The following is a 144179-nucleotide window of genomic DNA, read 5'->3' on the forward strand; positions in this document are numbered from 1 at the left end:
TACATGTATGTTTCTGTGTGTGCCTGTGTGTGTGTATGTGCATTCATTCTTTGTGAGTGCATTAGCTTTTGAATCTAAGATCAAACATTGCTTTTCCCTTGAACCTGGCAGGAGGTAGGAGCGGGGGCTGCCAAACCTCTCCCTGTCTGTGATATACCGTATGCATGCGTAATCAGAATCAACAGTGGGCCGTGTGCTTTTTTTTTTTTTTATTAATGAAAGGAATCCACAAATAAGGCGCCCTGTCATAAAACAGGGGGATTATCTTTTTTAAAGACCTTGTGGAGCTGATAGATAGTGAGCTTTGCATCTGGCTGCAGATATGTTTTCCCGCCCTTTACCACTACACACACTACATATTTACATCCTACCATTTCGCAAAGCCTCTTTGGGGAGGGAGGCGGGCCAGAGCAGGGCTATAATCACTGAAAGATTGCCTTTGATAATAAAGATGCGCGTGGCACCGCATTCCAATGAGGCTGCAGCGCTGCCATCTGTAACGCCTATATGACAACAGAGGAGAGGCACACTTCACTGTGGGTGAAGAAAAAGGGGGATTTTTATATATGTAACTCATTACATAAATGGTTGTTTTTTTATTGATAAGATGAAAGGCTTGGTAGTTTCCACATGAAACAGTGTGGAGATGCCAGGTCTCAGTTATGATTGCGGGTAAATATTTACAACGTTTGGAAATGAAATGAAAACAGAAAAATAACCGAAAGACAGGTCAGAATATTTACATGTATGCAGGGTATATTTCGCTGTTTGAAAATCATGCAATTGTTCTGATGTAGTTAAATCCCGTCTTTCAAGAGGAGTGTGATCACGGTCAATCAAATGCTGCTCGCTCGTTCATTTGCATTGAAATGGGTGGATCAGAGCTTTGCACAAGACAGACATTTTAGTCTAGCTGTCATGCATTACAAGTGTAGTAATATTACACCTAGAAGATCATTGTGAGAATTCCACAAATTCCTTTGTGTGTCAGGCTTCTAGGTGAAAGTGCATTGAAATACACAGGTAACAATGATTCAATTTGACAGTGGAATGCATTTTGGCGGTACAGGCAGAGGTGTTGTTTTGAAAACTGCAGTTGAAACCACACCACATCTGCTCTCGCTCTCATTATGTTGCAGCTGTCATGGCCTCCTTCTAACGTCCTACCTTGGTTTCATATTCCTGCGGAGAGGATCATGTAACATACAAAGATTGTGGTGTCAGGGACCTGTGAGAGACAAATATGTAACCCCAGGACTGTGAAATGAGTCACTGTGACCAAAAAAAAATACTTCTCATATCTCTGGAAAGAAAGATTTGTAAGCTTGATAATGATAATTACAGAGTTATAGGCGTACTGCGTTTCTGTTACAGAAATATGACCATTTAAACCTAGAGCTGTCAATTAAAATGGCATCAGGTGTGTGAGCCAATGAATCAGGGCCTGCCCTCTTACTTAATAACATTTTCTGGAGTAGCTTTATCTAGTCACATGTTTGTCTTGGAGGTAAAATGTGAATAAATTGAATTAAGTCTTAAACATTGTAATAATACCTCAGAACTTGGATCAATGCTGCTGACGTTTTTTAAAATGGAATGTAGAGGTTTGTGCTGTTTTCAGTGATACGTTACATTGTCAAACTAACTGATCTTTTCATTCACTCATGACAATGATTTTTTTCCCCACAAAAAAGAAAATGTAGATGGGGATCAAAAATTTTAATGTTTCTAAAAGCTGAAAAATTGTTTTCATACCATTTAGCAATATTTTTAGCTATGTTGAGAAATTAAATGTGCCCACCTTCGGTCTCATTAAGCTGTGCTGAGTCTGGAATGAAGCGCTGCTCCTGGTCTAACGCTACCAGAAGCTGTTGCAATAGAGGCTAGGCCACTTCACAGGAATGTCAAATGGATTTTTTTTTAGAATTTTGAAACCAACCCAGATGAACGGCGAGATAATTGAGTAGGAGGATCAAAGGGAACTCTAGAGCTTTAAAGCTCACAGCCTGCACCAGAATTATCTAAGACACAGCGAGGAATAAAAATGTGTAGGATATAGTTCCATATTATAATGGCACATGCCATATTCTCCATTATTTCTATGATGGGATTTTTTTGGAGGGCATCTGGCGTGACATCAGAATGTAATGCGGTTACCACCCTCCCCACCCCCAACCACCTCAACCCAATATGCTCTGTGCAGATGCTCCCCTGATTACCTCATGCTCAAAGCATTCACCTGTTTTCCCAGAAGGCTTTGCAGCATTCCTTTGCTGTGCCGTGTATCTGTGCCTGGCAGCGCTGGTCACAGTCCTAATTGTGCTGGCCATTTTTTTCTTCCCTGGCAAGATCTCTGACATATTCTGTAGCTCCACCAGGGTGTTGTGTGCCTAATAAAATGACACTGAAACGCACATGCATGACACATTTAGAAACCTCCAGCAGTACAGTTTGGAAAGCAATAGGTGCTTCTTTGAGGTTTATTTTTGGTCACAAATCTGATACGTTAGATAAGCCTCAGATGCATATAGTCAGGAATATTGGACCACACCAGTTATTTTCGTAGCAGATACATAATAATCTTTCAGATTTCTAGGGCTTTTGTGTATTTGGAGAGAGAAAAAAAAGGTGCCGAAATATTTTGCAGCTGTGAGCTGTGGCTTATTTTTCTTGTTAATTACAGTCAGGAAAATAATCACCCCATTGGCATTTAATTAATTTGTGAATTCCATTGCAGAGTCTGCTAACTGAGACTTTGTGCTTCGCTTCTGTTACCAAGCTTGTTACCAAACAACAAGTGGGCATACAAACACACACAGGCAGTTTACCCTCTTTGACCAATGGAGCTGGCCAGTCTCCAAACATCATGAAATACTCACTCTGTCTGAGACAGATGCACCCAAAGCTTTATTTTATTTTATTTAATCATTTATTTGTTTTACTCTACTGCATGTTTAATGAGGTTGGTTTTGGCTTTGCATAATATAAGATGCCTTTTCAGCTGAAATATTTAATGTGTCTGTGTCCAACCATTTAAGTTGTTACTTGGCAGAGATCCTGTACAAGGTAGGTGATCAAACTTATTTAGGAAATCTATGCAATGCATTTTGGGGTTTGCAGGATAGCAACACAAAGCCAGAGAACAAAATTATGTAGTATGACAGCTCTAACATTTTACAAAAATACAATTACTGGAAGCAAGTAGGATGATCCAAAACAAAATAGAAAGATGCAAAAAAGATTCAGAGAGTGACAGAGTGAGGTGTCTAAATGACTGTGTGTGGCTAAATTAGTGAAGAAATTAATTCCCCAGAACTACAGATAACTTCATTTAATATGCTGCTGACAGGAATGCAATCATTAAAAATGTAATTCAAGCAAAATTCTCCTTTGCAACCAAACCACCGAAACTACTAGAAACTAGATCTTGCAGTTACAGTACGTGTGCATTTGGATCTAAAATCATATTCTTCATTCTGAAACAGGACCACAGATGCTGGAAAATGAAACAGCTTGGCACACTAAGTATTGCCCTGACCACACAAATTAAATTTCAGCAGGCTTGCATCATTTTCCATTTGTCCACATACAATCCTGACCAAATTAACCTTATTTTATTGAATACTGTATTTGTTTTTCTGCATAAAAGCCAATGCATGCTTTCGTTGTTGCTATAAGACATGAGTTCAAAGGGCTCCATTTAATCCTTCTTGCATTCACTTTTCTCTTTTCTCTCTTCTTTATCTCCCATGAAACACTTGGTCTCTCTCTCTCTCTCACGCACACACACACAGCCTCACAGTTTGTGTCGACAGGGATAGAAACAGACCTAGCATCACACATTTCAAAGTGGTATGCAAGCCTGTTCGCTAGGAGTACATCCTCAGTTTCACCTTAATCGATCAGACTTCCTGGAACCAAGGGGAAAAAACCCAAAACAAAGGAAAAATATAAGTTCTGACACAACTGAAGGATTTATCAGTAAAAGAGGAAAATGGTTTTTCATTAAATTCTTAATCTGAAAGCAAGGCCTCAGAAAGACCATAGAGTGCTAATTGTATGAAAACACCATAAAAGAACTACTGGTATGGTGAAATGCATCAGAATTCCAAACTGTTAACTCCTCAGTGGCAGATCCTTCTGTACAATGTGATGTGATTGTATTGGGGTCTCATCACTAAGGCTGAGCTTTCTGTGGTGTTGCAGCAATAATCATGCTTGGAGAAGATCTTATCAATGAGACAGAAACTTGGTTCGATAAAGAGAGAGCTGGTGATTTCTCACTGTTGTATTGCCCTGTTGCCAGCACTTTCTGTATTGACTCATGTCTGTGAAGAGGGTCTCATTGCTTTTTAGTCAGTGCTTACCTCATATGAGTTATATGGGTTATGTCCTCTATGTCCTTTGGTTCAGGAGAGATATATCAAGATTCAAAGATGCTTCAGGACAAATTTGTTCAAAACTCCACTGAAAAGCAAAATGAGCAATATGGAATTATGGAATATGTAAACTATGATAACAATGGCAATATGTTGTCATTCCAGGGCTTTTAGTGATTTTGACACTCCAGTGATGAAGGTCGTGTCATGCAGACTTGATATGGATGACAATTTCATCCCGTTGGAATACAATGCATTTAATATAACATTTAAAAATATCTGACCCTAAATTTACACAAAAAATTACATCCTGTGAAAATGCATTAACAGAAGAGAGCAAATTGGCTCTGTCATGTTTTGAGAATGATTATTTGCAGCCAGTTTCAGAGCAGTACAATGCAAAGTAATGGCCATTTAAGGATGCTAAAATATGCCAAAATGGAAAGGAGAAGCATTTGACAAAGGAAAGAGTGGAATTTACATCACATTGTGAATGGTCTTGGAGGTCCTTTTTAAAAAGGACATTTATATTAAAACCGACAGCCAATTACTCCCTATATTGTCAGGCTGTTACTCATTTGTCTCCCTCTGGTAGGTGGTTGCAAACTAATGGCTGCATGACATTTTGGAAAGCTAAAGGAGGAGCATCTGTTGTTTAGTTCTCCTTGTTGCTACAATCTATGATGAAAAATTGGAAATGTCCTGCAAGCCTAATTGCAGCACCTAGATGGCTCTATGGATATGTGGGGAGTTGGATGAGGAGGGAACTCCATTTAAGTGAGGTCCACTTTACAAACTTGACAGATTCACACTCAACCCAACCACAATGCGATTTTTTGTGCGCTCAATACACTGAATATACTATTTGCTCAATGTTTTACCTTGATGTTGTGTAAGCAGTGATAAAAATAGCACTTGCTTTTATAATTTTGTTATAGAGTTATTAGAGTTCAAAACTTGGAAGAAAGACCATTGCCTTACTGAATGTTTCTTATACAGCATCACTTGGGAAGCTGCTAAGATGTGATTTAAAAAAAAAAAACTTTTAATTAAAAGCAACACTTGTAATTTCTTTCAGTGTTAAGGACAAATTACTATATAGGAAAACCCCATGGTCTCAACAGAGAAGCTTCAGGGAACTTCTCATTGGATAATCAGGAATTTATCCAAATTGCTTCCATTGCTTTATGCTCCCAGGGGCCTTGTTTCTCCAGGAATCTCTCCTCTTTATTTCCTTTTGGTGGTGGAAGGCAGAAAATATGCTCCAAAATAACACTGATGCTAACACTAATGAATAAAAAAATGTGTTCAGGTGGGAATATGCTGCTGCTGGTAGCATTTAGCATCCTTTTCTTCGGAGTAAGGATATCCTGAATAAAATTAGACAACTCAGCATACAAGCCATTTTCCCAGCGTGGGTTTATAATAACCTAATTGCCATATTGTTGGGGACTCAGGATAAAGCATTTCCATGCAGTAAGTTAAAATGAATTTCATCATTTTGAAGAATGGATATCATTCTTAAATGCAAGTTTGTTAGCTTTTTAAAATCTACATAATCTACACAGTAATAAGAAATCTCAAATATCATAACTATTGCCAGCATTACAAAAAAGAGGCAACATTATGTGCACTATAAAATACAGTATGTGGCAAAAATCATGTATTTTCATCAATATCTGTATTTGTCATAATTATACCATTAATGTCACAGTGCTTGTGTGCAGATCAACTGATGGCATACAAGACCATTATTTTTTAATCATAAATAAATTGCTTACAGTTTGAATTTAGTTTTAAAGTGCTGTTACATGCAATAGAAATACACAATGATTGAAGATTGAGGCTTGGTGAACCCCAAATCAGGTCATGCTATTGCTTATTGTTAATGTGACTGTAGTTCATGAACTAGAAAAAAAAAAGAAAATTCATAGAGGGTCCAGGAAGGAAAGCAACCACTGGCTACTTGCATGAACAATACCTATCATATTTTACATGAAATATGTCAACGTAAAAGAATAAAACAGAAAACCTTAAAGTAGGACAAGCTGAACACATTCCTTCGATTTGGCACAGTGTGATTCAGTAAAGATTTCTGTTTGCTGAAACCATAAACTGTTGCTCAGACATCTTGTATGTGTTTCAGTGTTAGGAGATAAATTACTGCTGGCAGAGATTTCTTCTGTGTACTTTTCCTGGAAAATTTTATGGCCTGCTGAACTGACTGGGTGGGGTTGCTGGTGAGCCCGAACAAAGGCCACGGCAGCATGCGCCACTGCAAATAAACTTTTAACTCAACAATGCACGCTAATATTTTACATGCTCTGCTGGGATCCAGGACTGGAATTATCCATCCAAGCAATGCTTGCAGCAGGCAGTAATACTCAGCTTTGATTTAATCTTCAATACTGTTCAGGACAGAGGACTGCGTCTCTCATACAGATGATCTGTGGATATGTAAGCCTGTCAAAAAACATTACTGCCAGTCATTCTGTCACAGCAATCAGTGTTTAATGGAAACTATTTGCAGGTACATGGCCTATGTTGTTTTGAAGGTAATTAGGGCTGTTGTGATAACCGCAATATTGTAATAGCGCGTTATTGACAAGCCAACCGCAGGGGATGACAAGCAACCGCCACAACCGCTATGTTCATGGTTTTTCTTTTTTTCATGAGGCTAGGCCCTTCTTGTTTTACACTTCAGTGTATGTTTATTTAATGTTGAATATATTCATAATGAAAACATGAATTAAGAGTGTAATTTTTCCCACCAACTGTCCGTTCGCATTCGGTGCTGCTGAGTTTCAGTCTTTGTTTTTTAAGACGGAAACAATGGCAGCTGCTCTGGTTGCAAAACTAAATGTAACTTCACCAGTTTGGGAACATTTCAGCTTTCAACTGAATGAAAATGGAGAGCCAGCCAATTTAGACAAAGCAATATGCAAAATCTGCACCAGAAAGGTCCCTGTGAAACGGGGAAATACATCGAATTTGTGCACGAGAAACTATTTCAGTTGACTAACAACAAAAAAAAATTTAAATAGTTTCACGAGAAACGATCTCATGAGCACGAGAAACTTCGATAAAATTTTTTTTCTCATGTCCCCTAATTTTTTTTGCTCATGTCCCTTTAGGGGCTCCATAGATTTGCACCTAAAAGATTTAGCCTAAACAATTTGCTTTATTTATTTTTGTTTGACAATTTATATCTACCCTAGGCTATAGGCTAGGCTTAATCCTTTTTTTTTCATAAAGGAGAAAAGGCATGTAGCCTACCTTGCATCCTTATTGCGCCTCATTGCCCTTCACAACAATAAACAAGTATTTAATTTGTTTTAAAACTGTGTCATCTTTGTCATTTAAAAAGCAACAATATACCTAATAATAGCCTAACAATAAAGCTTATTTGTATAGCACTAAAATCAGGATGAATGAAATAATTTACAAAAACAAAAACAAAGAACGGCGTTAATACCGCATATCGTGCCGTTGAGCCACCCTGAATGGCCGCAGGGGAAATTCCTTCACTGCGACAGCCCTAAAGGTAATTATAAAATAGAGGCAAACACAGCAGTGTGTAGCGTAGTGGTAAGGCGGCCATCTAGCATAGTGGTAAGGTGCAGGACTTGTACCCCAAAGGTTCCTAATTCAATTCCCTACTTGGGCACTGCTGCTGTACCCTGGCAAGGTAACCCACAATTACCTCAGGAAATGTCCAGCTGTATAAATGGGTCACATGTAAAACTTGTAACAGGTCTGCAAAGTAGCAATAATGTAATGTGTAGCGTTAAGGAGTTTAAGGGTAGAGGTGAAGAGATGACTTTTGTTTTACTCCCCCTGCCTCCTCAATACAGAGTTTTGTCATAGGGTAACCTGTAAAAAAGAATTATATAAACATCCTAATTTGACATCAGTCTTTTTTCGACCAACAATCTCTCACTTCTGCTTTTTTTGTATGAAAGCTAACAAAATTTGAGTTAGGTTTCAGCATGGTTTGGCACAGCACAGTCTTACCAGTGGAAAAGTATCAGACAGACAGCTCAACAGTTTAAAAGAAGTATGGGGTAGTTGCATGTTTTTTGTCCACTAGTTAATTCCTTGTTTTCAATGACAGCCCAGAAAAAAAGAAGCTTTGACTTAAAATAGTGATGTTAAAATGGTATGTATAGGGATACATTACAACTCATTTGGACTGGCTGGAAAGATAATTCCATATTTTGATCAGTACTGTTCATCAGTACTGATGAGGCTACAAGGGATATTAATGCACGTTTCAATCGCGTTGAAATGAAAAAAAATGGCAGAATACCCTAAGTGCTTTCCCCCAGTGTGCCTGCCCATTTAATCTGGCCGATGCAGTCATAAGCACTGTCACATTAGCATGGGGAATAAATAGCCTGTGCTTGCATCCATCAGTCACTTTTAGTTGTTAGCACTCACTCACTCTACTTTTTCACTAACTCTATTTGCTTTATTTATGTCTCCCCGTCACTCGTCTTACGGATGGCCTCCCCAGGAATCTGGCGTTACATAAATGTATGCTTAAATCCCTCAGAAGTCAGAGTGCATTTAATGGAGCTTTAAACTAAAGTTCAGGAGAAGGGTCTTTGCAGAAAATTCCTCACTCAATCAAGCAAACTCTTTTCTTTTACAACTGCTTAAAAACCTAATCCTCCCATGTCAGCTGTTTTCAGACGTTTCCCCTCCTTGCCAATTCTTCCCACCTGACTTCAGGAACCAGTCCACAATGTCCCAGGTGTAACCCCTGTTTCAGATCTTCAAGTCTAATATATTACACTAACCACCTCCACGCTAAGCTGTATAAGTCTATAAGTGGGATTTTAATAAATGCCTTTAATGTATTTTACTGTCAAAAAATTCATTTACTGAAACATGATTAACTGAAAGTCAAAATCTCACAATGAAGATATAGGCCCTTTCCAAGCTTAGTTTGTATCTTGTGCATACAGAAAATTGTCAGTTGTTATGCCTGCAGTTGTGGTAGTCAAAACATTGCTATCACATATCTCTCTGCTAGGCTGTTATCCTTGAACATAGCTGTTGTTCCAGATGTTTCCCCAATGGTCCACGCTTTCTCATAATCACCAGACTGCTAGCATGATTTCAGTATCTCTTCACCTGGCTGCCCAATGCTGTGGAAATGCAATGTCTAATCTCTGCATGAAAAACTAGCCCAGGGCCAAGGACACTCCCTCGATCTGGAAAAAAGTGGCCCAAACGCCCTTGTTTTCCTTATTTAATCTTATGCCACACCACAGGAAGCTTGGCTTGACTCAGTCAGTTACACCCATTCCTTCAGCACCACAAAAATATCTCACGGTTAAGAAAAAAAAAACATTCCTTCTCTACCACAAAGAGGAAGCCTCCTGTGGAAGCAGCCAGATTGGTAACGCAGATTTAGTGAGGAAATCCATTTTTCTTTTTTGCAATGCAACTTTTCACCTCAAGTAGGGAAAAGCCAAACATTGTAGAAAACCTATGAAACAGAATAATCTGTCATGACTGCCTGAGACTTCATCACGTAAGACGATTAGAGTGTATGAAACCATTTGCAGTATTTCCAGTTCAATTTCGCAGAAATGCTAAAACCATGTGTGGCATTCATAAATTCTAGATAAGCTGTCTGTTTTTCCTGTGGTATGTGCGACCCAAATTTCCACTGTTTGCTGTTTCTCTGAAGACAGTTGTCCACTGTAGTTTAATATGGTTAAACATATTAAACATTTACTGATGAAATCATAACTGTAGTTATACTTTACTCATACAGTACCTTGGTTAATACAGCCTTTGGGTACACAGTCATATTTCTTTCAATAAAATTAATTTTCTTCAGGGAATATGTCAGTACAGAGTTTCAGCTGATGCTGAATGCTGTTTCAAAATGTACAATAATTATGGCCATTCTGAGGTTTTATATTTTCTTTTCTAGTGGACTTAAGAATATGTACTACTTTGACACTTCAGGCTACATTTCTCTTCGTTGTATCCAAACCAATTCAAAGGAAACCACACTCTCAAAAGGTTTGGGTTTAGGTCATGGAAAAAAAAATCTGTAATGATCTATCGTAACATGGCAAGTAAACTATATGCTTTTGCCCTGGCCAGCAAACATACCCACATGTGCATTAGAGGACAACTGTGTAATTTTCGTCTCTTCATGCGGTGCTGAGGTATAATTAGCTATAATGGGAGTGACCTAGAGCCAGCAATTGGGGACTAAAGCCATATGCAAGCCTTGCTTTTCCAGAAACTCATGTTCATTTTGAAGCAGCACATAGTGATCTCTCTAGCATGGCTCTTAAGCCTTTTCTTCAGTCCATTTACAATATTGACAATGGACACAAAAAATAAGGGAGGGTCCATGAGATCCATAACCCATTTCATACAACTGGATTTCTCTTGGAGACATCATTCATTTAGAGCCTTCAGTCAGTCCAAGTTCACTGGTCCAGTTTTCTAAGCATTATTGACACTCCCAAGCCAGGAAGTGAGTACACAAGCACGCAAAAAAAGACTTTCAGTCAAGATCAAAATATGCCTCTGTATTTGATTTGTCTAAAACCTTGAGTTTTCTAATCCTCTCATTGCTCACATGCATATAGCACACTTGGAGCTTTTTACTACTGGTACAGTACCACTGTACTACCGTATATTTTAACAGTCTACTTTTAATTTAATAGTGAACATTGCTACACCTGCTTTAATCTGTATCACCATGGTGCAAAGGAAATCCTACAATACTTATGGGGACAAAATGTGGTCTCATTTATCAGTACAATGTCTGAGTCAGAGGTGTACATGCAGATGTTGCCTGACTAAAGTGCATTTCATATTTATTCATATCTAAACAGGAAAATGCTAAATGTTTAAATAAATAGCAAATAAAATAAGATAAAATTAATAATAAATAAGTAAGCGAGCATTTTCTACTTAAAATGCAAAATATTATACATTAATCTTAATAGTACTGCATAGAGCAAGGTCACATTGCTCATAAGCAATAAATTTTAATCCAGTCAGACTCATTGGAGGACAAATGATATGCTCTGAGTCATCAGCTCTCTGTGCCCCTAGCATGCCCATGGAACCAATATCATGGGAAATGGCAACCGTAACAATGCATAGCATAGATTAATTTATTGTTGCTATAAAATGTATAATATGTCTTTGTCATTCTATCATGAGTTTTGGTATTTCTAAATGTGAAACCGCACAGGAAGGTTAGGTCCAAAGTGACCTTAAGAGGAAGAAAAGAAGATAATGATGGTTATAAAACCAATGACTAACAGGGTCGTTTACTGGCACAAGTGCAAATGACTGTCTTGCACCTGAGATGGCTAATAGTTTCACATTGTCTGGGGTATTTACCAAGAGGGGTCATGCAAATGCCAGGAGACACAAAAAATGCCCCTCGCTGAACTTTGGTTACTTTGTGTGTATGTGTGGAAGACCTTAGAAAGTATACTGTTTCAAAATGCCTCATCTCCCAATTCATTCTGAAACAAACAAACACATCTGTGTAAAATGACTGCTCTGATAACTCCACAACCCCTTTTAGGAATTAATCACTGAAATACTCGAGACTTCCGTGATTAATGTGCATTTTTACTATAGTGGTTTTGAGTAGCCTGTGTTCTTGGGGTTTATTAGGCAAATACATATGTGGACAGTTCAGGAGAAGTCTCGAAACACACTAAGCACAATACACATGTTGAAGAAGACTGGAGTATAAGACTGGAAGTAAATTTGAGTAGTAATGTTGTCTGTTTTGCTAAGAGATAGAATATTAATTGAAATGTCTAAAGCTCATCACATGAAAGGATGCACCTATGAACATAAAAGCAATGAGAAATGTCTTACATCTAAATTTCTGTTCAACAATTTATCCAAAAGTGAAGTACGTCTTTCCATTTAAAAATGAAATACCAGCGATGGTTAAGATTGGCAGTATGTTTTGCAGCAGGGAAATGAATGGTTTGCCGTGGAAGGACTCTCTTGCTTTTGTGCTGTTGCTCAATAGCAATGGCTTTTCGTTGCTGCCCAGTTTATTGCTTTCCATCCAGCTCTCAATTGGGCTTTCCTAGCAACAGCTGTTGCTAAGTGCTCGGGCCCCCGCTGTGTTGCAGTTGGAATGGCTCGGTCAAGACGCGAAAAACTCTGCAGAGAGGAACAGACACGCCTCTGCCTCAGAACCAGTCTTGTTCATGCCATTTGTACAGTATAAAAATAAGCAAAGGTATTTTCAGTCCATTGTTTGTCGGGTGTGGGGGGGGGGTGCTATTTTAGTGGCTCTAGTTATGCATGACATATAAATGGAAATCTACATTGGAAGGGCACTGAACAGGTATTGCATCACACGATTGCTGTATCTTGTCCTGGCACAAGTCAAGGTGTGGCTACACATGTATGTGTATAAACTGGCATCCTCACAATATGGTTAGGATACATTAGGTATGTAATCAATATTTTATTTAATATTACCATTCACATATCACTTATTGTTTCTGGTACCTCTTCATCCTTTGCCATAACCTAAGACGGGACAGGGAGGTGGTCTGGCAGGGGTGTACCAGCCAGTATAAAGGGGACGTCAAATTGGGCTTGATACTCTCACCTAACTCAGGGTGAGACAGTTCATGTTCCAGAAAGATGAGGCCTGATCCCTTTTAGACCTGCATAAATCAACACCACCATCTGCTCACGAAGACAGCTGCAGCGGGCACTTCACCATTATTGCAGGGGAAAGGGGTTTGGGGGGGGAGAGGAGCACTTAGTGTCCATCATGGGAAAGGAGGAATGACCCCTCTTTTGTTCTGTGAATACAATGAAAAAGTCCAAGACTACAATGTGCCAAGTCTTCAGCATCAGACAATTATAAGAACCACAACAGCTACAAGACACTAAACAGACCGCTCAACATAGTAATGGCAGAAAACGATACACACAGCTTCATGCCCAATCCATTTCTTTCCGTTTCTTTTTTGGTGTCGAGTGATTTCACAGCCCCTCTGAAGACGCCACCGCCTTCATACACTTGGATTTCACATCCCTCCTCCCCTCTCCCGGTGCACGGATGGTGTTAACCCGGGTCCCAGCTCCTGTGTTTCGGGTAGCATCAGCTATGCAAAAAGGCAGTACTTTGCTGAATGAACACATATGTGGAGCTGGAACAAACAGACTGGAAACTGCCGGCTTGCCAAGAGATGAGCTGGTGTCGGTTGCCAAGCTTTTGAAGTGAGCTGGAGGGTCCGAGCCTTCATGCTGTACAGTGTCGGGGTGCTGGTGCAGGGGAGGGCTTTTAAAAAAAAAAAAGTAGTCATTAGGTCACGGTGCCAGTTACACTGTGCAGTTAAATAATGTTAGTGAATATGTAATCGTGTCTTGATTTTAGTACTGTAATTGTGAAATGGCACCAATGCCATGCTTCCAACTCTCCCTATAAATAATTTGTCTTGACCCATCGCACTGAACTGTACTGCACTGCGTCCCCCTCTGGATGCAAGTTCCTTTTCTCCTTTCAGCTTTGAGAGAAAACATTTTCATGGTGACTTTTGATTGAGAAGACATGTGGGAGCTTTGAAGCTTTCAGCCTGCGCTTTAACTAGGTCACCACAGAACTGCCATCTGTGTGCACTCAGTGTGCAGATATACTGAACCACGGTTGAGTGCTGCACTCGAACACTTCACTGAGGAATGGCAGACAAAAAAAGCACTTCTGCATGTCTGAAATGCCTTTAAGGGACAGTTTAATGAAGATGGTCCCATACAAATATAGCCCATGCTGAAGATTTATATTTTCCTACTGTTTATAGTTTCCTGTTGGATGGAGTAATTCATTTGGGTTTTTTTTAATGCTATTCGCTCAAACATATAGGCTGCTTTCCTTTACACCTTTGTGCTGTACAAATTTATACTCTTTAATTTAACAATTCTATTACACTTATATACATTTACACATACTGTAGAATATAACAATTGTGTAGCAACTAATTCTGGAAATGTTCTCTGTATACAAACCTGTGCAAACTGTTTTAGTTCATGTTGAGGTGCGATTAAAATTTTGCATAATATTAAATTGGTGATATTCCTGTGCTACTCTCAGCTCAGTAATAATTTTCCTTTTTTTCTGTCAATTAAAACCACCCACACACTGAGCTGTTGTTATGAAACGGTGCCTCTCGAACCGCCAAAGAGAATGATGCGAACAGTTGCTTGTCAGACTCAATCAACCCTGAAATTACCTTAATTTTACTCAGTTTGCAAGCTCAGCAAAGCAGTAGCAGTGTGTTAAAAACACACAACCCAACATCCTCCACACCAGTCACAGTGCACTGGAAAATATTTCTCTCTGTGACACAGCAGAGCATTTGTCTTGATATGCATTTACTGGAGGAAGAAATTATTTTCTTGAACAGCCTCTTCCTCTCTAAATTTGGAAAGCACACAGTCCAGCTTGGTGTGTGGTGTGTTGAACACTGATTCTGTGTGTATGTATGGGGTTATGTGCATGTGCGTTTGTGTATGAGCATGTTTGCATGTGTATTCGTATGTGTGTCTAGATTTTCCTGGTGATGCAGTGTTGTGTGTCACATGGTGTCATTTGTATATCTCTCATGGTGTCGATGGTGCGTTTCTCATAGTGTTGTCTGTGAGTCTTTCAGGGTCTTGTTGGTGTGTTAGCTATGGTGATGTTTCTGAGTCTGTCATGGGGTTGATAGTGTATTTCTCATAGTTTTGTTTTTGAGTATCTCATGGTGTTGATTGTATTTTTCCCACAGTGTTTGTGAATCTGTCACGGTGGCTGTTGATTGTGTGTTGAACACAGTGTCGTTTGTGTGTCTGTCATGTGAGTGTTGATGTATTTCTCACAGTGTTTGTGTGCTCCTCACAATGCTGTTTATATGTGTCTGCCTTTCTGTGTGTTGTTTGTGTCTGTGTTCTGTTCTCTTCAGGGGCCGCTGGCCTCCTCATTACTGTTCAAACTGGCAGCCGGCCAACAGTGGGCCACCTTTCTGTCCTCGCCCTCAGTCCCTCAGCTGACTGACAGCACAGAGAGCTGACCTTGTGACCCACTCTCTACAAAAGACAGAGCACCCCCTCCCCCCAACACCCCACTGTTCCTCATTCAGACTAATGCCGTTTCTCTGGCAAGACCGGATTATTACTCTCCCTATTGCTGTCTCCACAAAGTTTTAACTTTTTTTCTTCAAATTCAAGCCCACTGTCAAATTCTATTGCCTTTGAAAGAGCAGAAAGAAGAGGTTTGTAACAAAAGCACTTCTGTTCATCTGTACTGTGACTACATGTAGCCTCAAAACGCACTCTTTATTTAATTGTTTTTGTGTTTTTTTTTTTTCTTTCACTGAGGAAATGGAAATCGAATATACTCAAGATTACCCAGGTAAATTAAGCATTGTGAGAAATGTGGCACCATTCAGCTGCGGGGCAATAAATTAGCGTCTGTCATCATGACAACGGGTATTAGCATAAATTTATATCTACTGATATACTAATCAGTCAACAGCATTAGTAACATGAAACGTCCTGCAGCACGAAACTCAAAAACCATCTGTGGTCTCTGAGTCCATCGAACAGCTCAGCTAAGTGAATGTGCACGCATGTACACATGATGTTTGCGAATTTTGATGTGGAGGGAAAATGTATCACTAGTTATCTCCAGTTCTTCATAATAGAGGGCCACAGCAATCAACCCCCCCCTCCCACTCCTTTGATGATGAAAGCATGCTGTTCCAGAGGTGAGTGCATTTTGTCCTATCCAAATCAGTCACCGCTGACAACACCTTCTTCCTTGGTCTCTGCTGTTCGTTGGCCCACGTGCTTGAGTCTCCCTGTTTCAAATCCGTGTTGAAGATTACCTGATGTGTCATCATCTCTCAGTGTGGAGAGGCCCTTGGCAATGAGCAAAACTAAGAGTTCTGGCCCATAGGGAGTGTAGTCATGCAGGAGACCTGTTTACAGTAGGCAGGGTTTCTACCCTAGTGCACTGTTTACCCAGAGTCCTCTTTACAGACAGGTTTCCTGCTTTTGTCTCCTTCTTCCACAATGCCAACATCAGTGTGGTAGGGGTCTGTACATACAAGTAATGGAGGGACCATATACATCTGCATACTAGCTGTACCTTAGAATAGTGTCTGCTTATTCCATGCCAATGCAATAGGCAATATTTAGGTCAGCCGACTGATTCTGTTAGGAGATTCAAATAACAATTGTCTTGCACAATAAGGTACAGGAGCCAGAATGAACATGCCATGGTGAACATATTTACACAATGCATGAATCTGCTCTTCTCTCTGTCACTCTCTCTGTTTCATACATACACGCAAACACACACACACAGACACACAGACACACACACACACACACACTCACAGAAAAACAGACACGGTAAATGTCCTTGACATTTCCTACTGTTGGCTTGTTCTGTTATTTATTCCCCTCTTCGGTGCTGAAATGTCATTAAATAGCTTGGCTACAAACTGGTAGCTCCTGCTTGAACAGTAAACAAGCGGCAGTTTGAAAAAGGGCTTTGCTGATTGATAAATACTGCCTGTGTGCAACAAGGAGGTGAGGCTAACACTGAGCTCAAATTTCCACTTGAGGGAGTGAACATGTAGCTTTATTATGACTGGTAGGGCTGTGGGTTTTCTTTTTAGGAAGCAGAGTTCTCTGAAACACATTTTGCTCTGACATGATTTGCGTTACCAGATAACAGAATTTTGACTGGTGACCAGCCAGTGGATATCGTTGCTGGAGAAACTGCGGAGAATGTAATTTGGAGGGACTGTGTTTATTACTAGAAACTGAATAAATGCTTTCGGCAAGCATGATCTCAAGATAATATAATAACAGTAATGATGTACAATGATGCTTGTGATATTTAATGGGAACTCTTACAGTACCATTTAAGTGGGGGGGTGGCAGGTTTCCTTCTGTAGTCCAAAGACATGCTGTCTAGAACAACTGGCACAACAAAATTGTTCTTTGCTCCTGTACCCCACAATGGAAAGGCTTCCCTTACAGTGGTGGTGGTACTGTCTTGCTTCTGGTGCCTACTGGAATTGCTGCATGCTGCAGCCCTCTAAAGGATCCAGCTTTCCCAAAATAGAAGCGCTCAAGAGGGCAGTACTTGTATTAGCTGCCAGTTTGAGAAAGCAATCTACTTTGTGACACAATTGCTTTACATTTTGTGAAAGTCAAATTACCGTCTGCTTCACTCTGATATTTTCATACATGAAAACTTGACATTTCTTACAGCCAATGTCACCTGTTTTTCTCTTCACTGTACGGTGTATACGGTAACTGTTTGGTGTATAAACATTAGTGTGATGACATCTTTGGCAAAAAGAAGAAAAAAATGTAGTTACATCTTTCCAAATCAAATGCAAAAATAAATTGTACAGATAAAATACACTGCAGGATATCCTTTATTACTGTATTATTCTTGTTATGAAGATTGAAGGCTTGTATTTTAAACCTGGCCTTGTTACGGACCTGATGCGTGAAAAGACCCCCAATTCATAACTCCAGCTTATGTGATCTTACTGAGCCGAGAAGGCCGTGTGAAGACCAATAACCATCACATTGTGTGCACTTCACTAATATTGTTTGACATCAGATTCCAGTGGCTGTCTATTGTCAGTTTGGATAAAGGTAAGGGAATGCTGGATATGGAACGGAGAGTGTATTCATGCCGAAAGACCCAGTTCAGACCTCATCTTAAAACACAGCTGAAAGCCCACTGCAAGTCACAATGTTTTTCAATCACTGGTCGTCTTTAGGGGATTTTCTCACCTGGGCGTGATCTGGGGTCTTTTCTAGCCAAAGAAAAGGAATGTGGACTGTAGTCATTTTACCATATTTTACCACAATTATAACAATATTCAGTGCTAACATCTGCATCATTTAATCATACAATTAAAAAAAAGAAGAAAATTAGATATTTACAGAATCATTTTCTCCTGACCGCATCAGTTCTTACTAAATCCAGTGTGCTTCATCCATCTAGAGGTGGTAAGCCTCAGTGGAATTCAAATGTTGGGAGCTAATAATGATAAATGTATACTTGCATGTACTGTAGAATTTAGCTTGATCTTAGTGCTATTGGTCATATATTATTCTTGGGCCTTTGCTGGGTTTTCATCAAAACATTTTCTTAACAAAAAATGATCTAAAACAAGTTTAAATACAATTAAAACTATGTTTTGTTCTCTATTTAAGATTTCATATCATGCCACAATAGGTTGGAAATAGATGCCTTTACATATCAACATGAACCCTTTTTGAATTATTTGTGTCAGGTGAGTCTGGGCATGGAGTTCTTTTGCCCAAACTGTCTTGAGATCGAAACCCTGAGAGGACAGTTCCAGTCCTTTGCAGCACTGTAGGGGGCCCATTGTCAAAGATAATGGAAGAGTTTCATGTGCACATAGAGGACAAATAAGAGTTGAACAAAACGGCTGTAACCATAGCAACATAAACATTAAAACAGCACAGAGGATTCGTTATTGCAGCTCATGCCGCCACAGAGAACACAGAGAAAGAACAAATTCTGTACTCTTGCCATTGTTACAGGCCTCAGCAATGGGACCTGAGGCTGAAATGGAGATAAAGAAAAACAAGATTACACGCCTTTACATTAAATTTGATTGACATGTTAAAATCATGTTAAAATTGTTTTTTCAGGACTCTTTGCTCACAATCCTGTTTTCTTGCATGTATCACATAATACCAGACGATATCACTACCATGTATTAGCAAGCAATTAGCAAACAGGCTGTTAAAAAGAACAAAAACATAGGTCCACAGTCATGGATTGTGACACCTAACTAGGATTATTCAATTTGTAATCATATGTGACAAGGTTGTAAATGATCCTAGTGGAGTAACACTTTTTTATTATTATTATTTTCAGCTTCAGTTTTCCAGTTCCCTTTTGCTTTCACACTTATGGAAAAATAAGTTAATTTATCTGTCTTTTTTCTTTATAGGAAAGAAATGACCTTTAGAGAAGGAGCTAAGAACTTCAACTAATGGAAGAAGCAGAAATCTATTATAAATATTACAAAAATCCACACTCAGCACTGTTAACATTTTGTAGAGTGGGAAGTGTGGTGCAATAGTGCAAACAGTCCACTCTGTTGTTGAAGGTAAATAAACCAAGAAGCCATTATCTGTCATAAGAACTCCATATCTCCATACCCATGTCTACAGAGTGTACAAACTGTGCAAATCAAAGAGTTTGGCAAGACTTCTCTCTTTTTTCCTGTTAGAGTTTACGACATACCTCTTGCTGCAATCAGCAATTGTTCAATGACTGCTTATGCAGCACAGTGAAAAGTATTTATAAACACTCCTGCAGGTGCCTTTTGTTCAAGTATCCCACTCATTCTGTTGGACTATGAAACCGTGAAATGGAATCTAGAGCCTATTTGCGTTTTTTGGATTGGAATTAGGTTGCTCAGTGTTGATAGTGTTTATTGTTACCATGGCCATCGGAAATTTTCTTAACAGGCATAGCTTCTCTGTTTGTGTAAAATGTATGTGGTTAGTACATTGGTTCTGAACGCTTTGGAGAGAATATGAGTGTTCTAGTGAGAAAGAGGATGTTGGAGTGCTCCAGCTCTTGTGCTGTGTCCCAACCCGCAAGTATGTTAGGGAAGTGAATGAGTGAGTCCACACCTCATGTGATATCACCCAAGTACTCATAAGGAGGAAGGGGAAGAGTGTAATTTGGGAGCAAATTGAGACAGACTCCTCTGTCATCATTCCAGCCATGCGGCTCATGACAAAACAAGTGTGACTTGTATGAAATTGTATGAAACCATGGAAACGGCATAAACAGTGACATCTGGAAGCCACACCAGAATTATTGATCTGAAATTGGCTTTTAACAATACACAATATTCAAAAATTGTAACCTCTCCCACACTGTTCTTTGCTGTTATTTATAAGCAGTTGAGAAACTGATGGGCAGTTCGGAGGTAAAATTAAATCAACTTGCAGAAGTGAAGTTCAATGTGAAATATCAATATGGACAATCAATTTGCAAACCATTACTTAACGCAAGAGTCCTGCTCCAATAAATCTGTTTTAGATAAGCAATGTGACCATTTAAATGTTACATTGTTTTACAATTAACCTCAGTGGACAATCTACATTATAGTGAATGGCAGTCACTTGTAACTCTGGCTTTAGTGCAAAAAAAAAGGCTAGGGATTGGCATGAAATGTCTCAGGCTTCTAAGTATTGACAAACTCTGCTTAACAAGTAGATACATTACAAGATTAGTTTGAGTCCATCTGTTCATAAGTCACTCTAGCTGGATCAATCTCTGGGCTGCCCAGTCTGGCAAATGACTAAATGTAAATGCAGAGTTTGTAATAGCTTCTGTTTACTTCCAATTAAAAAGCAGTGGAATCATTTAATCCAATGTTACCACTATTTCTTACTCTGTGTGACAGATTCACACACAGTAGGAAATATAAGTAAAATTCAGAGCTATCTGTGACAACATAATAGTGTTTTTCTGCATCACTGTGGTTGAACTCTTGCAAACACGTACCATAGAATGTCAAATGAAAGGGATCCTGAGATGCCACAAATGAAGGGTAAAAGTTTGTACACTCCTTTGAAGGGAATGGCTGAGGGCAAGCAAAAGCTTATTTTGTGGATTGGGATACCCTCGACTATAGCCCAGCTAACACCTGCTACTAAAATGCTCAGTGGATGCTGGGCAAGATTGGATATTGGTTGGCAGGTGTAAATGCTCAAAAGAGCATTGGTTCATCATTGGTTCATCATCAGATATGCCAAACCACTTTCCCAGGTGGTCAAGGTTGCATTGTTGCCATGTTGAGGGCAAGTGTAAACACTTTGACCTCTTGAAACCTTTTTCAACATTTTAGTCACCATATAAGCCTACTTCTTTTGGGAATCTCCTGCATTTACCAGTACCACATATAATAACGAAGTAACCACATTTAGCTAGTGCATTAAAATGGTACCTCCTTGACAGTACTGGGTGAAGTGACTCGCATATAGAGGAATGTGCCCCGACTAATGTGAAAATTGGCAAGCCAGTCATTGTCAGTAATGAGGGCAATGTGCTCCTACCAGTCCGTGTTTCTAGCATGCGCCCACAAGCTTCCATGCGCTGTTGTGGGATTATGTAAAGTTTGTATGAACGCAGTTCATTTCCATAGCCACTCTCTTCCTCTGTAATGATAAAATTGACTTCATGCATACAGTATCAGAACTTCTTGCACACCCAACGTTGTTTCAAGAGCGTCAGTAGGGCTGCCTTTGCTACCGGAAACAATAAAGTGAGAAATGGCGTAATCCAATTGTTACTAAACTATTTCAAAGAATTGGCAGATGCATAAACGAACATACATAACTGATGATAATAAAAAACACAGTCATGTTTTTTCTCATGTTATTTGCCATTATTTTAAATAGGCTATGCCCACCATCCCACCAATCAGGCTATGATTTTACATATTTCAAGAGAAAAGAGAAATCTAATCACTTTTCAGAAAACAAGGATGCATTTGGGACACATTTTAATACCAGGTGTAAATGTGCCAGAGGTGACTATCTGATTACGGCTTATCAGATGTGGATAATACCAGGTGTGAACGTGCCCTGCATGACTTGGCGCCATTTTGAGAGGAAGCGCTTAGGGCAAGTGAGCAAAGATGAAGGAGGATGAAGCCTCTGCCTTACTGCCTGAAGACCTGCCCCATGGCCTTTGACCTCTGGGGCCTCCAGACATTCTGCTGAGTAAACCTTTTGTTCTCTCACTGTTCCTGCAATCAAGGACATAGCACACGTTTCTACTCCAGTGTCATTATAAGAAGTCTTTAGGCTTGATGGCTTCAATGCATGCAGTGCTAACGCTAAAACTGGAAGTCTATGTTACACTTCATCTGTCTTTTGTTAATGTTTTTTTTTTTTACCATGTTAGCAGCAGTCTATTTTTAAAATTACATTTCCTGTAACTGTATTAGTCATTCACATCTGACATTTTACTTGTAAAGGAAATGTGTTGACACCCAGAAAACATCTATAAATGTACGTGATAAATTTCAAGAGCAATTTCGATTGTAGTATTGACTGTTTATCCAAGTCCACCTCCCCTAAAGCAGCTTGTATCCGCAAAATGGCTGTCATATTTCACCTTACATTGTTCAGTGTTTTTATTTCTAAAACCCTGCACCACACATGCCATTATGTGAGTTTCTTAAACAGGAGTGCTCCTCTCTTAGGATATTGTGGGTAGCTTGAAAGTAGCAGTGTAATATACAAACCAATGATGATGTCAGCTTGTTATTGACTTTCCCAGTCTGAATGACTGAGCAAAGGATAGGGGGTGGGGTGGAATCAATCTATTGCAGGCAGTGCCCAGCCAGGCAAAAATGAGTTCACAAGCCAGTGTGGGGGATGGGTGGGATCCTGCGGTGAGTAGTATCGGCAGACATAATCTTTTTTAACAGCTGCGCAGCTTTACAGTATTTTATAGTATTTTCTCTTCACTGAGGAGCCGAACTCAAATTCGAGCTGCTATGAGAATCATCAACAGAGGTGGAACTTTTGCGATTAAATAACTGCAGACCTCAGCCAATGAAGATAATCCTCAAGATTATCAAAGCAGTGAATCTAGACGAATTTTTTCCGATCGTGCGAGGCCCAGGATCACGAAGAGAATTGCATTTCAAAATTGTTCATTACGCAAGTCGGCCTACAGGAAATGCCTTTCAGCCGCTGCCAAAACCACAGCCCTGACTCAGACAGTGGAACAAGCAGTAGAGAGGGGACTACAGTGGGTCTACCCCTCTCCTCTCTCTGGTATTTCATCAGCACAGTTAGAATCTCACTCCCCCACCCCCACTCTCTCTCTCACTCTCTCTTTGCCAGACATACCAGTCAGTGTGCGGTAAACTGTGTTTATCTCCCAGGCAACAACGTTAAAACCCAAGTGTAAATAAAGTTATGTAAAGGGTATTTTTTTTCAGGAGGGGAGTCACTTGGGATAAGACTCATGACATACTTCCTGTAGCAGCACTTTGCTACCCTGTAGCCCATTAATAATTTCTTTTAACATTCCAACCCCACATGTTGTCTATTATTGGCTTCCCTGACTACCAGCAACAGTTCAAATGGTAAAAATGGTGAAAATGGAAAAAAATATACAAAAAAGGGTCTTTCTTTCTATCACTATTTTGTGATAAAATAAATAAAATACTATATTATTATAATTACAATACATTTTTGTCATTTAACAGATGATCTGACCCAGAGCCATTTACATAGGTTACAACTTTACATGTTATCCATTTATACAGCTGGATAATTACTGAGCCAATTAAGCACCCTTGAGCAAGAGTTAAGCACCTTGCTCAAGGGTACAGCAGTCTTGCTCCTTGCCCTTATATCACACTTCTGTCTATGTTATTTAGGCCATAAATTTATGAACAATTCTTAGGCTTGGGATTCATGGATTCATGTTATGGATCATTTCATAGTTAATATAGTGTTTCTGCCTATATATACAGCAGGTTTCTTGTCCTGTTTAAAAGGGAGAGGTGAGCAAAGAATTGTATGGAAAATGCCAAATGTTATCTCTTTTCAATAGACTAACATGACTGTCTTCCCTCTTCTACCTTTAAGAAAAAACAGACTTTCAGTGTAACCTCTCTGACTCCTGCACAGAGAGATAACAATGATTGACACATTCTTGACAACGCCCTAAGGCAGAGAAGAGCCATAAGCCTTTCAAGTCGAGAACACAGGGTACAATTTTTTAAATTCATAAGTGAGTACATTGTGAGTGTACTTTCCACACTATAGTAGTTACTTACGACTGAATGTTTATTCTTCTTTTCTTCTCCCTCTGCTTCTTCTTCTTATTATTATTATTATTATAATTATTATTATGTTAGATCTCACTTTCAATACAATATCTTAAATTGGTGTGTGTCACAAACTTAGGATGTTGGTACGGTTATTAGTACAAACATTACCAGCTTGGTATTTTATTTCTAGTTTGTTCAGATTGGTCAGAACATTATAATGGGTGAAAAACCTATTGCTTGACTGATCATATTCCTGTTGTGTTTCTTTGTGTGTAATTATTTGTGGAACATATTCCATATATCCAAGTATATTCAAGTACGTGGTTCTTTCAGCAAAACAAAACATATTTTAGCAAGACCACAGCAGACAGTCATTGTCATATTAATGGAAAATCATTTTACAATATATTAGTTTTAGAGGTATCTCACAATGCTTACTGAAACCGAGTGCATTTCAAATACCATCATTATGGCACTATAATTTACACAACATTTTAGCTTTATTTATGCTGACACAAGCAATAAAGAGAAAAAAAAGGATCACTTCCTTTTAAAAGTTTTACTGGCAACTGGCCAAACCGTTTCACAGAAGGATTGAATTAGTGCTTAAATGGCACCTTTCCCCTGTTATTTGCATGAAATTATATGGAAGATAATTCAGCCAGAGCTAAGAGTATAAAGGAAACCTGGCATTAACATAAATGGCAAGACCCATTTACAAATGCATGTGTAAGTTGTTGGCAAGTCCCGTGGAGGAATTTCAAGGCCACCCTGTGACACAGAAGCATGCTTGAGAGTTATTTATTCCAGCTTTTCATTCAAGGTCTTGTGTTCTATGAGAAATTGCAATGGCAGCGGGGGTTCTGAGGCGGGTTCATATTTCTTTCAACAAAATATGGCAGCTTACTGCAAACCTACTGAAAAACATTGGCCAAGCTTCCAGATTAATGCTAGCATCTTCCTATCACCTTGCTGGTATCACTTTGATGTAAATGGTACCTAAAATTCCTGTGTTTTTTCCACCAATGTAAGACATGTTTCCATGTTAATACAAGCATATATATACATATATATCAGAGGTGGAAAACCCCAGCTTCAGAAGGTAAAAGCCTACCATGTATTTGTTCTAGCCATTCACTAAACAAGGTGATTTCACTAATTTGCTCCTCTCCTCTTCCTTAAATTCAGCTGGTGTAGTGCATGGGTGGAACAAATAAGTGGCAGGACTTTTACTTTCCGAAGCCATGGAGTCAGTGATACTTTTCATTACAACACATTTAACAGAATTCAAGAGTCAATTCATCATCATATATGTTTATACATATTGTATATATTATGCTGCGTGCATTTACGTGCATACATCCAACTATATGCCGTTTGCACTCAAATACAGGTGGAGGTAAGTTGTAATTGAAAGTGGGCCACTCCAGGTACAATTGACTACCTGCTATTGGTTTAGTAGGTTTATTAGGTTTGTCAGAAGTAGACAAACTGGAATCTGCAAAAGGAGAAGGCCACCTGGCACAATGGCAAATAAATTCTGCCATCTCCTACAGACAGCAATGATCTTTTAATGTGAACATTCAATATGTCTAGCTAGAAAGAGACATTGTTTGCTATGTGGGAGAGGTAGGGATAACTTCCTTTTTATTTTTACTCACAATGGGGTCTAAGCTGTCCAGCAGAACAATAAAAGTGGCCAAACAAATAACTGGTTTTCTAAAGTTACCGACCAATAGGTGGTGTAGCATACAGAAATTTGTGAAAATGTCAGACCATTTTTCTGCCTGGCTCGTTAGCAGATTACAGTTCACTGTAATCTGATGTCCTCCTGGGGCTAAGTGTACCTTCAACATCACATAAGAAAATGCAGTTTTTTTTAGACAACTCAGGTCATCCATTAACAGGTCAACATGTCAAATGAAAATTTCAGGCCTGTCTGGGTACATATAAATTGCCTGTGCTGCAAGATGTCAAAAATATTAATTTTTCTTGATGAATTGGCATACTCCTATTATTTGGGAGCTACTGGTTTGATGTAAACTGGCCTTTAAATAAATAAATAAATAAAAATAATAATAAAACAGTACACTTCAAGCTTTGCATTAATAGTCATCGGGGAGGGGATGGCATGCCATCAGTTGCATCTATTGTCAGAATTCAAACAACAAAGCAGTGTACATTTACTATATCCCCACTGGTGCTGCCATTAGGGTCACAACAGTGCACAGAGACCTCCTCAGGCTTACTGCATACTGCCCTCCCGCCTTTCCCCAGTGTGGCTTCATCTGCAGATATCAATTAGCTGAATGGGAGTTTTAAAATAGGTCTGTATGGTACTACTGGATCATGAAGGACCACTCAAAGGCAAAACAAACACATGATGTATAAAATGTGTGAATGATTGCATATTGCTGTTGTATTTGTTGAAGAAAACATACTTGGATTTCAATGTGCTAACTATGAACAGGAATCATTGTATGGATTAGACGCCATTTTTTTTTTGTATTCAGTTTCCCCCCAGAGAGAAAATAATGCAAAGTTAAGGAGCATTGTGATATCTATGCTTTAGGCAATTAGCTTGCTAGCTAAATACACGTAGTTGGCTAGCTGACACTGTAAAAAGGTTACTATGAAGCCTGCCAGTTAACTGGCTTCCTGTCATTGTTTTACAGGATACAACAGTCACAATATCCAACATTAATGAACAAACACTCTATTTGCTTGAGGTTCGCTAAAAGAAAGTCTATTTGCTGATGCCACAGTAAGTATGTCAGCATGACTTGTAGTGTTTAATTAGAAATTGTCTGGTATATATTTTGTGGTTTATATATATTTTCCTGTAACTAATACAGCGACCCCGAGCAACAGTAAATCATGACTAGCATCCATCATAGGCTATTAGTTACCCCACAACCGGGTTGTTATCACTAGTTATTATCCACTTTTTTGCAAATGTATTGTCTATCAAAACAACTCTATCTGTGTTTAGAGTATTTTTGTCCGACACTAACAAACCTTTTACTAAAAGGTTTTTTTTTTTTGTTTTTTTTTTTTTAACAGAGCACTTCAGATTGTTACATAATTTGTTTATTTGCTTCTGTTGTGGCACCTAAGCACCAATTCAAACAACTAAAACACTATCGAAAAAGCTACTCCAAATAGTTTTTTGGCTAAACTGGGTAAGGCAAAACAGTAGGTGTCCAATTAAAAAAGCCCCTAACCTTGCCCCAATAAGAATCTGTGTGTATAGTGTCATTGTGTCCTCATTTAAGAGAAAAAGGGTTTCGTTTTTGTTTTATGTATGCAAATGCGTTCTTTTTTCAGCTAGCTAGCAATAACGCCTGGTAATGAAACGAATGGTGTGGTTAACGCGTGATGTGTCCTTTCTACATCGCGTGTATACACAGCTGCAGAAGCAATACGTTTGCCGAGCCTGTCCCATTTTTGCCTGGAAAGTCACTTCTTCTGTGTTTGAGTGTCTGAAGCCGTTGGCTGCTCCTGAACCGTTTGGCTCTTTCTCTGCTAACAGCCTTACAATGTTCCTCAATTTCTCTTTATTGTCTATTTTTTAGGTGTTATTAAAGGATATCATTATTTGAATAAAACGAGACGCTTGTCTGGGAATTTAACTACCGAAACTTCGCCTTGATCTGGGGCTATAACGCGTTATTGTCACCATATTTTTAAAAAAGACTTGAGGAGGAAATTCCACACAAGCGGCAAAGCAGAGAAGGCAACCTCTTGTGTGATCTGGATTTTAAAGTAAGAGCTCCATCGTTTCGCCTTTATAATGTTTTTTTGGACACTGCAAACAAAAAGACGCTGTGATACATTAGTTTAATTGTAGCTAACGTGTATTGGTTGTGTAATTATAGTCAATGTATCCTCTTACTGACAAGGATGTGTAGCGAATAACGTTACAGTATCAGTGACCGAGGAGGGGGATGGGCAGCGTGTGTTTTTTGAATGCAGAAGTCTAATGTAGGGTGGCCTGTTAGCTTAAGTAGCTAACGTTACATAAATACTAGCCTTTGAATAATCGATAGCCTGCCCACAACAAAACAAGCAAGTCAGGTGCCTGTGCTATTTAGCCTTCCGTGAAATGATCACAGAAAAGGTGGAGAGCATGTTGAAACAAGAAGTCGTCAGTACCAATAAGAGGTGTTTTAAATAAAACGTGACGGTAGTTTTTTTGTGAGAGTAAAGTTGATCACCGATTCAGTGATGTGAGTTCTTTACAAAGTCATTGTTTAACTAATATGGACATTTCAAAGTAATTTCTTTACAGAAAAAACGGTGGCATTTGACAGCAGTGTGGTTTGTGCCTTAACTCATGGCGTCTGGGGGAGGGGAATTCACAGTCAAAGCCAAGGTATCCTAAACTCATTGACACCAGACGTCTGCTGCCTTTTTAAATCAAGATATGACTAATAGTAAATAAAATGCAAATGCACACGGAGTTGTGAATTTTGATTAGGTGGAGGTGTTTTATTGTTTTTGATGGTTGAGCATGTGTCCAGTTTTCTAACTATCTTTCTAGCAGAACTATCAGTCTGTCTAGCTAGCTGACTAAAAACAAAAATGAAGAGACATTTGTGGATATCCTTTGAGTAATCAGAATTTTAGAAGGGAAGGAGCCTGATGATTGGCTATAAACTGGGGGTGTGAGCTGACATATTGCATTACCCCAGAACTAAGAAATAATGTGAGACACTCCAGCTTAGGCTGTAACTTTAATGTTAAAACGTCTAACACAATTAACCCACCCCCCCATGTAATTATAACTAGGCTACGCATCAAACCAAAATAAGACAGGGACCAACAACACAAGACATGCCGCTTATTGGGCATGTAGACACCCACTTTATGGCCAAAAAGGCCACATAAACATCCTCTGTAGAATGTGGGAAGGAATATACAAGGAGCTAGGTTACAATTTGTATGTTTGATTGAATAGGGTCCAGACTGCATTTTAGTTTTACGTCAGGTATGTTTAATTTTACAATCATCTAATATTATTATTTGTAACATGTTGTGCCAGTAAGTTGGTCTTGGTGAATACGCCCTTGATGGAAGAAAGTATCTTGATTCTGAATTATTGATTTCAGTTCTCTACACACACTCAAATTACAGGAGGCACAGTTATGTAATTCTGCTGCTAGACAGCTCATAGGAGGAGAGGGTGGGGGAGGGGAAGGCTCTGTTTTAGCGGTGGTAGTGTGTGACAAATTGAAAAGTGGGCTGTTTCTTGCTTTTTATTGCTCTTACTATTATTTGAATATCTCATATTGAATTGAATAATTCAAAATGGATTGAGCGGCATTTATCATTAAACAGTTGGTGAAATATACACACTAGCATGCTGTCATAAAGCCCATAGAAAATAATGGATCATTCTAAAGTGTAGATTAATATGGGAGAGTGATGTGTTTTGAAGGATATATTGTTGCTTAGGAGATGCAGTAATTAATGATTTTATATTTATTTAATTATATCCCAGTACTTTGCCCAGTGTTCAAATGTCACATCAACTACCACTGATGTGGCATCACCTGGGTGATACACAGTAGACATCATGCACGTGAATACTTCAGTGGAGATGGAGAGATGAGGAGTAATTTAGACAGTTAAACTGGGATTATTGCAAACCCAGACTGAGAGAGACTAATTTGGACTGTGTCCAGAACACAGGGTTTATGTCTCCTGCTGTCGGGATCTTTGATGACTGCAAGGAGTCATGAACTTTGTTCTACAGAGCAGTGTCCCCATTGCAGGCTCACGTACAACATTTCCAGCAAGTGTGCTTTTTTAATGTAGGTTGTTCTGTCAATGTGCTGGTAATACCAAGCTTTTTTGCCTCTTCAATCCTTAAGTGGAATGCTGCAATAGGATAATTGGAACTGGTTCATTTTGTAGCTGCAGTTCTGCTCACTGATCCATTGAGCACAGTGGTAAGGACACAAATCAGAATGCTTCTCATACCACAACCACAGTGGGCTGACCATCTTTGGTCTTTTCACAGGAGTCGTATAATGCGATAAGGTGTTCCTGGCAGGTGAAATACAGGCTTTGCTTTTTACTTTTCGATTGACTGACATTTGCGTCCAGTAAAAGGCAGGCACTCTACAGATGTGGGGTTTCCCTGCCTGGTGCCTCGCCTAAGAGTGATTTTTTTCTGTCCACCTGCTTGGAAAATAACCAAAAGGATATCTGGATCATGTGCTTGGGGGTTATCTAAAATGCCTAAATAATCCCTTATGTAAAATTATTTTCAGTGCTTGACCAGGTGTTGTCTGCAAACCTGTCCTTGCAATGAGCAGATTACAAGTAACAAATGGAAGAGCGGAAAATGTGTGGAATCACTTGCAGCAAATTATTTAATTTTGTAGAGGATACATAGCTAATAGCTAGCTGGCTAGTGAATTAGCTAGACAAGACAAATGAACAGCAGGCACTATAGTTAACCTTCTTGCAAGAAAGCATCAAGTAAATGTCAGCTGGGCCCTCCATTTCTTATTACGTCCTTCCAAAAGGTGAAACAAGTTTATGAAACACGAAAGTGTCATAAATATGATTTTTATTGTTGTATCTAGATTCTGTAGCTAATTATGTAGGGTAAGAAATGTCTGTCATGTTAACGTATTTAACCAGTTAAGAGCAAGGCATTCTCTTGGCAATGTGATTAAACTACGTAGTTGTATTTGCATTTCTAATGTAAATTTGCTGTTAGTTTCTTGCTTTATTCTTTTTTTTTTACTTTTTATAATGCAAGTATGTGCAACTTACTTTACCAACTAGCTAACTTGCTCTTGGCTGAGAAAAAGGCATTTAATTCTTATACACGAACACACATGCACACATGCACTAGTGTGTATGAGACTATGGCTGTCAGCGCTGACACATTATCTAATCTGATGAATTGGATTAAAAATGGATTGCTATAAAGTTGTGTTAGTTTTTTAAAACACTGTTTATTGTGTTTCTGTATTTTGACCGTAATGTACAATGTGAAATTGAAAAAGGACTACATCATGAATATTCATTACGAATCGTAGTTCCCAATATTCGCCTCAATCAAAGAGCATGACTATAACTGCTTCCTTTCACTTCATAGACCCATTTCAAAATGGGTATTTTTTTAATGTAAGTGATAAAAATATGCCACTATGCTTTGACACAATTGGTGAACGTTTTGGTCAAAGCAAGTATGATAAATCATTCGCTTTTTTGATGTTATGAAATGCACTTTGTTGCACAGTGTTGTACAGCTGAAGACTGATCAGATTTAGCCTGTTAATGACTCGTATTTGAACACTGGATTGATGATAAATTCTCTGAGTCATAGTTTGACATTGATGTAGGGAAAGGTCTGATTGCTTCTGGCAATGGAAAGGTTACAGTTGATGGCTTCATATCATATTACACAATAGTTAAATGTGAGGTTTTCCCTTCTGTTGTGAATTGTCTTGCTGCTAATATTTTCTAGTGAATTTCTTTCTTATAGAACCACAGATATTCAGTAAAGGTGTGCCTTGCTGTGTTTGTGTTTGGGACGAGAGGTGAATGGTATGGTGCTATGTGCACACACGCGTGTCTAAAGCAGTGTTTCTTGGTCTGTTTTTATGAAGAGGAATTCATCCCAAATATTAATTAGACTGTATTTCTTTGAATGTGGACTTTGCATTTTCATCATTTGATCACAATATAGGCCATTCTTAAACATCCCTCCCTTAACTTGGTGAATGAAAATTGTTCATAAAGTAGCTGATCGTTAAGGGAGGGTTGCGGCGAGCTAGCTAAAACAATGTGGTGAAAGATACAGGATGCCATTCACATGTAATGAGCCAGTGCTTTGGCTTCATATCATTGCAAAAACAGCTACTGCGTTAGTTACACAGGTCTGACACAAACAATGAATAGATAGTGATCCACATAGATAGATAGGGATAACTGTGTATGTGCTTCCTCACCTTTCTGCCAGAGAGGTTTGCTCACGTATCTGGATGTGTGTACTTACTCAGATGCTGACATCAAGTAATCCTGATTTATCAATGGCTTGTTGTCATAGACTAGGTTGCCACGCCAGGTCTTAATGTTTACTCACCTGAAATTGCTTATTGAAATCGTTCCCCAAATGAGCAACCCATGCACCCTTAGCATTGACGTTACTTTTTTATTTGCTGGTTCATACAGAGCTGCTTTAGGTTGCTTCACATAAAAAAATGAACTACATTTTAATATTGTGTGGACATAATTTACGTCTTATTTCCGTGGCTAGTGGGATTTTATAAAAGGGTTATAGATTTCCTTCAAATGAAAATGAAAATGGTTATATATATGCTTAGAGCAAGAGTAAATACTTATTCTCTTGAAGAAACCATTCGGTTTCATTTTGTTCCTAGGAACACATGGAACAATCATTTGAATTTTGCATCATGGTTTGCTGGAAAATACATTTGTGACATTTAGAAACAGATTAGTATTCCGCCAACGTTTAAACCCAACGATGCTTTATTCGGCTGTGGCCTTGGTTTTTCTTGTTGCGTGCCTTTATCTACCATCAGACAAGCCATTCACGTTACTTGGAGTTCCTCCAGAATATGGTTGAATTAAAATTTGGTTTGAATTTTCAAATTCTGAATTTGCTGTTTACATGGTGGAATACAGTTTACTTGATTGCCTTAGAATTACGAATTTATTCTGATGGTAATTCTTAACAATTTTTTGTGTCCATAAAAACCGGATAAATATGGTCTACAAAGTATCCCATTGCCAGAGTAGGATATTTATTTAAAGGTTTAAGCTGAGGGAGAAGGTGTCAGTTCTGTCTTTACAGTGTGGTGTGTATTCGTGCAGACCAAAATTCAGATCCATTTGTGATTTACCATTTGAGCCCTTGGTCTTGCTTTTTGCAGGGGTAGTTGCCCTGCCCAGAGGCCACTCTGTTACTCTGGTATTTTGAGAAACTAGTTCTGCAAGGCTATTCAAGTGGGTTTTGACAACATTGCAGGACATGCTGGCTTGACCTTGAAGGAAAGCTTCTGTAATTTATGGTGGATGGTAGCTACAGGGCTTCTTATTTAATGTATTTTCTGTCTTTAGATTTTTTAAAAGATTAATGTGGATTATTATTCAATATCTTAGTTATTTTCTGTTTTCAAATCCCTTCAGTATGACTATATGACTTTGGCCCATATCTTCTACAAAAGCCCCCTCCCCTTTCAGCTATGTCTGGTCTTGTCTGGGGAAATCCTTTTTTTCAGTGTAGTTGGTGGAGAGTCAGCTTTATTTTCTGTGCAGAGCCACGGAGTGGATTTATTCCTGGTCAGTGAATTGTGAGGAATGCTGCTTTCCAGCTAAGGGCATTGTTTCATACCCAAGGGCTGTGTCGTTATTGGTTGATTTCATGGGCATCACCGTTTTGTGTGTGCTATCCCATAATGCACTCTGCAGTGCCGTTTACCCCTTGTGTGTACTGTGAACCAGTATGAAGGTGTAGTATTAGAACCACTATTCCATACCCTGACCAAATTTAAAAGACAATAAAGAGAATGCCTTGTGCACAAGTGCTTTTTCATCAATGAGGTGCTGGTTGTGACAAGCACTGGATTGAATCATATAAAAAAGCCTATAGGCTAGCTAAATCTTTAAGTGAGGCCCCTGAGTGGCTCAGTCAGAAAAATGTTCACCTTGAGTGCGGGCTGAACCTTATGGGCTGGATCTGAAACCGCACGTGCTGTTGACAATGACTGGGAGCCCACATTGGCAGAGCAAATTTATTCTGGGATAGGGGTGGGTAGGTTGACCATGACTTATCTCTCTTCTGGTAGCTCATGCCCTGTGGCTCATTGGGTTAGCGCCAATCCTGAAGTTGTTGTCCACTTACTGAAACGTGCTGTGTCATTTGCGGTGTGAAAAATAGCCAGCTATGGTCGAGTATGTTGGAGTATAGCATTCAGCTCACTTCAGCACACCTGCACAAGTCCAGAGGTGGCCATAAGCCTAGTGTGCAATTATTTCAAAAGAGGATTGCTTAAAGGAGTACTGCATTCGAAAAAAAAAAAAATCTGTAGGCATGACTACAGAATATGCAAAAGTGCCTGCACATAAACAGAAAGCATGAGGTTATCAAAAGTTTCATCTTCTTCAATGGAAAAATGTGTTTTGTTATTGCTTCAAAAGGTTCATTTTCCTTTGTCACTAATAGGAAACTAGTGATTGCTTATCAGTTCATTTTCATTTGTTAATAATGTCAGTTTAAACACTCAGCAGTGATCAGTCTGCACCATTATAGATGTATCATTTGTCTAATAAAAGACAAAAAACATGAACACTGGGGGTGTGCCAGTAAATATCGGTACAAGAATAGAACTACTGCCTGTCAATATGTGAATACTGTGTTTGGAGTACTCTGAACCACCCCTCTGTGACATGCCATCCTGTTGATCACTTATCCTGTCTCTTATCATCGTCATAAACCATCCGAACAATTACATCTAGCAGTGACTGGATTTTTGTGTACTTCTGGTTTTTCAATGCGATTACAACTATGTCCAAAATTGATGACATAAATTACAGATACAAATAAGACTATGACTTCAGCCATAGCAAGGACGACACACCCCTGCTTATCACTAATAAGTGAATTAAAGCTAAGATTTTACCATTTTTCCTGTGAACTCTGACAGTGACTTAATAACAAAGCATTGGGATGTTTTTGAGGCGTGTTCCTGCGCTAAAAATATCTATGCGATGTATTGCAAAGGCTATATCGCCCAGCCCTAGCTTGGAGTCTGTGTTGGGCCCAGTTTGGCTACACCCTTAAAAGTAGCCTGTCCACACTTATTGCCTTTACAAAGCCTCAGCTTTTGTAGATGCTTTGATACACAGGGTCTTCATCTGTCTCAAATAGTGGCTTTTACCTTTTACATACAGTAAAGTCTGGTATGAAATGCAAGTTTAGCCTGCCTTCATTTCAGTGAAACACCATGATTGTGTGGCCACATTTGAGCCCAAAATGTAAGATGGATGTATTATACTATGTTAATGTGAAGCATTAACTACTAATAAACACGTATAGTCCCTTGTGGAAACATGTTACCTATTGTTTCTGCATTTGTGTCAGGTACTGGTCATTTTATATGAACTAGTGTGTATGTTGTGATATTTGACAGGGGGTGTGAGGTGGTAAAATTAATGGTTGAAATGACAATTTATCTACAAGGGTGTGTCCTTGAAAATAACCTCAAAAAGAATTCATTCAGAATTAGTACTGTACATTTCGTGTAAGTGTATATGTGTTTTTAAAGCCAAAGAACGGCCTTTTTTCAAGATGTTGAAGTGCATATTTTTTAGTAGTACATCTTTATGTAAGACAAAAATAGTAAAAGATTGTCCTGTACGGGTACAGTAATAGGCACATTTCCAACAAGCAAGTGCTTCACATCAGCACTTCCATGCAATGTGCAGGACTAAATATAGCTGTTCCTATTTCTTGGAATACACATTTGTCACAAAAAAGCTGCCTTTAGGATCTTTATGTTATTTTGGAGAACCATACCAAAGCCTGTAGTAGATGGTATTTTTAGCATTGTAGGGCACAAAAAATATACCAAGTTCAGAATTACTGGATGCAGAATCAAACATCTAATCGTTGCAGGCTGAAAATTCAGACATGCAGCACAATTTAGTATCCAGACATCAGAGGAAATGTCTCTTTAAGGGGGGGGAAAAAGCAAGGAATGCTTTGTGGTTTCCATAAATAGAGCGCTTGCAGAGGTGGAGGGGAGGGAGTAGGAAACGCAAATTGGCACGAACTGAAAATTCCATCAGAGCAGCTCAGCAACACACACTGGGCTAGTGCTGCTGGGCTCCCCTGGGTCTCAAAGCTGGAGACTGCAAAGCATTCCATTGTTCCTTTTGAATGTAAAGTCAGCTGTGTTCTAGCACCAGTGTGCTCTGGTAGCACAACATTGATTTCTAGCATCCATTTGAATCCTAATCGCCAACTCTGAGAATTCGCTATCCTAAATTAAAGCTCTTTATGCCGCTGCGGTAAATTTGGAATCCTTTGACCTGATTTTTCAAGGTCTAATCCTGGAAATGCATTGCGTTGCTGTGTATCATGATTGCAAAGGGACAGAGACTGTGCAAAAAAGTGTGTGTGTTAAATAGAACGTTCTGAACGTACACAGCATACAGGGGAAAATTATGACATAAGAAATTCAATAATGAGAACATTTGTCGCATCAAGGCATGTCACTTGTGTACCAACATGATGACTGTACACGCAGTCATCTTTTATTATAAATATCAGAGTCCAAAATTAACTTTTGGATGAAAAAATTCACGAGCCAAAACAATTTATTGTGAATCACGCTACGTTTATTATAATTGCATACGTCTGTGTAGTTGCAGCATCATATATTGTTAGTGAATTCAGCTCGCCAGCAAGATAACATTACAGCTAATGCTGACAGATAAATCAAAGTAATGTTTACTACCTCTAGCCTGCCGGTTAGCTAGCCAGACAAACATTATTGAAATACTTAAAGAATTAGTGACGTTGAAATCAATCTTACTTGCACAGCCACCATCAGAAATTATACACAGATGATCAACACAAGATTTCACAACTAGAAAATGACAGAGGGGACCTGCCATTGACTTACGATGGGGGGGACAATAGGAATGGGACTGAAAGGGGTGTGCATTTGGGCATCTTGCATTTTACATGGGTTCTTTGACTAAGGGTGCCATAATTTCTTTTTAATGCAAAAAAGCACCAGCCAGAGTGGTTAGTGACCCTGCAACTTCAACCTGCCATTTTCAGGCTTACTGGTGTTAATTTTGGGCCCTGAATATAGGCTGATCGTACATCGAGGTGCTGGTCCATCTGGCCCTCATCCACCTGCTTGCCGTCCTAACGTGCAGTCATGTTCTAGTTTTTCACAGACATGATGTGCCAAACTAGCCTGGTTTACACACCCAGCTCAACCCACCTGATTTGTCATGTTGCCTTCTCCCTTTTCCTGTCTCCTGCTCTGACAGCATGGTGTTCAAAGGTCGACAGAGTTACTGTATCCCAAAGTTGATTGTGGAAGTAGAGATGTGCCCTGTTGATGTACTACTGCTGCAAAAAGAAGCAGCTGACATCACATTGCTAAAAACAAGTGCGCTGAGTATGATGCCCAACTGCACCACAATTTCTTTGACTATATTCTGGTGACAGCGCGTGCAGTATGCTTCTATATAATGCACCTAGCAGAAAAAAAAGGTGGCAATGGTGGCAATGGTACAAAAAGGGTGGAATTTTTCTGAACAATATTCATGAAATGATTTTTGTTACCCATTTTGTTCCCTCTGTTTAAATAAAGCACATAAAAGGACCCACCTCTATACTGTAGTTTCAATGTAGAGTAAAAATTATACTGTCAGTAGAATTACAATATCTCAGTTGGGGATGGGGGTGTAAAAGGAGCAACTCTGTTACCTTTCCGAGGCTGTTTGCCTAAAACTATGATGCTCTGCTTTTAACTATGAATAGGTGGATCAAGAATATGGAATCTTCGATCATGATGCCATTTACAAGGTAGAGTGAGGATCACAGTCATGAGGTTTCCTGTAGTTTCTGAGGTGGGTCAATATCTAGGGATGGCATATATGGCCAGTGTGGCCATTTCCTTCCATGAAGGCTGACGAATGCTTATGCATTCTTGGTTGAATATAATGACTAATATGTTTGAATATATGTTTGAACCATCATTTCCTGTTGTCTCCATTGTCAGGAAGCACATATGTAAACAGACCATTTCTGGATTCTCATTCATGCATTGATCAGTTTATTAAGTCAATGTAATTAAAGTCTTTAAGAAGGGTTTATGCGGTGCAATGTTATACATAGGTTCCCTCTACTTGTGCCACCAGCTCAATGAAAAAGGACTTTCACAGATGTTGGACAGACATATGGTGAACACATGTTAGTTACATCATTGCAGCTCGTCTGAAGCTTCACTGTACCCTGTATTATCCTCTCAGCTTCTTTGGCATCCTGATTACCATGCCTCATTGGAGATACAGTCCCTTTGGTTCTGTAATTCATCCTTTAAGTCTAACAGTGGAAATGTGTGGTGTGATATTAGCTAGCTAGCCTGTATTGTGACTTACAACACATCAACATGTATTGCTACATTGCAATGTTGCTAGTATGCTGTACTGGGACATAAAAATGATTTGTAGCCAGGTGTCCACTGGAAGTAATGTAAAATTGACTATTCTTTCTTTAATTAGTTAAGAATCATATCCAGTCAATCTGTGTGAGTATATGTGATTATATTAAGTTCAGCATTCCATTGAAAATCATTCTGTTATAAGCTGCCAGAATTAACTTTAATGTCACTATAAGAAATGAAGTAGCCCAGTTAATGTTAAGGTTTGCAATTTAGTTAAGTCCAAGGTCTTAAAAGGTAGTCTCTTCCAACTGGCACCACACTATTTCTTAGCAGTTTTGGGCTGATAGCCAAAAATATTTGACATATATAATATTTATTTGACATATATAATATTTTAAGATATTGGCAGTGTGATTTTCATAATAGCAATATCAAAGAGCACTTTAATGAATCTTAACTATATTTATCATAGTAAACGGTGATCTGGAGTTAAACAGTGTACAAGTTGTGAGACAAAGCTTAGCTGGTGATAAAAATAACTTTCCGTCTATTTCCGTCATGTTTGCCTGTGCTAACAAGGCTGAAAGCAGCACGTTCTTAGACACTGCATTCAGCAGCATTGACCATGCATTGACTCTCTCTATTGCAAGATGTCACCAGCAATCAGGGCATCAAATTGCAATGTGATCTCTTGCTGTTGTCATAACAAAGGGAGGAAATATTGAAATTGTAGGTAGCGAGATATTGCGTGTGACCCTAATTAGATAAGGTGATGTGTAAACCAGATTGACAGTGGATGAAAGAACATTCTCAACCCCACCGAAAAACAGAACTGTTTTTGTGCAGTGTTTCTGGTTCAAATCTTATGAAAGGGAAGAGAATATTGATGGCAGAATTATTACTTGTCCACTCTGCAGGAAACAAGTTTCATCAGAAGATGAACTTCACTGGACTGTAAAGACCTTGCTGGTTTATTATTATTGGCTGGAATTGAATATGAATAAGCCCACTATAACTATAACTGTAACTATAACTATAAGCCCACTAAAGGCTACCGTTTTTTGTGAAGTAGAGCCCTGCTGTCCCTGGAGCTTCGTGGCTGAGGCCTTGACCACATGGCAATGGAGGCACTATCAGTGTCATTTTAGGACCTGGTCATGTGCCCATTAATAGAACTTGAAGGGCAAAATGAATGACTTTGGTATTATTGGCATTCTCTCTATTGTGGAGAAAGTGAATTGGCAACTGCACATTTTATAAATAAAGTGAAAGTGACTCTTGATTAATTATATCTGCTAGAATCAAATTTTATACCATTTTACTGTATGTGTTATATTATTTAAATTTCACAGTCACACTCAAGTTTAAATTTTAATATCATGATTTTGGTAAAAACGAAAGCTTTTAAAGTTAATGTCCCATTCACCCAATATCATCAAGGCAGGACTGTAAGCAGGTCATGGTTTTAACAAGATTTGAATGTTATTCAGTGACACCAGCGCACAGGTATTTTGTTTTATTAGACAGTTAAATAAAGACACATGGTCAAATTTTTTGTAATTGTTGTATTGCTGTGATGAATTACTTAAAGTATTTAATGGCACTATATTGGTTGAGTCCATAGCTTCAATAATATAGTGTACTTGGCCTTTATTACGACATTGATTATTATCAAATTGCATGCTTACTTAAAGAACATGTCATCCACAGGGTAACGGCATCTCAGGCAGAACTAGTCGAAAACTGTCAACAAAACTGTTGAATCAAACCAAATCTTCCTGCAATGGTCAACATTGCAGTGCATTGTCATTTGTAGCTCATGATTGGGTAGCCAGACTGTACAGAGATGACCAAGACATGACTCTACAACTGGAAAATGACAGAGGGGTTCTGCAATTGATTTACATTGAAAAATGAATAGGAACCAGACTAAAAGATTCAGCATTTTCATATCTGTTTGTGAGTAAAATTGAAAGTTGAAGTTAAATGTGACAGCTTTTTCCATCCAGTCAACTTCAGGATCTCTGGTGAAAATGTAGGGACGCAGTTTGCAATAGCAAGCAAGCTGGTAATGGTAATGTGTTAAGAGTTTATATTCCAGTGTGGTGGTTGTTCAGACATTTGATCCTTCTTGACGTGGCATGGTAAGCCGCAAAACACAAATGTGAATATTAGTTTGTCTGACATCAGTACAGGTGCATTGCTGTCCATAGTTAAATGGACAACACATCAAGAAAAGAACAATCTGTTGTTTCAAAAAAAAAAAAAAAAAAAAAAAGAAAAAAAAAAACATAATATATACTTATTCTGAAATATTGACTATGGTTTCAGGGGAGAAGGACTAAGTTTGGGAAAAACATCAGAGGGTTTGTTATTTGGAGCTGGATTTTTTCCAGGTATGTTTTGTAAAATTATAGAGTGTTTTTTCAGCGAAAGTCAAATTTAGCAAGTCCCTTTTCACTCAGATTATGAGCTTGTGACCTTTTATTTTTCTTACTTGCATCTTAATGTGTTGGGGTATGTACACAGCTGTGAGCTGGTAACTTGGTGAACCCTTACACCCCTATTATCAGGCTTTCAATACCATTGTATTTTGACAGTTGAAGATACTCATACTGATAGCTGACTGCCCTGAGCAGTTTGCTCTCTAGGGGCCCCTGTGGTATAGGCTCTGAGGAACTGGATCATCGTCATGGCTCATTTTTCCCCATCTGCTAATTGACAGTGAAGGTGCTGGTCGCTGAATGACCCAGGAAATGTGAAATTAAATACAAAAGCCATGCTAATTAGCTCACGCACAATGTTTCGGGAATTCATCCAGTGCAGCGTCAGTGCAGAGAACTTGCACATCTGTTGTCAACACTGATAAGAGAGCGCATAATGTGAGAGCTTTGTAACCATACAGTGTGAGTACATCTCTGTAGAAACGGTTTACCGATGAAAGCAACAATAATTCAGAGAAGGACAGACCTGCTTGAATAGTTTTGACTTTTGAACAATAGATAATATAGGAGAGGGATGTTCACAACAGGACATGTCACATTCATGTTATTAGTATGTAATGCAATAATTACATTTAAATTTCAGTATTTAAATTTCAAGCACATGTGTTGATGTCAGTACAAGAACTATGACATAACGGTAGCGTGACCAGATTGTGGGAAGTCAAATCTGGGATACAATGGAAAGGTGTATTAAAATGCTATGTATGATAAAAGATTTCAGACTATGCATGTTCATGCAGTCTGCACATAACATGGGATAATTGCAATGTAGTTAACACAGTGTAGGGCTTTACATTTGTAAAAGTTGTTTTGCTCAGGGCTAGCTAAATTGCTTATGTTAAATTTTGACTAGGTCAAGGCTAATGTGTCCTCACCAACCACCCCATTAAGTGAAGTATTAATTGCCAAGCTGCTTATAGATTCAGCTCAGCTTTTTTGATAACATGGTCAATAGTATATCAAGAATGTTTGTAGTTATTGGTGATTTCATTTATTTCTTGAATTTAGGCATGGGTGAAACACAAGGCATAATTTTCATCCTTGTCTGATTTGGATAACATGTGTTCCAGACAGAAAAAGTAAACTGTCTGTCTTAATGTATTACACATCATTTCAGAATTACCATTATTAGGAAAAAGCAGTTTCCATTTTGATAGTTTGACTATTTAAAGATTTGTTAGTAATACAGTAAGATGTTTTAATGGTTTCAAGAAGATTGTCAGAACAATGGGAAATTCCATGAAAAATCCAGCCTGTAATGGCTAAAGCAGGGCATGAGGTCACCTTGCTCATCGATTGTCTGTAATGTGTCATAGCAACGTGCCATTTAGTCTGACTCTTCTTTTTCAGAAAAGGAACATCAAATGGCTGCAAAAGAGTGGCTGTCATCTGTAGGGCAGCACGGCCTGAAATGAACACCTGCCAGCCTGCAAGTGTGGATAGATTTTTTTCTGTGGCTGGTTAAAGTTGCAGGGTCAATAGACACTCTGGCAGATGCTTTTTGCATTAAAATAAGAATAAAAAACGTGTACATGTATTCACATATGTAGTACTATCAAACATTACTGTATCTTAGGTGTCAGCTTTATCTTGGTGGCTATCTGTCTTAGGCCTCTCAGGAGCCGGTTAAAACATAGCTTGATTAAAATAAATTATTTTGGCTGGTGAATTTTTTTTCATCTACCCACCGCCATGGCTGGTGGACCAAAAAGTAAATTTTGGACCATGGGGCCAGTGATGAGATGGGACTGACAAACATGATTGCAATAAAACATGCACGGTCCATATTCTTGCCATCAGACAGAAATGCAGTCCAGAGACAGAGTGAGTGATACAGTCACATGGCAGGAAGTAGCCTATTCATTTTGCGCCGCGGAATAATATGACCCACATTCCGGCATATTTTAGAGGGAGAATGTCGGCTTCCAAGTACTGGAAATGTGCACAAACGATTAAGAGACTAAATGACAAATCCTTCCTTTAAACTCCCTGACTCCCTGATCACATGTTGCATTTCAGTTGCAGTTGGTTTTTTCTAGAATTCTGTACTACCACAAGTGATGTACCACCACACCGATGTTTGCAAAGTCGGTTAATATTGCATTGTCAGAAAATTCTGTGGGTTTCAGCTGGCCTGTCGGCATAGAAATTGCAGTGGTCGGTGACCCAGAGGACAGGTTTGGTTTAATGCTGTGCTCCAGAGCTCCAGAGTTGTCTGCAGGCTGCATATTAGACTGGCACAATGAAAACACCAACTTGGTGCAGTACCATTGAATTGCCATTCAGATGTAACAAGCGACACTGCTTTCCGCAACCCACAAAAGCCAGTCTAGAATGTTCACCACTTAGGAACATAAACGACCTCCTTGGGCTTCTTCTTCCGTTTCAGTCCAGCCACATGTGTTGTGATGCAGTATTTTCAAGATATGTAAATTGTAAATTGAACTCATTTACATGGTGTTTTTCAGCTATATTTGTGACGAAGGCAGCTGTCAGCAGTTTAAAGCCAAGTGTTCAGAGCATTATGATAAATTTCATTGAAAAGCCTTGTGTGAGTTACAGGGAATATGTGCCCATAGCTGATTTATCCTTATGTTTTTCACACAATTATGCAAGCCTCCCCCCCAATCCACACACACACATGCACAGAGGATTTTGGTGGTGTGTGTTGAAGTGACCTTATAACAGAAATTTAATATCGCCTTGGGGAGAAAGCTGTTGCTAATACAGTATGCCTGATGCTGTTCCCAATCTGTATCATCAAAGAATGTCATCGGACTGCCTAATGATATCTATTTTCAATCTCCTTTTCTTTTACTCAGTTGAAAAAAAAAAAATAGAATGAGGCAGACTTTGGCATTGTTTTTTTGTGCTTGTGTAGAGACAGCACAAATGGGACTCTGCTAGAAAATGCTTATGTAACTAACCCATTATTTGCAGGGGACTCTCACCATGGAAACATCCCAAGGTCTTTCTAATGCAATAATGTTCACCATCTAGCAGATGGGTCCAAATTGTGCTGGCAAGCAGCAATGGCACATCAGGCTAGAAACTGTAAGCTCACGTTGTTTTTTATAGTTTCTATTTGTTTTCTTTTTTGGAGGTGGGGGTGAACATGTTCCGGGGTAATAATCGCAATATGTTATTCAGGGGCAGTTGTGAATGAGTTGTGCACAGATTTTACCTTAATGTAAATATATCAAATGTAATGTTAAAATGTGTTGCCATTTATTATATATCAACTATTAAACTGACATCCTTGTCTTGCTTTTGCTTGCTCATGCTGTGTCCCAGCTCACAGTTGAGACAGTCATGTGAGATGTATGCCATCACCCACAGCTTAAGAGGAATTTCTATGTTCTTTTTGAACTCTGTTGACATACCAAACATTCTAATATATGCCCTGTATACTTGTCTACTCCTGAAAGATCACATAACACTGTGATTGTGATTGTCGTGCAACCCTTGAGTCGTCTGCGTTGTTTGCTGTCAGGTAAAATGGAAATTCTTCTTTAAGTGGATGAAGAAAATGATGGACAGTAATCTGACTGCAATTTACTGCATTACAGAAATACTTCACAAGTATGCAGTATTCCAGATGGAAGAGAAAATAAAAGGGTTGTAATGGATTGTGGAAAGTCTGACTGCAAGAGCTGGATATGCAGTGCATTTTCCCCCAGACCAGTTGCAACACCCAACATAAACACACAGGCGCGCACACACACACACACACACACACACAGAAGTGCAGTACTTGTATCTGCAGGGGGTGGGAGCCTGCTCTTGTGCTGATTTATGGTTCCTGCCCCCATTGCTCCCAGCTCCCCAGGGAGGTGCTTTTAAAAGCAGCATTCTTGCCTGTGGAAAATGGATATGAAGGAAGCGCTTTGTGGCTCCTGTATGGACCTTAAGTGGGTAATCTGTGATCGCTGTCCATTATTTCAACAACATAATATAAGATTATATAAATGTTTATAACTGTGAACTGTTCCATGAGAGCTTATCACATGACTGATGTGCAATGTGAAAGGATTGGAGGAACTTTGACTCAAGAAAAATACATTCAATAAAGGGCTGATTAGAGGATCACATCCATTATTTCAACAACATAATACATAATTATATGAATTGTATACACAGAGACACATATGCATGTGTATAAAAATATACACACATAAATTATAAATATATATATATATATATATATATGAATGTGGTGCAAGGGTTTGCTCCATGAATTGGTGGAAAAAGAGCCCAGCTCATAGCCATCAGCCACTGACAGTGGAGGAGAAGGAGGAGGAATGTGTTTGAACTAGAAGAGGCAGGTTTTCTTCTGAGATAAATTGCAGACAGTGGGAAGGGAAGAGCAGATTTGTTTGCAAGAAAAATCCCAGAGTGCCTGCAGATACTGCATTCCGCTAGATTGGATTCCTTTTTATGTGAAAACAAGCAGTTGCTTCCAGAAAAAAAAAAGAAAACTGAGAAAATGAGAGAGGACTTATGAAATGTTAGAAATGCCTATGTAATGATTTCATTGTACTCTTGGCTATAACGACATTCGACTGCCGTAGACATCGTATTTGTTTTGCGGTTGTCACACAGGCCTCTTTCACTTGCAAAAGGCTTTAAATCATTGGCGGCAATGTAACCAGTTTTTTGTGTTCATTTTCTGTTAAAAGCTTTGGTTGGTGGCGACCGGTGAGGCAACGCCATCGAGGGGACTTGTTTATCAGCATTTCCAGGGCACTTGTAGTAAAACTACCACAGGCTGTGCGGCTACAGAACTGCTGACCCAGTTTCACTGTGTGATACAACTGCCTCCTCACACCCCTGCGTGCCAGCTCACGCTTAACACTTTCCACGCCAGGCCCAGCCCGCAGCGCCTCACCCACCTTGTCTGGAATTTCCCCTTTAATTAGCATCCGATCAAACAGCGAGCAGAGCGCGGCCGTATAGTATTTCCTCTCATTTGCCTGAACCGGTTATAGATATGCTCGCTTATCACTGCAGTGTCTACTTGTTTTCTTAAATCAGCAGTCCAAGATGATTAGCAATGTAAATGGCAGAGGCTGTTTTTTGTCCAACGCTATACTTATGTATTTTGCTGTGCATTCCATTAATTCCTTAATTTATACAATTTTAGGTTCAGCATTATGGGAGATGCAGGGTTTTTATTGTTGTATTTGTAGACCTGGGTTTGGCCTCATGCATGGGCCATACAGCTCCATCTGTATTACTGGACTGTTCTTTGATTCAAGCAAAAAACAAACAAAAAAAATCACATTTCTGAGCCTATCAAAATTATTGATAAGGTCTTCAAGCATAGTTGTATCATGTTTACCTCTCTGTGTCAACAAAAATGTGACCCTTTATAAGGAAGGAATGTTAGAATGCATTGAGTGGCCGTCAGTACAGAGTACTTTGTGGTGATATATCTGAACTCTCCACTGCAAGGGAAATAGTCCCTTATGAATAACAAAGAGCAAAGTGCAGCTGTGGAGCTGAGCCCTCTCTGTTGAAGTTCTTGAGAAGCCGGTGATCATGCAAGCAGACATTTCCCCTCACCATAAACCACATGGTGAAAAACAAACATGTCTCCACAGCAATGAAAACGATTGTGAGAAATTTCTACAGAAGCCCCAGACAGCCGTCTGATTGGGGGGAGGGTAAGGGGGGAGGGGCAAGGACACAGCCACGTTCGAAACACTCGAGTCAGACAGACGGTTTTATTCACAGCTGTGCTGTTATCTGCACAGTCTGATGTATGTGCTACAGGGACTTGTGTGTGACATTTCCTATTCTTAACTGGTTTGGACTACCAGCCAGGACCTGTGTGTTGAATTAATTGACAAAAATTAATCTCTAGATGTAAAATATTTAATTGAGTATCATCCGGTATATCTTTAACAATAAAAGTTGTATTCAGTACTTAATATAATTCACTTAAACCATAATTCAAACTGTCTTCTCTTCGTGAAGGTAACTTCATCAGCACAGTGACGTAGAAAATATTGCGTGTTTACCAGGAGAATAGCAAAGGGAGTGAATGCCAGCCAGTTATCTATTTCAGAAAATCGATCTCAGTTTCAATTGTCTGGTTTGTAAAACAGTCTTAAGTGTTATCAGGTAGATACCAGGAAACCAGGAAATTGTTAACATCGCTGTTCCAGTGAGCAGTAAGACGTCAGATCCAGTGATTTTGATTGAGACTTTGTGAATATTTACAACCTACTACTTGTTTGAATAAACTGTCAGATGGAAATATGACAAATAGACATATGACGAAATATTATGGTATCAAATTTTGTTAAAAGTATGGTATTGTGAGGTGAGTGGGTCATGCAAAAAAATAGCTATGCTCTTAATCTGTCAGGCCAATTCATTTCTTCCAGACATTTGCTTGTAGGTAGTTAACTCAGCAGAGCGCAAACAAGAAGCCAGCATTTTTTGTTGACTTTTGTTTAGTCCCAGGCACCTTCTTTGAGCCTCTTGTTTGCTGTGCAAATTGGTGGCCATTAATTAGTTATTTATTCATTATGGGGTGTCCTTTGGTAGTCTTCTGTATCTTGTGTCTTCTTTCATACAGGTTGATAATTAAACATAATGTATTTCTCAACAGCCCTTCCCTGCTGTGATTGTGCCAAAAAGAGGCAATACTTTCTCTTTGTTCTGTAAAACAGGCTTATTTCAATGTAAATAGTGCTTCAGTACTAATAGCAATATATAATTTGATCCAAGGAAAATGCTTGCATGTCAGAGTGAAGGTACTTATCCTTAGGGATTTTGTTAAAATGGTTTGTTACGAAAGCATAATTTTGCTGTAATATGCAAAATGCCTTGTTAGCTATATTGATGGATGTCGTTATGATCTTAGCAGTGTTTAAGCAAATCTGGATGGAGATTTCCAGAGCTGGGGCCAAGCTAGCAGGAGCTAGAAGGAAACCTCGCTAGCCCATTCATCATGAATTTCCATTGGAAGACCCAGAACTGTAGCTAGCCTGTAACATCAGCTTAAATGCTGATATCTGCCCTGGTTGAGATAAGTGCCTCAGCAATTAGTGGTCCAAGGCTAAGAAACTGCACCTCATGTTACTGTCACCCTGTGGTTATTTACTGTGATCAGTGGCACACTCGTTTCTTATTTCCCTCTTCACAGCTGGGTGTAAGCATGCCAGTGTTCCTAGCAGTAGTAGATTCAACAGCCTGGAACCTGGTTTAAGTCAGCCTGCCATGTCCCGACTCTACAGCTGAAGAGGTGTCTGAATGTGCATTTGACATGTACATACTGCCTGCACATCAACTTGGAAGGGAATGGAAATTATATTGTTTTAATTTTTCAAAAAAAATTTGGTGCATGTGAACGTGAAACTATGATATGAATGAATGGGAAAAGCCGCTTTGATTGACAAAGGGATTTTCCATTCAAATTCTGGACTTTGCACACCCTGCATCGATAGCCCTGTTCATTATTTGAGTTGGAGTCTATGTATTACCTTTGAAAGAAGAAGAAAAGGCCATGTAATATAAATGAGAACAATACACATGCAAAAATGGACACCTAGAAGATCATAGTTAAGTAGGGGAGTGCTGTTTCAGCAAGATAAATTTCCCCAGATTAAAGGAAATTTAAGCAAGGAATTAGTGTTACAATACAATAATCAATTTTTACTGGATAACAAAGTTGCAGTTGAGGTGGGTGGTACACTAGGTAAGCACATCCATACTTTTAAACACTAGTTTGGCAGGCAGGGGTTTTCAGAGAGAGGGCAAGCTTATTTGACAGACATGAGAATTGAAACCTTGTCTCATGCAGCATAAGGCATGACAAAGGATGGAAATGAGATGCAACTGGATGACAAATCCATTCTAGCTAATATTGTAATTTTGGCCTTGAAAGCTATTACGTGACTCCCTTGGAATCGGTCATATGTGGGTGTTGGCAGTCGGAACTGAGCTGGTAAAATGGGGTGATACTGAAAGAATTGGAGTAATAGGAGCACCATTTAAAAGATTCTCTTTATCTCTGTGCTGTACCGATAAGTGGACGACAGCCAGTATTCAAGGGAGAGAACTTGAGAGAGGCTGGTAAGAAAAGTAATGTACTTTTCCTGCACTGTTGTGACCCACAAAGTGCTCCTGAGCTTCACATCTTATCTTATTACAGTAGTTGCTTGACAGCTGTGTATTCAAGACCCAGAACCCCCCAACACACACACACACGCACAGAGATTCCCACACAATTTCCACAAAATACATTTCCACACACTTTCCCAGTTTGAGACACTGTGGCCCTGTTACCTGTCTTGGGTGTGGTATAGCCAGGCCGGATTCCAAGAAGGATTGAGTTGGTTCTCAAAATGTGTAATGTGACTGTTACTCAGCAGTAAAACAGTCAGGAAATGGGCAATAGTTGGATGTAGGTTTTGCTTGGGATTTCATGAGGTTTAGCTAGCTTCTCAGCTATCAAAATACTAAACGTTCATAATGTCAAACATTACAACTGACAGTTCGTTCTGGACCTCTCTATGCAGCGTACTGAACAGCAAAAGATATGCGGGTATTGCATGTGTTGCAGAACACAGGAGTTTGTGTATGACCTAGTTTGAAGTTGGCTCATTGGATTTAAGACTGTAACACAACCTGACTACAGCGATTGAAAACTATGTAAGCCGTGTCAGCCAGTTCCTTCGCCTAAACAGTTCAGATTTCTAAAAAAAAAAAAAAAAAAATTGCCCTGTTTAGACTACACCAGCCCATTATACTATTAACAAGATAGATTTACTCAGAGAAAATCAGGAGATTCCTGTTATCAATGCTGTCATTAATGTTGCATTCAGTGTGAATTGTTCTACAGCCACTCTACTTTGGTACTGTACGTCCAACAGGATTTGATATTTAGGTCAGTGTTTTGCCGCTGCATCTCAGGGGGGTTACCGTGCACAGGTCAGATGTACACAAGTACAGACTAGAGGGAGCTGGCTGCAAATATTGGGCCTAATAGCTTTATTCCTTATGTTATACTTCAGTTTCGGTGTCTGCAAAATGGAGATACTCAATCTTGTTAATGAAGTGGAGGAAACTTATCAGAGACAAGTGTCATTAAGCTTAATGAAGAAGCATCATCAGCCGAGCTGTATGCTGTAACGTTTCTGAGGCCTTTGCTAGGGATGTGCTGTTTTCATGTTTTATGTGGCCTGTAATTAAGAAAAGCTTAATTCATTTCTCTTCCGTTCACGGTGATGTATATTTGACTTAGGTTATTTGATTGCCATTTTTTCACTTGTCTTTGTTTGACTGTGAGGTATTGGTGGGTTGGTATTCATATTTTTTACTTTTTTAAGGAATATTATGGCAAATGTAAAGGATAGGGGAGGTACGGAGTGCTGCTTTACCCTATACACTGTAACTAACAAATTCCTTCTTCTGTTATGTCAGCATCTCCGAAAAGGGTACATGCTATAAGCTGAAACCACTGCAAGCTTACGTTGCATTTTGTAGTATGATTGTTGCAATTGATAGTACTGTTTCTGCATGAACACAATAATACTCAGAATTTTGAAACTACCTTTCAGTGGGAGCAGCAAATATACAATTTTACATTTGAGTTCCAGGAACTCTGACAGACTGGTGTACAAATTACCCTGTTTTTTGGGGGACAATGTTAAAATAACAGACTCTAACTATAATGTGTACTACCTGTGTTTAGGCTGGGTTTTGTGAAATGGTCAATTACCATGTTTGTAGAGGGATATTACAGTGTTGGTTGTTTTGGGCAGCAACATTTCTTTGTGTTTTGGTTCAAATACACTTCTTTTGTGTGAAAATGGATGTTTCAGGGGATTGTGCATGGACTAGTCCTTATTTTAATGTTTTTTGCAAAGCAATTTGTAGCATAAGATCATTTTGCTACTAAGTGTGAAACCAATCACAAGCAAATTGGCTCTCTTATAACAGGAGATTAGTACATAGATAATAATGGCCTTCAAAGTTATTTTTTTTAATTGGCCAGTTTTAAACTGGAAAGGAGTATCCTTGTAACGCTTTTCAATGTTTGACAGTGTGGAAATGTGGAGCATACATTGCAAAATTTATTTATTGTCGCTGTTTTTATAAATGCAATTTTATGCCTATATACTCATATTCTATATATACAGTTTGCAGACAGGTTAATTATTTGCGGAGAGGGCAACTGAACCAGCTTGATTCAGTGAAACATTAAGCATACTCAACCATCATTCATTGTACATGGCTTTCCAAATTATTCTCCTCGTTCATCATTTTTTTAAAGTGCTTTATCAGTTTTCACTGAAGGCCAACTCTTAAACCTGTGGGAGCTCTGAAATACAGAGCAGCACTGCAAGTGAGCAGCATTTCACTTTTAATTAGCAGGACACCGAGTCGTTGCATTTGTAAATGTAAGTGAAATGTGCAAATCTGGTTTCGGTGCTTTTAAGATGGAGCCAGACATTAAAACTCTCCCGGGATTATTTTCCTTTCTGCTGGGGCGCCTCTTGGCACGAACACACAGTTTTAATGTTAAGGGGCTTGCCTGTGTGTGTGTGTGTGTGTGTGTGTGTGTGTGTGGGAGAGATAGAGTGTGTGTAAGTGTGTGTGAGAGAGAGGGAAAAAAAGAGGGGAGGGTGTTAACTACAGATCCCATTAGCTGCACAGTCAGCATTTAGAATGCCGCAGTGCAAGTTATGCCACCACAGTGGAGAGAATGGCAGTGGCAAAGCCTGATATGTAACTTCATTGTTTTTAACATGCTTTATTGCATTGCATTGAATCATGCTACAGAATCCAGTTGCCTACATATTGTGGTTTTGTTGGCAAAAAAACAGTAACAGTGGCTATTGAATACTGACTTTGTGACCTGAATGCACTGTTTCTGTACAGGTAGTGTTACTTTTTGCCCATAAATGACATAACAGGAGTCCAAGGGGGCTTAAAATGTTATAGAGTTGTCACATTTCAAATGCACATCCAGTATGTCAGCTATTGTTTACTGTGCAGCTTTAGAAGGTTGTGTGGTGCTACACATTTATATAAGGTGTAACCTTGAGAACAGCCGTACCAAAATTATACTGTAAGAATCTTAGGGGCTACTTTCAAATACATTTGAAATATTTTGGGGTCTGATGCTGTAATATATTTGCAATGGTGAACTATAGGTGTTTTCACTCTCTCTCTCTCTCTCTCTCTCTCTCACACACACACACACACACACACACACACACACACACACACACACATACACAGACAAAATCCAGTGTATTAGGCAAATGTTGAGCAGTACTTATCAGTGCTGCCTATGGGCATTATAGACAATAGTCGTGGATTTTGGAGTGATTTTACACTCCCATCCTCACCACTAAGAGTTTTTGGACTTGCTCCCTACTTATGGTGCTCACTACTTCCCACAGATTGGAGGCTTCCTACTCAGCCCTAGTCCTGGAGGGCCACATTATCTGCTGACCTCCATTTATACACTGAACTGACTGAAGCATTTAGTTTCCCTCCATTTTCTGGGACCTTCCCAACACCAGACCAGACCACTGTGTTTCAGCACATAAGGAATGCTGCCATAGATCCGTGCATTTGCTGATTGATGGGATCTTTTGTAAGTCCCACGAAAGTTAATAGTATCATCTTGTAATCTAAAGGGGACTGTAGAAATTTGGAAAAATTGTAGAAAAATGGAAATTTCTGTTTAGCCTCTCAATGTTGTGCTTTGTAATCACTGACAGTCATAAAGTCCAGAGAAGCTTCTGTAGTTCTGCTCTCGGTCACTCAGCTCCATGTTTCTAGGAATGAGGAAGTGAGATGTGAGCAGTAAAGCTGAAGGTTTAGATTTTTGTCAAGAATGTGAATCATGCTCGCCCGTTCGCAGCAATTCCACATATGGCCATGAGAGAACCACTGCACAAGCTGTACACAGTTTGAGCCTGCTGTAATGGAATCATGCTTCTGCCCATCCATTGTGCTGGAAGTAGTTTGCTTCTCAGTGGCAGGAGGGTTGTGGGTGAAAGAAAGCATTATGAAGCCTCATTCTTTAAGGCCCAGCTCATTTGCCCCCCAGTGCGCACAGCCAGTACTCTTGACTGATTCATGCTGTGGTTGCACAGACTCGCTTCCTCACAGAGGGGCAGAGGGCAGATTTGTTTTTCCTACTGCTCTGAACACTGGCATGAAAAAACAGCATGTGTTTCATCAAAGGCCACATTATCAGAAATCACACTGAATTAAGTTTAAAATGTGTGACGGTGTTGTTCTCGGCTCTGCTTTTGCCTCCGTTTCTATTTTCAGCTATTTACTTAAAGGCAAAGTCGTGAATGAATAGGCTCAGAAATTTTGGGTGATGACTTAATGAAGATACTGCAGACTTCTCTGTCCCTCCCAGCATCCGCACCACAAAGACAGACACTGTTGCATCTGCCAATATGAACATGCACAGACCAAATGTAAACGGCTCATGATAATGAGTATTTTAAGAAGTGTTTAATATACAGACAGCAGTGCTACTCTGTCACAAGTCTGGGGCTGGGTCTATATTAATAAAAATCCAGTGCGACTCTGGGAATTGGCTTGAAATTCATTCCCGCATAAAAGTTTTTTTGTGCTTAAGTGCATGCTAAAGGCACCCTTAATTAATTTACAGTAAAGAATTGAGTCAGCCTCTTCCACAAAAAGCCAGCTGTCTCATGGTTATGAATCAAACACATGTGAAGTTCATGAATGTACGTGCATTCCAAGTATGGGCGTAGGTGTTTCATTCTGTCATTTTGCAATGTCCTGATCTTCTGTTAATGAAGAGCTCTGCCCAATCAGCTGCCAGGCATAATGGCATACTATGAATAACCCTGTTGCGTTCAGTTACTACTGTTAATGTTTTGGTCTCTCAACAGATAAATGTAAACAGACATACAGTCCATACACATGAATAGAAATGTACGTTGTTAGTAGAATAAAATACATTTTTGCAAAGTCTCACAGTGTCGCCACCAATAAATTGAGACTGGCATTATTTCTTTGTCTCAGAGATGTGATTGACTCCTAATCTAATTCTGTGCTGGCTCTCTGGATGTGAAGGTTGCCGGTCCGATTCTTGTGTTGGTCAGTGTTGCTGTACCCTTGGACTGGGTACTTAAACTGAACTGCTTTAGTGGCCTAAATATCCATCTGTACAACTGGGAGCATGTAAAAATTGTAAGCTATGCAAGTCACTCTGGATAAGAGCATCTGCTAAAGAAATGCAATGTTTGGTCTCCTAGGTCTTAGCGAATCAGTCACACGCTTTTCTGAGTTCAGAACCCATTTGTCTCAGAAAATCAGTTAAACGCCACTTTGGTCTGTGAACCCTAACAGGGAGGGATGGTCAGTCACGTTTCACGCACTGCTGGAAGCTCTTCCCAAGCCACGCATAATGAAAAACAGATCTCGGCTGTAACCTTTCCTATTAAATCGAATAAAGCCCCTGTCCACCAGTAACCTGCAGATTTGTAATCTGCCTTTGCCGAGATAAGCCACAAGTGTAAGCAGCGAGACAGATCACTGCGACAGGACAGATGATGAATGCACAGGCTACGTGGCTGTCTCAGGGTTAATTAAATATAGCATGTGTGACTTGCAGACGGGGGGGTTATGCTGTTGTGGCTCACATGTGACTTGGGCGTCCGTTTACAGTTATATCCTCTCGTAAACTCTCTGACCGTATCGTCCTCGAGCTGCAGGGAATTATGCACCGCACAACATCATAATGTAACGCATTTCTTGGTTGGAGTCCTGAGAGAACGTAGTGAAGGCAATAAAAAAAAAGGCAATCTGCATGTTTAACAGCCAAGCCACTATTGTCAAAGTTGAGTCATTTGGACTTTTTAAATGTAGGCGTTCTGTTTAATATCAGTTTTGTTTCATTTGATGTACTGATTAATTTTACATGGCATATCTTACCCATAAATGGATAATAAATAATACATATTATGTATCTAATACATTTTTTTCTTGTTCTTTGCCCTGTAGACTGGACAAGGGTACTCTCGTACCGCGAGGTTGTTGGTCAACATCTGAACTAAACTTGATCACATGGTAAGTGCAAGTTGCTCTTCATACTCAAATTGGAGTACATCCTGGGTTTATAATCCAAAGAGTGCAGGGTCCTGTATGTTGTAAACTAGATGTACAAGATACTTCACTTTTGCCAAGAAAGTTAATAACATGGTCTTCTTATAAGATAAGATATCTTCTTATAAGGATAATAAATCATTTATAAATTAGTAAATTACAAATTTGATAATTACATAATAAATAATAAAAAAACAGAATAATGGGAATAACCTGTTATCGTGGACTATTATTTTATTATATATATATATGTTTCTCCTTCTACCTTTTAAAGAAGGCTGTAATAGGTTCATGCATACATTTAGTTTTTGCCCAGAGACTTAGTCAAAGGGAATTCATCATAGAATGGGTATCTTTGTTTTTGTATAGTCCCCAAACACAATGTCAACAAACACAGCTGGTCTGAAAATGGCTTCTTTCCCCCAGTGTCGCTTGTTAGTTGCTTGTCATTGATCAAATATTCAGCTATTCTGCTCTAAATGTGCTTGTTTCTATCTGTGTTGCTAAGTGAGAAATGAGTGTCTTATTTTTCTTGCAAACCAAAATGGTTGTGTTGTATGTGAGTATGTGTAGGTGTGGGTACATAAGTATGTGTAAGCGTGCTTGACTTTAGGTACATGTACATTTTTGTGCATTTGTGTGTCTATGTGCATGCATTGGCTTGTGTATGTGTATGTGTGTGTGCGTGTGTGAGAGAGAGAGATAGAGAGAGACAGAGAGAGAGGCAGGTGGTTCACCTGGACTCAGATCCTACATCTATGAATGAAAGTAAATGTCATACATTGCAATGTCAGCCCAAGTAACTTCCCGAGGGGCAAGTGTGATAAATCACAGGATCTACATTCCACCTTAGAGTTGCCTTTGTCTCACTGTACATCCACCTACAGCCTCGCTGGCGGGTTCTGAAGCTGGCTTTCATACAATCTGAGGTGGTTTGTAAGCGACCCCAAGCTGGCGTTGCGCAGTGTGAATGGAGCTGTTGAATTGCCCGTGGGCTCTGGTATATTAAACAACAGCTCATGGTCTGCTTTTTCAAATCACGGTACTCAAAACAGCTGCTGTAATTCTGCTTCTATGTGAAAAATACACTTAGCAATGTGTGTTCTCAGAGACTGACGACGGTCTCCTCAAGGCTTCATTTTACAACCTGCTCATTTTAAACTGTACTGCAAGGGACCAGTCGAAAAGTGTCCCAAGCTGACTGTGTTCTTTAATTCATTGATGTTTTTTCATCCACTTACAAGCAGTTTCAGAACTGCCCCTCAGGGGTGTGGTAGGAAAAGACTGCTTTAATAAACAATTCATCAGGAGACGGGTGGAGTCTTTGAATGCATCAAACCATCAGATTTGTTAACATGAGTCTAAGTAATGATGTGAAAGGTCTAGAGCTCAAATAGGGTTTCCATTTTTGTAAATTATTTTATCATCTTAATTCAAATGTATACACAGTGCATGACAGGTGAGAGGACGGTTTTGCTGTGTGCATTGTGAATAATATCACTCCTGTAGTTTGCAGAGGTTTTTGCAGCATCTGTCTCTGGGGTGCCTTGTCACCAGAGGGTAAAAGCCAGCTTGTCAATGTGGGCAAATACCTGAAAAAAATATTGTGTATGTGATCAGTTATTGCCATATGAGTGTGAAGAACAGGAAAAATGATTGCCTTATATTATGTACAAGTGGTGGCCCACCCCCTAAACTATCCAATTTTTTTGATATCATTAGATGTGAAAGATTTTCTGTTAAGATTGTTGCGATTGTTGAATAATTTTGTTGTTGTTGTTGAATTTTGCCTTTTTTAGGGTGGCCAATATTATTCAAAGTATTTGAATAATTAAATAACAGAGTAATCTACAGTATTAGCATTTTAGAATTTACACTTACATGAAAGGCGTATAGGCCTTATTAAATATTCTGTTTAAGTAGTGATGGTGCTACGTAGTGTACAATGTGTGACAAAAATTATGTGTACTGATTATTGATGAATTATTTATGAAATTATTAAAAATGACCTTATTCCCATTTGATTAGCAGTGGATAACCTGGCTTCATAGCTCTCTTGCTCTAAATCTACCTTGCTAAGTTGCTACAGTGCCTGTAGTTCGTTAACTCCTTAGATATCCTGCACAGCGTGCTTGCTATATGTTAGATAGATGGCTTGGGTCATAAAGTTCATTGAACTACTCTGTGCATTTATAGCTAGCTAAGATGTGCCTAGTTGTGTATAATTCATAGAAGTCCTGGAGTAAATTGGCAATCTGACCTGCTCTCAGGGGGTTTTATAGTGTTCACGCTACCGCTGCTTCCCCAGTTTCTCTCCTAGCATGACAGCCACCTTTCATCAGTGCTTAGTCTGTGCCCTTCTCCCTCACTGTGTCAGCGCACTGAGCTCAGATTCACTGAAAGCGGAGGCTGTTGTGTAATGGCCTTTTTCTGTAAAGGTGACATGAGCCAGTGCACCATTTTTTAAAATTTGTGTGGTGATTTGAAAGGTTAAGTGTTTTCTTCACTGTGACAGTTACTGTGTTCATTTAGGGGGTATTTCATAGATTACATTTGAGTGTGTATTTTGCATTAGATCAGGTCAAAAACTGATCAGATGCTGCAAAACCTCAGAAACTGCTTGTTCCAGGTATATATTTAGAGAGAGAAAGAAAGAGAGAGAGATCGATTGCTCTTTTATGACTATTTGCACATTGTCACACAGATAAACTACTTCTCTAGGTGATCAGTTAAATGTAGGTGAAAGATGCAGGCTATACCATCAGACTCATCACCAGCACTTGGTTTCAAAGAGAACTTTGTCCTTGTGGTCGGGTCAGAGGAAGTCTGATACAGCAGGTGCACTGACAGTTGTAAACCTAAACCCCTCCCTCTAACATGTGGGGGAAGGGACACCTGTTCCGCTCTACAGTAGGCCCTATATTTCCATGTAAACTGCCATAGGATGGCTTTCATAAGTGTTTGTGCTTACTTGATAGATATAAAATAAGTGCTTAATTACATCTCTCAGTATTTATGACAGTTTGGGACAGGGGTATAGACTAAATAGGCTGGGCTCTGCTGCTAAGTAAAGGCATGAAAAAAAATATTGCTCTGACGTGCGACAGGACCTATTAAGCTGAATAAGCTGTGTAGAAAAATCCCCTTGTAAATATCCTTCTTCATAAATTTGTTGATGAAGCATTTTGAGTATTCAATACTCAAAGAATATTCTTTCTTCGTGTCATAAATATTTGTTTATCTTCCAGTAAGTTCTCTGTTTTACATAGGGTTTACACAACAGTCATTGACACAGGATTTTTTTTTTTTTTTTTTTTGGAGGGGGGCATTCAACTCATATCCCTGTCGACACATCAGGGCTCAACATTAACCTTTGCCCAGTTTCTTTTTAGATAAAGTATTTCTCCTAATTCATCGTCCACCATTTCAGAAAACCGGACAATAAAATATCAACTTTAGCCTGTCTTCTCTCATCCTCCTTAAAACCCAACAGTATTTATTTTCATCTGAAAAAAAGTATGGCATTCATAAGACTTCCTGTGTGTGAAATTCTCATTGGGGACTGCTTAATATCGCAAGTTTGTGATCGGTAGTACTAGGCTACTGCTAATCAGTGGGTACACTAGGACTGGAGAGACGTTATCTCTGATCCACCACTGTGTATCACTCTTGACTTGCGCACACACTTTGTTGAGACACCACTCCATGACGAGCTCGCTGTTCTTAGCATTGTCATCAAGCGAATCAAGCCACCCTTTTTATATATATTTTACTATATTGAATGTATTTCATTAAAAAAGTGCCATATCGCTGCTTTGTGTTGGTAGCTTTGAGGTGTAATTATGGCATCTTCAACCTAATTACTAGCAGTAGTAGGCTAAGCAAGAAGGCTAGCTTGCCAGCTAGAAAGTATGTCAATAATTTGCTGCTCCCTCAACAGAGAGGTGGCAGGGAATTTATTTAGTGTGTTGGCTTGACAAGGCAAACTCATATAATTTAGCATGTTAACTTGTTTTTACTAACTAGCTCTGTTACATTACATTCAATTATGTTCAGGGGTTAATTTTTGAAAAATGCATGCAGCTATCTATGATGTTACTTACAGTCAAAGTCTTCAACAGGGAAAACACTACACTCGTATGATTGTTTTGTGTTTTTTCATCTTGTAGACTAATTAGCTAAGAAATAGCTTAACTATGCAGCATCTCCTTATTAATGATATAAGCAATTGTCACTTTGTGACCTTGGTCTGTATTGCAGTGAAGAGATTTGAATTTGGCAAGAAGAATTTACGATTCAAATTCTCTCGAAATTCTTCTGAGGGATTCTTCTCTCACCCCAAGACCAGTTTTCCAATGACGGTTTTCAGCTCATTTGTTGGTGTCAGTCCTTTACAGGGCAAAAGAACAGGGCACACTATCAAACCTTTTAATGCTCACATGCTATCCCTGGCTTGGAGAATTTTGTGTTTATTACCCACATAGAAGCAAGAGTCTGGTCAGCAATGAATTTCCAATTGTCCCAGACATCCGGTCAAGAAGTGGCAAGATAACGTGCAAGGAAACGCAAGCCAATGGATAGCAAGAGGAGCAGATTAGTTCAGTTCTGTCCAAAACGGATGCTAATAATGATATCTACTCAGCAGGTGCAGCCTTACAAAGAGGTCTCAGATCTGTAGGAGAGACTGCGCTTGTGAAGAAAGTGGCAAAGATCCCAGTCAATCGTCCAAGAGATCCAGTTCACATACCACACTGAACAATAGGCTACAGAAACTGGATGTATTCCTGTTTTTTCTTCCAGCTGGTTCTGTTTGTTTTTGTCAACGGACAGATGAATGTGTGATGATCGCGGGTGCGCTGTTGTTGCACAAATGATCCCATTCACACCCTTGAGTTTGGGGCCTCGTTCAGGCCAAATGGCCCGATGTCAGATGTTTCACTCTGTCTTTTATGTGTTGGGTTATAAGGTTCATTGTGTAAAATGATGTAATGTAGTGCTGATGGATCCACAATATCATCAGTTCTACACTGGCTAGATGATTGCAGAGAAAAACAGTTCAGTCGCAGGTGTCAGAAATAATGTCACTGCTAGTGTATAGCATTCAGTAGGAAACTGTCCTTTCAGCTAATGTAAGCCCCATCTGAAGAAAAAAAGGAGTTTTGGGAAGGGAGATGAGTTTAAGCTTTGGATAGAAAGAAGGATGTTCTCTTTGAGAACTACAAAAACTAAAGAAACGTTTTTGCTTAAATCCTACTCATTCATTCAATTGTTATTTATATAGATTTACATAAAAGCTAACATTCTCTGTGGTCTTTGCAGGTGCTCAGACTCTGGGGCAGAACTCCTGTAAAACCTTTGTGTTGTGGAAACCTCAGAGTTAATACTGTGGTAAGTCTTACACAGAGAGTCGGAAAAATAGTGGGGAAAGAAAAAGGTCTTGGCTGATGATAAAGTAGCAGATTGTGGGATCATGCAATCAGTTTAATTACGCCTCCTTATTCTCAGGGGCCTCACTCACACTTAGCCATACTTTTGAGTGCTCTCCGGCTACTCGTTGTGATGCCTGCTGGTGGGAGGGGTCTAATGTGGGTGGGTGTAGACACGCGTGTCTCCTCCTGCACACTCCAGCCCACTGCCAGCCCTGGACTGACCACCCCAGCCACTGCCCAGTCCACAGTGTGAGGGTGTCTGCTTAGTTGCATTCCTACCTGAACGTTTGGTGGTCTGCCATTTGGAATGATATATATATATATATATATTTATTTATTTTATTTTTTTTAACTTAATCAAAACCAGAGAGCAATTTTCAGCTTTTTATTCAAAATGATTAGCTCTACAAAAAGTTGTGGTTTTATTTAAAAGACTGTACTTTATTTAACCATTTATTTATCTGATGTGTCAGCAGCTATTTTTAGGGTCACTTTTTCCATGCCTCCCTGCACTCGAAAGCTTTGTGAGCAGTGACCCAAATGCAAACACGAGTGTGTTGTGACCGGTGTAAATTCCTGTGTGTGAAGGGTAGAAGGGCAAACCTTTGGTACTGTCTGGAGTGCTGAGCTTCAGTCTGCTAACAAGAGGATGGATTCTCCCTGACAGGCTCTGACTTTGCCGGGGATTAAAGCAAATTTATTATTGATTGGCCCGTCAATGCATTAGCCAGGAAGGCCTCATTACGGCCTGTCTAGTCACCACTCCGGTTTGTCACGCACAGTTTTTAACCTTCAGCTCACTGCTTACCAAAATCTGTAACAGCTAATCTCTGATGACATCAAATCTATAGCCTTGCTGTGGTCTGTTGATTCCTTCCAGGGCATTGGTTTGCTCAGGAGCCTGCTACGGGCATCAGCAGTAGAAGCAACAAATCTATGTTGAAGTGCCATTGTGTACATTCAGTTGTAACAGGTGTCCTCCTACTAGGATTGTGTTTACAGTTATTGTAATTTAGGAAACCATTTATTTTGCGCAGTTGTAAGATGATAAATCATTGTAGTTACAGTTTGCATTTATATTGTGAATTATACTTGGGTGCTTTTTATTGTTCTTGCTTCTTTTGGTAAGGTTAGCTAGCATGTGCAACTGGTTTTGCTTGCTAGCTAGATTGCTGTCATCTGAAAAATATGGAACTGGACTTCCTGATTCAGTTTTAAAAAGATAACAGCTACACTGATGATGTCCCCTCTGTTAGCCCTGCTGCCCCTTCTTGGATCAGAGGTATGATAAAGGCTAAATGTGAAGCTTTAGTCCTTAGTTGTGGTCCTAATAAGCCCTGATACAGACAGGAAAAAGAAAATTGGCACATTATGTCCTTCTACCTCCGACTTCCAGTTCTGATACTGGAAGAGGGGCTACAGATTATGTTTGCCTCAGTTCCATTAGGACTGATAACTAATGCCTGCTGCTATCTCCTGGAGTTGCGAAAACTACTCCCTCGTTCCCTCAAAATGGCAGCCTCTGCACAACTTGGCAGTTGACAATGTCGTTCAGTGAGATTTAGATCATAGATATTATCTGAATTATTTGTAGCCTACATAGAAGCATTTCTGTAACGTTATTGAGTTCCCAAGGCTGCTGTCTGTGTCTCACATGCCATTAACCTTGCTTTCATTTACAAACAATTTGTACAGTTGGGCATCCTGTCACGCATCTGCTTGTACAGTGACAGAGATTATGGAGAGAGATGGAACTGGTCTCATTTCTGAGATTAAAGGATCTTGGCATGAAATTTGTTTGATGCATTAGTACCGTAAATTCAGGGAGATGTTTTTCACTTCAATTTATTAGCATACAGAAAGAAGGCCTTTTTTCCCCTTCATTATTTTCAAGTATTTTCGTCAATATTTCATATATTGTCTTGCGTAACTCAGCTATCACTGATATCTGCTACTGTTCTGCAGTCCCAGTTTTTAAATCCTAGGATTCCATCTTGAAAAGAGCCATGCAAAAACACAGATCACAAAAAAACTAATGAAAAGATCACAGTTTAATCCACTGTCCAACAGAATGTAAAATAGTGTACACATGGGCATTTCTACATTTTTTTAAATGACTGAGGAAAGTGTACTAATTAAGAGTAATAACTGGATGTAAGCTGCTAAAATGATCTGTGTTTCCTCATTCCTTAATACAGATTGGCTTTTTTGGTCCTGCAAAAAGAGAACAAGAGACAGGGTACTGAAAACAAACAAGGAAATGAAAGTCTGCTGGAGATAATGACCAATAAATATAACATGGCTATGGGATGAATCAGACTTGTGATCATTAGTCTCATCTTAACTGGGCTGTCTTGCCCTTACACCCCTTGCCATTTCCCAGTGCTTTTAACTGCCTGTACAAATGTGATTTTCAGCACATCACAAATCAGACACATCAGACTATCGAAGTGACTTTGAAAATATGCTTTGAAATCATGTGTAAATAATAGGGGCTTATCAGTTTCATTTGAATATGCAAAGCGCTGTTCTTCATTAGAATCTTTCGTCTGCTCCCGTATGATATTAACTAGCGTGACAGCTTTTGAGCTTGACAGTCAAGGGACAGAGTAGACATTAGTTAACTTAATTTGTCTTAATAAATAAGTAAGGTTTCCGCTGTGCTGCTAAATTTCATTATTTCGTGAACATACTTTTTGCATTGTACTGGGGGGTCAGTATTATGATTTATTTTTAATGGAGGGCAAAGCCTCAATAAATTAGTCAATAAGAAATTAATGTGCTATTAAATATTTAAATATGTAATTAAATGGTGAATAAAGTAATTAAGTCATGAAATGTTTCTGCCTTGCCTCACCATTGCCTAGAGGCCTTTGTGAGTGACAGGACACTAACCAGTCAGACATCTTGAGTATGGAAGGCTGAATATTATCATCATGACTGTTTCCAACATGAGGTGTCTTGACTTGAGACGTCAGCAGGACACTGAGATATAGGATATTAAGCAATAATGGGACAGTAAACAACTTATCATTTGTCAAAGGACAGAACTTTTAGGTGCACTTTTTAAAGCTGGCTAGTGGTCTCAGGGATCTCCCCGCCTTAGAATGTGGTTTTTCTTCATGCACTGCTTATCTGGCCCAATCAGTGCAGCTTGTTTTGGCCATACAAGCGGCAGTGCTATCAAAAAGAAGCATGTAAGCTACCTTCAGAAGACTGGAGGCTTCGCCTCAGGGGATAATATCCTCAAGTCACGTTTGGCCAACATCCCTTAAATCAGATTTTATTTCTAAATGGCTTTTCGGTATTATTTTAGTCACTGAGCCGTTTGGCCTCAGCCGCACAGTGGCCGGACTTCATTAGCTTTCCAATCAGAATTTGCGGGAGCTTGTACCACAGCTGCGCATCGCTGCATGTTAATTAACAAAGGCTCACGCATGGACGCCGGGCAACGCCATACTCAGCGTCAGGCCTGCAAGAAATGTAAACCCACAGGACAGGAAAACATCTGTTAGCTCTGACTTCGCCATGCAGAAGCATCGATCACTTTGTGGTCATCTTTAAGAGACTTTGGCGCAAACGTAAGCTGAGGAGAAAACTGAAGGATGGCATGTGGTGTACTGGTAAAGGAAGTGGTCTTGGGACAGGAAGGTTGTAGGTTTGGTTCTCAGGAAGGGTGTAGGAGAGGGAGCAGGGGTGTTATTTCCTTGGATTGCTGTCTAAATACCCAAATGTGAAAACTGAATGTCAAATGTAATATATGTACATTCCTTAGATAAGGACATCTGCTCAATGATAATAATAATGATGATGATGATGATAATAATACATTTCAATAATAAACAGATGTGAAGCTGTTAAGAGTAGCTTGCAGAAATCTACAAGTGCTCCAAGTGCTTGTTTCTAAATCTTTCCTGTTTTCTCACATCTCATGGTTTTTATGGGGGATATTTTTGGTATCATAATAACTCAGCAGATTAGCATATTTAAAGTCCATTTACAGAGACTAATAAATTTAAACTTGTAGCTGTTATTTGACTGTTCATGACTTGGTCCAGATGTTGCAAATTCAGTTGTGCTGGAGAATGTCACATGAGAAGTAGGTGTGGTGATGTCCTTTCAATCCATTGGCTTACTTTGCATTTTGTGGGAGTTTTTAACAGTGGCTCAGTGCTGCGGAGGCATGCTGGAAGGGAAGCTGGAAAAGCTTACATCCACGGGCTCGGAGTCGTTGTTCAGATCCGCAGCAGTTTTTATAGGCTTTTATAGTCCGCTCTCTTCGGGAGCACGCCTCCTACGCGCACATTAACTCCGCAGCCTTGCTTAAAACCAGTCGCCTGCGGTGGTTTGTCAATCCATAATCTTGAGCCGTAAGATGTAATGGCTGCTTCCTAGAAGGCCTCGTAATTATTTCCAGTTGTACAGGGTGATGTCTGTTGACCTAGCCAGGGCCAGTGGGATACTTGAAATGCTCGAAAAGGAGGGAGGGGGCAGCTCCACTCCTGTTCCACTGCATTGTTCTTTGCTTTGCTGTTTTGGCATTGATCGACACCCATAAAATAGGTCAAAGAAAGTGACATGTTTATTTTACTCACGAACATTTTACCTCCACGTCCGTTTGAGATGACATCTGTTTTTCTTGGGGCATGTAACTAGAACAGCTTTGTTTTCTTTTTTTGATCGATGTGTGTTTTGCCTTTTAATGTCTCCTAATTGTCCTACAGTGGCAGTATGTTTTTTTTTTTCTTCATCATGAAGGCTTAATTGTGAAGCGACATTATTGATGAAAAGCATGTTTTCTCAGGGTAGTGTGACGACTGGGACTTTAGAGAATCACTGAAGAGGCTTCCCTACTGTCATTGCCCACGACTTGTGTGCCATGATCGCTTTTCCTTCCTCACACATTAGCGAGATAAGGTTTGTTACAAGAAAATAGGGAAGTGTAATTCCGTCACCATGGTAGATAAATCACAAACCTGAGGACAGTGGCTGTCAGCTCACTATCTTGTTCTGATTTGTATAATATAACAGGAGGCTCCTAAAGAAGCAGGTTAATTGCTGCCTTCCCCAGCCAGCAGAACACTGCCCAAATGGCATCTCTTATCATAAATACCTGATTCACAGCATGTCCCCCGGGATCTCCCTTTAGACTCAAACCAAAATTAAACAACCCTATCATCCCCTGATATTACGCAGTCGCTATTAAACAACTCTTGAGCTAAGCAGGGCTGTGTGGGACGTTATGTAACCATGGATTCTCTCTGTGAAGATTACACTCCACGTGTATCAAGTGTAACAACAGTTTGGTAGTGCTGCTGGTCACGTCAGTAGCGTTTCTCCACAGGAATATTTCAGCACAGTGTTTCAGCTTTGGTCTTGAGAATTTCCACAAATCATGGCATCGATTTGTCAGACAGCTGTGAGTTGCTCAGGTGACATCAGTGGAGTAGCACGTACCTTCCAATAAATGCCAAATAAATGTGGAGTGAAAAAACAACACTTGGCTGTGTGCAGTGTATGAGAGGACTGAATTCACCTCTCCCTCACAAGCACAAAGGTCACAATGAGACAAGCCTAATGTACAACTGAGGGGGAAAAGTATTAAAAGCATAATTCACCACAGTATATAAAAGGTGCTGTGAAGAACTACCATTCCGTAAGTAGTTTAAATCTGATAGGTATACAATAATATTATGATTTTTTTACTCAGACAGCTCCTCTGAACGTTTTTGGAAGGCTTTGCAAATGTATATCCCACAGACAGAATGGGCTTTTTTTTGGCCTTCAGCTTGTATGTGAAATGAAACAAATGAGCTCTGCTGTAGCAATCGATAAGAGCACCTGAGCTGCCCTCCTTTCATTGTGGCAGCCTGTGGTAGTGCAGCTTTGAATTCCAGTTCCACCTTTTACCAGATGCCTACATTTTTGATATTCTAGTATCGCCCCTGTGTGAATCGATCCAATTCATGCCGAAACCATTTGCAAAAACACAGGCCCACGCATTTGCCACGATGCTCTTTAGCATATGTGTGTAGGTCCGTGTTAGGAAGTATGGAGTTTTTTAGTACTGTACAGCTTGTCTTGTTTTATTGCTTTTTTCCTAGTAGCTCTGTTGTGGTTATGCAATGTTTTGACAGGGAAATAACAGCACCACTGTGGTGCATTGTGCCGTTTTCCAGCTGCACATGCTTTCTGCAACAGATTTATAGTGGAGGCTGAAATCAGCGCTGGATGGCTGGCAGAAAGCGCTTCAGTGGGATGGGTCTTTGAGGCCAAATAAAAGAATAAGTGTGGTTTGGGTTACCATGAAGAAAACACAGCAAGTTGGTAAACCATTTTATTTCTTATGGTCCCAGACTGCATTTCAGGGCTAGGAGCTTGCTTGTTCTGAGTCCAAATAACATGATGAAATCATTCTTTTTCTCCCTAAGTGGCCACTTTTTCCACCGAACGTAATTTAAAGTTTTTGTTTTTTTGGGTCCATCTGGGGGTATTGATTAATGAAGTTAATTAACATGCACCCCAATTATTTCCATGGGATGCAATTAATTTGTTGGGGAATCAACCAGTGAGTAACTATTAAAATTGGCAGGCACATTCCACTGAAAGCAGTAATAGGCCTATGCGTGCAACCATAATTCAAAACACAGCTAGGCAATTCACAAGAACTGATTTTTAGTATTTCAGGTTTCTCAAATAACATATAGGGCTCTTTTAAATTAAGCTTCATCTGAGGAGAAGGAATCATAATCTTTGTTTTTTTTTTATCTTTTATTCATCTAATATTTAGGCCATAAGATATTTAATGTTTTGGCTCAGTTGAGATTGTGTAATTTTCACTTATTTGTCAGTATATTCATTAATTGCACAGACCTGTCATAATATTTTTGTTATGGAAAGCTGAATATAACTGACAGCTTAGCAGTGTATTTGTTTGTTTGCTCAATGTAAACAATGTATAGACTTGTATTTCTGTTCTTGGATGCCATAAAAATGCTGGGTAAACACACTCAAAGCAGCTGACTCTGACATCTTACATACCAGCATTAATGCTACTTAAACTTCATAAGCTTTTGAGTGATTAAGTCTCAGAGTTTTCATTGGGCTCGTCCTCTGATCCTGGTATTGGTGAGCAATCACTCTCAAAAAGCTGGAGATCAGGCCTTCTCAGGCGCTTAAAGCCTGTATTTCTGAACTGATCAGCCTGTATTGATGGAGTGCTCTTTAATTCTGGAGTAGCAGTGAGCGGACACATGGAAAAGTCACAAGGAGAGGAGCTCTGCCACACAGACAGAAGCAGATGAGGACAGCACTAGCAGTGCAACACTGCCACAGGGGTGTGGTGGAGAAGAGTGGTACTGCAGCTTGTTTTTGATCCAGTGCCTGTGAGAGGCATTGTGTCCACTGCTAGCTGCTGGCAGCCCAAAGCGTGTCCACGATTCTGAAGGCAGCAAATACTGATGCCCTAGTGTGAACTGTGAGGCAGTGTTAGAAACAGTCAGAGTACAGTAAAATAGCCTTCAAGCACCCAGTTTCCCTCCCGAAAATGTAAACTCTTATCAACTACCTAAAGAGACATCAGGCAGTTGGGATTTATTGATTAATGAATGGTGGTGCTCTGGGGCTGAAACAGAGTTACCATTACACTATGCATTTTGCCGTCTGGTGACACAATCCTTTATGTCTATATCCACATTTGAGTGTAGTAATGAAGGATGTTTTGTGTTTCTCCTAACAGGCTTGTGTCCTCCGTGGTGACCTCATGGTGTAACCAGGAGTAAAGATGAGCATAAGCAGTGATGAGGTCAACTTCTTGGTGTACAGATACTTGCAGGAGTCTGGTACGTCCTGCACCGCCTACAGCCAAACTGTCAAAGTCTTCAACCTCTTGTGGTACCATTTACTGCGGTGGTGTTTTAACTGCGTTGAAATACAACCAAATTTAATAGCTGGAAGCCCCCTCTGTCTTGTCTGGTACAGAGTCTTATGTGTGATATTAACTCTTAGCAATAAATAAATAAATAAATCAGCCCAGAATTTATATGAGGTAGTGTTAGGGTACCAGACCAAAGAGAACAGATTTCTGAATTCTATAGCTCTTTCACAGCATGGTGATTTTTTTCCCCCTTTACTATTCCATGTTGCTCGGCTAAAGGTCGTACGCCGTGTCGCTGATCTCTTTGATTGCGCTGAGGTGCAGCAAGGGCAGAAGCGTTTGTAGCGTGCTGCTTGCAGCACCTTTGAATCGAGGTTACAGGAAACTCTGCTGATTGCTCTGCTCGCCGCTGTGCCCGGCAGGATTCTCCCATTCCGCCTTCACGTTCGGCATAGAGAGCCACATCAGCCAGTCCAACATCAACGGCGCCCTAGTGCCCCCTGCTGCTCTCATCTCCATCATCCAGAAGGGCCTGCAGTATGTGGAGGCAGAAGTCAGCATCAACGAGGTGAGCAGCGCAAAGCATGCCGCTGTGGCGTCTCTTCAGCCTGCGCACAATTACAGTAACGCGTGTGATTTTATTTTTTTGTTTTGATTTTGGTGGGAAAACGAGGGGAAAATGGAAAAGAGCTTTGCTAATGTGGCAGCAGTGTAGCATAGCGGTAAGGAGCGAGACTTCTAACTGAAAGGTTGGTGGTTCGATTCCCCACTGGGACAGTGCTGCTGTACCCTGGGCAAGGTACTTAACCCAGATTTGCCTCAGTAAATATCCAGCTGTATAAATGGATAATGTATGTAAGTCCCTCTGGATAAGAGTGTCTGCTATATGCCAATAATGTAATGTAATGTAATGCCATAGTGACAATCTAGTACTAAGTTAACTTAGTACTTAGTACCTAAGGCCCATAAGTGTTGTTGCCATGTCATCGCCCCTCGAGCTGAATCAGCTGCCCTCTGGGAGAGGCTGAAATAAGAGTCTCGCGTTTCCAGGACGGCACGCTGTTCGACGGGCGGCCGATCGAGTCGCTGTCGCTGATTGACGCGGTGATGCCCGACGTGGTGCAGACGCGGCAGCAGGCCTACCGGGACAAGCTGGCCCAGCAGCAGGCCGCCGCCGTGGCGCCCAGCGCCGCCCCCAACGTACAGGGCAGCGCCAAGAACGGAGAGAACACCGCCAACGGAGAGGAGAATGGAGCACATGCCTTAGCAAGTGAGTGCCCTCCTCGACCCAAAGCCTCTGTCAAGACTAACCTCACTGCAGCGGGTCTTTGTGTCTTAGTAACAAGTCTAAGCAAGTGCCTGATTCTAGCATGGAACGTTAGATCAGTTAAAGGAACAAAGTACTTAAGTGCCATGTAAAAAAAAAAAAAAAAAATTCTTAAATTTGTAACTGGAAGTTGAGGACAGTGCCCACAGAGATTAGAGTGAGGGTGCCAATTTAAACATGAGGACTAATGATTTTTTCTTTTTTTTTTTAGAAAAATTATCCACTTTGAATTAAAATATGACAGTATGTCTCTTTATAAGGCCAGCATTAATTTGTTGTGAAGTAAAAATTCATGCCATCAAAGGCGGTACTATGAAGCATCGACAATACATTGAACTTTAATTTGAAATGTTTGGGTAAGTTTGAGAAGAGTGGTTCTGAGCCCCACTTTGCATCCTCGTCATTCTCAAGACAACCATGCAGACATGATGGAGGTAGACGGGGACGTGGAGATCCCCCAGAACAAAGCCATGGTGCTGCGCGGCCACGAGTCCGAGGTGTTCATCTGCGCCTGGAACCCAGTCAGCGACCTCCTCGCTTCCGGGTTAGTGTCTGCTCACCACGGCCGCTTTGTCCCCTCTCTCTCGGGTGACCCTAGATCCAAAAACAGGGCCCTTTCAGGAGTGGACTAAGACATTCATCCACAATTTCCATTAGATAATGATATCACCGCCATTAAGGTGAAAGGACATTATGTGGACGCGATCAGTGTGAACAATGCACAAGTGAACAATAAATCTGCTGAATTTGCTATACTTTTAGTCAGACAAAGGAAAAAGCGGGGCATTAATTTTGATGTGTCCCTTGTATAATTTAATGCAACCAATCATGTATACCAGCACATATCCCAGCATCTAAGGACCTCTGTGCAAGGTGACTCTGTTACACTTTGTCAGCATCAGCAAATACCACAAAGCATTCTCATGGTGTTGCTGTGGCCGCTGGAGCAGTGCACATTAGCACTGATGTCCCCTCCGTCTCGCCACAGGTCCGGGGACTCCACAGCGCGCATCTGGAACCTCAGCGAAAACAGCACCAGCAGCTCCACGCAGCTTGTGCTCCGGCACTGCATACGAGAGGGCGGCCAGGATGTGCCGAGCAACAAAGACGTCACGTCTTTAGACTGGAACGTGAGTGCAGCATGGTTTTCACTGATCCATCCTGTGAAGAGAGACCTGCTCCTGAATTCTCAGTTCAGCTGAACAGACTGCATTTCAGTATTCGTCCATCTACATCTATACGGATGGAACATGCATTCTCACCTGTGGAGAAAGGAGTTGTGATTGTGTAAATTACTTGCATCTGAACTGATGGTTGATATAGTCAACCACAGAGTTAGGTGGTGCTTGAAACTAACTTTGGGCATGTCTCCTGTGACAGAGTGAAGGTACATTACTAGCAACAGGCTCTTATGACGGATTCGCAAGAATATGGACTAAAGATGGTAAGATGGAACATTTCATCTTTCACCTTTTAACTAATAAAATTGAAATCTGTAGTTGTTATGCAGTTGTATTGATCTTAATGTGAGTGATGTCATTTTATAGGTAATCTTGCCAGTACCTTGGGTCAACACAAAGGTCCTATTTTTGCTTTGAAGTGGAATAAAAAAGGAAATTTCATTCTCAGCGCTGGAGTTGATAAGGTAAGATAATTATGTCGACTCTATTTTAACACTATACTGTAAGGGTATATTGTCTTATAAATTATATATTCTGTATTAGAAATTGGGTTTTCTTGACCAATCCAAATGTTGATATAGTTTTTTTTTTTTTCCTGCAAATTACATTTACAGAATATGAAAATTCAATTTATATGGAATTTTACATTTTCATTAGATAGCTTCGTTCAAGAACATGATATGAAACCCTAAAGAGCTTTCTGTGAACATATCATAGTAGCACGAATGAATTGAAAATGAGTTCATTTGAGTTGATGAATTATCCACGCAGACTACAATCATTTGGGATGCGCATACAGGAGAGGCCAAACAGCAGTTTCCTTTCCATTCAGGTAAGTCTGTATGGTAAAGATACATACAAGATGGATCTATGTAACGTACTGGAGCTGATGCCTCTGTAGTACATACATACTTACATAGTAACATATCAGACTAATAAAGAATGTATAGAAATGCCAGTTAAGGAGTAAAATCATGGAGTTATAGTGTTTGGTCATGTATGAGGGTACGTGCTTGAGGAAATAAGCAGGAAGGAATCCGAAGGTTATGGAAGTGGCAGATTTGACATTTTTGATCTTTTCGCTCAGCGTGCAGCGGATTTGATTGCTCATCCACTTTCTTTCCCTCCTCCTCCTCCCCCCCTCTCCCTGCCATGGCCACAGCTCCTGCGCTGGATGTGGACTGGCAGAGCAACAACACCTTCGCCTCCTGCAGCACGGACATGTGCATCCACGTGTGCAAGCTGGGCCAGGACAGGCCCGTCAAGACATTCCAGGGGCACACGGTAAGCCCGGATCCCCCCCCTGACACCGCGGCGCGCTCCGAGGCCGGCCTCCACGCCTCCTCTCTCACGCTCTCCCCCTCCCCTTTTCCTGCAGAACGAAGTGAACGCAATCAAGTGGGATCCGACCGGCAACCTACTAGCGTCCTGTTCCGACGACATGACTCTAAAGGTCAGTCAAAGGCCGTCCCCTCGCCTCACATATTAAACCGAGCTGGTTATTTGAGACCTTCAGGTTGAAGGACAGTTCCATACAGTTCTAAATATGCGTCTTAAAGCCGTGCTGTACTATATGCTGAGTACACTCTTCAGTTAAGATTATGATCCTTTTTGATAACTTGTGGAATCATGTTTGGCTTCATGGTAGATCTGGAGTATGAAACAGGACACCTGCGTTCATGATTTGCAAGCGCACAGCAAAGAAATCTACACTATCAAGTGGAGCCCGACCGGGCCAGGAACCAACAACCCCAACGCCAATCTAATGCTTGCCAGGTAATGAGCTGCCCATGATCAAATGTGTCATCACACACCTAATTAGTCTGACCATTATACATGCAAGTGGGTCTGATAGTAAACAGGTTACTGATGTGCTTGCATTTTCATTTAGTGAAAATATGCATGGTTTTTGGATGTTTTTTATCGCTCTAATGTCAGATAATGTACTGTGTTTTTGCTTGAAACTTCCTGGTATTTTTTCAGCTTTGAGAATTTTGTTTTTATTTGACTTTGAGTCCAGCCTTGTGTTACATGATTGCAACCTTCAGTTCTTAGGTCCCTGCAGTAACCTATTCAGACAGTTTTTAAAAGGCTTCTGCCCACTGTTTTGCTTGTATTTAAGCTTCTGGGCGTATTAGTTAAATAAATGAGAAAGCCGCCTCCGTTAGCGCCTGCCCCTCCCTCACTGTCCTCCTCGTCACAGCGCGTCGTTTGACTCTACCGTGCGGTTATGGGATGTGGACCGAGGCATCTGCATCCACACACTGACCAAACACCAGGAACCTGTGTACAGCGTGGCCTTCAGCCCAGACGGGAGGTACCTGTCCAGCGGCTCCTTCGACAAATGTGTCCACATCTGGAACACACAGGTACGGCTGTCAGGGCTGTGGGGGGGGGCGTGCAGCGTCTCTAACATTGCAGCATCACAAAACTATATTCAGAACTTTTGCAACCAGCCCTTACAAAGAATGACTAATTGGGTACCTTTGGTTCCTCTGAAAATTGCATCTGAAATGACCTGTGTTGTGGGTTTATTCTGCGTTGTAGCCTAACACTGATAGATGGAAGCTGTGTGCTGTGCACACTGTGAGCTGATTCATTATCCTTTTCTGTCTCCAGACGGGTGCTTTAGTCCATAGCTACAGGGGAACAGGAGGCATATTTGAAGTTTGCTGGAATGCAGCAGGTGACAAAGTTGGAGCAAGTGCATCAGATGGATCTGTAAGTAGTGACATTTGTTCATGCATGCCTTTGTCCCTGATGGACCTTATACCCGTAATTGTTTTGTTTTGTCATGTTTCATTCCTTGGTCCACTTTTGATAATCTGTTCATGTCCAAAACTCAGCACGTGTCTAGTTTGTACTTGCAGTTTCATTCATCAATTTCAGTGTTTTGAAATTTCAAAATGCTGTATAACTTACTAATTAGTCCTTTCAGTCACCCTTGCTGTCACAGAATTCTCTATACCAAACCTCACACAATCTGCCTGGTGTTTTGCAGGTCTGCGTGTTAGATCTGCGGAAATAACGCTGCTAGTTGGAAGCCATGGACCGACTATGAATGTGTACATAGCCAAAATGACTGTCCCTGCCCCGCGTACTGCTACAGTCCCTTTGCGAAACCATGGCCAGCCACTACAGCCAAACCGAGCGCCCTGACACAGCGGACCTGAGGGAGGGCAGGCCAGGGGCCCTGTCGGATTCCACACAGAGGATTCCTCCCGGAGACACACGCGAAAAAGGCACTCTCGTATACTAATCCGAAAATGAAACAAGGACCCGTAAATGTACCAAAATTTAAGAGATTTTTTTTTTTCCTGTTCTTCAGAACCAGAATCAACATTTTAAAAAAAAGAAGATTTTTATGTTTGTTTGGTAGCTCAGTTTTGTGTGTGCAGACATATCGGCTTTCTTAATCCTGCGGCACTTTCTTTCTTTCTTTTCCCCTTTTTTTAAAATCTTTAACAGTTTTTTTTTAGGTTACAGCTGCATGAGTGGAGGAGCCAATCAGCTTCATCCTTTTATCCTTCATCTTTTATACCTGCACAGAAAACCGTTCTGAAAGAGAATCTGTCGTCTTTGGTACTGTACGTTATGTGGTTAGAAAACATTGTTGGGGTGGGGGGGACTGGTATTTTTTTTTTAATTTCAGTTTCACTCTTCCTCATTCTTCAGTTGTAGGTTTGATGCTTTTACTGGTGATTGAAATGCGCTAGTTTTGTTTTGCTTGTGTTTTTTTTTTTTTTTTAAATCAGATGTTGATTCTGCCGAATCTTAAGGATTATGATAATAAGATGGGCACAAAAATAAGAAACGATGCATCATGCATCATTTTGCTTTAAAACCATAGTTATGGTTGGATTGTGCACTATTGATAGAGCAACATAATACAACGATGTTGATTCATAGAACTATCTGGACAAAAGTTTACTGCTGTAGCTGTTACAAGAAAGCACCGTTCTCTAGTAAACTGCAGATGGACTTTTTAGTCAATGAGTAACTAGGCTCCAGTATTAAAGACTGATCCTCTTTTTAGCTTGTAAAGAAATACCCACAGAACAGAGTCAAGTCAATGTAATTCTGCTATCAAGCAGACTGGGGCCCCTCCTCAATAAATCACTCATAAAAAGGGAAGACTTGCTTTAAGTTTCTTTTTTTATCATTAACTGACAATTGGTATGCATTTCACTAGTGCTTTTTTCCTGGATCAAGAATTATGTAACACAGTTCATGTCCTCTGAGGTTTTGGTATTGAAGGGTTTTAGCTAAAGTTGTGCAAATGAGTGCTAAAAGATAATCAGGGTTGTAGGTTTAACTCCAATCTCTTGCTTAGTTGCTTTGATCTGCTTGAGCATTTCTTGACTGCCCTAATTTAGTTTTGCCTTGGCTGGCACAGTGAGTTCTCTCTCTCTCTTTTTCCATTTGGTCATTAAAACCTGGCTTCTTGCAATCTCACACATTTTTCATATTTAAACCATCAAGAAGGCTGTCAGTTGCCAGGTCTTGCTGTTCATGGAATAAAAACTGAAGCTTAAAGCAAGTCTGGGTGTTGGGCAGGGAAAGGTAAAAGTAACTGGTAAATATGACAAGGAGTAACATTGTAACTATATATGTCTGTGTTAACACAGGGAATTATTTTATATACTACTCAGATGCAAGGGTAGTTGTCAATCCATATTAGCTTTTAAAACGCACTTGACAGTGTGTGGTATAAATATGCATCATATGGACAAAGTTTATATCAATGCAATAGCATACCGTCATACCATCATACTCGCTTTATAAAATACCATTAGACAGTCATAGCAAAAGCTCCTCCATATTATGCCTGAAATTCAGTAGTTCCTCTGCAGTGATGTTAACGCCCATATTTGGCAGTGAAGGAGAGTAGTGATTTAGCATTTGGCTCACTGTGTATGGCAGTGGAGCGGAGCAGGGCCAGCATCATGGCGTTTCAAGTACTGTGGCTCAGTGTAACCACTACACAGTGGCTATAGAAACCACATTTTTAAAGCCTTATGCTTTTTTTTTCTTTGTTTAGAATATCACTTGATTTACAATTTTTAATGGGTATCACTTGATTTACAGTTTTAAATTTTATACAGAGTATAGTATTTTGAGTTTGTGTTTTAACAATCTACTTTAAGTAGATCTAAACCACCTGAAAGCTATTTATTGTACAGTCTATGACAGTGGAATGGTATTTTATAATGTTTTTTTCTTTTTTTTGTTTTGAAAGAAACATGCTTTTTACACTGCAGTTAAGTGTCCGTTTCCTTCTTCTCCCTACTTGGATTCCTGACCTTACCTTGATACCCTGTAAGGCCCGCGGACGCTTTTGTACTCTTTGAAAATTTTTATAAATTCTGATTTATTTGTAGCTGTTAAAATTAAGAGGAACAAAATTAATAAAAAATGGATGTAACATAACATTGTGGACCATGTAAATACCACAGTTTAAAGATTTGGGTTTAATGTTGTTTCGTCATTGCCCACACCCACCCCTTTATTTTCTCCAACTAAATCACATTTTTGTTGCAGATGCCCTTTGCATTGTATTGATCTGACTGTTGTAATTTGATTCAGATCTGAAAAAGAAGTCCAGAATAAAATATATTTTGATATTAGGGCAGTGTCTTTTTTGTTTTCTTTGCATTATTAATGTAAAAATGTTCCAGGCCATTTGAAGCATTTCCATTATGGCAAATTATCTGAGATGACTGTTCGCATATTATGTATGTATTATTGATTCACAAGCTTGAGTTTCCAGACACTTCAATCCATTATTTCATTCCACTTTTAGAGTGCAAGACTGGGTCACATTTTAAGATCTTGTGTATGTTCTGCTTAATACTTTGTGTTAAACGACTCATAAACAGAGAAAGATTTTTAAAACAGAACTGACACATAAGTGATTATGGCACCTATATGCTTTCCAATTTGGTGCTTGAAGTAGCATACTGGTATATCAATATATTTGAACTTGGAGGACAAAGGACAAAACGTGATAAATTAATAACATTTTAAAGTTCCTAATGTATAAACACGTGATTCATGGTCCCACTCATCCACAACTGTGGAACAGTGCACTGTTCCCCTGGATTACCTGTCAACCAGCATTCATATTTCTTTGTTAACACTTTCACACTCTCTTTAATGAGAAATGTTGCGGTGGGGTACTTCATTGCAGATCCCATGCCATTTCATTCTTCCCGTCAAATTGTTTGACTCTACCACCCCACAGGACAGTGTGTATTGCTGGGTTATGAGCTGTGAAATGCCAGGGAGGGATTCACAATATGTGGGAAATAACTGTCTACAATATTTCAATTCAAACATGACCTGCCTAATTGTTCACTGAAGCTCAGTCCAGGCAGAAACAATTATATCCTTGACAACAGGTACTTTCTGGGAGTAGTTCTTCTGGAAACTTTGCTGACAGTGGCTTTTTGCACGAGATCAGTTTCTTTCACAACTGTTCAGGATATGAAACTCACCGGAAAAATACATTGAGCCTGCTTTCATAACAGGTAAGTAGGCCAAATTTATTAGCCAAGGAACTACCAAAAATATGACAAAGCACATTTTGACCACTCTAAAATGAAGGGTATTATCTAAGAGGGTGTCCAATGATGTACAATTCCCAGTACATAGCAATTCCCAGCAGTAGAAGAGCTTTCATGCCATTTTATGCATTAAAATATTGCATCAGTTGCAATGGTGTACAGTACTAGTCAAAACTTTGGACAAACCTGATTCAGACAATGGAAAACATGCATTCAAAGATATTTTGATCTAATGACTTATGCTTAAATGCTTGAGACTTTTTTATAATATAAATGGTAAAGTTAATGCCTATGTATGAATTTCTACCCAAATATTATTTAATTTTAAAAATATTTTTGGCTATTTTGAAGAATCTAAAATATAAGAGTTTTGATTTGTTTAAGTTGGTCACTGCATAATTTCATGTGTTGTTTCATAGCTTTTATGTCTTATAAAACTATATTTACTACTAAATACTATATATATAGAATAATATATATTAATAATAATATACTATACTGTAAACTATATATACTATAATTACTAAACTAAAATTAAGTAGCATTGATTGCTACAACAAAACTTGCATACAACTTACCCAACCATGCAAATGATCTGATGAATGCTGGTTAAAAATAAATAAATAAATAAAAGAATCAATGAGATCTCTTTCCAGACCATCACCCTATTGAGACGAGTAGCCCCCCTAATGTAATTGATGAGTGTTGCGGTGAAGGCACAGTGTCACTTGTAGTTATGTTCTGTGTGCTTGGATTCCAGCGAGAATTATTAGCTGGAGAATGAGTGATCACACGCAAAGCAGCGATGCCAGGAAATTACCCAGGAGAGCAGTTTGCTCGCTGAGCACTTTACACGCACTGTGGCCATGCATCACCATTCCATCCATAGTGTTTGGCTTCAACTTCATTAACCTCAGAACAAATGGGATTTCGCTAAATGTTTCCTGGGAATACATCAGGTAAAGGAAGAGTGCGTATATATAAATGAAAACACTTCATATACCAGGGTAACTATATATATACTGGCTTTAGGGTGTTCGTTGCTCTTTTCTTTTGAAACAGAGGTACAAGTAAAGACAGGTTAAAAATATATGCAACCTTTACAAAGTAATTAGATAAAAAGAGAGAAGACTTCTCTTCACTTCTAAGGCACTCGTTCTTGGGGATGTGATAAAGCCTTCATTACACAGGTTAGAACATACTAACACCACACCCACAGAGTTTGCAGCTGCTTAAGCCTGCTTTTGGGGATTCCGAGTTGATCCCGGATTCACACAGCATGGGGGAACCAGTTATGATCTGTGAGCCAGTCAAATCCACGGAGTATGGAGCCGACCTGGAGACGGTGCTGTTACGGTAATCCTGCTGTGATAACCTGCGTTACCAGGGCCTCTCCGCCTCCTATGTATTGCTTGCAGCAGAATGCCTTTAGTAATATCAGCGAGGGGGCAACAGTGAAGGAAGTAGCTTCAGCTCCAGGTTCACTAAAATCGCCACACTCTGGTTTCTGGCTTGATTTCATTGCTCTTGCTTGTAAAACTTATATCCATAATGAAGATAAACCAGAAGATTTAATACACAAAATAGCATAGTTGTCATATGTCATATTCCTGACAATTTTAGGACATATATTCAGTCCACTGTCAATGCAAGAGGTTTTTTCCCTATATTACTTGTTTTTCATTGATTGCATTGACTGCTGTATGAGAAATAAAAAGAAGAAAAAGTAATACTTCCTTATTATTTGTCTAACTTAAGGACAAAGCCCATTGAGCCTCAGCTTAAATGAGACCGGATGGAAAGTACAATGTTTGTTGTAATGCCAAAAGGAAACCACTTGAGGGCACTCAAAATCTTCCAGATTTTCTTTCACAAGCCAAAGTGAATGTTGGTTATATCAGCGGTGGTTTTCACTGCGCTTTCAGTGAAGCAGATAATTTGCATTCTTGTATGTTTTAATGTATGCTTGAAGGTGGATGAAATATCTTACTCTGACAGCCCATAATTGTTGTTTCGCTGGTTTACCAAAAAAAAAAAAAAAAAAATCCATCTGTGATGAAAGCAGGACGTCAGTTCATCTGACCTTTAGCGAAAATAAAGCTGCCAGCACAATCAACTATTTTATTGAACTGCGTGGGCAAGGATGTAATGTAGAACACAAAGCCATGCATTTCATGAGAGAAATCAATACGCATGGTACAAGGATCTATGTTTTTGTACCTGAAATAATCCATGGCAACTAGACACAACACAAACGTTAATAGCTCTAGGGTTTTATTGTACTTATTATCCCTTTACATACTTTTTATATTTTAAACTTTCTGTTCCCTATTGGCCACTGTTTACTAGTAACAAATGAAAAGGATGGATTCATTCAACAGTTGTCATTAACATTGACATACCTCTAAGTGTGTTTGATGCAAACAACTTTTTTCAATAAATTTGATGACAGCTGACCCTGCTGATCTGAGTTTCAAATAAAAAAAGTAACAGCTGAATTTCATTTCTACAGGGCAAAGCCTTACATAGCTGCAAATAAACATATTATATTATATTATATATTATCAGCTGTGTAGTTGTACTTTTTACATAGATTGTGAAATTAAGGGTTTTGGGTTTGGGGATGGGGGTAGAATTGAGGTTGATTTCAGGCTTATAGTTAAAGGTACATCTAAGGTTATTCATGCAAAATGACACAAAATAAAGCTCAAGTTCTTCATTAGTAGGTATGTAACAATATGTACAATATGTACATGGTTACACATTACTAAAATCTGACTTCACACTACTATGAAAATCCAGACCTTTAATATCTAATTACATAGGTTATTCATCCAAAATGACACAAAATAAAGCTCAAGTCCTTCATTAGTAGGTATGTAACAATATGTACATAGTGGTTACACATGACCACTACGTGACTTCACATTAACACTAATATTAAAACCCAGACCTTTAATATCTAAACATTTCCCCTTAATTTTATGAAATGTACTTCTCTGTGTACTTCCAGAGATTGCATATTCTTTCTGTGGGTGCAAATTTGTCATGCATTTCAGTTCAGTCCTCACAGGTCCGTGAAATTCACTCCAGCCGGTTTTAAGCTTTATTAAAGTGCCACGGATGATATAAACACTGCTGGGTTCAAGCTGAAAGCTGTGCATCCTGGAAATGAAAAATAGCCACCTCTGAATGATATTGCCGCATTAAGACATGGGCTCTCGCTGACCTCAGACCTGCAGAGCCAGCAGTGAGCGGTGGTGGGAGTCGATGCAGTAAACACCACACCTCACGATCCCTTTTTATTTGTTTAGTTTTTTTTTTTTTTTTTTGTTCTGTTGCTGTGGGCAACATGGTTTTGTGGGAGAGGATAGCAACTGCAGCATAAGGTTGTCTCTAACATCAAAACAGCTGCCCCAGCAAATAGATTTACTTTGCTGTTGCAAAAGGAACCCACAGATGTACCAGGAACAGAACTTTAGTGAGTGGCACAACTGGTTGTTAAATATTTAGCTTTCCACTTACTCAAGGTAAAATGTAATATACAGTGCCTGGGGATAGATCCGTGCAACCACATGAGATTGTGGCGACAAATAAATCCTACTGTTTTTCTTGTTGTAGTGTGTGAACTCAAAATTCTCCAGACCATTAAAAATGGAGGGGATTGACAAAAGTGCTTTTACAGGCTGGTGATTAATATTGATGTCAGTAAGCGAGCAAATACTTTGGTATAGCAGTGTCCTAACTGCAAGTCCCAAAGTTTCTCTTTCTCCTTCACAAGCATGCGGATATGTGGAAAAAAAAATAGATTCTGGTTGACACCTTAATTTTAATCTTTATCAAAAATTTGACATTCAAAGCAACTCATCCCTCCGGTTGGGTATCGAAGCAAATTGTGTTTGTATCCATGACATGCACTTTGAAAATGACAGATTAATATACTGCGTCTCTGTAATGCCATAAATCTACAGCTAAAGCATTAAGTCTCATCTTGCCTAAAGAAAAGCGAAACATTTTAGTCCTTTTGAGAGTGTTACTCAATACTGACTACAGTATCAACATAAACAAATTCAAACATGTCTTTAATGTACACATCTGCTTATTCTGATGAACACAGCTTCTGGGGTTAACAGCAATCATTATGCAGTGATCCCAAATGGATCACTCATTTTACGAATTTAATACAATTTCACTAAATGCCCTCCTCACTTTTTCTATGACCATTCCTGCTGATGGTGTATTCTGGGAGAGGAGCTTACTGTCCCATGGCTCTGAGCTCTCTGTCACACGTGACATGTGACACTGTTTTTGATGGCCTCCTGTCATTGTTTAAGGTGTAAAATAACAGGAGGAATGGCCCCTTCCATTCCAGTTACTGCACCCTACCTCATTCTCTGTTACAGTTGGTGATTCATGCAGAGGGTTTTATTTATCGTCCATGATATCCCAGAAGGCTTTTTGACCCAGAAAAGGAGGAACTGAATCCCATTAGGAACTGTGTGACAAATTCCAATAAAGGTGCAATGAAGCACGCTAACAACTATAAATCTGACAGACTTCATTATTGCTCTCTTTGGAGGTCTTGAGGCCAACAGAATTCAAGGAAAAATAGCTGGCAGTTCAGTCTTCTGTGTCAAAAGGACTGAATTTTGTCTTTTCCACACAACACAGTGGCAAGACTGACAATACACACACATATACAGTACATGTACACAGATAATAGATATAACTGGTAATTCTGACCATAGATGCTTTTCATTATGTAAAACTGACCATCTTCACATACTCCATTAACTTGTAACAAATTGTTACTACCAAATTACATTCAGTCAAAAGAGATTTGTGACTTTCAATTAAATTCAAAATATCACAAAAGCTATGCCTTAAACTATGATGCCCAGCAGACCTGTTTTGATCATCTTCGAACAGTTTAACAATCATGCTGGCATGTCCACAACATTTCGATCCAGAGATCTAAAGACCTTTAGATCTTTCTAAAGATTCCCTAGAAAGAATCTGCCACAAGGCAGTGCTTCAGTTCCTTGAGGAATTCCTTATCAGATGTTATACGAAATAGGCAGGCGACAGGGATGAAGTTAGGATTGACATGTCCCAAGGTAGGGATGTCACCTGTCACCAGGTTGTTGACCTCATTCTCCCAACAGAGCAGGACAGGAAAGTGCAGAGAGAGGAGGAGATGCTGGAAAGGGCGCAGGTCTGGGGGATGGTGTTATAGCTGAAGGAAAAATATATCACTTTAACTGGATCTGGGTAATTGGGTAGCAATCACCTGAAAATTCTTTCCCTGAATGGACTAATTGGGAATAACCATCTGTATTGCAGCACTGATGAGCAGTTAAATGGGTATTTAAAGCTCATACGCAGAGGATTAATTTGAAACAGAAATTACGCTTTTCTTTTATTTTCATTTGTTGCTATTGCTGTTGCTCTCCTGCATTGTGGAGTTAATGGGTCTTGTACAGAACGGCCTGCTTCACATGAGCAGCATGTCGCCATGAGGCGTTGTGCTCTTTGCTGTTGCTTTTACTGAACATTGCACAAAGACATGGCATAATATGAGTGGGAGAGAACACTCATATAGTTCAATATTTCAAGCTGCATTGTAACACTTGAAGCAGCAGATGTTAGGGCACAAATTGGCCTTCAAACACTTGCACCTTTCATTAATATTTGAATTTGTATTGCTATAAATATAAAGAGATGTACTGTACTAGATGACTGATGAATCTGGTATTGTTTCCATGGAAACAATCACAGACCCAACAATTTTTAAAAATATAAAAGGGGGCTCCAAGGACAACCAAACTTCTGGGCATCCATCTGTTGATATGGTTTTTTTTTTTGAAAAGGAGGGTGCACATCTTTCAAAATAGACATATTTTGACGTATTAACACGTTCAATGAAACCGGCGCTAGTCGTCAATGAAGCTTAATGACTGCCAGCCAAGCCATCGAACACATTTGGCAGGAGTTTAGAAAGCATGCCACCGATGGCCTGATGGTGGTAGGCGGGGAGCCGTGTTCTGCCTGGCGAGAGAGAGAGAACCTCAGCGAGTGACTCACACTGGATTAATCTCTCCGTCTCCCGATGAGATCCCAGCGCGCACGGGGCTGCCCCGGCAATAATCCAGCTCTAAACGGGAAGAGCGAAAGTTCACAGCTCCCGAGAGTCCGTCAGTTCAAAGTTGGCTTAGGACCGCTTTCAAGTTTGAGAGTGATCAAAGTGCCACATTACGAGGGAGCGCGGGCGCTCGTCTTCGAGGGTAAACATGAAAAGGACGCTGATGGGAGGATTCGAATGGAAGGCTTCCTAATGAAGAGTTCACAAAAGGGACAGATTGAAGGAAAGCTCCTTAAAACAGACTGCCGATGGCTGGATCTATGTCGGAGGTGCTTAAGTCAGCTCTCCGCAGTCATTTTGAATAAATGTGCGACACTTGAATCCCAATCTACACACACTGACTCACACATTTCCCTGTTGAACCGCACCACAAGAAGCTAGGTTTAGGCAAATTCCTGTACTGCCAGTGTGCATACTAGAACGGTGGCTATGACTCTTTACAGCAGTGGCACAACCATCAGCTGAGAAATAATAATGTCAAACAGAAAAAAATTACACATCTATCCTCAGCTCATTAGTTATCAAAATAACCCTACATTACTTATCAATACAGCAATTAACATGTCAACCTACCACTTCAAGGCCACTTCTGTTCCATATCCTCTACACTCAATATAAAGACCACAGATAAGGCAATCCCTTCCTGTTTCACAGTGTTCTTTTATTTTTTCTATCTTCTGCATCACTTTATTTGACATTATCATTCTTGTTAAATAAAATCTGTATTATGAATACATATATGTAGAAATGTTTATCTGTCTCTGTGTGACTCTTACATCTCAGCTGAATGGGATTGAGCTTCAGATAGGGAGGATGTGGGCAGGGCTGTGGCTGACAGGTTACACTTTTTACAGGTAGACTTTTAAACGCCACCTTAAAGTTTTGTATGTAACATTGAGACATTATGTAAAGCATGCAAATGGTGTGTTACAGTAATGCATAAAAATGTTATATTACACTATGTCCCAGAAAAGCTGACCTCCAACAAGGGTTGAGGAAGATTGCTGGCCAAATAAAAACAATTAAGGTGTATAAGCCCATACAGCAAACCAAAGCACACCACCAAAATATGTAAGAATGGTTTTGTGCATTTCAATTTTCTTAGCAAGATCAAAATTTATGAACTAATGAACTTTTTAATAATATGGATTATTCTCTTCCAAAGCACAAAAGCTTGAAGAAACCTTGCCACTGTTCGTTCTTTCATTGTGATGTAAACCTGAGAAGATCAATGGTATGAATAAAACACCAACTAATGTCAGTGATTACTCCAAACCGAATGGAGAAAATCCATTTGCAAGTACAGCTCCTTGCTTTTGTCTGGCGTTCTAACAGCACTCTCACTATATGTGGAATGTTTCTCTCTTCACAGTTGTGATTAGCAGTTGCTTCGTAAACACCACTGACCTTTGACTTTTTCATTTAGCAGTGGTGTCATTTTTCTCCCTCAGTTGATGATGTCATTGGGTTTCCCTGCTACACACTACATTCGCAAGCCATTTTAGAGAACAATTTTAACCATCCTAAAACACATAAAAAATATTAATCTCTCCTTATATTTGCTTGCCTGTCCTACACTCTTGGGTAGATTGGCATAACATGTAGTAGCAGACATTTTACGAATTGCACATTACCGCAGTAGTACAAACTGCAGCATCACAGTGTTACATATGACCCATTAGTGCAGCATTACACATTTAGCCAATAAATCCAGGTTTAGGAACTTAATAGCACAAGAGTAGCACAGCAGCAGCGAACCTCCTAAGATCTGCACCTGTAATCTTCTAGTTACAGTTCAGTTGCCTTGCACTCCAGGGGTACATAATTAATTGAATCATGTTCTTGTTGTTTGTTTAAGTGTTCCTATCTGCTCATTCATATGGTGGAATTTCATTTCCCCACAGTCCAAACTCCTTACTATGTTTTCATGGGGACTCGCAGCAAGTCACTCATTAATTATCACTGTACGTGAGAGGCTGTAATGTCATTGACTGGAAAGTTATCATGAGCATATCAAACTAAGATATTGCCATTGCAAGCCCCTCATCTCACTTGTTCTGGCTCAGTGCACTTGGAGAAATAAAAAAAAAAGAAGCATGCAATATGCAGTGGGTCTTCATTGGTTGGGACAATTTCACAGTTCTGGTGAGATTAAATTAGCTTAATTCGCTTTCAGACAGAACATGTCCGCTAGTTTATTAACATTGTGTAAAGGGCACAGCAGCATGTGTTAGGCAAACACAGTTGCAAACACACTCAATTTGAGCAGCATGCTAAACCTTCTCTTGTAGGTAACCTGTTAGCTCTTGCAAGAAATAACACATACTGACGGTCATTATTCACATAGGCATGCATTTTTTAGCCAAATGTTTTGGTGGAACTTTATCTCCTTAAATTATTTCATAGCAAAAAAATACCAAATGTATACAGGTAATAATGATACCACTAAATCAATGGCTAGAAGGAAAATATTTTGAGTTCATACCCATGGCAACATAGCTGTTCCCATACTCAGTGCTGTGCCCCCACCCCCCACCTTTTGTATTCTGCTTTTCATTTCAACCGAAATGGCAATTCCCCAAGTGTAACGCGGGCTGTGAATCGATCTTTCGCGCAGGAGTGATTTACAATAATCTCTACTCTTAATGGCCTGTTAATCAACTGGATTTTTTTCTCAGTGAACTAATGGATTCGGTGAATCTCTAGCCTGCAGGCATCAATGGGTCGATGACAATTTTAATATCAAGCCTTGTCTGGTACACAGCAATCTTTTTTTTAACAAATCATTTGGATCAACACACACACAAAGATTTTTGCCCATCACTACACTTAATTTCCTACACAGTATTCATTACTTGATTTGCCCAGTGCAGTAAGACCACACATATACACAGACCACTTTACGGTTGAATGAACTAAGTACCTGTATTCACTACAGCTTCATGTTGGTAAACTTTTGCCTCTGTCAGCAATATTGAACTCACTACCTTTTTTATGTAATACCATATCTCACCTTGAGAAAGCAGTCATTACAGGATTTGTAAGAACATGAGATTTAAACATTTCTGCAGATTGGATGATTAATTTCTTGATGTTTCTTTGCATACACACATATTGCTATTATTTATACTTGAGAAGAAAATATTACCCTCATACTGCAGATACTTCTTGCAATATGTTGTATTGCACCACTCATGTTTTATCCTTGGGAAGTTCACCTCTGTACATCCTGTTTACATGTACATTGCAACTAAGATTAAATAAAAACTAAGCTGTATTCCATACATGCAGGAGTAGGAGTAACTTCATTTGGCTCAGATAAAGCTTGGAAACTATATTGAATGTGTACAATGCCATATTAAGGAGCAGACGTGTAAGCAATCATGTTCAATATGTTAAAAATGCAAGGGTGTATGAATCTTAATACTTGGTCTGAGCAGGAATAACTTCACCCACCTCTGATACCACAGTGAGAGTTCAACACAGTATTAAAAAGCAAAGCAATGTGAAAAAGCCTTTTCAATGCAATTAAATTGAGAGTGTGTGCACTCCTTGCCGTTTGAACAGACATCATAGTCTATCAGACTGATGATTATAAGCCCGCCCTGATGGATGGAATGATGTAACCCGCTAAGCCCTCTGGGCACAGCAGCATCATGCAGGAGCGCTACCCCCGGCAGGCCGTATCCCAGCATGCCCTGAGAGGAAAGCGCTGGACCTGTCACTCGCTCGCTCTGCTGGATGGTGCCCTCACTTAACCCCCATCCAGCTGAGCGCAGAAAATGACATCTCAGATAATGCCTCGTCTGCCTGGTCTCTGGGCGAACTGACAAGCAGGTCTTTGGTGCCATAAACCAACTCCAGATGATTAGATGCTGAAGAGTCAGGGGGCACAGAAGCAAGGGGAACCCCAAAATGGATGGGGCTACCATATTCTACCATTAAAATTAACTAAAATTCTACTAAAATTTTACTGAAACGAGGTACTGTGTACATTCACTAGTCTAATGCCAGTCTAAGTCTAGGTTGTTTCCCAAAGACAATCAATTTGTCTTTGATTGTAGGAAACATTTCGCATCCAAACGAGAATCTCTACCATCTGGGGTTTATTCATAAATAAAGTTCGACTGCTCTCACAGATTAATCCCATTGGCCATTATTAAATCTTGCTGAAGGGCATGTTGTCCTAAACCATTAGCAACAAATTTAGGTGTTACACTTTATGCAGTTTCGTTGCAGCTGTTGGCTTATTCACGATGTGTAATGTTGTGGAGGTATCCAGAAAATATTTTCTTAAATTCATTTATCAATTTTAAGGATAGAGTCCAATGTAGTTCATGTCTTTACCATTGCCTGATTGCTCAGTTTCATGCACACATATAAACGGCTGGATGTAGCTACGGCCTACCAACAGAAAGAGGCAGCCTCTGACCAGTACTCACAATCACCACAGTAATGTAAAATCTAACTACAAAGGACCAGATCTTATTTCAATGCACACTGTCCAGATTTAGCAAGCATTTTTTGTTGTTTTTGTCAGTGTATGTATGACTCCTTACATGGCTTTTGGCTTGTGTTGTATTCTGCCTCACTTTCAAGTCACTTTGGGTAAAAGCGTCTGCCACATGAATAAATGTAAATGTAAATAAATGTACACGGATAGAAAAAAATAACACACATTAAAGTGTAACATATAGGTAAGGAGTGAGTGCACTGCAATAGGACTAAATCTGTGCCTAAGTCTCTGTACCTTCCGTATGACTGGTTTACAGCAATGTCCCCCATAATCTAGAATAAATGTGCATATTTGGATATTGCATTTTATTAGTCCAAGTAAATCCTTTATAAAAGTAGGTTAATCCTGCTAAACATTTTCCAGCAGTTTTTCAACCCCACCCACCCCCCAGTGTGAGGAAATGTAAGTAAAGACAGATTGCAAATGACACCAACATCCTGAATTCCAGCAAAATACCATTATAATTTAAATGAAATGAATTTTAAACTTCATTACAAAATATGCAATGCAAATATCATAAAATATCTCAAATAGGATTCGACAAAAACTCTAGGCTTATCAGTTAATTCTTTTGCTCATTGACGTGCACTGCAGTGAAGATCGTCATATACGTAACGTAAAAAAAACCAACTCATGTGATTTGCTTTCTCGACAGATGATCGAAAGTGAAATAACACTTCAGTTTCAGCTGTTAGAAGTCTGTGCTTGCTTGTCTGTGGTACATATGCCAGCCTGCAGGTGGCAGTGTTACTCTTCAATAGCAGAATTCCGTATCTGCAGCGCAGGACTCTCAGTCGTAATAATTACAACGCTAAAGAGGTCCCCCTTCAAGATCACTCCGCTCAAGACACAATATATACATCTGCAGAATGAATTAAAAGGTGAAACAACAAATACTCAATACCAAGATACAACATGTAGTGTGGAATCTTCAGAAATGAGAAATTTATGAGAAATGTACACACACACAGGTGTGTAGGTACATAGATACATAGCACATATGTATGTACACTTGCTCCCATGAAATAATATTGCACCATAATCACATTTCTTCCCATGCCTTGCTATTCTTGATGTGCGAAAATGGTGAAAATGAGTTCTGTCATTTGAAACCACACCATGTGTGCCACGCCTACTGTGAATCAACAAGGAGGCTCACTTAAGGATTTTCAGTATGTCAGAGGAGCATGAAAGGATTTGTGGCACTGAAATGGCGTTTTATAAGAAAGTCATTTCAAGGTGATCTAGTTCTCTGCTACAGCCTCACATGCATATGGATTGGAATTTATATGTTCTTCCCCTGAGGTCAGCTCTACTAACAGTGCTATTTTTACTATTATATTTTTTTTACTATTATTTTTTATGAAGCAATGCATTCCTTTCAGAGATCAATCATTACATCGGTCAATGATCAATAACATTTCTGAATATGAAATAGTACAGCTACTACCACTGTTACAACTTATAACAATAATATGCATTACTGACGTAAACATAAAGCTATCAGTACGATAGCTGTTGATACTTCTAACATATCTTTTATAATCTATTGGAGTAATTTATATGGCAATTGAAGTCTACTGTATTGAAATTGTTCAGATTTAACTGGAAGGGAAAGAATGCAGTTACATTCAAGACTACTGGCCCTTTAAGAATGAAACCAGATGATTAAGAAGCTTATGACTTGGTGTGTTAAGGTTATGTATTGATTCGCAGTACAGCCAACAGCAAGGCTATTGGAAAAACAAATGCTGACCACAAATATTCCAAAACATAAAATAATATTATTATTCAAAAAAATATTCCACAATCTAGGTCACAATCTAGGTCAATTCCATTTCATATGAATCGAACACCCCATTCCTGATTTGTGAACTGAGAAGTAAAAGCTCCACTGCAAGACAGAAGACAGGTGTAGGTGTAAAAGAGAAAAAGTAATTAGCATATGGTTCATCGAGCTGATTTTTCAGGATGGCTTGAACAGGATGCATTTTGTAACCTGCCAGCGGCCTCTCAAAATGCACAATGGGACCTGCCTCTCCCACAAAGGGGTACTTTCCTCACTGGATGACAAACCAGGATGCTAGCGGTCTCAAAGTTAAGATCATAGCTGCAATTCTCTGAGTCATTTTGAGTTGGAATGAATTAATGAGAAAGTGGCTAAATGTCCACCTTCTGTCTCCTAATATTACCATTATTGGCCTGATTAGTCACCAGGCTAGAACTCCGTGATTTTAAATAACTTTCCTTTATGTATATTAGTCACTTTTAAACAAGTATCGATACTACTGCAATTATAACACCCAAAGTACTTCAAAGGGCAAACATGCTTCATCCAACTTTCTCATTGCTGTTGTCATTATCAAGTTCATGTTTGGAGAAATCTGGATAAAATGGTTTGCAGTCTTGCCATCCAGTTGCTACATTGCTGGTAGAGAATTCTTTGGGATGGTCTGTGGCATTGGTCTGAGTACAGTTGTGTAGTGAAGTGACATTTGTAATGCCTTTGTCTAACATTCACCAACAAAGGGTCACAAAACTAGGACCCTAGGACAGCTCAGTTTCCAAGGTGAGAAGCCTGGAGATTGAGTGACATACGATCCATTTGGCGTTATCTCACAACCTGTGTAAGATATCTCCAGCAGAGATTCTGAAAGATTGGAGATATATGCAGGTCTTTATGAAGACCAGTGCTCCTTCTTCTAGGTCTAACAAGGGACTCAGGCCTCACCGCATGGTGAGTGTTTCCTCGCCATGAACAAAGGAGTTCAAGTCACACAGACTCCATGTCTGACTTTGTCAACCTCTGTTCAGCATTCTAGCTTCAGTGAAAAGCTGAGCTAGAGAGACTTGTAAGAACATTATCTTGAGTGGAAGATCTCTGAGCTACTCCAGACCCTGAGCAGTAGTACCACAAACATCAAAAGGAGAAGAATGCAACCTCATGTTCAACAAGGGACAAAGAGTAAGGGATCCAGCCATGTCCTGCTTCAGCATACAATGAGGAGCATCCTTCAAGACTGTCTTTAATTCCTTATGTTTAATACCACACTGTCTTTAATTCCTTCTGTTTAATACCACACTACAGCTTATGCTAGAATTTGTAAATACTGTGTTTGTTAATGAATATTGTTTGTGTTCACTGTGTTGACTAATGTTGTGTAAATGTTGTTATTGCTTGGTATTTAACATCTTCTCCTTTCAGATTAATTCCTCATTTGAATGTTTAGGTGAAATTCCTAAGATGGTGACACAATAATTTATGACTGATAATTTATAATCATAAGAGGAGTATTATACTCAGCCCATTAATATCCAATAGTCACTGTGAATTTCACTCTCCTTTTAGATTCTTTCTGTAGACGAAGTCTAGAGGTCTGGCCCACCAGTCAATGCAACAGCTTGAAAATGTATCTATTTCTATCTATTCAGCTTTAAAAATGCTGCCAAAAGTAATGCATTCTAACTCACAGCCAAAGAAGAAGAAATGGAGCCTTGTTCTCCACCTCTACGGTCTCTTGTCTCCAGGCGTTATCCAAACAGCAGTAAATCATTCATTTGAAAATCTACACTTATGTATAATGTATATAAACCACTCAAACCCTCCCATTCATATATTAATATGACACATACAGCGTGAGCACAAAATAATGTGTAGGGTGCATTTGAAAGGGAATGTATGAGTGAAATCCCACGACACTGAAAAACCACACAACTCCCTGCTTTGCAAATTTATTTTTTTAAAAGAAGCAAGTTTTTAAAAGAAGCCTTTTCTGTCTGTTTGAATTGTTGTTATTGCCTAATTAATTCATTGAGCCAGCTGCCACAAAACAGCTGTTCACCTGCCATTGATACGTAGAGACCTGGCAATCATGCTGTGAGTCCAAGCTCTGTGGATGTGCAGGGGTAGGATGTGCAATTTAAATCAACACAGCACTGTTGTTTTTAACCAGATTAAATCTCATTTTTCTTCCCCATCGACATAATTGAGTATCACCATACTCAATTTTTATGTAACCTGTGTGGCACAGTGTAGACCTGGCCTATTTCCCTAAGTTACTTTGACCTAATAGGTTGTGAATATGTCACACCATCAGGTTCCACAAACAATGACATACACGCACACGCACACACACACACACACACGCACACGCACACGCACACAAAGTGAGGATCCTTTCAAAAGTTGCCAACTCCATTTCACACTGATAATTAACTCTTGATTACTGACAGATCTAAATTGGGCTAGGTAGTGACCCTCGAGGGACCCTTTTTTTGACTGGTGATGCCTGGTGCCTGTGTCAAGACAGGCAGACATAGTATTAGTGAACTTCAAGGGCTCAAGCCATTGGCTACGTTAATTATGATCACTTTCCTTGGGAACTATATACAATTTCAAAATTTTCTTCTATGTTCGCTATAGCATCCTGTGGCCTCTTGCAAAAAAAAAAAAAAAAAAAAAAAAAATCTTCCAGTCAAAGGTGTTCCGTAACATCTTTGACTGCGAGGCATCACAAAGGGCATTCCCATTCTCATAACTAACACCATCACGTGGCTGAACAGGAGCACTCTGAGACCATCCTACCTGCAATACCTGAGCTTAACGCCCTAAGAGGATTATCTTCGTATCTGCATCTTAGCATCAAATTGTCCAATTCTAAAGGGAAAAAATGGGCCATTGCTGAGCGACGGTCTGCAGCTGCAGCACATTAAGTCTGAACCCCATCTGTGACGGGGTGGAGTGTGAGTGAAGGGCTCTCTCTCTTCGAAACCTGCTCTTAGTAAAGACCCTGAAAATTAGACTGAGTGTGGCCATTGAAGAGCAGAACCCATGCTGTGAGCCTGGGCTGTGAGTCTAGTGCTTCTGTATAAGATGTTACAGGCAACAAGATTATGCTGCCACACTCCAGCTGTTATGGAATGGACAAGTTAGGGGGATGAATGTTTTATTTTTTAGCCAATTAAGACCCATAAAGTGATCCAGTGCATTTAATAACAGTAAGGAGGTGTGTCTGCTTAAATAGAGATCCAGAAAGTAACCTCAAAAGATGACTGAACTGCAGGTATTTGCATGCAATAATGATATGTACAGTAATAAAAAACCCCATAAACAGTCATTAACACTTAAGACAATACTAGTTCACATAGGTACAACTTTGCAGAATGAAATGAACAAAATAGTTACATTAAACCTAAACAAAATACTGTTGACAAAGAATATGCACTTTGTGTTTAGATATCGTATTACAGGGAATATTATTAATTACAAAAACAATGCTAAATGCCTTGAGAGACTTTTCTAATCTACAATATTTAGGAATATATTGGATATGTTTGATTTACAGTTCAATAATGTAGAACTCTGAATCTTTCCAAAAATAGAAATCAGGCTTATGTGCTTTATTTGAATATCATTTCCAATGTAGTTGTCACATTGTGATAAGGTCATTGGTGTACATTTTCAGTTGCTTGTTCCAAATGACAGTGATAGAATGTCTGGGGGGAAATACAGTGAATGGAAATGTGGTTGAGCTGCAGCTTATGAGTCTTATGTGTTATATTAGGGATCTCAGCTTCCACTATATAGAGGCTGTGCAGACAGAACCCAAACCAATCAGTAAAGAGGAGTGGGCTGATCCGCACTAACTGCAAGGATCACAGCACAGGGACCCCGAAGACAAAGGGAAACCACTTCACGATGCAACAGACATATATTCAAGCATATTATGAAAGGCTCTAAAAAGCTATGCCTATATCATCAAATCCCCTGCTCAACAAGCATTATATCTCCATTATACTTGCACAGAGCATTACGCTTGCAGCAATTTATGGCAGACGGAAAAGAGAATGAACGAACACTGATATCAATCCTCTTGTCTGAGAACAACAACAAAAAAGAAACAATGATGCAATTCCACCTTGAATACAGAGAGATCACTAAATGCTGAACAATGTCTTATAACCACAAGAATTGTGATGGTCTCCACACTGTCCAATTTTCTATACATTTTGAAATTAGCTGGCCTTTGTAGATTCTCCATCTAGTCAAAAATGGTAAGGGTATGACCAGGACTATAATATTCTAATCATAGCATTCCCTTTCATTATTATTGTTTCATTATTTTTCATGAAAAAACAATGATTCAATGTGCAAAGCTCTATGGGAGCATCATTTCTGAATGCCTCTGGATTTATGAACATGTTTAATAGATTATGAGTCCCACTTTTCAAACTGGGAGCCTATTTATCACCGATTATCACTTCATAAACAGAGCGTCTATGACTGTGATGTACTCTCTGTTAAAAGAGGCCTCAGCCTCATTGTAGTGACAGATTTTATATCTTATGGGCTTTCTGCAACACCTCAATTACAGAGGAGATTGCAGTCTGTGCTCCCATATGATCAATGCTCCGTGTGAATGCTCCCACATGGTCACCGTTATTGTTCCAACACCACTGTATAACACTGTGATGGGCTCTCAGACGACTTAGTAACTCACTGCAAAAAAAAATAGCTGCTCTGTATTGTTTTAATCACAGCTGAGAAACACTGTCTGCATAACAGTTTGTAGTACAGACAGAGGCCTGCAATGTGTTAAGTCCTTAACTATAATCATATAATTTTCAGGAATTCATTCATAGTTTTTTGTTGTTTTTCAAACAGCATCATGAATGAAAAATAAAATCAGAGAGTATTACAATACTACAAAAGGACATCTACTTTGAACTCACAGTTAAAGAAAAGCATACTGTTGTCATTGAATCTGACCTAAAGTTAGATTAAAAAAAAAAAAATGTAGGTCGACGTCATGATCTGGATTTGATTTCTGCTACTCTTTGATGGAAGTAAACCAGAAAAAGAGCTTGTCAAAGCTGTAGACTGATATTACAAAACATAAATACATATGGGTCTCCTACTAAACAAGAGACAGCTGGTGCACTCCCCTAGCTAACAAGGAATCGCAGTGTCTGAAATTGAATTTGCCTGGGAAATTGAGGCTTGTCAATCTACTGTATGTGGGAGGAGTGGTGGAATGGATTTTCCCCAGCCAGATTTAAGCTTGACCACCATTTCATTACAAAAACTGATAACTGATTAACAGTTTAACCCCCCAAAAATGAAAGCTTTATCTGGGGACCAGTGCAGTGAGTGGAAGTGTATCGTATTGTGAATACACTATTCACTGACATTTTTTATTAGAACACATAAGGCATTTAATGACTGTCTCTGTAATTGTGTTCAACTCCACAGAATTTTCTCTCATTCACATACCCTTTCAGCTCTGCTTTTAAAATTTTTCATTTTGACTAAAAACAGCGATAGGGGTCCAGCTGCCAGTTATTGAATAGCATTTTCTGGTGCTTCTGTAGCTATCGACAAAAATGCAAAAAGATGGCCATGATGAGTTTGCATTAGTATAGAACACAAAACATGAATTATTAAATGTTCATTAACAAAAAACTAGAGATCGTTGGACAGCAGTGTGGCGGAGTGGCAAGGTGCAGGGCTCGTAACCAAAATGTTGCTGGTTCAATTTCCCAGAAGGGCAAGGTCCTTAACCTATAACTGCCTCAGACAATATCCAGCTGTATGAATTGATAAAATTGTAACCCACTATATGTAAGTCACTCTGGATAAGAGTACCTGCTAAATGACAATAATGTGATGTAATGTCATTTGTATGTAACCATGCTGCTTACTCATCAGAGAGATCAACAAGGTGTTAGACAAATAAGATATGAGATGTTATCGGTCATACCAGGTATTTCTTGGTCTCAAGTAAGCACAAAAACCCTGTTCCTTTCCAGATCAGTGTAAAACAAAATAATGTCATTTTATTGTCCCCAGTTGTTTGTTTTGGTGTTTTAAATTGGTTTTCAATTTTTATTAAAAATAACAAACCATCATCCTCATACACAGGTGCTTGAGATCCTTGAATATGCGTGAAATTTAACAAGGTGAATTCAAGGTAGGGAAAGTGCTTGTTTTATGAATATGGTGCTTGAAAGTGCTTGAATTTTGTAATTGGTTGTCATCAGAAATCAACAATCTCTCAAATTAATTCACTAAGTTTTGATGAAAAATAAACACGTCGGAGAGAGAGACGATTGATAGCTTTAGCCTGACACGGGTGAGGCAGCACCACCCCGTTCCATTGGTCAGTATTTTTGATGTGGCCCGTGCAACCCGGTGAATGACACAGAGAGTGAAAGAAATGCCTGGAGCCCTGCCATTTTAATGTTACCTGGCTCTAAAGAGAAAAATACAAGTTATAAGGCATGAGTCGAAATATTGCAATTTTGAATTTCATGAAATGAAAATGAGGGTTTTTTTTTTTTTTTTTTTTTAGCCTTGACAACATACCTCAAAATCAAAATATAATGTCACTTAGATTTACATGTTTGCCTAAAAATATCATGTCATGAATTTTTACTTGCTTTACTGATTCTGTCCCATTAGTCCTCAGCAGCCAGTTACAGTTCCAACTGAATTCCAATAGTGACAATATGCACCCGTATACCATGGGTAACTGGAATTTGCCACGCCAAGGGGAAGTGATGTAACAAACCTAGTTAACTTTGGGGGTTGGGGCTATCAATTTGTATGTTAGTCATCATAATTTGTATAATATTATTTGTCATGTAGGCAAGAGACATGATCCATCCACTGCATTTTTAAAATTTTATTTTTAGGCCAATAGCAGTGTTTCAAAATGATATACATTGTATTTGTAGTACATTTTTGCTTAGGTAGTATAGCAGCACTTTATGGTCCCAGTGACTGTATTTGATATATGTAACCTTAGATCAGATTAGTTCTGTCTCACTACACTGACCCTGTGCTCAGCTTCAGCACTATCTGCATTGTACGACCTGTACACATCTTGTCCTTGTGCCTGTTTGCCCACTATATGCACTTTTGTATGTTGCTTTGGATAAAAGTGTCTGCTAAATGAATAAATGTAAATGTAAATATACTGGTGTAAATGCAAAATTATCAGTTTCTATTTCCATATTGCTAACTGCATTTTTAATGAGAAGGTTTAGTGTACCAATACTGTGACGTGCTGGAAAAGTTTTGACAACACACTTTGAAAGCGCTTAAAAAGTGATTCATTTTCTGAAATGCTGTACAAACCCTGCACACAAGGACCAATGACGGAAGACTATTTTTATTAAGATGGTGAAAAACAGCCTTACACATTTTGTTTGCAGAGCACTCTTCAGTTCTGAAAAGCAGCTGAATATAATCTGAAATGGAAAAACAGCCACTTGACCACAGACCTGGCCAGCAACAGAAATCCAAGCAGCTCTTATACGCCCTAAAGGATTAAGTCCCAACTCAAACTGGTGACCCTCCTCAGTGATTCCATTGAGACAGTGTCAGAGCAATGGGTTGCCTGCTGTCTGCTTCAGGATAAGAGCAATGGGGCCTAATTAACATCAGCTACAAGGTATAGTTATTTCACACTGAGAATTGCTCCACCTTTTTATCAGGGGAAAAGGAAAAAAGGAGGATATTAAACACATTCAGACAAGTGACAAAGGAAGGCCAAAGTAAGGCTCAAGGGGACGTGCCTTTTCAGGTTCCCATGGACATGCTGGGTGGGTGAAACAGTGGGAGGGCACCATGCATTAAAGGTATGCCTGCTAAGCTGTACAAGACAAACTAAACAAAGCTGGTGGGGCTGCTCTCATCAGTACTAATCGAGAACATGCGACACTGGCCGCTTACTGTGGGAGAGCTGTTACTGCCCTACTTCCCAAGAACAGAAGCATTTGTGTGTGCAGTGTAGATTACAGGGAACAGAAAAATTGCTTATATCAGGTTAGTTCTACATCTTCCATGTTACATAAAACCCTGTTATTGATTGTATCTTCCGCCTCGAATGATCTGCTACATAATGCAGCGTATGTGTGTCCATCTGCTACTTGGTGAGCATTAGTATGCTCCTGTAGGATTGCAAGGTGAGCCAACCACTGCTTCATCAAACATCTTCTAGCTCAAGCAACCAGGTTCTGCCTTACTAGGGAGAATCTCAAGAGGGTTGGGTGTTGTGTGGTGGTGAATTGTGAATGGGCAATCACCAAAAAAAAAAAAAATTCAACCACATATTTTTACACCATCGTCGCTTCTCCTCTTGCTTCACTCTCAAACTCTCAAAATAAACTCTCAGAGTTAAGTCTTGGAATTTTTCCATTATTTTCTTAACAGTGTATTTTCCTTTTCATAAAAAGATTGAGCAAAACATACAGGCTCAGACAACATTGGAAAAAGCCAATATGCTGTTTACATAGTAACCATGTATTTTAAATTGTTGATAACAGTGTACTCTGTAATCAAAGTAATATAAAAATTATTAATTATTATTGTTGCTGTTTTTTTTTTTTTTCTTATTAAACGCAGGGCATTCTATTCTCATTGAATATTGTTCTTAGCTAGGGCACACAATTAATCATATGTAGGAGATATCTCATTCCAATTTATTAGAAAAAAAGTGTTTCCAGTATAAATTATACCCACATTGTTTTTTCAAAGTTTTGCACCAATTTGTCTGGTTTAATATTGCTCTGAAGGCTGTGACCACAGGGATTTGAGGACTAAAGTAAATGTAATCAGAAAACATGGATGATATCTGAAATATCAAATCTGATATTGTCCCCACTGCTAATCCAAAAGTCAGAGTATGAAAGCAATATAGCCCATTTGTCCACATGTACCAACAGCCCCTTTTCTTTTTCGGGTGATTGGTCGAAGATATATGGGACAGGATCTACATCCAGGAACTCATGCCACAGTACAGCAATCTATCTGATGGTCACTTATGTTGCCCTCAATCCCTTCCCAAAATAATGGCAGTATAAACTAAGGTGGAAAAGATCTGCATTATCTGTTAAAAAGTAAAAAAAAGACACACACACACATCAATTATCCTCCAAAATGTTAAAGAAATGCCAAGATTGAAATATTTCATCTGAACTCTGGAGGGTTAATGACTTCCCTTGCATTCAAACAATCAATAATTGTGTAGCAGATCTGACATTTCAGGGTTTGGTGAAAAGTGTACAGTTAATGACAAATAGCTAGCTAGTTGATCAAGCATGATTACACATGTCCTAGGGTACATGACTCAAAAGAAACTGGGCTTCTAGACAGTTTGACATAGTATGCAAGCTAACTGTTGTAGCTAGCCAGTTATTCTTTCTGTTCATAATTCAATATATCCAGTTCACAACTGAAAATGTCTCAAGATGATATTTATTTTCATGAATGCTTGGAGCATACTCTTAATGAAAAAATGAAAGAGATATTCATTTGGAGAAATCATGCCCAATAGTTTTCCAAAAATCGTTCAAAATGTTTTTATCACGTAGAAAACATTCGTAAGGGAATATGTGATAGAGAGATTAAAATGAAAGCTGCAAGGCATTAGTCAGAATGAAGCAGACCGAAAAAGCTGCTGCTATGTGCAGTGAAAACTGAATATGAGCGGACACATTATTCACATTATTGCCTGTTGGATTGTTGGAACGGCTGCAAAAAGTGATAAATGGTGGTTTAAACGTGAACAGTCAACAGGAAGCACTCAGGAGTATCAATAGATGTTTTCAGTACAACTGATAGGAGATTTCTTGTCCTAAATCAAATCTATTCTCTTTCATCGCCTCCAACATAATTGCTTTTGCTCTCACGAGTAACAGAGTGCTGATTGCCAACTCAATAGATTCTTTGCAGATAATAATATACAAGAGTGGCTTACTGAAAACGCAGCCACACTTTAGCAAGTAAGACTTAATTTCTTTCGTTGTTCTTTGGGTGTGTGTTGGGGTTTGCAGTTGATATTTGGCTGCAATTTTTCCCCAGTACAGAAAAAAAAAAAATAAACACTGATTTTAGAGGATTTCAGGACACACACACACACAGTCCACTCACCCAGAAAAGAGGCAAGCAGAGTGGTTAAGCATGGGATGGAACATAACATGCATATCCAGCTCTTGGCAATTACACTGAACACATTTGTTTCTCACTCACACTAAGAATTGAGGGAAAAAATGCCATTTCATCCACAATGAAAATTAAAGTAACAGATTGGTCTTAAAAATGATTTTTTATGTTCCATTACTGTAAAAATATAAGTCGTACAAAGCACTACTACATAGACAAACTACGACTAGACAAATGGAGAAAGGGAAGCAGCTTAGCAATTAGTAATCAGCTCTGCGATGCGTATTTCTTGTTCTTATAGATGAACACAAAAAAACAAACACCCCCAAAGGGATCCTTCAACTTTTTTCATTTATTTTCTGTACAGTTCATGAGTTCTCCAGGTTATGTACAGGATCTCTTAGATAACCTAAAACAAAATTAAATACCCTACAGATTTTCCTAAATGTTTTCACTTTCTTTCAAAAAGAACCATAGCCACTGAAAAAAAATCTCCCCTTTCTTCATGCACCAAAAACATGAACACCATCCAGGAAAACCATGTCACCAAGCAATGTCTCTAATCACTGACGCCAATCAACACAGAGCTGACATAGTTCAATTCCTGTTCATGTGCCTAAAAGTGAACTCCACGTTCCAATTCCCTAAAAGCAATGCTTTGTTAAGGAATTGGACTAAGAGCATCAGAGCTCAGAGCAGCTCTTAGAAAGATGTGGTTACAGTGGTTCTTCTGCTGGCTTTAGGGAGCTAAATGTCTGTCAGTGATGGATAAGAGGTAAATAAAAAACTCACTGGCAAGTTCTATTTGTGCTTTATCCCTGATAGCCTTAGTGGGCTGATTTAGGACCTCAGAGCTCCATATCTAAGTAGGGAATTAATAGGACAGGGGAAATTAACTCTCAGGTGTCCCATACTTCCCTCTGCCTCCATCCTTGGAGCGCCTCAGTTGAGTTCTCTTATGTGTTAAACACCTTTCCATGAACTCTCTAGCCTCTGGTTCTTTTATTACATAAGAACAGAGACACAGACGTGCACAGAAAGAAATGTGCAAGCAATGCAAATACTAAAATTGGAGCTGCCAATAACAGCTATGCTCTTAACTGACTCCAAAAGTGAACAAACAGCTGCCTGAACAAGCAATTTGATATAGTCCTGTACAGATGGATTCTGTATTCCTCATTAAACAGTTGTAGAGAGATGTTCCTGAACCCAATTTGTTAAAACATATGTTTTAAACAATTTGAGCCACTTGACATTATACAAAATGAACAAAGCCTATTTCATAGCAATGACACATGTATAGAGAACACTACTTCCCTAAGTAAATATGTAAATGTTAATAGGTAGCAAGCTAGCTACAGATTAGCAACACAGAGGCTGTTTTGGAATGGGGTGTAGGGTGGTGGGACCAACAATAAAGGCCCATGCACCCCATTTTATTTTGACTCATATTAAGGACGTAGCTTCTTTTTAATTACTGAACATAAATTGACAGCTATTTTAACTTCTGACTAGTTTTATTTATTGTATTTTAATTATTTGTCACACTGTGCAATACCCACAGTCCCAATGCCTATATACCTCAACACCACAATGTGATATTCTGAAATTGTTCCACTATACCACACTGATGCCAAGTAGAGCTAGTTTGACTCCCAGGTAGGCCACTACAGTTGTGCCCTTGGGTAAGGTACTTAACCTGAATTACCAAGTAAATATCCTGCCATATAAACAGATAACATATAAAAATTTTATGCAAGCTGCTCTGGATAAGAGTGTCAATAACAATCAAAGGGAAAAATGGTAACAGTTTTGTCTTCAGATTAAAATTTAAAACTCTGTACAGAATTCCATAAATTAAAGCATATATTTATTGGATAATTTATTTATATCTTTGAAATTATACAGATAAATAATTTATTAAACAAATACTGGATAATTTGGTGCTAACAGCTGCATATTTCCATATTTTTTTTCACATGTAACAGATTCTTTTAATTCAACTGGGTTGTCAGCGAATGATTTTCATAAGAGGCAATTGTGTTTGTCTGAACTGCAAGTGACCATTCACATCCTGTTGCTATTAAAATAAAATCCAACATACAGACATGTTTAATTCTTTCACATTAGTTATTCATCTCTTGCATTTGACTGTAATTTACAGGGTAATTGCTGAAACCCTTTAACCCTAATGTGTTTAAGATTACATTGAAAGGGAAAGCTGAATTCAAGGACATCCGCTCAAAGCTCTTTTCACCAACACAAAAAATTAAACCTTCTAAGCAATAAATGCATGTCCATATTGAGCAGATTTAATCGTGACACACAGGACTCCTAGTTTTTCCATTAGCCTTCATTTTCCCTGTGTGGGTTCTTGTATACATGAGACCAAAGAAAGGTTATTTTTGGAATGACATCTCACCTGTGAGGATACTGCATTTTCTGAGGCTCGAGCTGAGAACCTGTTAATGAGATTTCTCTGTTCAGTAAGAGCCCTGGAGATCCACTCCTTAGGGAATCACACCCTCACAGTGCCCTCCCAGATGTTCCATTACATTATAATATATATGAATACACTTTACATTTCTAAATGAAATATACCATTTAACAATATTTGACCAAACTGTTCTGATTAACAATGTGGGCACTTGCCACTTGATCTTTTTGTTGGCTGTGCTTAAAAGCAAGACTGGAGCAGCGGAGTTAGAACAGATTTAGAATGTGTGCTCTAGAATGGGACCAAAAGGGCAATTTAAACTTACATAGTTATATTTCCCTTCACTGGATGAATTGTTCGCATGATAATGCAGTCACAGGAAAATGTGTCTGCACTAATTTTGGGGGATTATTTCAGTCAGTAGTGATTTCTAAAAAGTATATCAATAATGTGAATGTTTGGTTTTAACCATTTCAAGAAATTTCATTTGACTGTGTGAAGAAAATTGCTCCATTCAACGGAATGTGGCCTGCCAAACCTCATGCAGCAGTGAAGAGCCTTGAAACTTCCTTATCCAGAATTCAGCCATACATTTACAGTCATGGGGGCTGCACTCACAGACAACATTGAAAAAATGCACATCGTCACTGATGGCCCTACATCTATTGTTGAGATACAAACTTACGAGAGAAAAATGCGAAGCCACCAGTTGTTCTGCACAATAGTATCTACCAGCAGTCACTGCAGAAAATGCTTGAAATTTGGACATGTAATGTCCAGTGTTGATAGTTTCAGGGGATTACTGCATTATCAATTCTATGCATTTTTGGAGGAAACTGATTCAAAACATGGTAAACTGTTGTATTTTATAGAAGAGTGCTCTGTTCTAAACAGCTTTTGTGAGTTACAGACTTAGAAGAAAAGATTTATGGATGTAAGTATCGTGCCAGTTCCTGAAGTTTAGGGCAGGAATGTATGATGGACCTTAAAGATAGAGACACAGACAGCCAGTGGTTGTTCAGAAACCACTGGTGGCTATCGCATGTACTCACTGCAGCATCTTCTGCATTTATCCTGTGGTCACATTTAGTTGATGGCTGTCAGTCCACATTCAACATGTAGAATCAACATCAGCTCTCAGTGCAATATTTTGTGAAGAATTTGCAATTGACACTGCTCATGGATCTTCCACAGAGGGAGCCTATATGAATTTCATTTTCTTTCCTCAGTTTCAGTGAAATTATTAAACATATTTGTAATATTTGAGCATATATTATGTAAGTACACCTTGTTACAAGATACCTACAATTCCTATAGTTTTCCCTCAACTTCCCTTCTAGTTCTACCGGAGTAATCCAGTGCTGTTACATTGTGATCTTTGCTGATCTCTGTACTGCTTTACACTCAGTCTTCCATATGTGCATTAGCCTTTACAAGGTAATTTCACACTTTAAATATTTCAGACCCCCTTCATGTGTTACTTCAGTCTGGCCTGTGCAACAGTGATGTCCTTGTAATCCACAACTAGGGAATGTTTTCTGCAATAACAACATCCATCCATCTTACCTTGTAAGAAAGCCCTGCAATCTGATGCAGCTGATGTGTGCAGAATACCACACATGATCTTGGAAAAATGTGACAGAGCATGGACAGAGAAGATTGAAAACCCTAAATGCATAGACAGCAGAAAAAAGTAGGCAATAAATGCAAAATGTTTTTTAATACACAAATATCAATAACATTCATTAGCAAAGGACACAAAATACAGGAAATTTGCGAAATTACCTCTGAATAAAATTCAGCCTATGCACTGCTTAAAGCAATCGCATCAAACAGAAAAGAGAGATGCCAAACACCGAGCCTACAGGTTTAGGATTGGCTTGTAAGTGTGTCACTGTCAGCCACTCGATCACTGTCTCACCACCTGAAAAGTAGTCACCTTCAGCTATGCTAAATAGGCTCGACCTCGTTGTAGGCCTACTTTCATTTCAACTTGTGGAATTGCGGTTGTTAGCATTGTTATTTTAAGGTCAAATCACTGTCCAGGTAGAAACATATGACATTCATTAACAAAAACTGTTTTATGTCCAAGGAGAATGTGTCTTATGATTATAACCAAAATGCAGATCAGTGAACTATGCTCCTCAAATATGCATGCCTCATCTTTCTTTTGGCATTTTTTTCCTTTCTTTTTAAATGTTTTGCATGTCAGAAAATGCAGATGACAAATAGATAGCAAGCAAGATATATTTTTCTGGCATGATAATAATCTCACTGGTCAGTCAAGTCAGTTATATTCAGTGCGTCATGTGCAGCGCAAGGGGTTACATGCTGATTGTTTGACACATCATCAAGTGAAAGGATTTTGTTTTCTTGAGAAAGTGAACTAATTTTATTTAGCTAGTCAACCTAGCTAGTCTAGTTCATTTAGCTAGTTACCCTAGTCTAAGGGACATGTTAGCCATTCTAATATGTGAATAGTGTTTACACTGTAATATTTATAAATCAAGTGTATGCCGCTAGACTAGCTATTCAATGTAATGCGATCAACAACTGAGTACACATATCCCTGGTTACTTTGCAAACAAGCACTGTCTAATGGAACAGCAATAGCCAATCGGGTTACATTCTACTTTGTTATTTAATCCAACTCCTCTTTGTGACATCATGCACCCTCCTGACAACAAAATCCAAGATTATGGCATCCAAGTGTTCGTCTAACATAAAATATGAGCATGTTAAGAAAGATGTATGTGTACCTGTTAATACATAAATGGCAAGTACTGACCACCATTTATTATAATGGGTGCATTGCAAGCAACATGAATTTATACACTAATTTGTCATAGGAAAATGATCATTACAATCATGATAAATGGACAGTTTACAAAGGCTGGACTTCATTTGCAAAATTATTAAGGAAAACAAACTCAAGGCATTGTGATGTGGTGTGGTAATCGCTTTCAATCAGTCATTTTTGCAGTCTTTATTGGCCATTCGTGTGTTTCCCATAATGTTTTTATTTTGATTATTTTTAAGGCTTTTGGTCTGTTTTTCAATAGACACCAGCTTGCTAGACTGAGAAAAGTTAAGATGGTGTAGCGGGTGATGCACAACATTGATGACACGGTGGTCATGTTAGTATTCACAACAACACGCTTAAATAATGCGTTTCCATGGGGTACACTTCCATGGGATAGTACTACAGTATGGCAATAAACGTACTAAATGTAATTTAATTAGTCTAATTTAATTAGTCTTTTCCTGTAAAATGTATGAATAAGCACAATTAAAATAGCAATCTTTGTTCTTCCATGGTTTTGCACCACTGGGTAATGTTGAAAGCCTGTTAAAATCCCATAGTTAATATCCCATATTTGTTCTGCATTGCAAGGGAATATTAAATAGGCTACATTATATATTGATTGAAAAATAATGTTAGTCACGGGTACTTATGGATTTTTTTTTCTCCATTTTTTTATTTCAGTAGGCAGGACTTTTTAGCAGGTGCAGGTGCTGGTGTTGAACTGAAGATCAAGCTGTGTGCAGATGTGTAAATAACAGCTTAAATGGTTGGCTTCTTCCAACACTACTCTCTTTCCTTGCTCAGCAAGGCATGAATATTGTTCATAAATTAACAGGGGGAATCTTCACTCAAGCAATATCAGCATGGAGAGTTTTTCTTTTTTTTTTTACTTCTTCTGCAAAAACAACATTCACACTTCATCTATTCGTCTACTAAAATTGTAAAATTCAGTGCTGGGAGAGTGACGCATCATGTGATGCATCACAGCCATAAATTGGGTGGAAGGGGGAGTACTTTAATTTGTTGAAACCAGTCAATGTTGAATTGTTTCTAGGCAGTGTCTCTAAATGCTCTGACATTTCCTTCATTAGGAGTGCTATACCAAATAAGCTTTGATTTTAATGGAATCCAATGCTGAAATTCCAAGACACTCCAAGCAGGCATTGTGTGACAAAACAAGCATTTGTCTTAGACTACTGCATCACCATACTGGATTTTCTTTGTGATTTTTTTTCTTTTTGTCATTTTGTAGCAGAGCTTTTTCAGTAGGAATGTGAGTGGTGGCGTGGACAGGTGGGTAGGGAATTGCACTTGTGACTAAACTTTTGCAGCTTCAAGACCTATGTGGAAAATAAGAACAAAAGACATTTTATGATAAGCAAAGGTCATTCAGCCTAGTCAGGCTCATCATTCTCCCTTAGGTCTAGACTGTATTTAGGACTATACTCATGGATGGCCTTGAACACTCTGAGGGTCCCTGCTTCCATGACAAATCCTGGATGCCTTGAAGCTCAGTTCAAATTTAATCTCGTTTTGTTGAACCTGAAAAGATCAGTATCTTGAGTCTAACTTAGAATGCTTGATACCAGAAAGAGAAATGCTTGAAGCCAATCCTGTTGCACTTTGCTGCACTTTTACAAGAGCCTCTATGTCTTCTTGTAGTATGGTGTCCAGAACTGGACATAGGAATCTATGTAGTTGTCTAGTCTGACAAAGGCATTGTGTCACATTAATATAATTACCTTTGATGTGTAATTAACACTTTTTTTTCTGTATCCCAGCATGCTATTTGCCTTCATATGGCTTCGGCATAATGTCTAAATCCACACTTGCATCACCTATTACACCCAACTCTTTTTCATGTTCACCAGTTTTGTACCTCCCACAGAATAACACTGCCTTACACTGTTATTGCCCACACATAGAACTTCACATTCAGCAATGATAGACCTCATTTGCCAGTCACTGGCTCTGCTCTGGACTCTATTTAAATCTTCTTGGATTCCTTTGGTTGCTTCCAAACTGTTCACCTCACCTCTGAGTGTAGTGTCATCAGCAAACTGAAGCGTTTTTCCGCTAATGTCATTATCAAGCTCATTTATATAACTAAGGAACAGTAAATGTCCAAACTAATTCTTACAACTCATTGCACAGATGAAATCCTTCCTCTCATTACTATTTTTATGCTATGTTGAAGCCAATTTTTAATCTACTTTAACAAAGCTCCATTAATTCCTATTGATTTCTACTTGATAAAAAGTTGCTCATGTGACACTTTGACAAGCACATTTTGGTAACCTAGATTTATAAAATCATGAGCCAAGTTTAAATGTATATATTTAGTAATTTCCTCAAAGACGTCCAGGGGTTTTTCTGCACGTGATCTGCCATGTTGACAATCTGTTATGACACTGATTTTGCAAACCTGTTCATTACAATAGATTCAAAGGATACACGGTAAACTAACTGGCCTGTAGTTCCCTAGATCAGTGTGATCCACTTTCTTATGTATCTTATGTATCAGTATATCATTATTGCTTCCAGGCAGGGATTTCTCCAGTTTCCAGTTTCTTTCTACAGTGCAAATATCTTGAGAGGGGCCTCCTGCAATACACCTACCACATTGCCCCTATCCTCTGAAGCACTACACAGTTATATGCACACACATGCACCTGATAAATATATAGCTAAGTACTTTTTTATAACTTTAATAAATACAGGATTAAATATAGTAAATTACTGCAATCAGTAAAATATAAAAAACATTACTCTGTTCTCCAATGCAATTGCAAAATCTCGCCCCAATGCATGTCCATATTATTGTCATAAAGAGGAAATTGGTTGTTGTTTCCATGTTGTGTATCCTGTATGGATATCAGTGGTTCTACAGCTATGCAGAGTGTTTAGAATGTGTCCCTTTGACTGTTCATTTTTGGGGTGATGAATTGTGAGTGTATATAACACTGCTCTGCTTGGCCTCACCTGTATATTTCTAGTTGATGGGGTCCAGCCATTGTACTCTAGGAGCAAAAAGTATTTAAGGAAGTCCATTTTGGCCTGTCAGGGGTGGTGAATGGGAGCATTTTTTGAATGTGTTAGTGCTCTGCCCTGTTAACAGAATCGCTCAGTTGTGTACGGTCTCTAGTTAGCATTTTGACACTGCTACAGTGTTGCTGATTTTGTTTTCATTGTGTTTCTGTTCAATTTGCATGCATTTGTTTGCATATTACCTTTTTTTAAAATTTTGGTTGTCATCACTATGCATATTATTCTACCCCCACGGCTCTGCTGCACTAGCTATAAGTAAACACCTGCCTTTACTGGATGATTTCAGTGTTCCTGAGCCTTCCTATCACCTCCCTCATCTGAACCAGTCCTCTACCTTATGACAGCTTATACCCAGCAATGTTGTACTGCTTCTTCTGTCCTGCATTCAGTCATCTGTTTATAATACCCTCTGTGTCTAGTTATCCATTTGTCATGAGAACCTTTAACTCTAACAGTGTATTTTTATACTTACGCTATTCAAACAGGTAAAAGCATCCTGATCACACATGCCGATGCAAAGCTTCCTATAAAATTGTGAGAGTGTGTACATCCACATTGTTATTGTTAGGAGTATCCATGACACCTGCCATGTTGACACTCTGTATTTCCCAACTTTTTACCATATTTAACCTCCCTGCCCCCTAAATCCTTAGTTGAAATTTTCCTCAGGTTACCTGTATAGTCCTGGTTAAATGCATCTGCAAAGCAAATAAAACAGTAAAGAAATTGCCTGTTTTCATATTCTGGGTTATTCAATAACTTTCTCGACTTCAGCTCGTACAGCAGGCCTCATAAGCAAGCATGAAATGATAGTTTGTCAAGTCAAAGGTCTGTGTCTCTATTGATGTGCATTAGCTTATTACAGCTGTATTTGGCAGTAGCTCACAGATACTGGTTGATGTGGAGCTGATTTAGGATGAACTCTTGTATCAGCTTTGAGAAAGTTATTGCAGCAGATGCAACTGAAAATTTGCAATGCAGAGCTTAGACCAACTGCCAGTCTCCTGTTATTTAGACCTAGAACATCAGCATTGTGTCTGGCTAAATGAGTTAACATATTTTATCTCCTCTCCACCCACCAGTGAGAGCGGTGTTCTCACCTCACAGCTTATTTTGAACTTTGACAAACACATTTACGTAAGTGTTACTTTTGTCTTACTTACAGCACCGTCATAAATGCTGCAGTGTGCAGGCATTCAGATAATAAAGAAAGATTCGGAGCCCTGAGGGGGCATGGAGAGAAAAAAATGTTTAACTAAAGAGAAGTGCAGGAACGACACCTCAGGGACTTCATATCTTGAGGTACTTACATCCTAATCTTGAGGCAATGACTTAATAGCTCAGAGGAACTACATCCTTATCTCATGGGAACAACTTAATATCTTGAGGCAAGAACTTAATATCTTCCCTCAGGATAAAGTTTCCTTTTAGGGGCCCCATACAAAATTATCTGTATGTAACATAATAAAGTATATACAGTACACATGTACAACCTGAAAGCAGCAGAAGTGAAGAGTCCCTTTGAGTCAAACATTTGCTGAAGCCATTAATTCCAGCAGTGGTCCTCTTTTTAATCAAGATTTATGCCACTTGGTCAGTAAGTACATAGAGTATGCTCAGCCAGCGCTGAGTTAGGGTTTTTGATTTGTGTTCGGTCTATTATGGGAGATGGTAGGATCCTCAAAGGCAATACCGATGGGTTTGAGGAATATAGCATTTGCTTCAAAAGAACTGATTTCAGGAAGTTACAAGAAATGCAATGTATGTGAGCTCAGGAGAGTATTTTAAAGAGACAATCCCATTAGTGAAGAGAAAGCACACCATCTGCTTTCCATGATGCTGTGAGGCCCTGGACACTTTTTCCCAACCAGTGATATTCAGAGGTATATGACATCTATATATGTATCACCCTTGATAAAATGTTAATTAAATTATAGAATGGATTACCTTATGGGCAAGAGGTATTTCAATAAAAAGGCGCAAAGTCTTTGGCAAGTGCCAAATTCTGATATAAAGCTCCTCTGGTTAAGAAATGTCAGTCATTACAGATATCGTTTGACAGATGTCATAAATAGGTTTCCATGAGCAAGGCACTTGTCAAAGTCATTGACCTGAAAAAAAAAAAAAACTTGCTAATCATTGTGTTGCAGAGTAAATAACACTGTCTTGACGTTCTTGACTTATTAAACAAAATAACAACAGGCTAGGTAGCAAGCAAGCAAGCAAGCAGACAGGTACCAGGTGTAACTGTAAAACACTTTTTCTACTCCCCACCATCTGTTACACTTGAACTCCTCTTCACAGAAATCGCCACCTAGCGACTAGGAAAGAAAAACCACATTCATGCAAACATTTGTTTGGATCATTGAGGTTGTCATACTGTTTTGCCAATCTCTCTTTTGCCTGTGTCTGTCTCTGAAATGGAGTCAGCCACCCAAATTCTTCAGTCAGAAGTATTTGCCAAGATTACTATATGCTTCTCTTAGCCTATTTGCAAACTAGACTACAATAATGTGCTCCCCAATATTTAGTCTAAAAATACGTACAGTCAATTGAGTGATGACATTTGCCTAAACTCTAAGCCCTTTTTATTATCTGTCTCTTGCCAACCAGGAGGAGATCATGCATACATGCACGTACAGAAGATTACACAAGTATTTCTCCTAAGTGTTAGTTTCCTGTTACTGTTTATCAGTGAAACCTCTGCATGTCCCAGATCTGAGACAATGATGCTATCAATGCCAGAGATGGCAGCATGCCACAGATAATAATTCCATAAATTTGGGACATCACATTGCTGGAAGTGCAAGGTAACAAAAATGTCACTGTCTTTGCTTCAGGCGAAGTAATGTGAGGTGGTCAACCGATAAGCATCTACTGTACTTCACAAAATGTCTTTGACTGAACGTTTATTGCAAAATTAGATTATACTGCAGTTTGTCTGTTGCAGTGCCAAGCGTACATGGCAGCCTGTGCAAATTTGACTGATGCAGCTTTCCTAAAAATGGAAAGACGCTTTCTGTGAGCTCTGGTAACTAAGTGAAATTATTTGCTGCGGTCATCATCCTGTTAGCTGTTAGGGGTTACGTCCTTGTAGATTCCTGGTGTGAGAGCGTGAACAAGTGGGAGTACAAAACAGCAGACCAAATGAATAAAACATAATAAAGTAGGGATTGATTTTCCATGGTACGGTGGAAGCACAGCAGTCTTTCGTGACATGGAGATTATAAATTCAAACTAATGGCTTGCTGGCTGAGGTGCCTCACTGAGTGAAATGCTGAAAATTTAATGACTTGTTTATAAAGTAAAACACCCTTTGTGATCGCATTCAAAAACTGATCCATTTCAGTACATGTTTCTCCATATAACTATTAAGGGAAGTTTTCTGCAAGGGTGCTGGAGAAACAGGACAATTAAAAGCCGAGAACATAGTTTGCCTTCAGTGTGATTTTAATTGGTATAAATCCAGCTAAGATACTGATGCCATCAGCTTATTGCTGTCAAGGCAATGGATGAGATGAAGAAAGAAGCTAATGAGTTGTTATTGGTTGTCTCCTTCAATTAGATAAACTTTCTGGCATGAACCAGAACCAGCTACAGCTTGAAAATGTTATTTTGCATTTGAAGAACAGCACTGGTTCCAGGTAAAGCAATGAAAAAGAGTAGCAGAGAGCTATTCTCCTAATTGGAGTTTTACATAATGATATGGGTGGAAAATTTCTAGACAAGCCTTATGCTGTTACTTGAACTTGATAAACCTTTTTTTTTCTGAACATCTCTCTTAAGGACACCTTTGAACACTTTCATGTCATGTAGAATTCCTTCCTGTGACCCAAGTTGAAACATTAAAATAAATAACCTGTAATTGCTGAATAAATTCATTTTGAAGCATCTTAATTTGTGTGAAATTGTTTCCATTATATACTAATTTCAGAAGATTACAGATTGCTACATTATTCACTTGACTTATATTAAAAGCACCAAATTTATGGGCACAGCTGATATAGAGTACACAATGTATGTTCTTACCAGTTATGTTTTGACTAAAACTGACTGCAGAATGAAACAGACATTTAAAGTCTATACAGTAGACAACAGGCACATAAAAACAAATAAAACATGCCTTTCAGAATGAATTTTCCTTCAATAATGTTCAAGTTAATGTTAAATGTTAAAATAATGGCATATTGTCTTTGCAATTAATCCCTGACTCCTTGCAATTACCGAATCAGCAATTTCCTGCCTTCCAATACAGGTTACATTTAATTATCGCCAATTCCAGGAAACCGTGTAAATCGTTTGCATATTCAATGGGAATTTTGGCAGACACCTCTGTACTGTTTAACAGTACTGCTGATCCATCCAAATGCAACCAGCAGGGGGCAATAGGAAATGGCCAGGCTTTAGAAGCTAGGATTTACAGTGGAACAACCAAGCACTGAGAAAATTTCCCAATATAGCTATAAAAACAGCTTTTGTTAAACTACATTATGCAGGCCATACCTATAAATGCTAAATGAGTAACATTGGGGAGGTCCTAGTGAACAGGAGCCAGATAAGGAGGCTGAGAGGGCTGTTGAATACCAGGGGCGACTGCCATGTTCAGTCATCTAACCTGGGATCTTCTACAATCCATATATAGTGATAGTAACCCATTTTCATTTGGTACACTTTACAATGAAAATGATCATTAAATACTGTACAACACACAACTTAAACATTGAGTACCAAAGTGCATTTGTGTATTGCAAGGGGAAATTATGGCAATTTGAGGATTTGGTGAAGTTATGATTTCATACTACCCAGATGATTGAATCGTGACCTGTAGGCAAAGCAGATACATGAAAAAGATGTCTATATTATAAGGATTTGATGTTCATGAACTGTAAATTATCCTGTCTTCAGTGATGCCACCTTGAATAATAATGCACTTTCCTGCTACATGGTACCGTATTGGTGAAATTCATCTTCCTGTAACTCGATACCATGTAATTTATCTGCATTGTGCCTTAAGTGAAATACTTTATTGATTCAGACTTCACAGGAACCTCATTAAACTCCCTGTGTTCCTGCCTTGCCTGCTCACAGAATACATAAGACGATACATAGGTTTATTTTATGTTCTTGTTATACCTCTCAAAAGTTTTCATGGCTTCATCCAGCCTGACAGTAACAATCCGAAGAAGTAATAGGTAAAATAAATATTCCTTCGAGCATGTGCAAATAAATGACCACTCAATGCTAATGTGGGTGGAAAGAAAGCTCTTATTGGGTAGAGAACTTTCACTAGCTCAATGGAAAATTGTTAATAGCTTGTTTAAAAAGATCCCATTTGTGCTCAATGGATTATTGTGTTTACAGAAAAAAATGCCAATAATGTAATAATGTAAAATCATTTAAACACAATAGAAATTCATATATATGGCAGTACCATGACATTATTAGATTGTATATTCCTTATTTTTTATTCCAGAGCTTTGCCAAATATAGGCATGTTACTTTTTCATAACTTACTATGTGTTATCAATGATTAATCATTCAATACCATTCTAACTGGACTTCTATGGGGCACAGATGTAGTTGAATCATCTGTGCATGCAGACCTATCTTACACTTTCAAGGTTACCCAGACTAGAGTACGCCTCTGATTTAGGATAACAGGCTCTACTTGCACAAGTCCTAAAATGCTGCAGCTAGAGAAGGCTTTGCTTGTGATTTATGAGATTTGGTGCTCATTACAGATGATAAGATGGCTGAGACTTGAGAAGTACAATGTTCTGCAGGGAATGAGGCACAGATGGGGAGGCAGGGATGTTTACCATCTGAGGCAGGATTGTGCGTCCTTCTACTTCCCTCTTCTCATCACTTTCAACAGCCCACACAGAAAACACGCTGGTTTGACCATTCAGTGTCATGGTCAACTAAAGGAAGGGAGACTGTGGAAATCCTGAAGGAATTGATACATAAGATGGCAGACTCCAGAACAGTTTCAAGAGAAGGCTAGGGGGAAAAAAAGAAGAAAAAAAAACAAAAAACAAAAATTTGGGTGAAATCGTCATTAAGGACTTCATTTTAGTATTTCAGTTTGCCTTTTGTCCATTAATTGGGGCGGTTAATTGTGTTATAACAGCTACAGCTACATCTAAACAAATAACGCTTATATGCTTATAACTATATGCATATAATAATCCTTATAAGGACTGCTGGTACACATTATTTTGCTTTTTTCCCTCAGTGATAAAGAACTGGTTTAAAACTCTGCCTGCCATAAGGCATTTAAATTTTTATGTTGGTCTTGGTCTTTAACGTTTTTGGGTGGTATAAGTGAAGCTGTGGTATAAGTCTTTGCTGTTGACTTGTTCATTCTTAACCTTCATCCTGAATGATCATGTTGTCAGGTTTTATTATGTAATATAATGCAACATAATTCATTTAACCCCTGATTGCAAAACATGCTTGCTATGACATCATTATAATCTTAGTATATGCTTTAACTTATCCTTTAACCGATAGAGATTTGATCTTGAGATCTTTGATCTGCTTCTGTCCTTTTGCTGTGTCGTTTGTACCCAGAATTTCTAATTGCAAGATGTATATCCGGTCTGATGCCATTCCGTGAACTTATCAACTCACTGGCCCGTGATCCTGTGAATAAGGTGTAAAGTGCCACCAGACAGAGAATCGATAATGTCATGTTTATTTCTGCCTTTCATAATGTAATCTCTGGATTCGTATTAGCGGTCACGGCTCTAAATGTCCCTGAAGCAGAAGGCCGAAAAGCTTCTACAATGGGCGTCTACAATGGGGACGTCTACAATGGGGAAGTAGACGTCTCCCTTTTGTCTGACACAAACTTGTTTCCACACCAACCCTCTAATGGCAGTGAGCCAAATCCAAGTCACAGGAAAAACAGGACTGATCTCCCTCCATCATCGCCCTTCACACTGCAGATGTCAACTGGGGATGATATTATGGAGCTACAACACACTTGTTTATATTTATTTAGAGATAAAATAAATTATGGATAGATTGATAGATTGAGTCTTGGGCCTTGGTTGACTTGGGCCTTGAACAACTGCTAGCTAAATTTACAGTACTGTACAGAAATACAAGTTGTAACTTGTTGGAAAAGTCAGTATCTTTTACATTATTCGGTTCCTCACTCCGAACCAACATCATGATCTTTCATTAAAAAAGAAAACATTCAACAACCTTCACGCACAAAAAAGTACAGCAGATTGCACCCCCTGTGACCTGTGTATGGCAGATGACTGGAGAATGAGAAGAACATATTGATGATGTGTCATCACCAGTTCACCAGTAAGGTAAGAAATGCCACAGGGAATGGTAATCTTTGGTGGATGTATTCACCTTATCAGCCAGCACAGTATGCCAGGTAAAGTTCAGCTGTAATGCTGACATGATGGCTACAAACAGGCTGAAATATACTTGAATAACAATAAAAAATGATGACTAAATGTCAATTTCAGATGATAACATCATTCATTAATTTTATTATTCACCTACAAAAGCTCTTTAACAGGCTTATTACTGATGCTGAAAAACACTGAAAAATTGGCTGTATCGTAGAACTGCAGTTACAGTGAGCTCATTGCCTATTGGTTCCGCCTATGATATCTATACTTCTCAGAAGAAAGTACCACCAAAAAAAAAATGAAATGAAGTCCACAATACATAATTCATGCAGCTTTGGATTCTTTTGTCTGATGAATGTGGCACATAATTTATACGTATAACATTTAAAAGAGTGTGCTTGGGCTAGTGGCATATTTTCCCTAAATGTGTCAGTTCAATAAAATTTTAGCTAAAGAATATTCTCAGGGTTACCTTTTAAATATTGAGTTTTATTCTATAAAGGGCACTTGCCAAAGGAGTGCTGATGAGGAAAATATTGCTGACACTATCTTTGATTCTGAAAAGGCATGGTATAGTAAAATTTCACATTTTTATTTTACTTCAAAATAAAGACATAAGGAAGTCATCAAATTAAGGAGGGGGACCAATTCATTCTTTTAATGTGCAGATGAATGGGACACAATATCTATGTGTATTTCATATTCATATACAGTATTTCCTAATTACCAGTAGGTTTCTGCTATAAAAAAAATCAACACTTTAAAATGTGAGTTTCTAAGGCAACAGCAGCAGTGATTTCTAATTTTGAAAAGAGGTGGTGTTGGTACCAAAATTACAGGTACATCAATCACAGAAACGGTAGAACTATTTAATGTGTCAAGGAGAACAGTGTTGAAAGTCATGATGGCATATACCACAGAGGGAAAACTGCATCAGTAAAGAGGTCACATGTCAAAGCTCACTGCAGGGATAAATGGACATTTAACAGGATAGTTGCTAAAACCCACATAATAAATACCACAGGACTGAACTGAATTTAAACCACTATGACCCAGTGTTAAGAAAAGCTGTGCCTTGTGAGCTTCACAAAACTGATTTATAGTAGGACTGCCATTCAGAAACCTGTTGTAACCAAGGCCAATGCACAACGACACATGTAACCTGGTGTAATGGGCAAAAAACCAGCAGAAGCAGCAGAAGAAAGTCTTTTCTTCTTTTTCTTCTTTTCCTATTTTTCAAACATCTGGATGGGTTTATTTTACGTGACCACACTATAGTGCAAACATTGCTTCCCCTGTATTTTCCCTTATCCCAAGACAATAATCCCCCCCCCCCCCCCCCCCCCCACACACACACACACACACTGATAAATGTATGGTTTCATGAGCACCAGGATGAAGCTAGATGCTTTCTATGGCCTGCCCAATGACCAGATGTAAACATCATTGAACTGTTATGGGAAGTTCCAGAACGTAGCGCTGGAACGGAGTATTCCAGCTCCTACTTCTCTCAAAGAACTGGAAGGTTTTGTTCTTGAAGAAAGGTCCAGTATACCATATTCCTTCTTTGTCAAAAAAATCACATATTGTATGATTTTGTATACAATTTTGTACACACACACACACATATATATATATATATATATATATATATATATATAACCTGCAAAATTTTCAGATATTGTCTCTCAGTGGACAACAGTGAAAAAGACTTGCCCAGTGAATACAGGATGCACTCGATCTCCATGCCTTCATTAACCTTTCCATTCTTATTAAAAGTCTTGAGCTGCTGCTCCCCTCTTTCCCCCCTGCGTGGGTGGCCAGTAATGACATTTTAGGAGCTTGCATGTCACTTCCCCTGTGAGTCACTTGAGGCTTGTTCTTTCACAGCATGCATGTCCTTCATATAATTCCTTTCATCTCTATTATGGAAGTGAAATGGCAATTAAATACCTCCTCGGTCTGTATGCCCTACTGATCTTTTGCTATGCAAAGCAATATGGCCACACCAACAAAAGCATACTATCAAAACCTTGTGTGCACTATTCTATGACAATTTTGTCGGTAAAGTGTTCTGCAAAATTTAATTTCAGCTACACACGAAACACACAAAAGGGCTGAAAAGATACATTTTTTAAGGAAATGAATTCGTAAATATTGACAAAGACATAAAACCCTAATTATTTTTTCCCATTTCAGGGCTCCTTGAATTGCCTTGCAGATCTGAAATGAAAAAATATCATTTTGCAAAGGCACTTTAATTCTTACTGCGCTGTGTCTTAAAATTGCCTTGAACAGTCTGTTCTTTTGTTGTAGGCAGCCGGCTACCACAGGATGAGCTGGGATTACACATTCATTCCCTCCAATTTTCAGTATTGGCTGCTGCACTCCAATACTCTCAGCAAGCACTCATAAACAAAACATACATACAAACGCCACTTTGTACCCTTTGTTTTATCCTGTCAAATCACAGTTCTCAAGACTGGAAAGCCCCTCTTCCTTCTGCTCTAGGAATGCAACAGAGAAAAACAGTGAAGGGGTCGGTGTTTTAATTAGTGTGCTTACCCTATATATTTTGTCTCCTTTCAATCAAAAATGTGCTTTTTAAAATTATGAATACTAAAATAAATAACCATAAATAATAATGCTTAAAAACTGCATTAGCAATTAGTGGCACTGTGTGGGTGTGCTAACCTTTTAGCTACAAATGTCATAAATCACCAAAAGTACTTTTCCGAGCAGAAAAAAATGTAATTAGGGGACAAAAATGGAATTCATTTGAAAGTACTTCAGTACTTACATATACACAAGTGGTTTCTGCGGATGGCTGGCAGTACACTTTAGAAGAAGCTTATTTTTGGAGTTAGCCAGCATGGACAAGGGATGTTAAATCATAACCATGCACTGCAACTTGAGTAGTCTCTTCAAACAGGTAAGCAAACACCCCCATTCAGTGAGCCATCCTGAAGATCAAGTGGCAATATTTGCTCAGCAAAGAGCAGCATTGGCCTGATGTATAACAGGATGAGCCAAGCAAAGAACATCGTCAGCCAACAGAACGTGGAGTGAGGAGGAATGGTGAGATTCTAAACAGGTTAGTTAACTGCATGATTGTCTTCAGTAGTCAGGAGCTGGAAATTCACAGGCAGGATCAAAGCACACAGTTCAACAACAGGAAACATGTTCAGCCGCTTTCTTAGGTATTCACCACTGAGTGTGAGATGAAGGAATATTTGTCCACACAGTTGACAGAGAACTCACCTTATCAACCTGATCAGCAGATTTTGCAAGGGGAAGCCTGTAAACTAACATTTTTAATTCCATAAGCACAATGCTATTTCATGGACAGAACATTGTAATCCATCAAACTGAATGTATGAGGGCCATACATTTGTGCCTGACCCCTGACAGTGCAGCTAAATGAACCACAACACCTAAGCAACACTGCGTAAGGCACAATAGGCATTGCAGGTGATGCATATTTGTACCATTTAGTTGTGTTCCTTGCAAAACCAAATGTCATTACATGCTGTGCACAGCTCTACCTCTCCCCAGTTCCACCCAACTCATGGTGACAAATGATGGTGTGTGTGTTAATACATCACAATGTTTAATGTCACTCTGTGTATGTAACAATTTAGTCCAAATAAAGGTCCTTTTACAGTGACTCAGTTAGAGACTTATCCACTTAGACTGCTGAATTAAGTAGCAGAATTAAGTTTTCAATTCGGCTTTTCTGACTTTCAGTCAGTTACTTTGTGTTTGTGGTTACATTCACTCTTCAATAGTTTGTTAAGGCTTAATTGTATTAAATGTATCCATGTACAATTGTGTATGCAGTGAGTGAATTAAATCACATATGTAAAAACCGAATAAGAAACAAAAGAATACACATAACTGAAATAAATTAATTTTAACTTGTTATCAGCAAGAATATACAGTAAACTGATTCATCTGAAAATATGTCCTTTATGTTCTTTAAAAACAGAATGAGATTCTGCATCTTCCATTTCTTTATTGAACAATATATACAAGTTTGGACAGAGTTATTTAACCATGCAAGAATCACTTTGGTGCATTGTTTTGACCGAAAAAGAAGTTAAATAACATACTTTTTGAACATTTTTACGTATGCATGACAGGGTTAAGTCCATGTAATAGATCTAATTCACAGATGTAATATATCTTAATTTAAGACTTCAGGGTCCTTTTGTCATGTTCATTCCTTGGAACTGAAAACTTGGCAATTCTAATCAATCTTGTCACTTTCCCTTCCAAAGCCAACACTACACTGCCTTAAAGGGTGCCACCATTATATGATGCATGTAATGAAGTGAAATTAATTAATTCCCTGACCTAAATAAGATGTATGTCCTTGGGGCATGCCCTTTATTCAAGCCCGGGTAAAACTTAGAGGACATTTGCTCAAAGGTCAAGTCACTCTTCCTAAGACTGACTTGATCAGCAGGCCTCTGTTTTCTTGCTTTTAAAGTCTCTTGGTATTTCTAGCCCATGCATGTGCACAGACAAATTAAAATGGAGTTAATCAAATCAAATTGTGCTCAAAGACACAGACACAGACACAGTTTCCATCCCTCTTTTAAAATCTAGATTTGTAACTGATTGATTTATAAATCCTTGAACACCTCTGCTGACAAAAACAAGCAAACACACAGTATCAAAGACACACTCACACACAATCCAACATAAAATAAAAGAAAGAACCATTCTGACAAATCCAATGAGCAAAATAATGAGTTTGACTCTGAAGGAAATAATAGCCAATATCGCAGATCATCTCATTTTCCAGAGGTCATATAGTTTATTCATTGAAGGAGAAGAATTAAAAGAAGTACTACTGCAACAGAACAGAGGGCAGAAATACGGTTAGGCAGAAATAATGCAGGCAGAGGCATAGCTGTCATATTCAAAAGATCCTCACTATTCATGATTTTGCATAATCACACCAGGCAGCAGTCCCTGCTCCCGGGCTGCAGAGAACTGAGGCAACACATACACTCTTACATGTATTTATTTATTTATTTACATCTTTATTTCAAGTGGACATCACAACATTGCTAGTATAGTACTGTGGAACTACTGTTTTTTGTTCTGGCCTTCTAAACAGTTTCAAAGTGCTGTGGTCTACTACATTTTCAAATAAATTTAATACAGAGACAGCATGTGCATGAGTTTGCATCTTAATGCACTGGCCTATACTAAAGTTTTTGTTTGTGACTTAGCTGCCATTGCTTGTCATTGCTTCATATGTTCTACCTCATTTCATAAAGAAAGATGTTTTATATCCGTCCTGGAACAGAGAAGACTTAGTTGGGATATTCAGAAGATCAGCCTTGTGTAAGCCACATTGCAGGTGTTGACTATTTAACTGACTTTCTCAGCAAAGTATGGTGCAAAGTCATCAGTGAGAAAAGCGGGAGAAGGAGGTAGAGGTGGCATGTGAAGGGAAGAAGAATTGTGGAAAATATTGCAGGATTTAGAGGATGGCTCCTTCATTTAGTCAGAATAATAAGATACCTTAACAGATGAGAGATGAAAAGAGAGAAGAGTTTGGCAAGCGGAGAGGTCTCTGGGGTTGTTGAAACTTTCCACTTTTGTTCCACTGCCTTAAGGAAGGGGCCAGCTTGGCCTGATTGAGAACATTTCTGACAAAGGTACAACATATTCATTAATTTACTAAAATAGGCATAAACATAATTGCATTTGTAATGATGTAGAACACATTAATAAGTGTGTATAAACAGACGACATATAAAATATTACTTCATTTAAAGCACACCGCACACACAAGCTCTTGTCACCAATTTATTAGCTAACTCATCAAAGATAATAAAACAGAGCTCCATTAGTGGTTCAGCTGACAAGTTGCTCAACTTGACTACAGAATGAGCCCTATGGCTTGGGTTAAATACCAGTCGTGTCATTTGCTGACAATGACCAGGAACCCACATTGAAGAAACAAACTGGCTTTTTTCTGTCGGGGATAGGGGTGGATAGGCCAACCAGGGTTTCCTCACATCACTGCTCTCAGGCACCTTGCAATTCATCATGCACCTGCAAATTGCTCAGGTTGCATCACTGGAGAAGCATCTATCCTTCAGTGAGTGTCCAATTCACTGTGGTGGAGCTTCTATTGTGAAGAGCAGCTGTTGGCTGCATGTATGTGTGTTGGAGGATAGCATTCATTTTGCTTCAGAGCTGCTGCACAAGTGTGGTGAGATGAGTCAATTGCGGATTCCAAAATAATGGTGTCATTAGGGGGAAAAAAATAAAAAATAAAAAATAATAAAACAAAGCCAGCAATGCTAAACACAACAGTTTGGACATGGATCACAGAACATGCTCTGCTGGTGGCTGTGATTGCAAGAGGAGGGAGAGGTGAAAAAAAAACTCATCAGAGCAGGCGGGGGGAGGCATTTTTTGACTCAAACATTCTCAGATAATTTAATCATGTCTCTTGAATCACAAAGCTCCAAGTCAGGTCTCAAGTTAATTTTTTTGGAGCCAAGTCAAATCTGAAGTCATCTAATTTGTGAGCTGTGAAATTACATCTAATTTGCGATTTGTAATCAACTCAAGTGATTCAATTCCACATCTCTAGAAATGAACAAAAATGTGTGATTAAATAAATAAAATATGCTTTCTTAAAGCTGTTATTTTTAAATTAAGGTGAAATTGCAATGCCTTATATTGTATCCCGGCCTACGTCTGACTTTACGCAATGAGAGAGGAAGACATTTCTCTGCCTCAAATGCCATCTGGATGGATACTTCTTGACATTAACATTTCAGAAAACAAGCTGGCTGAGGAAAATAATTTATAGTTATGCTACTTGAAATTTCTAGCAATGGAGTTCCTTAACATCATATTGGCTGTGACTGCATTCTTCAGCATCTTCCTGAGATTTAAATGCATGTCTGCACAATGTGTAGCTTTGTCTGAATGGCTTTGCTGGACTACTATAGTAAGATATCACATGGGTGGAGAGCTTAATACATATAGATGGCACTTGCATTGAGGAGAGGCTGAATAAAGACAACTGGTCTTGGGCCTCCACACAGACTGCAGTGCCCCAGGCAGCACTGTTGGGGTAAATTCCATAAAAATTCAGCCAATCCATAGAATGAATTGAAATTCAATGAAAAAATTGAAAATCTCCCATCATTTTACTGTGAAGATATTTCAGCTGATAAACTGAATTGCATTTCATGTATTGAATTGACTAAAGAGAAACAGAATTGATCCTGACTTTGCCAAACAGTGGGGGTCTGAGGAACTCATCATTTTCTTCCTGATGAATTGTCAAAGGTTGGAATATTTTAAAAAGTCTGATTCATTTGAAAAGCTCCAGTGACTCAATTTTGATTTTTGCTGGTGCACATTTCACGCAGTGGCTTTGATCAGAAAGGGGGGCAGTACAATATAGCAGTCTATTAGAAGGGGACAAGGCTTACAACCAATAGGTTGCCAGTTTGAACCATGCGTTAGGGTCCGCGGTTGTACCCTTGAGCAAGGTTTCTGACCTGGAATTTTTCAGCAAATATATTCAGACGTTTAAATGGCTAATACTGTATATACCTGCCAGCTACTGTCTAAGTAAGAAAAATGGGTAAACAGTAACAATGTGTAAAAAACACAGCACAAAACATCATACCATAAGGAGACAACTAGGGGTGCACTGAGGTCTGTCTGGGTGTGCCATGGTGGGTGTCGCATCTGCCATCCCAGAATTTATAAATGGAACCTTAATGTAATGTATTACCAAGCTGTTATTAGTAAATTAGCTGGAAATTTGTACTGAGTCTGCCAAAGAATGGCAAACGTCAAGACAGCATGAGTACGTGCTACAAAAGAAGGATGGTGTTAATATCCTCAGATACACTCATCTGATGTGCCAAACACAGCCGCATAATTAAGATGGAAATATGCTGGGTTCCCTCTTCTGTCACCGGCGCATTATTCTCAGAAGTTTCATTATGAACAATCAACAGAGCCAGAGGCAGTATGAAGGCAACACTACAACACTAAGTTTATTCCATTATTAGCTGAAATTAAACATCAAAACTGTTCTCTGTTCAAATCAACATTTTAACGATGCTTTAGAGATTTGTAATACTGGCCATATTCCACATTTATGTGAGGAAACTCTTCCAGTCAGATAAATTTATCTCTTTCCATATAAAGGGCATGACCACTTAGTCCATGAACCATACTTTAACAAGTACCCCGAGGACTGTATTGTTCCAGGTCTTGTTTCCTCCATAGGTTATTCTGTCTGGCTCAAAGAGAATACTACTTTATGATTTGTGGACTTGTGCTTACACGAGTTCTGATGAGCACACTGTAGTACTGTTGTGAGAAATATTTTCTCTAATATCTACATGGGTGTGGGTGATTTGTGAGCAGGTCACCTCTACTGCAAAGCATATTGTACAGAAACTTCACAAAATACAATGAAAATTACATTATAAAAAGGCATACATATCAAGTTAGCCTTTACACACTGTAATTGCTTGCTACATATTGGTGGCAACATATTTTTAATCATGAAACATGCAATTAGCAATGTTTTATTTATGACATTGTACTGTCGCAAGAGGAAATCTGTGGGTGACACCTAAGTGATTTCTGCTGGTGATGTTATACTTTACAACATCATTTGTATGTCATAAAATCTGCGTAGCGTAACTTATCTTATAACTAACTTATTACATATATATTATAACACACTTATTACATACTTATTACATCATATAAATATATATTATTGGAAAACAAAAATTCACCTGCTGAACGTGGCATCACTAACCACAAATCAACAAACACTACAGAGGCAACAGAAAAATGAAAATTCTCATTTTTTTCTCTTCTAGTCATATTTTGTTATGATAACTGTTTTACTTCACAGTGGCTTCAACTTGTCAATAACGCTCCTGTTGAGAATATTTTAGGTAAACAGAATTCTCAGTGTGAGTTGTTGGCATACTGAAATGGCACAGTTGTGGTATAAGTAAATACTAATCCTGGTGAAATTTGATCGTGAGATTCTCAGCACTGGTTCTGGAAAGCCACAGTCTTCAAAGACTTTCATTCAATTCAGGCACTTACCCAATCAATTCAAATAATCATCATCATGAACTAATTTAGCTTCCTTCCATAACCCAGAGTATTGGTGGTCTAAATAAAGCTTGAAAACGTTTTAGTTTCACAGAGGTGTCTTCCAAATGACTTCACATCATGTAAATACAATTTGATCACACTTGATGTTTCAAGCTGTTTTAACAGTGAAACATGTTATCAAGTGAATTAGTCATGTAGCAAAAAGTGCAATAGCACACATAACTACATGCTAAATGAATACATTAAAATAAATAGTCATATTAAAATAAATTTCATACTTAATTTATAAGGATGAAATCACAATCACACTTCTCAGTCAGTTTTTAACAAGGGCAAAATGAAAACACGTCTTGTTATCAGATCATAATACAGGCACTGCATCCTATGGTGTAGAACTTAGCTTGTGCCAGAGGGTTACATATTTTATTCCCAGGTTAAACACGACTGTTGTACCCATGAGTGAGGTACTTGTTGTGAATAGCTTCCTTAAAATTCCAGCTGTACTGTATGAATGGTTAAAATTCAAAATATAAGCTTTGAAAAGCAACCTCGGGAAAAGCTGTCATGACAGACATACTTGTGGTTTTGAATATTCATGCCTCGTGGCTTCCCTCTTGCCGGCTTTACCCTAAACTTGCTGCATTACTTCCTCTTACATTTATTTTACCTATAGCCTCTAAGCACACAGAGTAGTCCATTAAAATGTTTCCTTTTGTTATCTTTAGCTAGGTAAATAACATTTATATATGTTATCTAACAATAACAAATGTACAATATCTTTACAAATATAAAATGTTATCTTTAGCTAGATGGACATCGTTTTTTTGTTTTGCTATTTTTCAGGTGGCTGAAATCACAATTTCTGCTTTACCACAGCAGAATTGCCTTGAGGTAGGCTACTGAGAAAGAGTTTTGCTGTAAGATGCAGGCCATGCAATACATACATACATACACACACACACATTTTACATATATATAAATGTATAATCTTATTCCATAGTGACAGAGATAAAAGAGCTAAAGTGGATGAAATGGACCATGTAAATATGTCATTCACTTGAATAACACTTCTGCTAAATGGCATACATTTCCACTCGTTCCTCCTCCATCAATGTGTCTTTTTGACGTAAATGATGTCCTTTCTGAGTGCCACTTCAGTTGTTATAAATAGACTTGTCTGTGTTTATGCAATGTTTCCCACAATTGGTGAGAAGAATTCAAGTGAAACATGTCTTGAAATCTGAGCAAGCAAAAAAAAAAAAAAAAAAAACATTCAGGAGTATGAGACGAAAATTGAGTAATGCCTTTTGCTAGCAGAAAAAAAAAAAAAAATACAACTACGTTTGCCTGGTGAACATAGTTACCCAGAGCAACTTATGGAGTTTACAATTTTATCTAGAGTGTTTATACAGCTGGATATCTACTGAGGCAATCTGTGGCATGTACCTTGGTTACAACTGCAGTTGTGTGCCTGGGAATTGCTCCAGCAACCTTTGGGTTATGAGGTTTGCACCTTATCACTATGCCACACTGCTAAAACATGGCCCAAGTTCCGATAAATGTGTATTTCTACAAAGTACTTTGGCAATGATACTTCTATGATAAGAACATGCGATGATCATTCTGAAAAAAAATAAAAAATAATATGAGGTAAAGAAATGGCAATAAATGCGAGACTACAGAAGAAAGTATTAATATTATAACGTTATTGTAACTGGCTTGCAAAAAAAATAATAAAAATAATAATTTCAGAATTGTGCTGGCATAAACCTGAATTGAATGACTCATACAACACTACTTACATCCAATAGAGAAAGAAGAAAACATATGCATGCAGTACTCAGGTAATATAGATCAACTTACCACACTATGGCAAAATGTCTGTATCTTGCAAAATAATGTAAAAGGGGTCTGTGATATCACAGAAATAAGCCTTATTTAAACATGCATTCTGTTAAAGAACAGCAATAATCAGTAAATAGAAAATGAAAGACTTCTTTTGAAGGTTATTCCTCCTCTTTAAATGGTCATGACCATGGCATTACAAGAAAACAGTCATCATAAACTAGAGCCGGTCCTTTCATTTTTACCCAAACAGCAAAGCGCCACCATTTTGTGATTCTATTTTTCCAGTAGACGTTGCGTGTGTTGCAAATTAGTTAACTTTCAGATTATTTCAGATTTTTCAGATGTTATTTGTTTAATAGAAATGGAAATAAATGGAAGCTTTCAGGAAAAAAAATGTTATCTGAAATCTTTAACCATTTTCTTTAATTTGCCAATAAATTATTTCTCATTTCCTAAAGAAAAGAAAACCTTGGCAGCTGACAGAATATCAAAGCGTGTGCTATGTCATCACTGCTTGTGTTCACAGACGTGACCAGCAAGAGTCTATAGAAAAGGAATTTCAGGATGAGGTCAATGTAGAGACAAAGGTTACATTGATGTGTGGTGAATAACATTAACAGAAGATGGCTCTTCTTTCTGTAGTAGTGACCCTAATGTGGTTGTGAGTGACAGAGACAGATTAATGATTTGAGGAGTGAGGGCCAAATCAAAATTCACTTCAGGTATCCTTGAGAATGTCAGCATCAGAAGCCACTGAGCTGAAGGATCAGCTCAGAGAGATACTTGGGCATAAATCGTGCAGCAGAGGAAAAGAAGAGTTGGGCAATGTCTCCAAAATCCAAGGAACAGTCGCTCAACATATGTACAGGCAGACCTGTAAACAAGCCATGCCAGGTATTTGCAACACCAGCATCCTTAGGCTAGGAGCCAGAAATAAGAGCAATCATCAATCAATTGATCAATGCTGAGGAGAAAAGTGTAAAATACTGAACAATAATGAGTGTCTTTGCACAAAATGCTTTGGTGTGATACCTAAAGCATAAGCCCATTTTACAAGAAGTTTAAAATGAATAAATAATTAACAATTAAATTAGAGCTGATGCATGTTTGAAGACTTTAGTAGAGAAGTGCATTAGTACATTATTCAATTACACAGGAGAAAAAAAAAACATTAATGTCCATTTTATCCATTCATTTGTAGCTTCAACTTCTTATGGTATTCAAAATATCCTTGATGATGTGATTCTTATAAGTGGTGTGTTGTTGGTTACCAAGGAAGGCCACTGTATCTACTACGACACTGTCATAAAACATAACTCTTAAATTAGGGTTATTAATAGTATGATCTCAAAATTCACACTGTCATACACACACTATACCTGGAATAACTTAAAAAAGACATTGTGTAGACATTGTGACTGAGCTAGCCAAACCAATCAAAGGGAATACTTCACAAGAAAGCTTTCAGCTTCAGCTTTGAGTTGAAGGCAAGAGACCATAGACTGCAAGACCGCAGGAATGTCACACCAGCTATCCCTTTAAAATCAAAGACCCCACAAACTCCAAAATAAACATCAAGAGTCCGAGAGAAGACATAATGTTGACAACTGAATCTGAAGATGGCACTTCTTCTACCCCCAAAACATAGAAATACAAAGGCACAAGTTTTGGAACACATTCAAAAGTGGTGCTCCTTATTGCATTATTTAGCATTATGCGTAGAGTTACTACATGTTGTTGACCATTTTATGAACCCATGGAAAGACTTACAAACTCCCTATAAAAAACAAGTTTTGCTTAAATCAGTGAGTCACTGATAAGATGAAATTAGAAGCATCATGTTCTGAATTAGAGGCACTGATCTGCAGTGATATCTATGAATTTTTCAGTGGAATCTAAATTAGTTTTAAAACACCAGTAAGAGGGAGGTATCTTAAAAAAAAAAAAAAAAAAAAAACATGATATCATAGAGCCAGAAATGTGGAAGGGTAAAAAATCCCACTGAATCTAAAATTGGAGTGGTTCAGTGCTCAGGGTGCCCAGTGACTCAGATGCTTATACTGGTGTCACTAGATTGCACCAGCTCAGTTCACTGCCATTTTACGTAGCTAGTGATACAGAAGGAATATGGGCAGATTAATAAAGAGAGACTTGCAAAAAGAAACACTGCCTTTCTAGAACAGACCATTACGTTTTAGTGGTTGGCAAGGGTGACTGAACGGTTTAATTTTTCTCAGTTTAACAATGCTACAGGCAGCTCAGTACAAGTAGATGCATTCAGGTTATAACAATAAACATTGCTTCTTCATGCCTCATTGCTGTAATTAATTTTAATCATGGGTATGTTGTTAAAGAGGAATAACTGCAGACCAATTCAAAATAAAAGTGCAGCTCCAATTTTGGTACATTTCACCATGGGCTTGAATTAAATTGAACAATAAAATTCACTTTTAACAGGCCTTGGGAAATTAAAAGACAAATCTGATTGATGTTGTTAGCTCCCCTCTTAACAATAGTTTGAAAGCTAAATTGTAGGTTGAAAAATAAGGAAATGGAGATGAAGGGAAGAGAAGTTAAATTGTTTTGCTTTTTGTAAAGACTCAACACATTCTACTATTCAAAAGGTATCAGAAATGTTGTATTGGTACAATTTTACAGTTCCCACAGATGAATGCTGGAGTCTTTCTTTAATATAAATTTTAAGCCATTGTTTCATTTTCCTTAATACTTATACATATCGTTCATATGTGAACGACGTGCATACAAAATGAACAAATCACTTGCTTGTTTTGGTTGTACAAAGGTAACTTTACCGTGATTACATTAAATCTGGACCTAAGTTTCTTAAAACCATATACAATGGCCCTCAACCTTGGTGATTGCCATAATTCCTTTCTTGTTGCCCCTGAGGCCACAGCTGGAGGTGAATGTGAAAAGGGAGGCTGCAGACTTACACAGGGATGAGGAGATGTCTGAAATGGCAGAGGCATCTAGACATGTTGGATGTATTGATAACCCTGCTCCAACCTCCTCATCCACTGGGCCACTACCATGGCTAAATTATGGCTGTGGTAGAAGGACTTTCAGCTTCTGTAACAAAGGTCATGAACTATATTACAATGCATGCATGCATGTTGTGTCAAACACGCATTACAGCCCAGTTTGGTTTATAACAGATTTTCCAAGCTATTTCACTGGAATGTGAGTAGGAAATATTCATGCTGCTGCCCACAAATTCTGTAAATACAAAAGGATAATCAAAACATTACTTGTTAACTGTATTCATATGTCTGAAAAACAAGGAAATATAGTTTTGAGTCCAGAATAACAAAATATGACAAATGACAGAAAAAATACTACACTGTCCTAACTTACAACAGAGACCTACAAGCCAGAGCATTTACAAAAATTCAAACTGGACAAAATTTTGTCACACATTTGAGAGTGACACGTTGACACGTCTCCCCATGGAACATGCGTGCCACTGGAGTTCTTGATGCCAGCACTGCTGAGGTTCACTGCAATGCAGAACAATGAAGAAATCTTCCTGTCCATAAACCCGAATGTTGCATATGTCAAGGTGGTGGTTCAACATGGTGGCTGGGCTGGTGGTGATGTCAGTACGTGTCACGACTTCAGGAGACACTTCAACATTCAATGCCTCTTTTAAAATTATATTGGATAATAGAAAAAAAAAATCAAAAATAAAATGGGCAAGCAGTTGTTGATAGCAAAATGCTTTTTTGATAGACCAGGATATGGCTATTAATTTAGAGCAGCTCACTCTAAAACACAGGTGACAGCAGAAAAAACATAAATGGCTTGAATTCCCTGCTCAGATTAAGCTACTTCTGTTGTCAAATGCGTTTGAGGAATCTATTTCTGTATACACACGCCGTATTCAACTAAAATGAACCAATATAATTTAATAAAATAGCACATAACTTTACAAAAAACAAATGGAATTCATCACTTTAATGTAGACAGATTGATAGGCTCCGCAGTTACTAAAAACTGATTTGCATTCGTTTGGTAATTATGACTGGATGAAATGGCCAGGCACATGCACAGAGACCAAGCTAGCTAGTAATCAGTAATCAGTAATTATCAAACATTAGTCTAAATGATGGAGGAGACTATCAACATCCGGCAAACTGCACTGTTTTACATGTAGCTGGCTATGTAGGTAACAGATAATTTGTGGCCTCTCAAGTCATCATGTGGTTCAAGTTGGCATGGTCCAAGTAAAGACGCAACTCACAAAGATCCAAAATAAGACTGAGTCAAGTGTGAAGTCACGTAATTTGTGACTTGAGTCACACTTGAATCAAAGTCATGTGACTCAAGCATCTGTGCCAATATTTTACTCCAACAAAGTGACTGATGATGTACCAACACTGTGAATGTGATCATATGCAAGCTTCTTACATTTCTACATTTTGGAGTACATCCATCTTATTATTCTTCTACAACTTTTCTGTCTCCTTACAGGTGGAGGGGAGGCAATTTTTCTTCTGGATTTATGCAACAGACTAGCATGTCAGTAAACAGCAACATTGTCACCACCTGTTTGGTGGGAGGCTGATCAGAGTGGTTCAGAGCGGTTTTTGGGATGTCAATAAGGTTCCCTTATTCAATGTGATTGATTCTATTCAATGTTTCCCCTTTCTTGTTCAGGAATAACTACCAGCCTCCTCACCTCAAAGACTGGAATTGCCCTTGACACTGGGGATGCTTTTCAGACCCTCACAATGTGAGATAGAGCACTCTATTGCCACAGGAAACACACCCAGGTAAGCAATTTACCTGTCAAATAATTAGCTTTCCAGAAACCATGTAAATGTTAAACAACCCTTGTATGGCTTATAATTACTGCATTTTGTCAGGACGCAGCCATAGTGTAGGTATCTTTAAAGTTTTTAATTCGCTGGACTTAATACTTGACTCTCAGATCTGTTTTAGATTCATATACTTGTTCATACTGTCCTATTCCTTATTTAGAACAGTGCAATTATCTGCTGGTGCTCTTTCTGTACGCAGTCTACAGGGATAAACTCTATGCAAATATACACAATTTACACAAATTCTTCTGATAATAATCTCAGATGTGCTTCAAAGCACTGCACCACCCTCAAGTGAATGACTCACTCCTCTTTCTCCAAATAAAAATCAGATCTTAAAGTTGAGATATACAAAACAAGGCTTTCTGCTTGTCAGCCTTCATGTCTTGTTCGAAAACATTTTAACAAAATGCAAATTTCAGTCTAAATTAGGTCTCACAATACACTACGGGGGACTTTGGTTATCATTCATTCATTAACAATCTTGACAGAATCGATCCCAGCTCAGATTTCTTTAGAAGACATTTTAAACTTGCTGAGTGTGTGGGGGATGGATGTTTTTTCAAAGTTATTCTGTGATATTCAGTCCATTCAAATGTAGTCTTTTTCTCTTCATATGGCGAAGTAATCTGTGCATATTGTGGATTTAGGTTAAAACGAAAACTATGCTGTGGCAGCAAGACAAGAGCACTAACTTATTCAGCAAGAGGATGTGCCAAATCAGAAAGGCCTTTACATAATCCAGGCCAAATGCAAATTTAGGGCATCTTTTTGGCTATGCTGAGGTGAATAATCTATTCTTGATTGCCCTGTGTTGTATAACTCAAGTGAAGATGGCTATGGTTTGGCTGCTCTTTGCGTGAATAAAAAACAGGCAGTTGGAAAAGTCACATCCAGGCCATCATTGGCATTCACAGCCTCTACCAAGCAGATGGTTGGATCAAACCTGATGATGCTTATTTCAGTATGCTTCTTGTGTTTGCAAAGATCTGATCTTAAGGAAAGGTGATTAATTCTTTGGCGAAGCCACACTGATTGATGGTGTGCACCATGACTTGCTACTGTCACAAGCTACAGGCCTGAGTGTATGGCTACTTGGTGGAGATGAGGAAAACCTGACAAATGGCAGCAAAGGTGATATAGTGTCTTCTTGCAAAATTTCTGCAGTTGTTGTATGCACTGTGCAATGATGGAACAATTGTGCCATTTTGCAATACCATGCCCCAATGCAGGCTACAAAAATCCTGTTGGAATTTGTAATACTACAGGTTGCACAGTATCAACAACCATCTCTTGTTCACATTTTTACCAGTAATTTATTTACTACCATTTTCTCACTGTTGACTTAAGTATGAATGCAAACAAGCAATTTATATAAACATTTATTCAGCCTTTTTGCCATGAATAAATAGTAATCAAATGTACATATATTCAAAAATACGTGTTTATCATAAATCCTAGTTCAAGAATTGTCTGGATGTTTGTCTTTTGATTTTGAAGGCCATTGGCTGTATTTCCATTGCAGTAACTGTGCATGAAGGCACCCATTTTAAAATACAAACCACACCTATTTCTATTGAGCTTGACACATCATTCTTCCATGTTGACTCTTGAGAGTTAACTTCCTCTAATGGAAAGATCCATTGTCATTTCTGCTGTCATTTATGCTGCTTCTTTTTCATTATTTCTGCAGGCTGAAGAGCAGGTCATCAAATTAATCATTTGTTTACACTTGTAAGGAATTGATTTGACATTTCAAGGTTATTAAGGAAGTCCATTGAGGAAAGCCCTACCATTCTCCCCAAGCAATACGCTATGCAGTTAACACTGTGTAATGCGGTATGAGTATGTGCTTTCTCCCCATCCCTGTCTATTCCTCTGCCTGATACAACAGCCATGCCCACTGACCTGTTCCACTATGACACAGCATCTTCACTGTTTCTATGGACTCATCACAGACTCCCAGCATACACCTCACTGTCTTAGATGGCCACTGAAATTGTCAGTATGCGACTAAAGACTGATTTCATTTTCATCCTCTTCTCTTTCCTTCCTCTAGTTCTTCCTTCTCATTGAGAAATGGATCACCCCATAAAACACTATAGATAGTGTAGATAGATACTATAAACCACTACTATAGCTGCCCTCCCCTATGCCCACAACTTCTCCCTTACATCCTTACCATCTGGCTGAGACAGTGGCGCAGAGTTAACCACTGTCCATTCCTCCACTTTCATCTGTCTGTATTGTATTTTGAGTACCATGCTGAGCTATAGTAATCATACTAAAAAGTTCATTGTTCTTTGCGCCATTCCTTTGAGCTCACCTAGTGGCAGCTAGATGGAATTGTCCTCTTGAGAATCTCCACTGTGTCCAGTCTCATTGTGAGCCCCCTCCGAGTTTGACAGCTTAGTTGCTACTTTGTCTCCCAAAATTCATCCCCTTTCAAATTCGATTACCTTTGTAACTTCTCTCCCTCTACTCTTTCTTCATTGTTTCTTCATTCTTTCCTCCCATCTGTTGAGTCTCCCTTGACTTTCTGTCCTGTTATTTCCATGTCTTCGCAACCATATTCAGCCATTTTCCTCCAGTCCATATCTGTCTCACACCCTCTTTGCCAAAAGAACCAAACCACAAGCTGCAAAAAGAAGGGGAAGAAATCCAACACCACAGGCAACCCTTCCACCTACCAGTTTCCTTTATCTGCTATGTCATCTGCCAAAGTATCATTTTAGTAAAATCTACATCAAGCAACATTTCCCCATCATACCCACATTTCCCCCATAATACCCTCCATAAACTATTCTGTACCTTCTCTTCACCTCTCCGTAACCCTACTAGCTTTGTTAATGTCAATAGTTGCCATCTGATGATCACACTAGATAAGGCTGAGCTTCTCTTCATTCCAGCTAAGTCATCCACCTTTCAGGACCTCTCCATCATCCTGGACCGCACCACAGGGTCTGTTTCTCAGACTTCAATGTTCCCCAGGGTGACACCATACAACAAGATAACCTTTATCAAAAGGTTTCTTATGCAACACCTGGAGAATACAGGCCTTTCTCCTGGTCCAGGCTCTGGATTGCCCCAATCTCTCCTTGCTGATCTGCCTGCTAATGTTACTAGGCCTCTGCACCTTGTCCAAATGCCAGCAATGGTTTGCATTCTCTTCAAAACACTGATACTAGACTGCTGGGCAGCAAAGGGAATGGGTTATCAGAACATACACCCCAGCCAGACTTCTTCTTTTGGTAACCTCAGGATTCATGGTGGTCTCTCCCCTGAGGATCACAAAGCCCCTCTCATGTTTCTTTTTGTAACTGTTCTGCCTACAATGGACAGAACAGTAAAGTGTTTGGTTATCTTAGACTGAAGACCCACCACTTCAGCCTGCATCTTGGCTCCCCAAACCCCAGCTCTCTCATCCCCTACCATTTATGCATGAATCTGTTTGTTATACTTTTTTACAGTCTTGTTCTTCTGTGTTCTGTATTTTCTGTATAATGTTTGGCAGTGCAGCGGTGTGTTACACTTGTTCTAAGTTGCGACTTTTGCTCTTAGGTTCCTAATGTTCTCTTGCTTTCAGCACTTAGCAGTCTCCAGTATAGCACTATGGTTACTGTGGCACGGCATTTTCACTTTTCCTGTGTTACATTTCCAGGCTCTGTATGAGATATGTAATTATATGCACTATTTTAGCTTATTTGAAATGACCGTGAATGAGAGCACCTGCCAAATAAGTGCATGTAAATCATCTCTACAAGGAGATGAAAACCATTCACATTCAGGGGCTGAGCTTTGGGGCTGTGACTTGCGGTCTGAGCTAGTCCATCATGGAAAAATGTTACATCTTACGTCCTGGCTGATGCTGGAATAATGAAGCAATAATGCAGTTCCTCCCAAGGTCACAATACTCCACACAATACTGCAGACATAGCGGGATGTGTCATTCTCTCTCCCAGAAGCTTTGCTCATTTTGCCACCTTCTGAGTAACTGCCCACAACAAGGCTCTTAGATAAGAGATTAATAGAATAAAAGGTTACAAACACAGAACATTAGCAGGTCTTGTCTGCAGTTTTGTTTTTTTTTTTAAGTTGCTGTTTTATTCTTCTGTATGTACGTACATTATCATCTATCTCTGCTGCGTTCAGTCTTCATATGCAGTCATATTTCTGCCCTGTATAAAGCATCTCATTTATTTACCAGTTTTCCAGCAGATGCTTTTCTGCTTTCTTGGCCCTCTGTTCACACAAATTCAGCACACACAAACACAATTATGCATCAGCGGCAATTACAGAAAGAGAGCAGTGCTGCTTTTCCAGCATTAATTTATTTCCATTTCAAAACATCGCAGACATGCCAAGTCTCTGCTCGTTTTTATTAAACCTACCAATTATTTACCCAGAAAGCCCTTTGGTATCTAAAGAAGCATTGTGCAAACAAGGAAAAAATGGCAGAATAAATTGCAAAAACAAAACCATACTGAATAATTGGAAGCCATGTTCATGCCCGGCTCAAAGGGCTGGAGCCCGCTCTGATTTCTATCGGGTTGTACAGATGGACAGGGCATCAGTCCATGGAAGGGCTATTATCCAATTTTTTTTTTTTTTTTTTTTTTCTGAGGGACAAAAAGTAACCATCACTAAGCCAAAGATTAAACTCACAACCTTGAACATAAAAAAATAAATGCTGTTCATCTGATTAGGAAAAATACTAGATCCATGTGACTGATAAGAACCATTGGAATTCAGAGTGGAGTTTCGCCACCTGCTCAAGATATTTCCCTTTGTCGAAACAGAAACGCATAATGTACAAGGTAGACATTGAAGGTTTCAGAAGGTGTAACAACAAATGACCCATTCATTTATTCATTCATAAATACAATGTGGTTCTTACATGCTCTCAATGGATTTTTGGAGGTTAATTATACAGACAATAACATCAACAATAACAATTACAGATAATAAAAATGCTCAAAATTACCCCACAGAAATCGTCTCAGATTAAATAAGAATTTAAAATATGACAGTACTTTTGTTTGCATTGTCCATGTATTCTTACAATACAAGGGCATGATGTTACTGTTCACACATTACATCCCTTGAGAGCTGTTTAATTTGATTGATGGCATATTGTATGAATAAATGCAGTGCATTTACAAACATACACATATGCCGTGTCTACAGTTCTCAGGCATTGAATTCTCTTCATTCCAAAAGGGAATTCTGTAAAGACAGTACATTTACATGATATAGTAGAATACAGCTGCAAAAAATATCTGTAGTAGCACATACTTGCTTTGCCATGATAGAAAATATGGCTTGTGGGAATGATTGAGTAAACAGGAGTCCCCAGTTTCATTTAAATGAATCAGTGAAGTGTTCAAGTATATAGTGAATATAAAGATTTAATTTGCCTTTGATAAACTCAGAATCCCACTGAGATTACAGAACTGCACAGTTCACTGATAGTGTATGTCATTTATTTATATACCAAGCGGACGCCTTATTCAGCCAAGTACATAGCTTATGTAGTTTTGCGATCATACCTGTGGGATGGGCATCATTACTAGTGAGACCATGGAACAGTCCTAGCCTTTAAACAATGTGGCAATGCCACTGCATTGTGGAGTGAGAGACCAGGGTTCACTTCCCAGCTCATCACCTTTCCCAGAATTCCCCATTCGTCACGCTAGTGTTTATAAGTGCGGATGTGTCCACATTGTCCTTTTATACAGCTGTGTATTTTCTGAAGCTAAGGTCATTGTAGCCAATATATTTGCATTACCGTTTTGCATTTCTGACCATGTTAGGAAAAGGAGTAAATTAACCTCTACAACCCTCAAGCTGCAAATTCTGGCTGTATGAGCTAACCTTGTTCTCTGCTCAATAATCCTGTCATGTTTCCACATAGTAACATGTGTATATTTTGCCATGTACAGGACGTTTGTCATTTTCAGTGTGTCAAAACATCAGTAAATGTAAAATTGCACAGAATAGCATAATTTGTGAATCACAAGCAGTTCACATTAACAAAAAGGACTCCAGTTTGTCTTCACCCACTTTATTCTCCGTGTACCAGAAATGTGGGTCTTACATGGTGTTCAAACAGGACTGTGTACATTGAATGATGAAATCCCTGCCTACTGATAGCTGCAGTGTATTCACATGTGCATCTCTGCATGTAGATAACAAGAACAAATTTGATTATTTACGACAGTTTTTTTCTTTTGATCATTAATAACCAAAATATGAATTGATTTATTATTATGCCTATTTGTTTCCAGTCACTTAAAATGTAAGTACTTAATTATTGTTATCTATGTATCTACATGAATTATCTATAGTCATTTTGCATTTATTTTATGTCAGTATTCATATAGCTATTTTTTGTATGCAATGTGTTAAAATAAAAGACAACTTCAAAACATCTGAGCATATTTTGCCTGGCACTGAGCTGATGCTTCTTCCCATTACAAAGCAACAGAATGTCCCTCTGACATGGTTTTTAAAGGGCATATCAACTTCCTCATGTCATGTCCAGGGCTCCTGATGGCATTCTCCATTAGACAAATACAAATGATATATGGCATGTGTGGACAGCAATTACAGATTTAGTGAGTGATCTGCCTAAAACTCAGTAAAAAGTAAGGCAGTATGCTTGTACTTGTGCAGTATGCTTAGGGCCCAGAGTTCTTCTCCAACATGTGACCTGCAGGATCTGCATTTGATTTGCTATCCCATAGACATCCTCATAACTTCTCCAATCTCAACAATTTTGGAGCAATCAACACAGGCATAAGACCAGTTATACAACTACCAATATAACTAACTATTTAAAGTTCATCAGCGCAAAATAAAAAAAAAATGACACAGTTACAGGAAAGGGAAGAAGAAATGAAATATGGACGCACAGTTAACGTCAAGACCCATTTCTTTGAGTGAGCAAGTGCAACAATGTCTGCCTGATGTACCACTTACTGACAGATGTAATTTATTTTGCACAGCTTGGATACATCATTAAACCGTACAAGACAATCACAGACCAGCATCTGAAATCACAAAACACACAAAACGCAAAGTCTCAGACTGATGTGGGTGAGGGAGGAATTCTCTATCAAAAGCACAGCGAAAAAGAAGGATGTCCTTTGTGAATGAACAGACACATTAATCTGGGTAAATACTCACCCTAAAAAGGAGATCAGCCAAAATTAAGTGCATTTTTAAAGCATGTAATAAAGTGTGGGCCAATTCCATCGCCCAGCCAACTTCACAAAGTGTATCCGCTATGCTGACTTGCATTAACTCACAAAGAAATGACTAAAATATCTGATAGTGTATCTGTAGGTCGCTAAAAAGAATCACCAATTGTGAAAGATTGTTATCTTTTGCTTGTTTTGCTTTGCAAGGATAATTAATTATGGCTGATTTGAAAGGTATTCTGACTGTTGCAGTGCATTTAAACTATATGAATTACTCTCATGCAGCAGATGATATGGTGAAATGTTCAAATGCATTCGAAGTCTGTTTTAAAACGGTAACTGTGTGTCAGATAATGTGAACTACGCTCAAGGCTCGCGATCCTTCAAGACTTGTTGCCAGAATGATGACGGAGTTTATGAAACATACAATAAACTTCCAGAGCTGACAAATGAATATGTGACTGGCACTGTACTGATGATGTACTGCGTAAACAACGATAAACTGCCAATATGTTACACATTCAGGTTGCAGAAAACCAACACCATATTCCAACCTTGCTCAATTGAAGACAATGCATTTTAGTGAAGAAGCCCACAATTTTCTTAAGGCTGTCAGGTTTTTTAGTCCTTTACAATTTGCAGTTTGGAGATGGCAGCCTTCCCTATAGGTTCTATTCCTGGTTTTGATGAGATCTGTAAATCCAAACTGAACAAATACAAACTAGGCAAAAGAAAACAGTGAGGGAATGTCTTTGTATAATAAATCAGATGGGATGAATCTGAATAAATATTTCATAACCTGACCAGGAGAGCTAAATGATAACTCAGTTGCTACCAATTCTGAAGGGAGACAGAGTATTGTCTTCACATGGGTATATTTTCACACAGTATCAACAATCCATGAAAACAACGACCGTAAATGAACTGACAATGAATAAATAGAACCACAACATTTAGACTTTCTATGCTGCACACGACACTCACATGCCCCTCTTATTTGATTAATCTGTTTATTTCACATTCTCTTCCTACAAACCACTTATCTATTTTTGCCTAAACCATTTTTATATATTTTTGCGCTTTATGCTAGTTTATATATCCTAGTGCAGGTTAACATGTTATTGTCAACACAGTAAGTCAATATTTCCCACCCCATCAAAGAAAGAAAACTGGTGAACATTTTAATGTGTTGCAAATTGTCTACATCACTAAAAAAAAAAGACACTGACTTGTGAAAGTGTCAACACATGTAAATATTACAGTCTTCATGCTTATGTACTTACTTTGTGGTACTTACTTTGTGGTAATTGATTGATTAATTCAGACAATTGAGGTACCACAATGGAATAATGGTGGAACAAGTGGCTTGAAATTGCACTGTATCAGTCTGTTGGTACTGGAGCCTGGAGAAAAACTCTAGGCTGTAATTATGCTTATATATTTCCAATAACAATGGTTTGAGAATGCTGGGATTTTGCCCAGTTCCCAGGAAACTGCGTATCATGAAAGTCAATGCATAGCTAAGGAATCAAGAGAAAGTCATGGGATATAAGGCATTCTCTTTTCTTTGCTCTAGAGACTTTATATAGAAGTAATTTACGTAATCTACAAATTAAAGTCTAAGTCTCTATCGTTCTGAGAGATATGAGCTATTAAACATGCAGAAAGACACAGTTATCCGTCACAAGTGTGGCATCAAATACATTAAATATCCACAACTACAATGCTATGAGTATGACCTGGTCATTCAGCTCCAGCTCTGAACTGCAACTGTCATTTATGCTGTTGCTTTCTTCCAGTCAAAAAACACAAGGTACACTTAGAATGAATGAGTTGGAAAAACAGAATAGTTGGCAGTATTTTCAGATTTCTATACCATATATTTGAAATATAGCAAGTATGGTCAAGCAACCATCCAATTTCATGAATAACAAAAAAGGACTTAATTGGTGATGCCTGTTACACTGTTCATGAATTCTGTAACGGATGGAAGAAGATCAATCTTATGTGTCACCTGTGGGAATCAATTTGGTATACCAATTCCGAGAAAGCAGGTTCTGAAGCAGCCAAGATCACTCTGGAATTGTTTGTTTAGTGCTCATATATTTTATTTACCTGCATCAAAAAATCACAAATTAAATTTAATTCAGCCTGTTTTATAGGTTTTGATCACAGCATTACCTAGAGTGTGCTCAAGCAGAAAGCTAATAGATCCTTAAACTGAATAACATCAACTGTATTCAGTCACTGAATGGCAAAATGTGGCAATACTGCAAAGGAATATTGAGAATGAAGTCATATTTTAAAACAGCTGTTTCTCAGAAGCATATTAGTAGGCATGGTAATCCAATTGATCCTACTGTGCTCAAACAAAAGGCTTTATTTGAGATCACTTTTATAGCATATTTTCTTGGATGCTGGTGTATATTTAAAATAACAACAAAAAATGTTAATTAATACAGATTCAAATAGAATAGAACAATTGAGACTAAAAGTATACCAGTGACTATGGTCACTTTTGTTATAATATCATGATGACAGATCATTTGGCTTTGCAGGGAATACACAGTATTTGTACAAGCTGCACAGTCCAAGCGACCAAAGGAATGGAATTGCAACAGCATTGTGTATTCATTTACAGCAGAGGGCTCCCTTGGAGCAGGTTACCTCTGTGATATGCCGGAGTTATGGGTAATAATTCACAACACAGAACCCTACCATGAGCACAGAAAGAAGTCTCCATGGCTTTTTCCACATTACACCACAGTATGGCCATTCATCCTTTACGGTATGTGGTGCTACTTGGCCTTTTCAGTGGTTACCGTCAACGCAGTGGAGTGTAGCAGCAGTAATATTTTCAGCATGCCAGATTTCCCGCAGAACACTTTTTAAAGTCAAAGCATTGTGTTCCAGAACATTAATGTAACACCCAGTGGCATAGATTTTCATGTCAGAAGTGGGGGGGTGTTACACTGTGGCTGGACAGGGGGCTAAGATTTTCAATGTCTCTTGGTAATATTAAACAAAGAATGGTACTAAGTTACCCCAAGGTTCCAGCAAGGTGCATGAAAGAGGCAAAACAGTGAAGGTAAGAACATTCAGCAGCACTCCAGGAATACTGAAAATGGAGGAGTCAAGGAATATATTTCTACAATTAAAAAACAAAGCACTTCCGATAACACCCTTAACCACTGCAATCTCTATCAGCCAACAAAAAAGTTAAAACATCAATATAATCTACTGGAAAATTGCTTTTCCAAATATACGTGTTTGTGAACAATTACCAGTCTTCCAATGACTGTCAACACTCCTAATGATCCCTAATGTAACACGTGTCAAGACTTACCAAAGGCAGTGCATTGGATCATTCAGATAACTCCAATTTTCATCACAATAAGGTTCATTGATTAACAGGCAATGGCTGACATGCGGTAGTTGGTAACATCCAACTTTACCCAAGTGTGGTTAAGAAGAAACCATTCTCGAAATACACCTCCAGATGGGGAAACATCAGGGTGTTGAAAGGCTGCTCTGCAAGGCGTCTCCTTGTCTCCTTATTTTCCCAATCCAAAATACAGGCTCACAAATGACAGAGTGATTCTGGAAAATAGTCCTTAATTAGCGTGTGTGTTTGTGTAAATGTCTCGCTGTGTCTCCGCATCTTCTCTCATGCACCCCCCCTTAGCCCTCCCATCAGCTTCTGCATCTGTCTGTAAACACACATTCTGAACACCTGATTAGATGCCATTACCTCATACGAAGCAATACATTTTCCGATTTGGAAACAAACCTGCCTAGTATGCTCGCAAGGGTGCCATTAAAATAGCTTTCAGAGTATTTAAAAAGAAATCAGGAAAGATCGCCATATGGAATACAGTCAAGAAGGATAGCCACCCACGCAGTGCGGTGCTCAGACGGAATGGGAGTGATAAACCAAGCATGACAATTTGGTTCACCTGTGTTAATGGCCTTTAAAGATGTTTAATTACGTTAGCTGCCCTACGTCAGAGATGGACTGCTGTGATGAATTCTTCATATGGTTTTGATGAATTTCTGCCCTTAGGGCCAACATTAAAGTTTTAGAAATCTAAAAGCTGTATTTCATAGAATTCTGATTAATGAACTATTATCTAAATACAGTGCTTGAGTTACGCATTCAGCGTTTATGGTTTTGACCGAGTCATTCTGAGTGATTCTCTTTCTGGTTCATGTCTTTTTCCCAATGATCCTTACATAGATTCTACAAAATTAGGCATACAGTGTAATCATTATTTTACTTGAATTCTTATACATTTATGAGATTTTGGAAATTTCTCAGTGCAAGTCTGAGAAAATTTTAGAAACTAATTCAATCCTTCCATTAATAAATACTTTTAATGAGGCTCCCGAATAGCTCAGTGGTTAAGGCCAGAGTGCGGAGTGCAAGCAGAGCTCTATGGCCCAGACATGTCATTAGCCAACAATGACTAGAGGCCTACAGTGGCGGAACAAATTGGCTCCGTTCCACCAGGAATGGGGTGCATATGTTCTACTATTCATTTTGCACTCCTAGGTCAGTGCATAAGTTGTCATGGTGATTGGAAATTCCAAAATATTGTGGCATAGGGGGAAAAAAGCATAAAAATAAACACTTTTGATGAAAGAGATGGGACAACCATTTGGAAGTTTGTCTTCTTGTCAGATCTATTGCAAAGTTTCTCGAATATGATTATTTCTGTACTAGAAATCATATTATTATGATTTCTAGTGCAGATGTCCCAGAAGCTGACACATAGGTTTCCATATTTATATATATGTACCAGATGGCATAATGCATGTGCTCGGATGTAATTACATGGAAAAAGACAGTGCCAACACACCCAGTAGCTCATGTTAGAACTAACAACCCCAATAAAAAGAAAGCCGTTATTGTGTGTTTTTCTGGTCTGAGGTAGTTTTATAGTGAAAATCAGCAACCATTGTATTATGTTTTCCTGTCTCAGATTTTTCACTGAAAATACATTATACTGACACTCTACACAATGAATCCACAACTGCTTTTCATGCCACTAATTATTGCTTTGGCTTAGCTATGGTAGAGCTACAATGCATTCGGAAAAGGCTTTCAAAACACAGTATAAATGAACATAATCACACTGATGAAATAGGCTAATTAATGGTTAGAGCAAACCTGTTAGCGTTTCTAAACTTCAGTATTGTTTGTGTCATTATTACTTGAAAGGAAAAGCACAGACATGAAAGATGCACAAAAAGGGGCAAGGTTCCAGAATTTATATGTGGTACATATAAAGCGATGTTCTGGCAATGCATGCTACATCTGTGCACTCAAATAAGAAAAAAAAGCTGTTAAATCTTCAGATCTCTTTCAGAAAAGGCATGTATGACACAGAGTCGTTACACCCCCCAGTATTTCTGGGTCAGAC

General features: G+C 38.9%; 1 protein-coding gene across 2 annotated transcripts; it reads left to right on the plus strand.

The window, feature by feature from the left end:
- The first annotated feature begins 27778 nt into the window (after positions 1-27778).
- LOC118795665 (F-box-like/WD repeat-containing protein TBL1XR1) lies at positions 27779-76486 on the plus strand. 2 transcript variants are annotated; one of them, XM_036554311.1, is made up of 17 exons: positions 27779-28039; positions 54972-55037; positions 60393-60461; positions 68241-68343; positions 68801-68946; positions 69429-69648; positions 70117-70249; positions 70694-70835; positions 71086-71149; positions 71253-71350; positions 71658-71718; positions 72049-72170; positions 72265-72339; positions 72535-72662; positions 73090-73255; positions 73506-73607; positions 73888-76486. In XM_036554311.1, the coding sequence occupies exons 4-17, from the start codon at positions 68286-68288 to the stop codon at positions 73912-73914; spliced, it is 1542 nt and encodes a 513-aa protein (XP_036410204.1). In that variant the 5' UTR covers positions 27779-28039; positions 54972-55037; positions 60393-60461; positions 68241-68285; the 3' UTR covers positions 73915-76486. The 2 variants fall into 2 exon arrangements, with proteins under 2 accessions (XP_036410204.1, XP_036410205.1); XM_036554312.1 differs by lacking the exon at positions 60393-60461.
- The last annotated feature ends 67693 nt before the right edge of the window (positions 76487-144179 follow it).

Source organism: Megalops cyprinoides, chromosome 20, assembly GCF_013368585.1.
Source record: "Megalops cyprinoides isolate fMegCyp1 chromosome 20, fMegCyp1.pri, whole genome shotgun sequence".
NCBI lineage: Eukaryota > Metazoa > Chordata > Actinopteri > Elopiformes > Megalopidae > Megalops > Megalops cyprinoides.

What these genes read in the sequence shown, in the direction of transcription:
- LOC118795665 (XM_036554311.1), top strand. Translation starts at nt 68,286, where the DNA reads ATGAGCATAAGCAGTGATGAGGTCAACTTCTTGGTGTACAGATACTTG. An exon ending in TCACGTCTTTAGACTGGAAC is followed by an intron (nt 70,836 to 71,085) that starts GTGAGTGCAGCA and finishes CTCCTGTGACAG; the next exon opens with AGTGAAGGTACATTACTAGC. An exon ending in GCCAATCTAATGCTTGCCAG is followed by an intron (nt 72,663 to 73,089) that starts GTAATGAGCTGC and finishes TCCTCGTCACAG; the next exon opens with CGCGTCGTTTGACTCTACCG.